The sequence below is a fragment of the Bos mutus genome, chromosome 24 (assembly GCF_027580195.1).
Source record: "Bos mutus isolate GX-2022 chromosome 24, NWIPB_WYAK_1.1, whole genome shotgun sequence".
Lineage (NCBI taxonomy): Eukaryota > Metazoa > Chordata > Mammalia > Artiodactyla > Bovidae > Bos > Bos mutus.
Genome location: NC_091640.1, coordinates 10,249,536 through 10,393,714, shown reverse-complemented (window position 1 = coordinate 10,393,714; position 144,179 = coordinate 10,249,536). Strand labels below are relative to the sequence as shown.

Sequence of the window (144,179 nt, the reverse complement as noted above, 5' to 3'; positions counted from 1 at the left end):
CTATGGTTTTTTTCCAGTGGGCATATATGGATGTGAGAGTTGAACCATAAAGAAAGCTGAGCTCTGAAGAATTGATGCTTTTGAAATGTGGTGTTGGAGAAGACTCTTGAGACTCCCTTGGACTGCAAGGAGATCAAACAAGTCATTCCTAAAGGAAATCAGTCCTGAATATTCATTGGAAGGACTGATGCTAAAGCTGAAGCTCCAATACTTTGGCCACCTGATGCAAAGAACTGACTCACTGGAAAAGACCCTGATGCAGGGAAAGATTGAAGACAGGAGGAGAAGGAGACTATAGAGGACGAGATGCTTGGATAACATCACCAACTCAATGGGCATGAGTTTGAGCAAGTTCTGAGAGATGGTGAAGGACAGAGAAACTTGGAGTGCTGCAGTTCATGGGGTCACAAATAGTCAGACATGACTCAGCAACTGAACTGAACTGAACTGAAGCTAGGAGAGCCTACGTTCACAGGGATAGGAAGCAAATGATTCACTTGTAGGTCTGTAGGCATCAGTATGAGTCAGGCACTCCCATGTCCACTCTTGATTCCTGAATTTATAATCCTGGATATGGGAAAAGCAGCAACATATTTGAACACTGGTTAAGAGTATATACAGAATTTTGAACATGTCCCTGGTCCCACTTGTATTATTACTTAGCTGACACTGAGAGTCTTCAGAAGGCCTCCCTTCTGAAGGTCCACCCAAGTCAGGTGGACCAGTGAATTGCATTTGCATGGTTGCGCTCTATTTACTGTAAAATGAGTTCCACGATATGTCTGTCATTTTCTTATTTGTTTCTATCTCCTTGATGGAAATAAAAAAGGAAAAGAAGAAATGTTCATTCTCAAGAAAATAATCTGCATCTGTGGAGACACATTGAGTTTGTTTCAAAGAAATACTTTATAAAAAGTCACACAACATTCCTATGATAATGCAATACTTCTATTTTTGTTTTTTTAATACAAGGATAAGAGGATAAATATTTTTTCAAAGCAATCTGAAGTCCAGGTCTCAGAATTTTTTGTGCTTAGGAAAATTTGCTTCAAAAGGACACATTCCAGATAATGGAAAATCTAACCATAAATCAATTTTTGTATAAAAAAGCTAACTGCATATTAGAGAAGATGAGTTGGCTGCATACTGAGTGATGGCTCAGGGAGTGCTGTAAAACTGACTTTTTAATGAATATTGTTATTTTGCCAGGCTTTTAAAAACCATATAACAATATAAGGTAATGGATAAGTCCTCAGTAAAGATTTTTGAATGGCTGAAGATATGAACAAATAAGGAGAGATCACAAATTTCATGTTTGTAATAATAAACATGTTCTTTGACTTATGCATATTGACAAAATTACATATTTTATCACTATTTTCACAGAATTAATAATTTCTTGGAAATAGATTGAATTATCCATAATTTATCTTGGACAGTCAATTCTTATTATTTCTGAATTTTTTGAATTAGAAAAGTTGACGAATCTTAAGGATAAGTACCTAGAAATTTAAAAATATAAAATATTTACATATGCTATTTAGTCACAAAACTATAAAGTACCATAAAAGGTGAATGAAATAATTTGGAAAAAATGAAACAACAATTACAATATAGAATAATTACACTTATGCTGAAAATAATTATTTTTAAAATGAAAATAAAGACAGACAAACTAGACACACTCTAGCTAATTGAATATTCAACAAGGGTTTAAAAGCATACAAATATAAAATTAAGAAAAGGCAAGTGAAACTCACAGAACAAAGAAATTTTAAAAAAGAGGAACAACTAAAAATATATCTCTCTTAAAAATTTGGAAATTCAGATGAAATGTATGCTTTGGAGAAAATATAGCATACAAAAATAGCAGCCAAAAGATACAGAGAGTATAAACAATTTAAAAGAACTTCCCAGTAAAATACCCTAGACTTGTGATCTTTTTCTGAGGGAAATTGTACCCAATTTTTAAAGATCAGAGAGAGTAAATTCACATGTAAACTGTTTCAGAGAAAAGTTTTTTCAATTTGTTTGGAGTTATACTGAAGTGTAATTAATGTGAATGATAAAGCAATACATTAGGCCAATATCACTTAAGAATATCAATGAAAATTATTATCAAGCAATCCCACAAGAAACTAAAGATAACCCCTTAAGACTAACTACATTTTTGAAATTCAGTGATGGTATAGATCAAAAAAATATTTAATATAATACATCTATTTCTAATACTTGGAAGTAATATAATATTTTCTGTATAAACTATATTTTTAAAAATTGAACTTCTTAAACAAGTACCTGTGATGTCAGTTTTACACATGAAAAAATTGAGTTAAGATGGTTAAGGGATTTTTTCAGAGATCACACAGCTAGCAAGTGGGGGATGTGGGATCTAGTCCTCACCTTCCTGATTCTCTGTGTGTTTGGACAGTGTTCAGTCATGTCGGACTCTTTGATATGCCATGAACCCATCAGGTTCCTCTGCACCTGGGCTTTCCCAGGCAAGAATATTGGAATGGGTTGCCATTTCCTACTCCAGGGGATCTTCCCGACCCAGGGATAGAACTCTCATCTACTGCGTCTCCTACATCGGCAGGTGGATTATTTGCCACAGCTTCCTGATTTTCTGAACTGTTTCAATTTTAGTTTATCTGTTGCCAAAGCAAGAACTTACTTTCCTGATTCTAAATGTCACTGTAACCCAACTCTCACCAATGGGCAAGGCTTTCATTCACATGCTGGAGAGTTGCTCTGTGCCAGGTACTGTTCTAAATTTCCATCATCCTGCTTAATGCTCACAACAGTCTCATAAGATAGGTAATATAATTCTTCCTGTTTAGTGAAAATGGAAATAAGCTCGGAAGTGTTAAAAAATTAAAATTCTATTAATTGTAAAAAGAAGCAATAATGTGACATATGGTCGTGGCCTCTTTATATTGTAAACTCACAAGTCAGAATCCTATTGGTCACACACACAGAAGTCGCTCAGTCATGTCCGACTCTTTTCGACCCCATGGATTGTAGCCCACCAGGCTCCTCGGTCCATGGGATTTTCCAGGCATGAATACTCGAGTGAGTTGCCATTTCCTTCTCCAAAATGCTGCAACTTCCAACTACAAGATGATAAAGTTCTGAGGACTAGATTCACAGCATTGTGGATACAGTCGACCGTATAGTTGTATATTCTTAAAGGTTCTCACCACAGAAAATAAATGGCATTATGTGACATGATGGTGGTGTTAAGTAATCACACTGCACTATATTAAGTATATCAAATCAACCCGTTGTACTCATTAAACTTACACATGTTATATGTCAATTACAGCTCAACAAACCTGAAAAATTGTGTATAAATAGAAATAAAATTGCGAAAAAGAGAGAGACAGTGATCCCACCTAGGTCTGGAGCCCCTTCTACCATGTGAGGACACAATGAGAACCCTGCCACCTGGGAGTGGAACCTCACCCAATCATGCTAGCATCTTGATCTTGGACTTTCAGCCTCCAGAACAGTAAGAAATAAGTTTCTGTTGCTTACAAGCTACTTGGCCTGTGGCATTTTGCAATAGCAGCTCAAATGAACAAAGGCAGCAATATAATATAAATTAGTAAGACTATATCTTTGATTTCCATCCAACTTTTTTTTTGTTAGTCTCCAGGATACCATGTGTGAATAACTGCTGTGAGAGCAGGAAAATTCTACAAAATCCAAAAAACGAAACTGGAGCCATTAATAAACTAAAGGCTGTGTTCCTTCATTAATTTGGGTCCATGTATAGTTATGGGGTCGAACAGAGTCGGACACAACTGAAGCGACTTAGCAGCAGCAGCAGCAGCAGCAGCATAGTTCAAGTATGAACAGTCTTAATGTTGAGAGACTGTGTTTAAACAATTGTTGATTACTGATGTCTTATTTTTACCCAGATGATAAGTGTGTATATTTTTAAGGAAAAAAATGTTTTTTGTTTGGTTGTTCTTTTAAAAAAATTTTTGAATAAAATAGTGTGCCTTGAGAAAATCCTTTCACACTTCTTCCTGGATTTACAAATTTAAGTCTTTGCATTTGTTTTGGAGGCAATGTGGGGAGTGAGAATATAAGATGTAGATGTTTACTGTACACTTTTCAATAATATAACAACCTTATACTGCATATTATATGAATTAACCATAGGACACCATGTCTGTGTAGACATAGCTCTACGGGTGAAGGAATAGGGTATGGAATCTTAGTCTGCCTGAGTTGCTATAAAAACTATCACAAACAAGGTGGCTTAAATACGTTTATTTCTTATAGTTCTATAGATAGAGAAGTCCAAGATCATAATGCTGGCAGATTCAGTGTGGTTTCTGGTGAGGATTGATTCTCCGTTCATAGACTGCGCTGTTTGGTGGAATGACCAAGACGCTGTTTGGTGTCTTTAACAAAGGACACTTATCCCATTCATGAGGATACCACCCCCATGACCTAATCATCTCCCCAAAGCCCCATCTTCAAATACAGTCACCTCAGGCTTAAGATTTCAACACAAGACTTTTGGGAGGACACATATTCAGACCATAGCAAATTCCATGATTTTAGCCATTCTTTTTCTCTTCCGCAGGGTATACAGACTGCACACATGTAACTCTGTCCTGACAGAAACCCACTCGCTGCCTTCCATGCAGTATGGTAACACTGCCCTCGTTCAGTCCTGGCAGCCTCGGATCCAAAGACACTTTTTTCTTTCTACAAAAAAAGAACTCTGCTAGTTTTCAGGAATCTTGGTAGGTTGCCCAGGTGAACCAGTGGTAAAGAATCTTCCTGCCAATGCAGGAGATGTAGGTTCGATCCCGGGTTGGGAAGATCCCCTGGAGAAAGAAATGGCAAGCCACTCCAGTATTCTTGCCCAGAGAATCCCATGGACAAAGGAGCCTGGTGGACTCCAGTCAAGGGGGTCACAAAGAGTCTAACAGGACTTAACAACTAAACAACAAGACTTCACAAGTGTACAGAGAAATGACTTCATGGTACAGAATAGGCACTTCTCTTATAGATATTCATCTTATCCCTGAATTATGCTTCACTTTTAGGGAAATCTGAAGCCTACGAATTCCTAAGCATTTTGCAAGTTTTCTCAGGAAAATCAGGGAGCATCTTGACTTTCTCTGCCCCCACTTTATGATTCTTCTTACTTGTATCTGCTAAGTCGCTTATCACCTCTGCAGGTCCTCTAACTTTGGTATTTTGCTGCTGTTTTCTTCATTCATATTCTCTTTTTTTGGAATCATCTCTTAAGAATCCTAGTATTGTCATTTTAAGAGGATTTTTGTGGCAAGGGATGTAATTCTTATACTCATTTCAATGATTCTACATGAATTGATCATAGGGTTTTGAAAAGAACATGATCATAGTATTAACTATTTTTTGCCCATATCCTTGAGGTATTGAGCACTAAAAAAGAAAAACTTAACAAGGAAATCATGAATGTGGATATAAGGGCAGAAAACTGCTAGAATGGATGGGATGATATTTCAACTGCAATCTGCATGACATTACCTGCCTGAAGAGGTTTCTTTCAAAAGCAGTTTGTTTCTCCGGTCATATTCTATTAATCACACATACAAATATGATAATGTCAAATTCAGCTCAATCCAAACACATGATCAAAGCAAAAAAATAGCAGAATTAAAAAAAAAAAAAAGCCCAAAATATTTATGCCACACTAATCACCTGCTACTCCTAACACTGTCAGTTTTCTCTTCCCCATATGTAGACTGTTTAAAGAAACATTGGTACAGGTGGTCTGGACATACACTAACTAAATAAACATAATTTAATTCCTGGAAGGCATAAAATACATTGAAAATGACTTGCCTTGTCTTAAGACAACATTTTAAAGCTTTTTTTCCCAGTCACTTTATGGGAAGAGGTGCAAAAGCTGAACCTTCAACAAGCAAAATACACTATTGCTATAATTCATATTATAATTTGAGGGAATGTAAAGATGAGTAAGTCAATGTAAATTTTGTCATTTGAAGTATTTATCCTGTTGAATAATGTTAAAACTTTAGCTTCTAAATAATAAACTCTGTGACTAAAAATTATACAATGTTTTACTAATGTATAAACATTTCTTCAACTTTCCATTAGTTTCCTGTGTGGGATGCAATCAAGTAGGTGCATTGAGGAACTAGTGTTAGTAGTTGCCTGGTAATTTCCTATCAGCAAAAGATGTTTTTTGTTGTTAATTTGGAGGAGGGAAGGTAACAGAAAAAACAGAGATATATACATATTGAACTAATAATCAGGGAAGTTGAATTAGAATTTCAACTAGTATTAGTTCAATTAGTATTAGAATTTTGGATGAAAGAAATCAGCCAAGTGTACACAAAGCAGTGCTCTTTCACCTTTTTACACCATGAGCTAAAATATTTAAATGTCTGTTTCATGACCTGAAGCCATTGGGAAGCCATTTTGTCACCACCAAAGGCAAACATAGATTTTGTTTATGCTGTTGGGATGCAATCACCCTGCTAGAGAAGTAAAACTTCATGAATGCTTCTGCTTATATAGATTACAGATTATCTCTCTCTCTCTCACACACACAAACAGAGAATGAGTTTAATCTGAGAAAGATAAAAAGTTTAACAAGTCAGGAAGGTGAAGAATGAGGAAATATAAAACAGAGAGAGAAAAGGAAAATTCTGAAACTTCCTCAGTGTACACTGCATATTATTGGAACTAAAGGTATATCAAAATGTGAATAAAGATGTGGTCCTTATGCAGATGTCAAAAATTGGAAATACATTTACTGGGGCAAGCCCAGATTAAGTGTGATTCACATGAATGCAGTTTCATTTATTCTATTTTACCAAGTTAGATGGTGTTAAGGAACCCAAGGAAGGAACAGACTTATTGAACCAACATCTAAGTTATCAATTTATTTCAAAGAAGATTAATTTAGGATGAGAGATTTTTCTGGTTTAAATTCATGGTATTATCTCCTGGCAGCAATTCCAATATGGTGATGAAAGTATAGACAAGAACTATGCTTCATGAGAGAAGACTTACAACAAAAAAATGAGAGCACAGAAAAATATTTTCATGTAACAGCTGGTAATGGCTCCTGCTATCTGAAGGGCCTACACATGGAAAATTGTACTCCCATCCCATCTACTTGGCTTTGTGTGCCTTTCAGCAAATCATGTGGGAATGGGCTTTATTAATTCACTTGCCTTCAAAGTTTCAGTATGATGGTATTTGGCCCATTACTAACCCACTACAGAAAAATCCCGAATTCATACTTCACACGTTAGTCCTGGTGACAATGTTTTAGCTCTACTTTTCACTACTAGAAAGGAGAGAATCATTAATATTGCTATTTCTCTAATTTACTTTTTGCGAGTTAAAACTTTTCAGCTTCTTGGTAAATAAATTTGAGATAAAGAAAAATTATTGCAAGTTGGCAGTGTTTGTACCATGAATTATTTACCAGTTTTTATTAGAAATGCTTGAATAACACTACTAAAATTTATCACATTCAGAGGAATGGGATTTGTGCTTATCTAGACATTATTTTCACAGCAGAACACAATTAAATTTTTATATAAAATAGATAGTAAATACACTTTATAAAAAGTTGTTCTTTGTTCTCTTGATGATTTTTCTACAAACCTAAGTTCTTAAATTTTTACATTAAGTATTCTTTTTTTTTTACTTTTATTATTCATTTAGTTTATTTTTTATTTTATTTTATTTTTTTAGCTTTATTTTTTAAATTTTATTTTATTTTTAAACTTTACATAATATTCTATATAACTGAAAGAAATAGCTTTATTTTCACTAGAAAAGTGACTTGTCAGTTTTAAGGGAGGTTTACATTTTTCTCTATTTAAGTATTGCAGATGATTAAAACTGAATTATTTTTCAATGAAATATCACCATTTGTAGCAATGTGGATGGATTGAGGCAATACTATGCTTAGTCAAATAACTCAGACAGAGGGAAAAAGAAAAAAAATGTATGACATCACTAATACATGGAATCTAAACAATAAACAAATGTATATGGCAAAATGGAAACACACTCACCGCAAGATAAAACAAATTGTCATCAGTGGGGAGAGGAAAGCAGGAAGGGGCAAGTTAGGGGTATGAGGATAAGAGATCAATACTACTATACATGAAATAGGTAAGCAACAAGGATATATCATATACCACAGACAATTACAGGTACTATCTTGTAATATGGAGAAAGAAACGGCAACCCACTCCAGTATTCTTGCCTGGAGAATCCCATGGACAGAGCAGCCTGGTGGGCTAAAGTCCGTGGGGTCGCAAAGAGTCAGACAGGACTGAACGACTTGTAATAATAACACACACATCTTGTAATAATTAAATGGAATATAATTATAAAAATACTGAATCACTATGCTGCTGCTGCTAAGTCACTTCAGTCGTGTCCGACTCTGTGCGACCCCATAGATGGCAGCCCACCAGGCTCTGCCATCCCTGGGATTCTCCAGGCAAGAACATTGGAGTGGGTTGCCATTTCCTTCTCCAGTGCATGAAAGTGAAAAGAGAAAGTGAAGTCACTCAGTCGTGTCCGACTCTTCGCAACCCCATAGACTGTAGCCTACCAGGCTCCTCCATCCATGGCATTTTCCAGGCAAGAGTACTGGAGTGGGTGGACATTTCCTCCTCCACACTGTGCTGTACAACTGAAACTAATATATTAATAGTAAATCAAACATACTTCAAATAGCAAATTTTTAAAATACAAAAGGGGGAAAATTGAGTGCTCTTTCAGGTTCTTACTCTTCATTTATATGTAGATTAAATTAATCTGAATAGGTTTATGAAATAAACACCATGATTGACTAAATTTGGGGTGAATAGTGCCTTATACAATGGTCAAATAACATATATAGATAAAGTAATAATTTAGGTGAATTTAAACATCATCATTTTCAAGACTCCATCAAACAACTAATGCTCGTAAAAACCGTGAACTGCTTAACATACTTTAAGTCACTAAATGGTTATAGATTTATTATTAGTTATATCCTACCTGTGAGAAAATAAGGCATAGAGAAACTTGTTCAATCTGGATAAAGCTTGGCTGGTTTCATACTCAGTCTATGAGGTGATAGTTTTCCCTAGAAAGTAATTTCAATTCCCATCATGTTATAATGCTTCTTATTAAAATTAAAAATATGTTTGTTCACTTTGTATTTTATGGAATTCATTTTATGTAATCAAAATTGAAATTCTCATCAAAAAGGATATGAATGTGATAATTTTATATAAAGATCAGCTCTATGTTTTAACTGAGGCATTTTTTCTGTTTCACTGCAAACACGAACAGCTATTCACTATCGTAGATTGCTTGAGTATCCATACTATATCCCTTAATTCTGATAAATAATTCAAGAAATTATCATTAATCTTCCTTTCATAGTTTTGATTAAATTCAAACTTCAAATTGAAATCCCAATTTAAATATTATAGGCAATATTTTGCTATACAAACTGGGTACCACTTTTAGTGCTGGGAAAGATTTAAGGCAGGAGGAGAAGGGGATGACAGAGGATGAGGTGGTTGGATGGCATCACTGACTCAATGGACATGAGCTTGAGCAAGCTCCTGGAGTTGGTGATGGACAGGGAAGCCTGGTGTGCTGCAGTCCATGGGGTCGCAAAGAGTCGGACATGATTGAGCAATTGAACTGAACCACTTTTAGAGGGTTTCCAAAGTCAGATTGCCTTCAAGTGCTTTCCATTATGTGTACAATAAGAATTCTTAATACCATTTATAAGAACTTTTCAAGTATCAATGAGGCCACTATATGCAATTTTAGATCAAAAGGAATAAACCTAAATTATTAAATTAAAAGAGATAAACACGTGGCAGTAAGTTCATTGATTTATTCATTTACCCAACATTTATTTGGCATCAATGTGGGAGATCCAGGTTCAATCCCTGAGTCAGGAAGATCCCCTGGAGAAGGAAATAGCAACTCACTCCAGTATTTTTGCCTGGAGAATCCCATGGATGGAGGAGCCTGGCAGGCTAGTCCATGGAGTCACAAAGAGTTGGACATGACTGAGTGACTAACATTTTTACTTTTAACTCTGAAACTCATACCCCTTTTATCAATAATGATGACCAAAGATGTGGAATATTTAAATAATCAACAGAGTCCACAGTCTCCTTTTAATCTCTGTTTCATAGAAAAAGCAACTAAATTATCAAACTGTTTAGAAACGCTTCCCTCTCCCAGCTTGTCCCTGAGGTGTGTGTCTCCTATAACATATGCCACTTATTCCCTGTAACCCTGCTCGATACCAGGAATTCGCCCCTTAGAACTCTCACCCTTCCTACCACTACTGTCTACCACCTTTCTGGTCATTTTCCCCCATTTAACATTACATCTTTCTCTCTATCCAAATCTTACCTTCAGTATAAATATCTATAATCTTAATAAGGATGATTCATCCTCTCTTCTTTACCCACCCACTCTCAGGATCATACCTTGAATCCTGTCAACATAAATAATTGATTCCTAAATAAAAAGGAAATTTAGACATCCCATTTTCTGAAACCACCATATAACTTTCCTGTGATAAACACCATCAACTCTTTTCTAAGAGATTCTCGATCTAATTCAACTTCCAGAAATCTACCTTTAAAAATGCAGCACATTTTGTAGAGTACAAATGAAATAATAGTTCTAAAAGCTAAATACAATTGTCAAAATTATCTCATTGTAACTTAGGGCAGCTCTAGAGAAACTCCTCAAAATTTTTCAATACAACATGCATGCTTTATGAACTAGCTCTGCTTTTATTCCTGAATTTTTCATCATGCCCCCACTAAGAAGTACACTTGAAACCATAAAGAACATTGTACTAGTCAAAGTTCTCCAGAGAAATGGAATCAATATGAGATAATAGATAGATAGACAAATAGATTTATTTTAAGGAACTTGGGATTTGACAAGTTCAAAATCTGTAGGACAGTTCTGGCAGGCTAGCATTCAGGTCACAGTTGATGCCTTAATCTTAAGTCCAAATCCCTTCTTTGAGTAACCTCAGTCTTTGCCCTTAAAGACCTTCAACTGATAGGATTAAATTGAGTTAGTGGTAAAGAAACCACCTGCCAAAGCAGGAGACATAAGAAGCTGGGTTGGGAAGATCCCATGGAGTAGGAAAAGGTAACCCACTCCAGTATTCTTACCTGGGGAAATCCCTTGGACAGAGGAGTCTCATGGGCTATAGTCCATGGGGTTACAGAGTCAGACACAACTGAAGTGACTTAACAATCTGCTTTATGCAGATTGATCTAAATGTTAATCACACTTGAAAAATATCTTTGTGGCAACACCTTAGTCTTGTCTCTGATATAACAACTGAATAACATAGCCTAGTCAAGGTGATACACAAAATTCATCATCAGAGACAGAAAGGAAAAAGCAAAGAAATAAGATGTGTAGTTGAATAATAAATTACACTTACATAATGTGCATATTTAAATAAGTTTGTATTGACTATGAATATTATACTGAATATGAGTAGTGGAAAGAATACTGACAAGTTACTCAGAGGTATGGTGTTATACCTTATAGATAGAATTGAGAATATAGCAATGCATAAAATCTGGAAATAATATGAGCATATATGTTTTATACACATTCATATCATTTCATACAGTACATTTACATCTTTCACATAAAGCCCTGGAAATGTGTTTCTAGTGCCAATAAGTAAATACATTTTTATTTTAAAACTTTATTTAAAAAAGCTATCTAAAAATTACCAAGATAAAGAAAGGTAGGAGTTTAAAAGTTTAATTTAAAAGCCATCACTTCATGGCAAATAAATGGGGAAACAATGTAAACAGTGAGAGACTTTATTTTCTTGGGCTCCAAAGTCACTTCTGATGATGACTGCAGCCATGAGATTAAAGGATCCTTGCCCCTTGGAAGAAAATCTATGACAAAATTAGACAGAGTATTAAAAACCAGAGACATTACTTTTCCAACAAAGGTCCATCTAGTCAATGTACTGGTTTTTCCAGTAGTCAAGTACAGATGTGAGAGTTGGACGATAAAGAAAGCTGAGCACCAAAGAATTGATGCTTTAAAACAGTGGTGATGGAGAAGACTCTTGAGAGTCCCTTGGACTGCAAAGAAATCAAAGCAGTCCATCCTAAAGGAAATCAGTCCTGAATATTCATTAGAAGGACTGATGCTGAAGCTGAAGCTCCAATACTTTGGCCACCTGATGCGAGCTGACTCATTAGAAAAGACCCTGATGCTGGGAAAGATTAAAGGCAGGAGGAGAAGCAGATGACAGAGGATGAGATGGTTGGATGGCATCACCAGCTCAATGGGCATGAGTTTGAGCAAGCTCCAGGAGATGTTGGAGGACAGGGAAGCCTGGCATTCTGCAGTCCATGGAGTCACAAAGAGTAGGACACAACTGAGTGACTGAGCAATAACAAATAATAATTAAAATATATGCTGAGTGAAGGAATGACTACAAGAATATTTTGATTTAAGTACCTCTATGTTGAAATAAAATATTGTCAAAATATGGTAAATCGGTCATGCTATTCTTTTGTTATCCATTTTAACTTATGTGTATCTCCCTTATTGACATGGAATAAATGTAATAGTAATACACCTTGACATCCCATTATTCCTGACAATGAGACTTCACTTGACTGGTGGTAAATAGTTAAACTTTGACGTGAAAAGATATGAACAACATTCTCCCAAAGAATTAAAAGAAAAGGTAGTTTCTGAGGCTGTACACAGAATCTTCAGAGTCACAGATTAGATGAGGTTGTGGACCAGTAATGCTGGAGAAGCTGAATTTGAATGGTTCTATGAAGACCTACAAAAATGTCTAGAACTAACACCCAAAAAAAGATGTCCTCTTTATTATAGGGGACTGGGATGCAAAAGTAGGAAGTCAGGATCTACCCAGAAAACAGGCAAATTTGGTCTTGGAGTACAGAAGGAAGCAGGGCAAAGGCTAAAAGAGTTTTGCTAAGAGAACGCACTGGTCATAGCAAACATCCTTTTCCAGCAACACAAGTGAAGACTCTAAACATGAACATCACCAGATGGTCAATACTGAAATCAGATTGATTATATTATTTGCAGTCAAAGATGCACAAGCTCTATACAGTCAGCAAAAACAAGACTGGGAGCTGACTGTGGCTCAGATCATGAACTCCTTATTGCCAAATTCAGACTTAAATTGAAGAAAGTAGGGAAAACTACTAGACCATTCAGTTACGACCTAAATCAAATCCCTTATGATTGATTATACAGCAGAAGTGACTAATAGATTCAAGGGATTAGATCTAATAGACAGAGTGTCTGAAGAACTATGGACGGAGGTTCCTGACATTGTACAGGAGGCAGTGATCAAAACTCCCCAAGAAAACAAAATGCAAAAAGGCAAAAAGTTTGTCTGATGAGGTCTTACAAACAGCTGAGAAAAGAAGAGAAGCTAAAGGCAAAGGAGAAAAGGAAAGATATACTCATTTGAATGAAGAGTTACAAAGAATAGCAAGGAGAGATAAGAAAGATTTCCTCAGTGATCAATGCAAAGAAATGGAGGAAAGCAATAGAATGGGAAAGACTAGATAACTCTTCAAGAAAATTAGAGATACAAAGGGAACATTTCATGCACAGATAGGTACAATAAAGGACAGAAATTGTATGGACCCAACAGAAGCAGAAGATATTAAGAAGAGGTGTCAAGATTACACAGAACTATACAAAAAAGATCTTCATGACCCATATAACCACAATGGTGTGATCACTCACCTAGAGCCAGACATCTTGGAATGCCAAGTCAGGTGGGCCTTATGAAGCATCACTAGGAACAAAGCTAGTGAATTGATGGAATTCCAATTGAGCTATTTCATATCCTAAAAGATGATGCTGTGAAAGTGGTGCACTCAATATGCCAGGAAATTTGGAAAATTCAGCAGTGGCCACAGGACTGGAAAACGTCAGTTTTCGTTCTAATCCCAAAGAAAGGCAATGCCAAAGAATGTTCAAACTACCATCTCAAATGCTAGCGAAGTAGTGCTCAAAATTCTCCAAAACATGCTTCAACAGTACACGAGCTGTGAACATCCAGATGTTCAAGCTGGTTTTAGAAAAGGCAGAGAAACCAGAGGTCAAATTGGCAATATTTGCTGGATCATCAAAAAAGCAAGAATTCCAGAAAAAAATATGTACTTCTGCTTTATTGATTACACCAAAGCTTTTGACTGTGTGGATCAGAACAAACTGTGGAAAATTCTTAAAGAGACGGGAATAGTAGACCCCCTGACCTGCCTCCTGAGAAATCTGTATGCAGGTCAAGAAGCAACAGTTAGAAATGGACATGAAACAACAGACTGCTTGCAGATCAGGAAAGGAGTACGTCATCTGTATATTGTCATCTGCTTATTTAACTTAAATGCAGAGTACATCATGTGAAATGCCAGGCTGGATGAAACACAAGAGCTGGAAACAAGATTACTGGGATAAATATCAATAACCTCAGATACACAGATGACACCACCCTTTTGGCAGAAAGCAAAGAACTAAAAAGCCTCTTGATGAAAGTGAAAGAGGAGAGTGAAAAAGTTGGCTTAAAACTTAACATTCAGAAAATTAAGATCATGGCATCCGGCCCCATCACTTCATGGCAAATAGATGGGGAAATAATAGAAACAGTGACAGACTTTATTATTATTTTTTTTTTTTGGCGGGGAGTGGGCTCCAAAATCACTGCAGATGGTGACTGCAGCCATGAAATTAAAAGATGCTTGGTCCTTGGAAGAAAAGCTATGACCAATGTAGACAGCATGTTAAAAAGCAGAAGCATTACTTTACCAACAATGTTCCGTTTAGTCAAGCTATGGTTTTTCCAATAGTTGTGTATGGATGTGAGAGTTGGCCTATAAAGAAAGCTGATCACTGAAGAACTGATGCTTTTGAACTGTGGTGTTGGAGAAGACTCTTGAGAGTCCCTTGGACTGCAAGGAGATCCAAGCAGTCCATCCTAAAGGAGACCAGTTCTGGGTGTTCATTCGAAGGACTGATGCTGAAGCTGAAACTCCAATACTTTGACCACCTGATGCAAAGAACTGACTCATTAGAAAAGACCCTGATACTGGTAAAGATTGAAGGTGGGAGGAGAAGGGGATGACAGAGGATGAGATGGTTGGATGGCATCACTGACTTAATGGAGAAGGGTTTGGGTAAACTCCGGGAGTTGGTGATGGACAGGGAGGCCTGGTGGGCTGAATTCCATGGGGTCACAAAGAGTCAGACACAACTTATCAACTGAATTGAAGAGACCAGTTAATTTTCATTGTGATAGTCCAGGTGAGAAAGAATGATGGCATGTAATAGGAGGATAGTGACTTCCGAGGTGGCTCAGTAGTAAAAAAAAAAAAAAAAAAATCTACCAGTGTAGCAAATGTAGGAATGTAGGAAACACATGTAGGTAACACAAAAGACATGCATTCTGTCCCTAGGTTAGGAAGATCCACTGGAGGAGGAATTGGCAACCCACTCCAGTATTCTTGTCTAGGAAATCCCATGGACAGAGGTGCTGGCATGCTACAGAGTCCATAGGGTCATAAAGTGTCAGACACAAGTGAGTGACTGAGCACACACACACACACACACACACAACAGGAGGATAAGGACAAAGGTGGAGATAAGTGAATACATTCGGGATCTGTATAACAAATAGAATCCACATAACTTGATGAGAGTTTGGATATGAATGGGTAAGAACCGGGGAAAACTACCTATTTCAACTACTAATCATCACCATCATCTTCCGGCCCTTGCTGAATTATGGACAGGAAACACTGAGAGCAAATTTCTGGTTGAGGTTTCCCCAACGCGAAACTTTGAAAAGGAGAAAAGCAAAGTCAGTTTGGAAGGCAGAACAGAAGCAGAGACCATTTGTGTCTCCTGCAGAGTTTCCAGGTGTAAGCTTGGGCTTTGGAAGACATGAAGTTACGTAGCTCTCCTAGTGTTTCCTTGATAATTTCCCTGTCTGCTGTTACAGGCAGGTCCTTTTATTGTCTGAAGTTTCCTTGTATTTCTGCAAAACTGATTTTCTAAATTCAAAGAATGAAATTGAGAGTTAGTAATAATTTTCCAGGCCTTGACTCCTCCAGCACTTTAACACAATTTTAGGGTTATCATTTCTTGTATTAAACACCTACCTGTACAAAAGGCAGGTTTCTATTTTTCTGTATGATTCTGGCCCAACTGTGCCTGATATGAGAAATGTACTGAACCTCCCCCCAGTCTGCATTATTTCGGGTTTAAATCTACTGATAAGAAGTAGTTGTATGAGATCTGAAAATGAAAGAGAAAAATAAAGGCAATTATTCCATTCAGGGTGGGCAGGACCCACAGGTTTCTGAGGAAGTAATATACTGCCAACTCTTCAGGCTTTAATAAATTTTTCCTGCAAATTTCCTGTCCTCTGCTATAGGCATCTATGATCATGGGCATTTTCCTGCTAGTTTGATGACTCTTTTCATTTCCTAAAACCTCTCCTAGAAAATGTTCTACTAGACTATTGTACATCAAATCTTCCAATAATTTTTATATATTTAATTCCTTCAATTACTTTAAACCTTTTGACTTATGTAGAGTGATAAAAATCAAACTTCAGTAGGCACATACTCAGACTTATAAATGATGCTTTGCAAATGCAAGATTAGGACATACATTCAGGAAAAAAAAAAAAAACACATTTGGATCTTAACAACAAACTTGAAATTCTGTCTTATTATTATTTTACTGATACCTCTGAGTAATGCAGATTTTGTGATAGTTCTTTTCAGAATATATATATATATATATATATATATATATATATATATGTATATATGTTAGTGAGGGTATCTCACCAGAATTGGTAACTTAAAGTACAATACTAATAATCTTTTGTAGATTAACAGTGAAATTTAAGCTCTCAAAACATTGGTTTGAGCCTTCAATTAAAAAACAGGAGATATTGTATCATTTTATCAGATTCAATAAAGCTGAGAGATTCAAAGAATAAATTGTATACTGTTGAAAATTCTCTATGGCTTGTGATTTTAGTCAGTTTGCTGCTTAAGTTTATTTTGACATTTGTTGAATCCAAATCTTTAACTTATAAGAAGTCACAGGAATTCTTTCAAAAAATAACATTTATGCAAAGTCATGCAATATAAATGTACAGCAGCATGTAGGCTACAGCAGTTCATTTAATTCTTATTAACTTGAAATAGGAAGCTGTTATGACCCCAAAAGAGCAATCATTCCTCTCAGCCCAATTCTAACTCTTTCTCTTTTTGGATAAGTAAATTTTGTAAAGATAATTTATACCTATCTTAAGAGTCTAATTTATGATTTCACTGATGACCTATTAAGCAGGCAACTCTGTACTATGCTCTGTGATTATTAAAGAGATAACTTTCTGGCATGATAAATTAGGATCAATTCAGGGAGGAGTAACAGATAAGAATTTTAAAATCTAAGCTAACTAGAGATAAAAAGATAAGTGACCACTCCATCTTCCTATGTTCTTTAAAGTGTCGCTATGGGACTTTACAAATGAAGTGACTTACATTTAGTTCATTTTCTAAACCTGCTTCTCTCTACACTTACAAGTTTCTCAAACAGTGACTGTGGATGGAGAGGGTAGTGCTTTAAAACTATTTCAGAATATACTCTGCTGGTATTAATTTTGAAATCAAGAAGGCTGATCCACACTAGACTATGTTTCAAAATAAAATTGCCCATAAAGATATTGTAGTTCCACCCTGACAAATTCATGTTTTAGAGAATTTTCCATAATTCTTAAGCAAAGCATTAAACCTACTTCACTGTTAAATTATATAAGAAAAAATGATCTACAGGCTTCTGTTTTAAAGAAATGACAGGGATGGCCACTACTTAAACAAGATCTGTATCTTATGAGAAGTACTGTATATGATAATCACTTTAGGAAAAGTATCCATTCAAAGGAATGGCTGCATTGGGAGAGATTATGGATGAATTGTAGAGTTAAATGCTGAAAATCTAGGTTATTTCAAAGTCATACAATCTTCTCTGAAGCATGCAGGTTAAAACAGAGCTGAATGACAAAAGCTATGCTATAAGCATCTCGTTTAACCTAAGCTAAAGCACCTCCTTTAACAGCAGAGGACAAGGGATAAAAAAGTAATCTCTGATCAATTGCTTAATTGATCGGATAGTGTTTCAGTCCACAGGAATATGTCCAGTTAGAAGCTTAAATAATATTTTGTTCAATTACTAGTTCATATCTGACTCTTTGTGACTCCATGCCCTGTAGCCCTCCAGGCTCTTCAGTGAATGGGCTTCTCCAGGCAAGAATGTTGAAGTAGGTTGCCATTTCCTTCTCCAGGGAATCTTCCCAAACCAGGATTGGAACCCGCTTGTCCTGCATCCGGAGGAGGATTCTTTATCACGGAGCCACCAGGGAAGCCCTAGAAAATATGTACCTGGCTATAAAGAACAAAATATGTTTACTATTTGTGTTTATGCTGCTGCTGCTGCTAAGTCGCTTCAGTCGTGTCTGACTTTGTGCAACCCCATAGACGGCAGCCCACCAGGCTCCACCGTCCCTGGGATTCTCCAGGCAAGAACACTGCAGTGGGTTGCCATTTCCTTCTCCAATGCATGAAAGTGAAAAGTGAAAGTGAAGTCGTTCAGTTGTGTCTGACTCTTAGCGACACCATGGACCGCAGCCCATCAGGCTCCTCTGTCCATGGGATTTCCCAGGCAAGAGTACTGGAGTGGGGTGCCATTGCCTTCTCCAATTTGTGTTTATAATAACCCTTAAATATCGAGTATCACATCATGTACTATATATTTTCAGATATATTTTCTAATTTGATCTTCAAAAATTGACCAGGGGTATAAAGCAGGCGTATTTAATACTCCTACAAAGTATTAAAATAGGCATAGGGAAGGTAGGACAATTTCATTTTCTTTCCTCAACTCTGTCCTCCTTTGTCATAGACGTATTGCTATATTTGATTTTTTCACATGAATAAACTGAACTAGGAAACTATAATTACTTGCCAATATATGACAGAATCTACATAAAAGCTGTTCTTCATGCATAATCCAGGCAAATTCCACACCAGATTGCTTAATTCATAGGACACTGGGAGAAAAATCATTACTTAAAGCACTAAAGTACTAACATAGAGCTGGAATTGGATTGGATTTGCAAATACCTTAAAACAAGGGTTAGAAAACTAGGGCTTGTGGGCTTGCTGCCTGATTTTACAAATAATATTTTTATTGGAACATAGTCGTGCCACTAATTTATGTATCATCTGTGACTGTTTTACTCTATAAAAGCAAACATTGAGAAGTCACAATAAACACTATATTCAGAGCAAGGCTAAAATATTTACCCTCTGAGCCTTTAAGAAAGATTTGCTGCCCACTTACTGGAATTCAGAAGGGCCACAAACAATTTCAAATTACAACACAACAGTAGGGAGAACTCAACCCACAATCAAGGGGAAACTCAAAATGGTAGCTTCTCCCAGAGAAGCAAATGGTTCTAACCCCCTACAGGGAGCACCTGACTTACTCAGTGGGTTGAGCACCCATTGAGACACCCAAGAGATGAGCCCCCAAAACACCCAGCTTGAAAAACCAACACAGCTAGGGACTCGTGATGGCAATACCCAGGAGCGAATTGAGAAACTGCACTTAAAAGGCTCGCCCTTGGACCTGTCTGCTGATCCAGTGGTAAAGAATCCGCTTGCCAATGCAGGGGACAGGGGTTTGGTCCCTGGTCTGGGTAGATCCCTGGAGAAGGTGATGGCACCCCACTCCACTACTCTTTCCTGGAAAATCCCATGGACAGAGGAGCCTGGTAGGCTGCAGTCCATGGGGTCGCAAAGAGTTGGACACGACTGAGCGACTTGACTTTCACTTTTCACTTTCCTGCGTTGGAGAAGGAAATGGCAACCCACTCCAGTGTTCTTGCCTGGAGAATCCCAGGGACGGTGGAGCCTGGTGGGCTGCCGTCTATGGGGTCGCACAGAGTCGGACACGACTGAAGCGACTTAGCAGCAGCAGCAGCAACTAGACAGAAGCCCCCATTCTCAGCAACGAGAGAAAGTCAATGCAGCAACAAAGACCCAGCACAGCCAAAAAAAAAACCTCACCCTGGGGTCCAGCACAAAAGCAGCTCTGTGAAAAGCACCCAAACTTGATATGAAGGAAGTCAAGTTGTTAACCTTAAGGCATTGCTCTGAGGGTCAGAGGTCACTGGGATAAACTCCATGGAGAGACCCTGGTTGTGTCTTTTGTTTTTCTTCTTGTCTCCAGACAGTGCCACCTTTGTACTCCTTTCTGCCTTGTCCAGCTCATGGGCTTATCTTCATGCTTTCCCTCTGCCTTGCAAATCTGGGGGAGATGTTTCTGTCATGAGCAACAGTGGATAAAGAGCTTCGAAGATGTCACCCCCAGTTTGTGCTATGAGTTCACAGCACAAAAAGAAACACACTGAGATTCAAACTGACTTTCTTTTTTTTTTTTTTTTTTTTTTATTTTCTTTTTTTTTTGTTAATTTTATTTCTAAACTTTACAATATTGCATTAGTTTTGCCAAATATCGAAATGAATCCGCCACAGGTATACATTTGTTCCCCATCCTGAACCCTCCTCCCTCCTCCCTCCCCATACCATCCCTCTGGGTTGTCCCAGTGCACCAGCCCCAAGCATCCAGTATCATGCATCGAACCTGGACTGGCAACTCGTTTCATACATGATATTATACATGTTTCAATGCCATTCTCCCAAATCTTCCCACCCTCTCCCTCTCCAACAGAGTCCATAAGACTGTTCTATACATCAGTGTCTCTTTTTCTGTCTCATACACAGGGTTATTGTTACCATCTTTCTAAATTCCATATATATGTGTTAGTATACTGTATTGGTGTTTTTCTTTCTGGCTTACTTCACTCTGTATAATAGGTTCCAGTTTCATCCACCTCATTAGAACTGATTCAGATGTATTCTTTTTAATGGCTGAGTAATACTCCATTGTATATATGTACCATTGCTTTCTTATCCATTCACCTGCTGATGGACATCTAGGTTGCTTCCATGTCCTGGCTATTATAAACAGTGCTGCGATGAACATTGGGATACACGTGTCTCTTTCCCTTCTGGTTTCCTCAGTGTGTCTGCCCAGCAGTGGGATTGCTGGATCATAAGGCAGTTCTATTTCCAGGTTTTTAAGGAATCTCCACACTGTTCTCCATAGTGGCTGTACTAGTTTGCATTCCCACCAACAGTGTAAGAGGGTTCCCTTTTCTCCACACCCTCTCCAGCACTTATTGCTTATAGACTTTTGGATCGCAGCCATTCTGACTGGCGTGAAATGGTACCTCATAGTGGTTTTGATTTGCATTTCTCTGATAATGAGTGATGTTGAGCATCTTTTCATGTGTTTGTTGGCCATCTGTATGTCTTCTTTGGAGAAATGTCTATTTAGTTCTTTGGCCCATTTTTTGATTGGGTCATTTATTTTTCTGGAATTGAGGTGTAGGAGTTGCTTGTATATTTTTGAGATTAGCTGTTTGTCAGTTGCTTCATTTGCTATTATTTTTTCCCATTCTGAAGGCTGCCTTTTCACCTTGCTAATAGTTTCCTTTGTTGTGCAGAAGCTTTTAAGTTTAATTAAGTCCCATTTGTTTATTTTTGCTTTATTTCCAATATTCTGGGAGGTGGGTCATAGAGGATCCTGCTGTGGTGTATGTCATAGAGTGTTTTGTCTATGTTCTCCTCTAGGAGTTTTATAGTTTCTGGTCTTACATTTAGATCTTTAATCCATTTTGAGTTTATTTTTGTGTATGGTGTTAGAAAGTGTTCTAGTTTCATTCTTTTACAAGTGGTTGACCAGATTTCCCAGCACCACTTGTTAAAGAGATTGTCTTTAATCCATTGTATATTCTTGCCTCCTTTGTCAAAGACAAGGTGTCCATATGTGCATGGATTTATCTCTGGGCTTTCTATTTTGTTCCATTGATCTATATTTCTGTCTTTGTGCCAGTACCATACTGTCTTGATAACTGTGGCTTTGTAGTAGAGCCTGAAGTCAGGTAGGTTGATTCCTCCAGTTCCATTCTTCTTTCTCAAGATCGCTTTGGCTATTCGAGGTTTTTTGTATTTCCATACAAACGGTGAAATTATTTGTTCTAGCTCTGGGAAGAATACCGTTGGTAGCTTGATAGGGATTGCATTGAATCTATAAATTGCTTTGGGTAGTATACTCATTTTCACTATATTGATTCTTCCAATCCATGAACATGGTATATTTCTCCATCCATTAGTGTCCTCTTTGATTTCTTTCACCAGTGTTTTATAGTTTTCTATATATAGGTCTTTAGTTTCTTTAGGTAATATATTCCTAAGTATTTTATTCTTTCCGTTGCAATGGTGAATGGAATTGTTTCCTTAATTTCTCTTTTTGTTTTCTCATTATTAGTGTATAGGAATGCAAGGGATTTCTGTGTGTTGATTTTCTTAAACCTATCAGATAATCAATAGTGCAGTTCATTATTGCAGGGCAAAACTGCTACACTGAACTTTGGAAAGACAGGTGAATCCAGTTGGTCTCAGACCCTGGAGTCATTAATTGGTCATTTGAACAAGTTGCTGGGGACGGAGAGTGGACTAGCATGAGAGCAAGAAACTCCTAAAAGCGTCAGTGTTTGGTGGACTCCCCCTCTGGAATTCCAGGAGCTTTTAAGAAAAAGAGCCTTTGCCTATCCCCACAAAAGGAAAGAAAATAGAGAAGAGAGAAAGGAGGGAAGAAGATAAAGAAGGAAGGAAAGAGAAGGTCATCGAGAAGATTCCTTATATTTATAGCAGTAGGAAAAGAAAAATAACCATTGTGAAAATATGTCCAGGATATTCTTCGTGGGCCTATGGAATGCTATCTCTGTGGCCTACCCTCCAAGGAAAAAGACCTCACCAGAGACACACCTACCTAGAGACAAGGCCATTTTTTATCTGAGTGTAGCTCCCACTCCTCCCTGCCTCACTTTAGGGCTGGAGAGAGCTAAAAAATATTTGTGAAGGTCAAAGCACAGGGACAGAGGGTCAGTAAATGAAATTAACCATAAACTGAGATTTAACCATAGTGTTATAGAATGCTTCCCCTCCCCCACAGTATTACCATATCATCAGAGCTCCAGTAAATAAGAGTGGATTATAAATGAAACTGGAGAAGGAAATGGCAACTCACTCCAGTATTCTTGCCTTGGAAATCCCACCAACAGAGGAGCCTGGCAGGCTACAGCCTTTGGGGTCGCAAAGAAGTCAAATATGATTTAGTGAATGAGCACTTACTGACTAAGCATTAATGAAATAATCACAAGGCAGGGACTTCATGTAAGGAGACAAAGAAAAGGACACTAGGGGAATTTGAAGCTATACATATATATATATATATATATATATATATATATATTTATAAAGTAAGAAAGCATTAGTATTAGACATGTTCAGTTGTGTCTGAATCTTTGCAACCCCATGAACTGTAACCCTTCAGGCTCCTCTGTCCCTGGAATTCTCCAGGCAAGAATACTAGAGTGGGTTGCCATTCCCTGCTCCAGGGCATCTCTTGGCCACCACCCAGGGATCCCCACCTAGGGATGGATCTCAGATCTCCTGCATTGTAGGCAGATTCATTACCAACTGAATAACCAGGGAATCCCATACATATAGATAATATAACTTTAAATATGAATGGTATAATCATTAAAAAAGAGAGACTGGGTAATCATTAAAAAAACGAGACTGGATATAAAAATAACTCAGTATGTGTTGGATATATGAAATCCACTTTTAATGTAAAGATTCAAATAAGTTAAAAGTAAAGGGGTGGGGAAAATGTACTATGCTAATATTTAAAAAAAAAAAACTTGAGTAAGTATATAAATTTCACAAATAATGGTCTTTAGGAAAGAGAAAATTATCATCTATAATGAAGAATATTATGTAGATTATAGACAGAAACAGATAGCGCTGTGGTGGTGGTGGTTTAGTTGCTGTCATGTCTGACTCTTTGAGATCCATAGACAGTAGTCTGCCAGGCTCCTCTGTCCATGAATTCTTCAGGAAAGAAAAGTGGAGTGGGTTTCCATTTCCGTCTCTAGGGGATCTTCCCAACCCAGGAATGGAACCCTGGTCTCCTGCATTGCAGGTAGATTCTTTATCAACTGAGCTATGAGGGAAGCCCCAACAGATAGCGGTGGAGAGAGTCAATTCCCTCTGAAAATATAACTGGTGACAGTCCTTATAGTGTTATCTAACAAAAGAGCACCAACACATGAGGCAAAAACTTAAAGAACTTAAAGGATAAACAAGTCTGTTCTTTAGTTTGAGACTTCAACACCCTCTTTCAGTAACTGACCGTTCAAGCAGGCAGAAGATTAGTAATGATATAAGTACCTGACCACCATTGTCATGCAATCAAATTGGCATTCATAGAATACTCTGTTTAACCACAGCAGAACCCATACATACAAAGTTTCCTCCCACAGGGGTACTTGTTAACAATTCTGCTACTGCTCTAGATCTTTGTTAGAAATGAATAATCAAGTAAATGAATGGCAGTTACTAGAAACCAGGTTTCTCACTGTTGGATCACAGTTTAGATATAAGCAAGTATAAAAGGCTAAAATGATACACTAGCTAATGGATTAATATTGGAAACAAAGATATGAGCTCATATTTTGCTTAATATATGAGTTTGAGCATGCTCCAGGAGGTGATGACGGACAGGAAAACCTGACGTGCTGCAATCCATGGGCTCGCAAAGAGTCAGACACAACTGAATGACTGAAGAACAATTTTGCTTAAAACAGATGGTTGTATATGGAAATTTTTATGGTATGAGTAAGATACATGAATCCACACATGGCCACGCTGCTGCTGCTGCCAAGTTGCTTCAGTCGTGTCCGACTCTCTGGGACCCCATGGACTGCAGCCCTCCAGGCTCCCCCGTCCCTGGGATTCTCAGGCAAGAACACTGGAGTGGGTTGCCATTTCCTTCTCCAATGCATGAAAGTGTAAAGTGAAAGTGAAGTTGCTCAGTCATGTCTGACCCTTAGCTACCCCACGGACTGCAGCCTACCAGGCTCCTCTGTCCATGGGAGTTTCTAGGCAAGAGTACTGGAGTGGGGTGCTATTGCCTTCTCCGACACATGGCCATTAACACATGTATGTTTCCCTGCTCTTACAGATAAGAGCCTAAAAGGAAAAAAAAAAAGAAAAGAAAAACCATTATCTCAGTAGCAACAAACACTCTTACTGCCCAAATCTTCATTTCTAGTATCATTCACCAGAAAATAGTCACAGAGCTCCCAACCCAGGGATTGAACCTAGGTCTCCCTCATTGTAGGCAGATGCTTTACCATCTGAGCCACCAGGGAATTCCTAAAACATAGGTTATGAATACTCAAAAAATAAAATGTAAATCTAAAAGCAATATAGCCAACATAAATCTAAAATTGTTTAAAAATTAGAGACATTCACAGTGTTCTTGGGAGAGAGACATTTGTGGCCAAAGTTGCCACATGACTCAAATTCTATTGCAACATTGCTTGCAAATAAATAGCGCCTGCAGAGTTATGCAACCATGTTCCTTCTCTACTGCATAGTTAGGCTCTCTACCTAGTGTTTGCATTTGTACCACACTTGGTATTCACTACTTACGTACTAACTTTGAGGCAGTTCTTATGTACCTGCAAGCTAAAGGGTGTCACCGGAAGTTGCTAACGTCTGAAGAAATTCCACTGTGTTGTAGGTACGTGTGTTCACATGATCCGCAAACATCATATAAACAACCACCTCCTTATCTTTTTCAAGCCCAGTTCAAATATTACCTGCTTAGAGAAAGTTTTCTTACCACATCTCTCTGCCCTATCCCCTCCTGGGGACCGCTTTGAGATTATGAGAACTGGAGCTGCATGGCTCTCTCTTGTTTAGAGTATATTTGGGGTCTTAAGAGACCTTGTGTCATTCTCTCTGATTTTAAAGACACTTAGGCATGTAATCAGTGCTCAATAAATACTTACTGATTAGGATTTAAAAGGGAAAATTGAATAAATATGTTGTCTATATGTAATTAGAAAGAACCAAGGATGAGAACAGCAAAACGGATTCTCACTATCTTATGGTGTGACTTCTGCCCCTTACAATGTATGTTACTATGAGTTGCTATAGTTTGTATATGTGTGTGTGTATATATATATATATATATAATGGTACTTTTCATTGCTGGGCTTCCCTAATGGCTCAGTGGTACGCAATCTACCTGCCAATGTAGGAGATGCAGGTTTGATCCCTAGGCTGGGAAGATCCCCTAGAGAAGAAAATGGCAACCTACTCCAGTATTCTTGCCTAGCAAATCCCATGGACAGTGGAGTCTGGTGGGCTACAAAGGCATCGCAAAAGAGCTGGACATGACTTAGTGACTAAACAACAACAATTTTTCAGGGCATGACACAAGTAAACTAGAACCAAATCATCCTAAAAAAAAGTAACAATATAGGGATCATGTAGCTATCACATTTAATAGTATTATTCAAATGGATCTTTTGAAGAAACAATTACTAAGTAACAAAATCTTTTAACATATGCATTTTCACATTTTCCTCCTACTTTTAGTAGTGAAGGACATTTTTGGGACTTAAGCGTCATTGTGTCTTACAAGTAGTTTAATAGTGGTTTAACTGTATGAGATTTAATTTTTGAAAAGATTAACAATGTTAACTACATAGTACTTTTCCATAAAGAATACCTACTAAATATTTGCATATTCCAAATCAGTATTGCTTGACTCTTTTATTACTAATGCAAAGCAGTACAGGTATGTCATTTTAAAATTCATTGTTATACTGATCCTCTTTCACTTGTTCTGATCCTCTCTCACCTGGGGCAATGTCTTAAGTCAAAAGCTAATTGTAAAAGCCACATCTCAGATCAGTTCTGCTTGAATAAAAGGACTGTTTGGAAGAAGAGAGGCACCTTGGGTTGCTTTATAAAGATTTGATGTTGCTGAGATTCCCAGTCTCTCAGTGGGACTGATGCCATGTTTAACATATTTGATACATTTAAGTATCCTACCTTTCAGAAAAGCAATTAGAGGTCATGATGGAATACTCTGATTAACTTAATGTTGTAGACAGTATGAAAGTCAATGAAAGTGATTAGGGAAGGGAAACTGTGAGCTGCAACCTGCCTCAGGGATTAGCATACATGCCACAAAATGTAACATTTGGCTTTTAGAAGTGTAAGGCATGTGGCAAAAGAAGACTCAGCATGGAAATGAATTGCTCTTCCCCTGCAAGGCTTTTTGAGTTCAAATCCCAAGGTTCCACAAGCTTTGTGCAATCAATTTAATTAGAAAAAAGAATACATTATAAGGCAGCAAATGATTTATAAGGGCGGAAACCCTTCTGCCACCCGAATGTTAAATACACTAAGTTGGCTCACTCATCGAACCCTAAGAAATGACTTCTAGCTCTAGTTATCTATGTGTTTTAATAGCTCTGGTAATTTTTATTAATGTTGCAAACCAAACATTTTAAAGCTGAAAATCACAAGAAAAATTTAAGATTTTAACGTAATATAAAATTCTGTGTGGGTTGGTGCTACTTACTCATGCATATTCAATTATATTCTCTTTCTCTGAGCCAATAATGATAATCTTTGCTTTGGCACAAAAATACAGAAGGGCCCATAGTCTTAATTTAATTCTACCCATCCAACCTCAAAAGTGGGTAGAATGCACCCCTCCCGGGCAGATTTTATGGATCTCATACCTACTTTGCCCTTGCCAGATCAGTCAAGCTTTATTTCATCAATAGAAACAGGCATTTTAACTGCTTGGCAATAATTCAGTAATGATTCAATGTTAATAACTGCCCACCATGCTTTAATATTTACTCTAAAAATATTTAGAAGAAGGATTTTAGGTTACTTTCTTTCCATAAGTACAGTAGAAAGAGAACATGGAGAACAGTCACTGTAGATAAAATGGAAACTTCTATTTGGTTTTATCCTGAGTGAAGTGGGTGTGTCCTAGAGAAATCAGTCGATGACCTGGTGCCCAGTAGCGACAGTGGCTATTATCTCGGTATTTCAGGTCATCCCTTGGTCAGTTGCTGTCTCCTTTAATCAAGGAGAACTACATTCTTTGATATAATACAGACCATGAACTCTGATATCAGAAAAGGAGAATTAAAAGAACATGTCAGGCTTATTATCTTTCTTTTGTTCCTAGGGCAGAGATCATTTTGCTGAAAAATGCATCAGGGAACCATGTGTGTTTATCTATGAAGGCTTTCTTTGTGCTACCCAAACACATCAGAATAATTCAACAATCCTGTGAGGCTTGGGTTCAGTTCTCTGTCTCTGTGAATCTCAAAAGTCATTGCTTAAAAATAGCTAATCCCTCTCTCTGATTGAGGATTAAATTATGAAAAAAATCAGATGCATTCTATTATAAGTTTTAAAAGATACAGAAAATGCTCACATAGGGGGGAAAAAAAAAAAAAAGCAGCCAAGAAAGGAGCAGGGGGATGTGACAACAAGCAATGCAAATGAAAAGTAGTTTCTCTGAATTCCCCAATGTGAATTTAGTGCTTTTTCATATTCTTGCCTAATTTCCTTTCTTTCTTTTGCTCATTACATACTTGCTATTCATGACAACATATACACAATTATTTATTTGTATGCCCTTTGTGGATGATCATTAATATGCAGAGGGAAAAATATATCATATTAAGTAAATTAATATACTGCATTTTTATGCCAGTTTAATATAACAATAATTTAAGAATGCATATCCTTAAATAATCAAGGTTCTTTCTGTTCTCACATATGTTTTGAATGTGTCATTTCTATGGTTGATTAGTAGCAATAAGGAATGATATGTAATAATAAAAGGAAAAGAAGAGTGTTTGTCATTTAATTTTGACAGAAACTCAGTTTCAGTAATAACAACATAAAAATGGATAAGGATGTTTTGAAAAAAGAATACTAATCAGCTCTTTATTCTATCCATGTGTACTCATAAATATTACCATATCATCTAAAGTAACAAATCATCAGTAACCAAATGAAAAAGCCCCAGATTAATAACCTAAGGAGGTGATGCAGATTTAGGAGCTAATATGGTATGATGGATTAAACCCTGGAATCTAGAACTAACTTGATCTTGTGTATGACTTTAGGCAAATCAGTTTTTCTTTGTCCTGGTTTCCTTATTAGTATGCTAGGAATAATATCAGTACCTTACTTTGCTAATAGAGATTTAAATGAGATAACACTTAAAGTGACCCTTAGAATAACACCTGGAAATGCAACTGCAATTAAAATAAACAAAAAAAGAATGAGTGAGATTTAAAGGAACAGCTTTGTTTGTCATATCCAGAAACATTTGAAATACAAATCTCATCATGAATACTTTCTTGGTTTTGGCCAGAAGGGTAACTGAATGAAGATCAGTGAGAGGCAGTGGCTCCTTTTTGAAGCACAGAGGGAACCGACTCAGCACCTTATCTCACCCGGGTGCCAGCCTGACACCCAAGTCACAGTCAGCTCAATCTCAACTCAACTTCAGTGTGTTGCTCATCATTATTTTTCAGGCGAGGACACACATATAGCGTTTGTTAGGATTCCAATCAGGATTCACTGCTCAGCACTCAATGTGGTGGTGTTCAGTAGATGATACTAGTGGATAAAGTCTTTGATGTTTGCTATTTATTTACAGAAGGTGAATGAACACAAGAGTGAGAAATACATAGGATTTGCACAGTTAACACATTTTCCCAGCATGTTTTTCGGTACAGGTTTCAATTTCAAGTCCTTACTTAAAAAGACAAAGTAACGTGACTGTAGAATACAAAGGGGGAGAAATATTTGTTCTTAAACACTGTACTATTTGGACAAATTATTTTAATGATATATGGTGATGGGTGAGTATGAATAAATATAAGATTTATGAACTTCTAATTTTATTTATATAGTCCCTGAAACTTGACATTTTCAAGTGATCAGATGAAATTCTATGTAAATTGAATTTGTCAAGTGCAGGTATGTGTTAAGTTTTAAAGAGACTTAAACTTAGATAATTAGCTCTGCAAAGGAAGCTTCCAGAATAATGCAGAGGTCTTCTGGGATGAGAAAGAAGTTTCTGAAAACTGAGGTGTCAGTATGAGCCAGATAATTGCCTAGAACTTGTCTGAGCCTTAAGAATAGATAGAAGAGAAAAAGATGACAAAAACGTTCTCATCAGAGACTATATGGCAACATGTCATTATTTTATTTTATTTTATTTTATTTTTTAATGAGAAAGGACAGTGGAATACAGAGAGAAGCCAAGGTGCAGCTTTTCATTTTGTATCTTCAGAGGTGATGAGAAGAATCTGCTTTGTACTTTAAATTCTTAGTATAAAATTAGAACTCTGGGTATCAGACCTTAGATATTACAAAAGGTATGAAAGCTTTCTCTTGGAGCCCTTAGCCCATTTACTTTGTTTTCCATGTAGTTCCAATATTAACATAATATAGAAATAATTTCACTTTTCCATCAGTTACAAAAGTGAGCAAAATCAACCCTTTTCTTTTTTCAGTTTTTTTTTTTTCCCCTAAAACAAATAAACCTAGAAAAGTCGCCACCAAGTGCGGTTACTACTTAATTTAGCAGAGCTTTTTCCAAGTAAATGTCACAGAGGAGGGATGTTCAATCAGAACATCTCATACATAATGTATAACTCAAGCAATTAATTTTTCCTTTGGTAGTAACAGCACATTACCATGGAAGGGTCAAAGTGGGCAGGCAGGAAGTAACAGCAAGCTAATTATTGTCCTAAATTAATTCATATTCTTCTCACCTTTTTTTGTATTATTAACTATAGTCAACATACTATGCATTTCATTCTCAGGACCTATTTTATAAACGGAAGTTTGTAGATAGCTTTCAGCCATCTTCACTCATTTCTACTTCATTTTCTTTTGCCCATAATATTTCTAGAGTAAGATGAGTCCATGAGCATTCCTAAAGATTAACTTCATATAATTATAATAATTATTATTTTTAACAATCACAAGTTAAAATGTCATGTTTCCTATACATTAAGCTCAATTAATTCTTTATATGTATTATTTCGGTTACTTCCTCTAATAATATGATGAGGTATATATCCTTAATGTTACCACTGTACAGATGGAGCTACCAAAAGACAATGTTTTAAGTAACTTTCGAAGTTTACACAAGAAAGAAACATTAGCAACTGGAAAACAATATGAAATGTACTTCATACACCACTTACTCTCTTTACCATGTAAATGAAGCAATATTACAGAAACATGTGATTTCCATATATCATCTGTACCCCCTTTTTTAGGGCAAAACATTCTACAGATTTGTACCTCTGTGTCATCGTGAATATATGGTCATTTCCATGTCCAGCCTTATGTTTGGCTGAGATAAACCACTTAGCACTGCAAAACCCAAAGAACAGATCACAACTTAAATATTAAAATGAATAAGCACAAAAAATGTGATAAAATAAAGTTGTGCAAACTATTTTAATATGCTTTCAAGTGGCCTAAGAAAACTATCAATTATATTTACTTTTTTGTATTTTGCTAATGCTTCACACTGCTGCTGCTGCTAAGTCGCTTCAGTCATGTCCGACTCTGTGCGACCCCATAGACGGCAGCCCACCAGGCTCCCCCGTCCCTGGGATTCTCCAGGCAAGAACTCTGGAGTGGGTTGCCATTTCCTTCTCCAATGCATGAAAGTGAAAGTGAAGTCGCTCAGTCGTGTCCGACTCTTTGCGACCCCATGGACTGCAGCCCACCAGGCTCCTCCGCCCATGGGGTTTTCCAGGCAAGAGTACTGAAGTCGGCTGCCATTGCCTTCTCTGAATGCTTCACACTAGCAAGGTGAATTTCAAATTATTCAAACTACATGAAATGCCAAATGGATTTGATACTTTAATGTATCCACTTTATTGATCAGTTTGCAACGTGAAAGAAACATCATGAACATGCTTTATTTTATTCAGTTTTTAAGAGACATTTCCATTGATCTTTGTTATGCCCACCTTGGCCAAGATGGCTCTGTCCCTCTTCCTCTTCCACGTACTCTGTGCGTCAGGACCTCTGGTTTCTGGGTGGGGATGGAAAGGTGAAAGACAAAGGACCGGCACTCTCACAGCTTCACAGCCAGAGTCCTGAGTGATGACCGGCGCCTGACGGCTGCCCCTCCCTTCTGGATTTCATGCAGGGGGCATTTGGAAACTTTTAAGGACCAGAGGTCTCTGTTTTTCCTTAGCCTGTGTCACACAGTCTTTGAATGACTGATTTAAGCTCCCGAAGCTTCTCCCTTCTGTGTGAAATATCTACAGGTGCAGTGACTTAATCTCTGGGAAATTACGCAGTTTTGCCTTGTCAAAGGGTAGGAACTGCATTTTGCCCAGTTCTTGCTTTCTCTCCCTGCCGTTTCCTACCAGGCAGCTTCCCATCCTCAGAGCTCTCTAGGAAGAGAAGACAACAATTGCTAACAGGTTCCAAGGATCTAACCTGTGATTGAGATGCTAATCTCAAGTGTAATTGTGAAATTACAATTTCTTGGAGGAGGAGATAGATAATAGTCAGGTGATAGATGATAGATAGATATGTGGTGGGTATGCAGATATAGAAGACAGACATAATTAGATGTATAAAAAACCACATACAAGACTGGCCTGGCAGTGCAGTGTTTAGGACTCTGGGCTTCCACTGCAAGGGGCGTGGGTTCAATCCTGGTCAGGTTGCTAAAATCCCACATGCTGCTCATTGTGGCCAAAAACAAAATAAAAAAGGAAAAAAAAGTCACATAATCCTTTCCTACATTTCTCTCGCTAATGTGTCTCCCAGCTTTGAGTGTCTTTGATATCTAATGCCTATTTATATCATAAAAAAGAACATGACCTTCCTTGAAGGTTTTGTGTAGCCCTGCGAACTTAACAATGCATTTGTTCCCAGATTGTTTTCTAACATGTGAAGCAGAATTCCCATGCCACACAAATGTTTTCCTGCGGATCACACTTCATGGGACCTTATTCATATGAGAATTTCTACAGCAATCATCAAAGGATGTGTTTCGACCAAACAGGGTAACTGCCATTACCCCTCCCCACAACAGGAAGTGATACAATTAAGTACAAACAAGTTAAAATAACAAACTCTTATTATTTAAAGAAAGATTTTGAAAATCTGGGGTATTTTCGAAGTTCTGGGATATTATTTGTATCCCAGAACTACCCAGTGCCAACCTCATTTGACAAATACTTTAATTCCATATTAATATTCAACAAAGTTAAGGTTGCTTCTATAATACATGACCAAGAAAAATAGATTGGAATTCATTACTGCATTCATTCAAGAAATATTTATTGGTCACATACTGTGTGCCAGAAGCTATTTCAGACAAGAACAAGTGAAAAAGTCAGACAATTTCTTGCCCAATTAGGGTTTACATTGTAACAAAAAATAAAGACAATAGCAAGTACAATATGTACAATGAAATACCGAGTAACTGAGTGATCTGATGAAAAGAAAGCAAAGCAAGGGACCCACATTTAGGGGACAGTGGCCCAGTAGGTCTTTCTGAGGAAGTCAGAATTGATCATGGACTTGAATGAAGTGAGGGAATGAAAAATAGAAATGTTTGGAGAAAGGTTGTTTCAGGCCTTGAGCATGACATTGGAAGAGTGGAGAGCACACAGGATAAGCAGAACACACAATGATACACGACCTTGTATGTCAGGTCAGAAAGTTGACTTATATTTCAAATGTGCTGTGAAGCCCTTGGGATGGTTCAGTGTTTGAAAAGAAAGGGATCTGTGCATTCCAGCAGAGCCGTGCCGGCCGTTGTGATGATGGGCTGTCATTTGTTGAGCTCTTGCGTTTTGTATGGTACTGCACACTCTTCCTGTTTTGCTTATTCTTCACAACAATTGTGTGAAATAGGTAGATTGGACCTCATTTTAGCGATCACAGCCTCAGACGTGGAAAAATTATTCCATTCGACAAAGTTCACACAGTTACCTAAATGAAAGCGAAATAATGCAAACTCAGATCTGACAGGCTCAAGCCATGGGCTTAGTGAATAAATATGGCTAATATTTTCTGATCCCTATAAAGGCTTTTAACATCTTCCTGTATCAACCACCAGTAGTTTAAGACTTAGGCATCAACCTGTAAGTTAATGAAGAGTGACATTTAAGTTTGTGTGTGTTAGTTGCTTAGTCGTGTCTGACTCTTTGCAACCCCATAGACCGTAGCCCATCAGGCCCCTCCGTCCATGGGATTCTCCAGGCAAGAACACTGTAGTGCAGGTAATAATGTGAAGCTCTGCTGTTTCATAAGTATCCACACTGATTTACCTTTATTAAAATTTACAAAAATGAGATCTTAATGTCATGCCTTTCGCTGGGGATACAGCTGTATTCTTGCAACACCTGTGTGACTAGAAAAAAAATTTTAATAGTTTTTGAAATATTACCGAATATAATTTCTAGAAAATTGAAACTTATTTACTAGAATCTGATAGTATTTTTTATATGTAATTTTAAAAGAACACTTTTTAGACTAACATATAGGTATCTATCCCTGAATCTCTTTTCCTATGTACGGTATGATTGACAATCCTATCATTAATTAAACCAGAATTTATGTTAAAACATTTGCTTAATGCCACTGGACTCAAACATTAAACCTTATTGATGCAGATATTGCATCAATGTGCATTTTTATAAGGTGTTCATCCAAGTTGATAAGCTGTTTATAAGGCTTCCATCCATGACAGAACTGACTGTGAGCCCCAAAGATTCTATTTTTTTTCTAATCTATTTTCCATAGATTGCTTCACCTGCTATTTATCACACTTTCAATTTCTTTAACCAAGATTATATACACTATTTTCTAAATACAGGGAGCAGTCATTCATGGAATGATTCATGAAAATTTCCCTAACTATACTTTTTCAATTTTTATGTCAATATGATAGGAATATAAACGTTCTCTCAAACCATACATTTCTTTTTTACTTGCAAGCTTTTGCTCTTCTGGAAGTTTCTTTTGTTTACTGTTCTTACTTTTCCCTAAGTAAATAACGATATGCATGTACAAGGATTTACTACAGTGAAAGTAGGGAAAACCACTAGACCATTCAGGTATGACCTAAATCAAATCCCTTATGATTATACAGTGGAAGTGAGAAATAGATGTAAGGGCCTAGATCTGATAGATAGAGTGCCTGATGAACTATGAAATGAGGTTCGTGACACTGACTGTACAGGAGACAGGGATCAAGACCATTCCCATGGAAAAGAAATGCAAAAAAGCAAAATGGCTGTCTGGGGAGGCCTTACAAATAGCTGTGAAAAGAAGAGAAGCGAAAAGCAAAGGAGAAAAGGAAAGATATAAACATCTGAATGCAGAGTTCCAAAGAATAGCAAGAAGAGATAAGAAAGCCTTGTTCAGCAATCAATGCAAAGAAATAGAGGAAAACAACAGAATGGGAAAGACTAGAGATCTCTTCAAGAAAATCAGAGATACCAAAGGAATATTTCATGCAAAGATGGGCTCGATAAAAGACAGAAATGGTATGGACCTAACAGAAGCAGAAGATATTAAGAAGAGATGGCAAGAATACACAGAAGAACTGTACAAAAAAGATCTTCATGACCCAGATAATCACGATGGTGTGATCACTGACCTAGAGCCAGACATCCTGGAATGTGAAGTCAAGTGGGCCTTAGAAAGCATCACAATGAACAAAGCTAGTGGAGGTGATGGAATTCCAGTTGAGCTATTCCAAATCCTGAAAGATGATGCTATGAAAGTGCTGCACTCAATATGCCAGCAAATTGGGAAAACTCAGCAGTGGCCACAGGACTGGAAAAGGTCAGTTTTCATTCCAATCCCAAAGAAAGGCAATGCCAAAGAATGCTCAAACTACCACACAATTGCACTCGTCTCACACGCTAGTAAAGTAATGCTCAAAATTCTCCAAGCCAGGCTTCAGCAATATGTGAACCATGAAATTCCAGATGTTCAAGCTGGTTTTAGAAAAGGCAGAGGAACCAGAGATCAAATTTCCAACATCTGCTGGATCATGGAAAAAGCAAGAGAGTTCCAGCAAAGCATCTATTTCTGCTTTATTGACTATGCCAAAGCCTTTGACTGTGTGGATCACAATAAACTGTGGAAAATTCTGAAAGAGATGGGATTACCAGACCACCTGATCTGCCTCTTGAGAAATCTGTATGCAGGTCAGGAAGCAACAGATAGAACTGGACGTGGAACAACAGACTGGTTCCAAATAGGAAAAGGAGTTCCTCAAGTCTGTATATTGTCACCCTGCTTATTTAACTTACATGCAGAGTACATCATGAGAAATGCTGGACTGGAAGAAACACAAGCTGGAATCAAGATTGCCGGGAGAAATATCAATAACCTCAGATAAGCAATTGACACCACCCTTATGGCAGAAAGTGAAGAGGAACTCAAAAGCCTCTTGATGAAAGTGAAAGTGGAGAGTGAAAAAATTGGCTTAAAGCTCAACATTCAGAAAACGAAGATCATGGCATCCGGTCCCACCACTTCATGGGAAATAGATGGGGAAACAGTGGAAACAGTGTCCACAGACTTTATTTTTCTGGGCTCCAAAATCACTACAGATGGTGACTGAAGCCATGAAATTAAAAGACGCTTACTCCTTGGAAGGAAAGTTATGACCAACCTAGATGGCATATTCAAAAGCAGAGACATTATTTGCCAACAAAGCTTTGTCTAGTCAAGGCTATGGTTTTTCCTGTGGTCATGTATGGATGTGAGAGTTGGACTATGAAGAAGGCTGAGCACCAAAGAATTGATGCTTTTGAACTGTGGTGTTGGAGAAGACTCTTGAGAGTCCTTTGGACTGCAAGGAGATCCAACCAGTCCATTGTGAAGGAGATCAGCCCTGGGATTTCTTTGGAGGGAATGATGCTAAAGCTGAAGCTCCAATACTTTGGCCGCCTCATGAGAAGAGTTGATTCATTGGAAAAGACCCTGATGCTGGGAGGGATTAGGGGCAGGAGGAGAAGGGGACGACAGAGGATGAGATGGTTGGATGGCATCACTGATTCGATGGACGTGAGTCTGAGTGAAATCCGGGAGTTGGTGATGGACAGGGAGGCCTGGCGTGCTGTGATTCATGGGGTCGCAAAGAGTCGGACACGACTGAGCAACTGATCTAATCTGATCTGATGTCCTCTCCAACTACTTTTAATATCTTGCAAAATTGTTGTATTTCAAGTCTGATTGTCTCAGGCTTTTGTAAAATTATATCTGTGTTGCTGACACAAAATGATACCGATGATACCTGATTGATATTGATGAAAAAATTATCTTCTATTACATGGTATGGATGTTTGTGTCTCAGAGAGAGAGATTGTAGGTATTCAACTGTTCCAACTTCAGCTCAAAATTATTTGAAATATTTGATTTGAACATATATGATCAAGTTGGTTCAGTTCAGTTTCACACCCTATTAATAAAAAATGAACACATATAGCAATTTTGAGCACACAGTATTCACTACTTTCTGTTCAAACTGTGAATTTCGAATTTCACTTTGATTTGGATAGAATAATAAGAATCATTTTTACAAGGCTGATTAAAATCAAAGTGTTTTATTATCTTACTATCTAATGTTACCTTCAAGCTTTATGTCCAGCAGCTTAGCATATTTCCTCCATAATGTTACAATAAAAGTAACTCTTGCACCTAATTTTATACTGAATAATAAAAAAATGACATGGAAGAATCAGTTACAGTCTAAGCATCGATAAAAAAGGAAATGCTGAGAATTTTATCATGTTTTATTTTATGCACACAGTAAGAGCAGCACAGTTGGTCATAATATTTTGGATGAATACTAATTCTAGTTTGAACCCAGTACTAATTTCACTTACTTCTATCATTTGGTAGCAATAAAATTAAAAAATAAAATGAAAAAATTTCACACTTTCAGTTATTTTTAAAGAGTTTTAATTTAATCTTGAGGAAATATTGATATGTACTTTGTGATTGCATTGCGACATGATAAAGAAGTATTCTGAATACATAAGAAAATAACTTATGAAAATCTCCTAAACATAGTCTATGCCCTTTTTTCTATAAAGCTGTAATATCCAAGAGAATATAAATTTACACTATATCTTTGATTCATAAACCAATACCAAGCATCTGTCTAAATTTGAAATCAGTTTTAAAATGTGGTGTTGAAGACAATTTTAAAATATCAAACTGGAATGAATCATAGACTCTCAGTCATAAGCTTGCATATTCACAGAAAAGAGTTTTTCAAAGTTGTATATAACCACCCAGATTCTCCTATATGTTTTTCTCAGTAGAGTATCAGGAAGTTAACACACAGAAACACTTTACTCTTACTTTGCAAGATTTACAAAGTGAATAAATGAAATAAAAGTAAGACGATCTAGTTCATTGCCCTTTTCACATTAAACAGTCAAAAATTTTGAAAATTTGTATTCGGCATTAAAAAAAAACAAAAACAAAAATAAAAAACGTCTGAAAGAGTATTTCAGGGGCCTGCTAGAGGGAGTCTGCAGTTAGCTTCACTTCCCTTATCTGCTGTCAGGGACGATATGGGATATTTATTCCAAGAAAATCAGAGAATAGTATAAGTTGCGTCTCTTTCTTTTCCCAGGGAACTGAAGTAAACAACTTTTCGCCAAGCGACTACCAGTTTGCCCAAACATACATTAGCATTTTTTAAAAAATGTATTAATGAAAAAAGCCCTAATTCTTTGACTGCATAGCGGAACCAAACATGTACGCTAATCTTTTAAAGCGAGGTCCCAGTTCGTTAAGATAATCATAATTTTCATCGTGATCAGAGACTGCGGAGTCTAAGGAGCTCAGGGATGCAGCTGAGGACCCTGTTCCCTCAAAAGCATAGGTCTGGAGGGAGTCGAAAGGTGGGGCGCACGGGTCAGTGTCAGCCTCTTCCAGCTTTTCTAGAATGAACTTCCTGAACACCGCGCTGTCAGGGCCGACCTGCAGAGACTGCCTGTACAGGCTGCGCATCTCCGCCCTGGCGGGTCTGCGGGGCTTTCGGCCCCGCATTACCGCGCTGCCCCGCAGCTGCGCGATGTCAAAGGCCTCCGTGTCCGCCTCTCCGCCACCTTCATCATCGTATCTGAATATATTCTCTCTGAATTCTTCACTTTTCTCAGGAAACAGAGTTTGCTTCCTCCGTTGTTTCAGACCGAGGTTCAGAAAAATAAACCCTGTTAAACAAAGCGTATCAGAACATGAACACAAATACAATATTATAAATATTAAGGCTTCATATTACTCCTTAAATATAATGCATGTTTATATTTGTATTACTATATTATAAATAAACAATAATGCCTAATACTATTATACTAATGTTATACCTATATAATGTTATATATTTATTCTATTTGTACTGAAACACATTATCAAATATTACATTTATAATATTAATGCATACTATAATTAAATATATAATATGTTATCTATTTACATTATAAAATATTGTTAAATAGTATGCTATTTATAATAAGCTATAAATTCTTGCTTTTGTTACAAGCTCAAGACAAAAGCTTCAGTTTTCTGATTATAAAGCAAAGATATATTTGTCATTGAAAATTTACCAAAGGGACTTGCAGAAAGATAAGGCAGCACAGAAGTCTTAACTGGTTGATGATTTAGAGTGGAAAAACATCAGAGAAATATAGTGAACTTTATATGATGATCAATTTATGACAAAATTTTTTTTCTTTATTGAAAATAAAACAAAGATGAGAAAGAAGATTTTCCAATCTACGTGCCTCTGTCAATCTCAGGAACCAGTGATCCGTGTTAGAGGAAGTTAATCACACTGAGATGGTTTGATTTTTACCACTGAGACACATTCTATGGCATAATTTCTTTCAAAGTTAGTATTTATTGACTACAAAGTCTGTACCAGTCATTTTTCTAAAAGCTCTACATATATTCATTGATTTGCTGTGCTACCTATATTTTATTATAGTGCTCTAGTAAAGATGGTGAAAATGAAGTGCCGAGAGATTAAATCACATGCCCAGGAAACAAAAAGCTGGCATTCAAAACCAGAAAGTTGGTTCACAATCTGTGCTTTGCTATGCCATATTAATTTCAGAAATTCGAAACTTATCAGATTTTTGAGTCATAACACTGGTATGTTCACATCAATCAACTGTATTAATATGAAATAGTTTTAACATTGTGTAGAAATCGAACAATTTCAGAATGCTTTTTAAAAATTTTTTGGAGAAAATTGTGTGTGTTTCATGGTTAGTCCCCTTACACAAGTTCAAATCTTATGTATCTGTTCAGAATTTCATCTACAGAAACTGAAACAAACAGGAAGTAATGTTATTAATATTATCAAAAGAGAAATACATTAGGCAACGTTTTAGGTAAATCTTACATTTAAATAAATTGAAATAGTGTTCCTGAAATAAGCTCACTGTGCCTGAATCCAGGTACAGTAATTTAATACAGCTGAGATACATGGTTGAAATAGAAAGGGATCTAATAAATAATTTTTCAATCTATGAATTGAAGTGCATATTCATGAAACTTTCACAGGAAACTGCTGACTATAGTTGAATCTGACATTCCACCTTTCCAATATGACTCGTGCCCTTGACTGTGAGGTTGCCCTTGATTTACTTGCAGGGTCTTGGGAATAGGTTTGGGTCTGTATCAGTGAGTAATTTTGTACTTGCAACCTGCAAACATTATACTGTTTCTACCGCTTCTTGCTTCTGATATCTAGTTATATAGCTCTAAATTCAGATTTATGATAAAAGATCATCAAAAATAATTTGAAAAACTGAAGCTAGATAGAAAAGACGGGCAACTTTGGTAAAAGAGAAATGCCTGGTTTTTAAAGCTTTGAGAACGATGAGAAGAGTGAAGGTAAAGCAAATCCTGAAACATTTTGTATGTCAGTTTGAGTAGTGAGTTTGGGATTTCATAACCCATGGCTCATACGGTTGCTGTCAACATTCAATACAGTTGTGTTGGCTTTGATGTGAAGTGATGAGGGAAGCAACAGAAGGGTTTAGACTATATAGACTGGTATGTTAAGAAAAGTTGTGCTTGATGCATAATGTGTAGTTTTAAAAGCTTAGCTAAAACATTTGGAACCTCATTTGCCTCATCTGTAAAATGACTATAACTTATTTCCTTGTGAAAACAACAGCAACAATAGCAAACAGACAAAAACAAGTGGAGCTATTTTACTGAGATTTCTTTTATGTTTAACACTTTAAGTAAGACTCTCTATTTTACATGTTTAGAATGAAAACTATGTTTATTTTTAACTACAAAGCTAGCTTAAGCATAATTACCCATCATAAACAAGTGATTTTTTTTTTTAAAGCAGGAAACTTTCTGTTAGTTCCTCATGGTATATGCTGGAAAGTTGGAAACCCTGAGATGTATGTGACCGACAGAACTATGTGCGTCCTGATCAGTTGGAATTTCCTTTTTTTTTGGAGTAGAGTTGATTTACAATATTGTGTTAGTTTTAAGTGTACAGCAAAGTGAATCAGTTATGCATGTGTACAGATTTACTCTTTTTTAGACTTTTTCCCACATAGGCCAGTACAGAGTATTGACACGTTCCCTGGGCTCTATAGTAGATCCTTGTTACTTCTCGTTTACATTTTTTTCATCCTAACATTTACTCCCCAATGCTTCTAGGCTTCAGTGTGCTGCAGGAAAGAGTTGGATGGAGGTTTGTTATGGTTATGGAACCTCAGCACTTCATTTATTAGCTACAGGACCCTTTGTAAATTAGGTAACTCTTGGACTTTCACTTCTTCATCTGTACAATACGGGCGATAACAGTTGCTACTTCTTGAGGTTATCTTGAGTAAACTGCACAGTTTCTGCAAATCACTTAAGTCAGTCTCCTGGAGTATAATAAGCGTGAAACAGAATTTCACCATTATTATTACTAATTTTTATATTACTACATATGTTGCAGTGTGTGTGTCAAAACCACTCCTAAAAGGACGTGCACGTGTGTACTCACACTCATCAAATTCAAGGGTCATTGATTTTCAACTTGAAGTGCATATTCACTCTATTTTTCATTTACTCCACTTGAGTTAAGAATTGTAACACATTCAGAAGGGCAATTAAACACACACAAACAGGCACACACACACACAAGTCCACATTATATCATCATAATGGGATTAACTCTTTTCTATATGTATCATATTGTTGTCAATAAATGAATATATGCTCAGTTCACATGACTTACCAAATATTATCATAATGCATATCAGAATAGCAGTTATGACTTCTGCCTTGAATCCCATGGAAAGCATAAAATCCTTATGACTGCAGGTCTGTGTGCTGTCAGCATCGCCACAGTCACACACGTGTACGGTAAGGGTGTTTGTACTTGTAAGCGATGGGATTCCATTGTCAGCAATTAGGATGGCTATGTAGAAAACAGGCTCTTCTTGAAGGCTAAAACCAGTTCTATTGGTCAAAATTACAGCTGTGTTATCTAAAACAAAAATCCACAGGCATAATTTTTTTAATAATTCAAAAGAAATTCGTAGCCACTAAGTGTAGAAGAGGCAGGAATGTAGAGATTAAATAAGCTCAAATAAGAAAGAGTACATTTCTGATGAAAAAGAAAATTAAAAGAACAATTCAAAAAGTCATTACTGATTTAGACTTTGCCTAAATCCCAATTACAAAATTAGATGAATTATATGAACCAGTTCTAAAATCTTTTTTTTTTTTTTTTTGGTAAAGATAGGAAACATACATATGGAACACAGAAAAGAAATTGCCTTTTAATTAGCCATTGACAGTATATGGGGGTACTAGAATTAAATGTGGAGAAGGCAATGGCACCCCACTCCAGTACTCTTGCCTGGAAAATCCCATGGACAGAGGAGCCTGATAGGCTGCAGTCCATGGGGTCGGGAAGAGTCGGACACGACTGAGCGACTTCACTTTCACTTTTCACTTTCATGCATTGGAGAAGGAAATGGCAACCCACTCCAGTGTTCTTGCCTGGAGAATCCAAGGGAAGTGGGAGCCTGGTGGGCTGCTGTCTGTGGGGTCGCACAGAGTTGGACATGACTGAAGCGACTTAGCAGCAGCAGCAGCAGAATTAAATGTATAAAGACACATCAGTTTCATTTGAATTAAATACTCATGACTCATTTTTCTAATAGAAACTCATCACTTTCACAAATAGTATAAATAACCTGAGATTTTCAAAGTCATCTCTGTGTCACAGTAGTGATCTCAAATAATGTATTTATTAGTAAGGCAAAAGAATTAACTTTACTTGGAGTTAAAGTTTCTTTTAGAACATTTTATTTCACCTTGACATTATTAACCTATTTTCTACTTATATTTCAGAGAATTGTTAAACCTTAATAATACTGATTAATTCACCTGGCTAGAACACTCAACTAGTTAACAAAAATAAATCATGAATACTTCAACATATTTAATTTTTTTCCTTAAATCCCCAAAAATGCTAAGTGGTCTTCTCCAGTGCAGTTTACTGTGTATCAGTCAATGGTACACAATATGTTTCCCCCAGACACTTTTTTTTTTTATTGGCGTTCCTTGAAATATATTCTGCAGCAATCAAACAAATTTTAGAAGACACAAACAAATAAGAGGAGATAGATAAATAGAAGTCTTTGAAATAGATAAATAAAAAATATGGAAGTCTTTTGAAATATATGCCTACTTATCACTTTTCCCAAATCTCCTTTTAAAAACAAACTCTCCATCATGCTCTTGAAGTCTATAAACCTTCTGTGATTTTATTCACTAGACACATCAAACAGGTGAGAAAGTTTATACTTTTTGGTATGTATTTTCTTAAATTACTTATAACCACAAATATTAAACCAAAATTAAATTGTTCCCTTTATGTTTCAATATATTTATTTTGTCCCACTAATTTATTTTATATTAATATAAACAAATCTATAGCATATTTCTTATTTTGATGTGGCTTTTTTTTTAATCTTAAATCTATTTGAGTTTCTTTCACTAGGGAATTTGACAAAGGCAAAGGGGAAAGAATGTGTCTGCATTTATCCTTCCATAAAAGATCTCCCCTTGATGGGAGCTTAAACTCAGGTGTAAGGAAGAACACCTGCAGGTGTTTGATTATAGATGCCTGAATAATGAATCCTACAGTGCTGCATATCTTTGTGATATGAAGCAAAATTAGAATAGAAACATATATGATGACAAAAAATATTTTACTGAAGGAAAAAAGAACACTGCAGCTTTGTACAAAGTTAATCTACTTCTGTATGAAAGGAAAAGGAACTCCGTCTCTCCATACAAAATCCTTTAGAACATTTTGTTCTTAGGCTGATACAACTATTTTGTTTTGAAGGGAAAAGAACAGCCTTTTCATATATTTATAGCTTCTAATTAATGATTCCAAATATCTTTGAATCAATCAAGTGAGTATGAAAAGTGAAAGTGTTAGTTGCTCAGTGGTGTCCAATTCTTTGGGACCCCAAGGACTGTAGTCCTACAGGCTCCTCTGTCCATGAAATTCTCCAGACAAGAATACTGGAGTGAGTTGCCATTCCCTTTTTCAGGGTATCTTCCCAACTCAGGACTGAACTCGAGTCACCCTCATTGCAGGCAGATTCTTTACTGTCTGAGCTACCACGGAAGTATATATCATTTTCTTCTCCAGATATGAAGACCTGAGAGGAACTGCAATTATATTTTCAAGGACATTCAGACTTTGCAAGGGCTTATAGCCAATAATTACTTGAAAAAGTGTTTCCAATTTAAAGAAATCCAGTGGGAAATGAGGCTAGTATTCCCAGAACACTACTTTGGGTTTTGTTTCCCATTTCCATTGCCACTCCTTGAATAATTTCTCAACACTATCATATTGCAGGAACAGTATAAAAAGTAATGCTGTGAATTTTCTTAAAATTAAACAAGATCTCAAAGAATGAATAGAAAGCTATTATAAGTGAATGGCATTACCTTGGTTATCTATGATTGCAAAACTCGAGTTATTTTCTTCCATGGATAGATTGAAATAAAAATGGTGATGTTCTATGGATTCATCTCTATCCACTGCACTGATGGTCTGAATCACCTAGGAAAAAAATTAGGGATAAGTTTTGATCATTCTGTTTATAATATTCTGATTATTATTTTAAATTATTATTAGCTTCTATTAAAATTGCTTTACCAAAATCTTTATGGATATTCCAGAAGTTATCTAAAAATTGGTGGAAAATATGAAAATATTTTCTGAGGTTAAAAACATGTTTACTTGCTCCTTTCAGAAGAATGTTTTGATATTACATAGAAAGTAAATTCTTGTTAATGGATGAGATGATTTCCCTAAGGTAAGTTTGTCAGAAAACATCCTCCTATCCTTCCTGCCTGGATTTCTCCTTTCTGTCCTTTTCTCCTTCTCTCTTTCTTATCTGAATACTAACCATTACGACTTGCTGAAATTAAATAGTTACTGCATATATTGGAGACATAACTGTAATAAACTTTATTGTCTTACTTGAGTATTTGTTAAAGTAATGAGGTTATAAATTGATTTTAAGAGTAGTGTATTTAAAGCTTAGGGGTGATGTACATGATTTCCTTTCACCCAGAAGATTAGAGCAAAAGTGTTCCATGTCAAGTAAATTCCTCTCTCTATCTCAGATTATAAAAAAATGAAATAATGCAACTAGGAACAAATCAGTTCACAATTAGTCCTTTGCTTTCAAGACATGAAAGTGTCAGTCAAGTAGTTAATTATTGTCAAAAAAGAGATGTGCTGTCAACATCAAATAGTGAGACTGTGATTAATTCTGGAAATTAAAGTAAATTGACTATAGAAGTTATTGTTTTGAATTTTCTAGAATTAAATTGCTTTTAACAATGTGTCAAACAAAAATATCCTTAGTTGCAAGATGACAGATATGATTTATAATCTTATATTTCAAAGGATATCTCTACACATGCATGAAGAACCTTGTGAAACTAATACAGTTTGTACATTATTTCTCTACATTGATTTATCTTTTCCCTTACAACACATTCCTAATTAAATCACAATCATGGAGTGTTAATTAAATAATCTAGTAAAAGAAAACATTTTTATTCAATCCATGCCTACAATAATAAATGTGCATTGTATCAGGATAATGCTTTCGAGTTATTGCAAGATTTTGTATAGCCAGGATGAAGGATATGGGTTTGAAAGTCTAATATTCTGAATTCTGTCTTTCCCACTTAATGTTCTAAGTTTAAAATTTGGAGAAACATTTATTTATTGGCCACACTGCACGGTAAGTGGGTCTTAGTTCCTGGGATGGTGGCACTAATGGTAAAGAATCCACCTGTCATTGCAGAAGATGTAAGAAACACGGGTTTGATCCCTGAGTTGGGATAATCGCCTGGAGGAGGGCATGGCAACCCTCTCCAGTATTCTTGCCTGGAGAATCCCATGGACAGAGGAGCCTGGCAGGCTATAGTCCATGGGATCAAAAAGAGTCGGACATGACTGAAGTGACTTAGCATGCATGCATGCCATGGATCAGATCCGCGCCCTCTGTAATGGAAGCCTAAATTCTTTTTTTTTTTTTTATTTTTTTATTTTTTTTTAGTTTTCTTTTTTTTTTAATTTTATTTTATTTTTAAACTTTACATAATTGTATTAGTTTTGCCAAATATCAAAATGAATCCACCACAGGTATACATGTGTTCCCCATCCTGAACCCTCCTCCCTCCTCCCTCCCCCCCACCATCCCTCTGGGTCGTCCCAGTGCACTAGCCCCAAGCATCCAGTATCGTGCATTGAACCTGGACTGGCATCTCGTTTCATACATGATATTTTACATGTTTCAATGCCATTCTCCCAAATCTTCCCACCCTCTCCCTCTCCCATAGAGTCCATAAGACTGTTCTATACATCAGTGTCTCTTTTGCTGTCTCGTACACAGGGTTATTGTTACCATCTTTCTAAATTCCATATATATGCCTTATTATACTGTATTGGTGTTTTTCTTTCTGGCTTACTTCACTCTGTATAATAGGCTCCAGTTTCATCCACCTCATTAGAACTGATTCAAATGTATTCTTTTTAATGGCTGAGTAATACTCCATTGTGTATATGTACCACCGCTTTCTTATCCATTCGTCTGCTGATGGACATCTAGGTTGCTTCCATGTCCTGGCTATTATAAACAGTGCTGCGATGAACATTGGGGTACACGTGTCTCTTTCCCTTCTGGTTTCCTCAGTGTGTATGCCCAGCAGTGGGATTGCTGGATCATAAGGCAATTCTATTTCCAGTTTTTTAAGGAATCTCCACACTGTTCTCCATAGTGGCTGTACTAGTTTGCATTCCCACCAACAGTGTAAGAGGGTTCCCTTTTCTCCACACCCTCTCCAGCATTCTTAACCACTGGAGTGCCAACTAGTTCACTTTGCTGTATACCTAAGACTAACACAACACTGTAAATCAACTATACTCCAATATTTTTTTTAAATATGGAGATATACATTCTTAGGATTATTTATATTTATTTTTAGGATATACATTTAGTATTCAAAAAGGTTGTGAACATCTGTTCTAAAGGTCAAAGTGCTAATCAAATAATAGAGCTATAAGAAAATTGAGTCTATAGTCTGTTTTCTTTCTTTGTTTAGAATATTTTTAAGGAAAAAATATTGAAAAGCTCATGATATCATAACATTTTGATAGCAGACAGAGGCAGAACTACTGTTTCAAAAAAAAGTTTTCACAAAATTTTATTAGATGTATTCAAATTACATTAAATGTAATGTTTTGCCATTAACTTGTATAGATATACATTTATTCTGTTAAAAATGAAATAGTCTTAGATTTTATCTCAATATATATTTTCTCATTTTCCTTTGATAAATTACTTTTGTCATTCTTTATAAAATTCTTTATAAAAGTACAAAGAAAATCATCACATATAAATTTAAACTATGAATGTATATAATGAATATCCCAAGGGTATCCATTTAACAAATATTTCATTGGCATTTGGAACACTCCAAGTCATCTCAGGTCTGGGTGTCCCATGGTGGCTGGGGCCAAGAGTGTCTCTATCACCACTGTTTACATTCCAGCAGAATAGAGGTAGAAATTTTCTCTAATTATTTGGACTTACCTCATTAAATATAAGAGAAAGAACTGGCATAAAGATCTAGAAGTCATTTGCATATGACTGTAATTGAGACATTTTGTGGATAACAGAGTGAGTCTGAAAAAAATAAAAAGTAAGGGACAGGAGGGAGAAAGGAAGATGAAGAGAAATCCAGGGAACACACTGTGGGATCATAGAAATTTAGGCAAGAGAAAATTTTTACATGGAGACAATGTAACTGTCTTTACATTAGACAGTGTATTGGTATGAAGGAATCTAAAAATTACTGCTATTCTACTTGACTTCTGGAAAAGATATTTGGTATCAGTCAAGATAATGGGAATCATTAATTTGAAAAATGATAACTATTTACACCAAACAGAAAAGGCAAATTGCCCTAATGTCAGCTCGTTTATTATATTCATATTTTGCAAAACCCTGAAAAGTTTTACTCTTCCTCTCTGCCGCATCCTGGTCGTTTGCACATAAGGAACAGAAATAAAACTTCTGCTTAGCCACATAGGTCATTAAGGGAAGGCCTGATTTCCTTCAGAATACAGTGCACTGTTCCGGCGTTTTTGGTTTCCTACAGGGATTGTATTATCTACCCAAAGCAGATAGATACAGGAGACCTAAACACACCATTTTGTCCAGCTGTCTGAGCCTGTGGGACACGAAACAAGAGTGATTTTCATAGTATGAGAAAATACATAAAATATTTCCCTATATTTTTATTACATGTGAAAATCATCATATTCTGTCAAACAAACATTAAAATTAATTTTACCCCTTTCTCTTCTACATTTTAAAAACTTTGTGGCAAAAGCATTTAACATGAGATCCACCCTCTTAACACATTTTTAACCATAGTGACAATGTCACAGGCTTATTCACCCAGCTTAATGCAAACATTATGCCTGTTGAAGAGCAATCTCCTCTCTCTTTTTTTAATGCTTTCAGAAAAATTAAAATTCTATCTTATTTATTTGTCAGCACTTTACTCACTTGACTAGATAATTTTATGTTCTCAAATATATTTTATTCTTTTTGGTAACTCCACTTTGTATGAATTATATGTATTATTGTAGGGACCTAAGCTTAGGAACACTATGAATTGATAGTATGGAAAGCAGAGATTTTATTCGCATTATTATTTTAAAATATACTACCAAATGTGTTTCAGTATTAAGGGAGATTTTGACTATTAGACTGAGTACCAGTTATATCATTACTTTCAAATATTTGTTGCCACTCTGTAGATTGTCTTTTTTATTCTTTTAACAGGGACTTTCACTGGCTTAATTTTGATTACATCAAATTAATACATGTTTTCTCTTTTGGATTGGTATTTTGGTGTTATATTTAAGAACTCTTTGCCTAGCCATAAAATAATATTTTCTCCTCTGCTTATCTCTAGTTTTAGGTTTATGTTTAAATCTATGATACATTATAAAATAATCTTTGTATAAAGTATGAGGTTTAGATGGAATTTCTATTTCCTCCCTGTTTCCTTCTTATCTATTTGTTACAGCAAAATTTGTTGAAAAGACTGGAGAATTTTAATATATTTATGTATCATCTTCCCAACACTGTTTACATCATTCATATTTTCAAATTATTAGAACACACAAATATCATATTACAAAATAGGGATATAATTTTTATAATTTACCCAGTTTTTCTTTCTTTTTCTTGATATGCATACTCAAAGGTATCATTTCATTGTCTTTCAAACAATAATTTCAAAATAAAATAATCTGATAAATTAAAAAGTATTAACTTACTTTAAGAAAGAAAAATGAAATTTATTGAGTTATTGCTTCTGAGATATTTTATAAAAAACAACATAATATATTTCAAGCCAACCAGAATAAATCAAGAATCTAAGTAAAAAAAAACCTCCAATAAAAACAAAACCAATACCAGTAATACATTTATATTGGTTTTTGTAACCTTCAATTTTTGTTTTATAGTTTTGTAAGTACTTGATTCTTTTTTTTTTTTTTTGTTTGTTTTATGATCCTTTTGAATTGTGTTGTTAGAGAAGACTCTTGAGAGTTCTTTGGTCAGGAGATCAAACTAGTCAATCCTAAAGGAAATCAACCCTGAATATTCATTGGAAGAACTGATGCTGAAACTGAAGCTCCAATATTTTGGCCACCTGATATGAAGAGCTGATTCATTGGAAAAGAACTGGATGCTAGGAAAGATTGAGGGCAAGAGGAGAAGTAGAAAACAGGATGAAATGGTTGGATAGCATCACTGACACAGTGGACAGGAGTTTGAGCAAACTCAGGGAGATAGTGAAAGACAGGGAAGCCTGGTGTGCTGCAGTTCATGGAGTTGCAGAGAGGCCAACATGACTTAGAGACTAAACAACAGCAATACTTATTTAGGATTTTAAAAAGTAGGTTTTTTTAATGTTTTATGACATTTAATAGGATAAATAAAAATGTAAAGTTATTGTGATTGGAACTGAGATCCTCAAAGGGGAATCTAATTTAAATTCTACATTTTACAAATGTAAAAAGGTAAGCCCCATATAAGAAAATGTGTGAAAAAACTGTGAAGTAATGATAATGTATTTCAAAAAGAGTATGCTATCTTGTCTTTATATATTTAATAATTCATTTCAAATTTAATTTCATCTGTTGATGTCTGATGTATTTTATATATCATTTTATCTTTATTTGCATGATGGATGGAATAATAAAATGAATTAAAATTATTTACAGAATCACAAAAAATAATTTCTTTATTGACAAAGTACAAATGATTTACTATTAAATTCTAGGGGTTAGCAGATTTTTCAAACGTGAGGAATTTGGAAATAGAAAATTTGAAGTTTACATATTTTTTGAAAGAAAGAAATTTAAATTATACGTAACTTACATTAAAGCCTATAATTAATATAGCTAAATAAAGGTTATTTTTATTAATATCATTTCAAAGATGGAGGAATACATAGAAAATGCTATTCTGTATAATACAAAGTACTGTTTAGATATTGACAATTTATGATGGATTCTTACCTGACCAGAGACTGCATTTTCACAAACATAAGTCTCATAGTATTCGGAAAACTCAGGAGCATGATCATTGATATTGAGAACTTGTACATAGACAGGTACTGAAGAAATCTGTGCTATATTGTCTGCAAATTGAGTAAACAGAATGAAAATAAAGAATAATGCTGTTGTTAGGGGTAACATAGTCATGAAAATTGCATTAGAGGTTATGTGGTATATTTTTATTTCACATGAATAAAAGCCAAGGACAGGATCATTATATATTTCATATACAACAACATAGCCTACAAAAAATGTTCTCAGAACATTCAGCTCAATCAGTATTTATTGAGTGCCTTGTACCTGCCATGGACTGTAGGAAGCTGATGAGGAAAAGCTGTAAAAGTAAAGAAGATAGTCAGGTATATGAATATATTTTTTTAAATCCAGGAACTGTCAAACATATTTGTATTATCCCTGGCCTCTACTAACTAAATGCCAGTAGCATTGTCCACTCTAGTTGTGATGATCTAAATTGTCTTCAGATGTGGTCTGAAGGTACTAGGAAGCATAACTGTCTACATTTGTGACCTGTTGAAAGAAAGTGCTAGTCACTCAGTCGTGTCTGACTTTTTGTGACCCCATGGACTGTAGCCTGCCAGGGTCCTCTGTCCATGGGATTCTCCAGGCAAGAATAATGAAGTGGGTTGCCATTCCCATCTCCAGGGGATTTTCCTGACCTAGGGATGGAACCTGGGTCTCCTGCATTGCTGCTGCTCCTGCTGCTAAGTCGCATCAGTCGTGTCCGACTCTGTGATGACCTCATAGATGGCAGCCCACCAGGCTTCTCTGTCCCTGGGATTCTTCAGGAAAGAACACTGGAGTGGGTTGCCATTGCCTTCTCCAATGCATGAAAGTGAAAAGTAAAAGTGAAGTTGCTCAGTCATGTCCAACTCTTTGCGACCCTAAGGACTGTAGGCTACCAGGCTCTCCGTCCATGGGATTTCCCAGGCAAGAGTACCAGTGTGGGGTGCCATTGCCTTCTCAGCTCCTGCATTGCAGGCAGATTTTGTACCAACTGAGCCATCAGGTTTGCCTTGAAAACGAACAGAGATCATTCTGTCGTTTTTGAGATTGCATCCAAGTACTGCATTTCGGACTCTTTTGTTGACCATGATGGCTACTCCATTTCTTCTGAGGGATTCCTGCCTGCAGTAGTAGATATAATGGTCATCTGAATAAAATTCACCCATTCCAGTCCATTTCAGTTTGCTGATGCCTAGAATGTCGACATTCACTCTTGCCATCTCTTGTTTGACCACTTCCAATTTGCCTTGATTCATGGACCTGACATTCCAGGTTCCTATGCAATAATTGCTCTTTACAGCATCGGACCTTGCTTCTATCACCAGTCACATCCACAACTGGGTATTCTTTTAGTAACACTGAAGAAGTTGAAGTTGAACAGTTCTATGAAGATCTACAAGACCTTTTAGAACTAACACCCCCAAAAGATGTCCTTTTCATTATACGGGACTGGAATGCAAAAGTAGGAAGTCAAGAAACACCTGGAGTAACAGGCAAATTTGGCCTTGGAATATGGAATGAAGCAGGGCAAAGACTAATAGAGTTTTGCCAAGAAAATGCACTCGTCATAACAAACACCCACTTCCAACAACATAAGAAAAGAAAAGACTCTACACATGGACATCAGCAGACGGTCAACACCAAAATCAGATTGATTATATTCTTTGCAACCAAAGATGGAGAAGCTCTATACAGTCAGCAAAAACAAGACCAGGAGCTGACTGTGGCTCAGAACATGAACTCCTTATTGCCAAATTCAGACTTAAATTGAAGAAAGAAGGGAAAACCACTAAACCATTCAGGTATGGCATAAATCAAATACTTTATGATTATACAGTGGAAGTGAGAAATAGATGTAAGGGCCTAGATCTGATAGATAGAGTGCCTGATGAACTATGGAATGAGGTTCGTGACATTGTACAGGAGACAGGGATCAAGACCATCCCCATAGAAAAGAAATGCAAAAAAGTAAAATGGCTGTCTGGGGAGGCCTTACAAATAGCTGTGAAAAGAAGAGAAGCAAAAAGCAAAGGAGAAAAGGAAAGATATAAACATCTGAATGCAGAGTTCCAAAGAATAGCAAGAAGAGCTAAGAAAGCCTTGTTCAGCGATCAATGCAAAGAAATAGAGGAAAACAACAGAATGGGAAAGACTAGAGATCTCTTCAAGAAAATCAGAGATACCAAAGGAACATTTCATGCAAAGATGGGCTCGATAAAGGACAGAAATGGTATGGATCTAACAGAAGCAGAAGATATTAAGAAGAGATGGCAAGAATACACAGAAGAACTGTACAAAAAAGATCTTCATGACCCAGATAATCACAATGGTGTGATCACTGACCTAGAGCCAGGCATCCTGGAATGTGAAGTCAAGTGGGCCTTTGAAAGCATCCCTACGAACAAAGCTAGTGGAGGTGATGGAATTCCAGTGGAGCTATTTCAAATCCTGAAAGATGATGCTGTGAAAGTACTGCACTCAATATGCCAGCAAATTTGGAAAACTCAGCAGTGGCCACAGGACTGGAAAAGGTCAGTTTTCATTCCAATCCCAAAGAAAGGTAATGCCAAAGAATGCTCAAACTACCGCACAACTGCACTCATCTCACATGCTAGTAAAATAATGCTCAAAATGCTCCAAGCCAGGTTTCAGCAATATGTGAACCGTGAACTTCCTGATGTTCAAGCTGGTTTTAGAAAAGTTAGAGGAACCAGAGATCAAATTGCCAACATCTGCTGGATCATGGAAAAAGCAAGAGAGTTCCAGAAAAACATCTATTTCTGCTTTATTGACTATGCCAAAGCCTTTGACTGTGTGGATCACAATCAACTGTGGAAAATTCTGAAAGAGATGGAAATACCAGACTACCTGATCTGCCTCTTGAGAAATCTGTATGCAAATCAGGAAGCAACAGATAGAACTGGACGTGGAACAACAGACTGGTTCCAAATAGGAAAAGGAGTTCCTCAAGTCTGTATATTGTCACCCTGCTTGTTTAACTTACATGCAGTGTACATCATGAAAAATGCTGGATTGGAAGAAACACAAGCTGGAGTCAAGATTGCCGGGAGAAATATCAATAACCTCAGATATGCAGATGACACCACCCTTATGGCAGAAAGTGAAGAGGAACTCAAAAGTCTCTTAATGAAAGTGAAAGTGGAGAGTGAAAAAGTTGGCTTAAAGCTCAACATTCAGAAAATGAAGATCATGGCATCCGGTCCCATCACTTCATGGGAAATAGATGGGGAAACAGTGGAAACCGTGTCAGACTTTATTTTTCTGGGCTCCAAAATCACTGCAGATGGTGACTGCAGCCATGAAATTAAGAGACGCTTACTCCAGGAAGGAAAGTTATGACCAACCTAGATAGCATATTGAAAAGCATAGACATTACTTTGCCAACAAAGGTTCGTCTAGTCAAGGTTATGGTTTTTCCTGTGGTCATGTATGGAAGTGAGAGTTGGACTTGAAGAAGGCTGAGTGCCAAAGAATTGATGCTTTTGAACTGTGGTGTTGGAGAAGACTCTTGAGAGTCCCTTGGACTGCAAGGAGATCCAACCAGTCCATTCTGAAGGAGATCAGCCCTGGGATTTCTTTGGAAGGAATGATGCTAAAGCTGAAACTCCAGTACTTTGGCCACCTCATGAGAAGAGTTGACTCATTGGAAAAGACCCTGATGCTGGGAGGGATTGGGGGCAAGAAGAGAAGGGGACGACAGAGGATGAGATGGCTGGATGGCATCACTGACTTGATGGACGTGAGTCTGAGTGAACTCTGGGAGTTCGTGATGGACAGGGAGGCCTGGCATGCTGTGATTCATGGGGCCGCAAAGATTCGGACAGGACTGAGCGACTGATCTGATCTGATCCATCAGGCAATGGTATTGCATATTTGTATATCATTATTTTGAATATTTCTTTCTTCATTTGAAAAGTCACTGGAAACTACATACATTGAAGAGTGGGGAGGAATTTCTTTTGTCTTAGTGACTTTATAATCTTGCATGCTCTTTTTTTTTTTTAAACAAAAAGCATTATATTTGAAATTTTAATGTGTAAAGGTAAAGCACAATTTTTTAAAAAGAGAAAGAATTAGTTCTGTTGAAAATTAGGGAAAAGTCTTTCCTTTCTTCTCCTTCTTAGAGTATTTACTTTAGAAAAGCTTGTAAATTAGTTTTCTCTCTATTTTTTTGAAATGTATGTTAACCTTTTAAAACTGAGACAAATCTCTTGCCAACTTTACAACCCAAGCTTGTCTTTTTTCAGTGCTGGGAGCCAATTCTTTGGAATGTAATTAATCATCAAGGAAGATATTAATAGCATATTTTCTCCCATTTTCTATGGGAGGGTAGGCACCTAACTTCAGCAAAAACCTTGACCAAAATACAGAACTATTTCTTGTCATAAACATGTACAAAGTTTAGTTTTCATATGAATAAAGCCAGTTAGCAAACACAAATGGTCATTCTAACTACTTAGTGGACTTAGCACAAACTGTGTGACACGTGGTGGTGCTAAGTGCTCCTACTTTAATACCAGTAGTTATTTATCTGGGCTTCCTGGTAGTTCAGTGGTAAAGAATCTGCCTGCAAGGCAGGACACCCAAGCTCAATCCCTGGGTCTGGAAGGTCACCTGGAGAAGGGAATGGCTACCCACTCCATTATTTTGAGACATGCCTGCAGCGGATCCTGTTTGGTTGACTATGTAAAAGGCCTGAGGTTTCTTTCTGACTTGGCAGTTTCTTTCCAACTATGATGAACATCAAATTCTGGTTTAGTGCTTTTTAATTATAAAACTGTTCATATCTGTTTCACCTTGTGAAGAGATTTTCCAGGTTGGGATGAGATTTTGTATGTAATTATTTTAACCAATACATAATCAGTCAGTTAAAATTAAAACTTGCAGTTTTTATTGCATATAAAGAAACCCATGGCCTTTAGGAAATACATAAACCACTAAGAATTATTATTTGGCGACTCTATTGTACTATTTTCAGGATCAAATAGATTAAAAACATTAAATATGAAAAGATATTTCTAGAAATTTCAAGATAAAAGTATTCAAAACTTAAAATTCATATTTTATGGTTTAACTATACATCACTGTAGAACAACTTTCTGCCTAAGTAAAATGGAAAAGTATATGTTACAAATAAATTTAAGAAAATTAGTTAAAAAATAATTTAAAATCTTTATTTTTTTTCCTGAAAAAGCTATTTAAAATTAAGTTCAGGAATCAGAAAGGATGGAGGAAGAGTAAGATGGGGAGATCGCCAGCCTTCCCCCAAAACATCAAAAACTCATCAAGATATGGAACAACTCCTACAAAGCAGCCTCTAGGCGACAGCAGAAGACCCCAGGCCTCCCGGAGACAGGCTAAGCTCTCTGAAATGAGGTAGGAGAGAAGAGGGAGACACACAAAGGGAAAAGACAGGGAATTTCTGGGCAGCAGCTTGTGCCCCAAGGGAGGGAGGGAGTTCCCGTGCACTGGGAATCTCCCTCACAGGCGGGCCCAAGGGGGAGCTGTGGAGTATTGGAAAATCAGGCAAAGCAGGTACTTGGAGGGCCGTAAACAGAGAAAGCTGAACTTCTCAGTCCATTAACAGGCCATGGACTGTGACCCTAAACAGACGGGCGCGCTCAGGGGAACCGAGAGTGGTGCAGCAGACAAACCCAGCCAGTGCACACAACCCTTGTAGTACAGAGGGCGCAAACACAACCGGCGCAAAGCGCAGGACCGAGGTGCCGACAGAAGGGAGGCGTACAAACTTGGGCAGCGCACACAACCCTCCTGGCACAGCCTTAAGAAGAACAAATAACCCCCCGCGACAAAGAGTGCAGGCAGAGAGAGGAAACAAGTGCACATAAAGCCCGCGACGTAGAGGGTGGGCACAGGGAGCCGAAACAAGTCCACACTAGCCCAGTGACGCAGAGTGGACGCCCAGGGAGCTGAGACAAGTGCACACAATGCCCGCGATGCATAAAGTGGACCACAGAAACTGAGAGTCACAGCCCTGCGACACAGAGGGTGAGCTCAGGAAGGTGAGGGAAGCCCACACAAATCGCCAGGACGTAGAGGGATCCACACAAACACCTACCTAGCAAGCTTCGGCCAAAAGCACAGGGCGGGACCGGGCAACAGAAGCACCGGCAATGATCCCAGGGACAAGTAGGGGACTGGTGGCACTGCAGTTATGCTGAGAGCCACTTCGAAGCAGCTGTGGAAATAGACGCACCAGAAGGCAGTGGCCACCCACTCCAGTACTCTTGCCTGGAAAATCCCATGGATGGAGGAAAATCCCATGGATGGAGGAGCCTGGTGGGCTGCAGTCCATGGGGTCACGGGGAGTCAGACACGACTGACCAACTTGACTTTCACTTTTCCCTTTCATGCATCGGAGAAGGAAATGGCAACCCACTCCAGTGTTCTTTTTTTTTTTCTTACATTTTTAAATATCAGCTTTATTTTTTCCTCATTGATACAGAACATAGCTTACTATAACATCAAGTCTTAGTGGGGAAAAAAGAGAAAATCAGAAAGCAAAACCAGCCCCAAACAAAGATAACACACAACCATGACATAATTTGGCAACAGTCTAGGCTTAGAAATTTAAGAAGCTTGGAAGAGGAATAAAATATTCCTCTTTTGTTAACTGTGTCCTTGGACTTAAAAGACTATTTGGTATAAAGACTTTTTGTTATAAGCTGATGGTTGTACTATTTAAGAGTACAGGGAGATACAAAGAGGAGCCTAGTTCATCAAGAGAGACACGTTACTGATTAAGAGAGAAGAGCTCATGTACACTTGGCAAGACCAAGAAGTTTTTGTCTGTAAACTGTGTTTATATGATGGCTAATGACATGTCCTTATTCCTTTCATTCATAAATATAGAGGCAGAGCTATTATGGCCTCATCTACTCTTGTACAACTCATACATTGTGGACATTAGACTAAGCGTGCAGAATGATAAAGGTGCTCCGGTTGAGGAAGCCTCCTACGGAGCCATGGCTGTACCAGATCTGCAGCCTGCACCTGTGCCCAACAAAGCTTCCAGAAAGTTCTGTCGGTGCTTAAAAGGCACAAAGGAAAGAGAACCTTTCCTCACTGTTTCCCTCCTCTTTAAGGAATGGAGTTCTTACAAAATACAAGGTGACAGGTAAAAAACAGATCTATGTTTCTATCCTGCTCTTTGTCGTATTGTTTCTAGAAGACTTGGTAAACTCTTGCCTTTCTTAGAGAAATGAGCATCCTATAGGTATGCAACTTAAAAATTCAAGCGTTTACAAGTTTTCTGGCATGAGGTCTTTTGAAAGGTTATAAAATATATACTTAGATGCTTGACTCCAGGGGTTTTAAGACAGAAGGGTTTAATAAAAAAAAATAAATAAGTATACTATATTAATGATCTGAGTGTGAGCAATAGCAAGGCTACAATAGTTAGAAATTATCAAGAGAAACAAGAGGAACTAGATACTTTTGTGGAGGATAAAGAATCTCAATGTATGTGGAACATTAAGAAAAAGGAATTAATGAAGTAGTTACTTTTAAATCTTTCATTTTGAGGCATGTGGGTCCAATTTATTATTGTCTAGTTTCACAGTATGTATTTGCCAGTTTGTGACCTGTGTAAGGGCTTCCCATTTTGGCTTTAGAAATCTGAGGAAACGAAGGGAAAACATTCCTTTCTGCCTGTCCTTATTACTTCATCTTCTGCTAAGCCTTATCCGTTGTATATGACTACATCTACCAACATCTATCATCAAAACCTATGCCAGAGCTATGATTAATCCACCTATAACTGATGAGTGTTTTCTGGTTGTATTTCTCAAGGCAAATGTTTCTGATATATAATACCATATATTAAAAGCCATATAAATAGAAAGATGGGGAAACAAAAACACAGACTATGCAAGTGATAGAAGAGTTTGTGCAGCACTAGAAGCAAAACAGAAGTTCACCTCAGTCAGAGGTGTGGGGGTAATTTCTCTTGCTGAGGCTCAGGTTTCCCTTTGATGGGTCTCTAATGGTTCATCTAAGTTCAAGTGGAGGAGTGTCTTTCTTCTTTTAACCAAACATGCCCAGGTAGAGCTGCTTCTCTTTCCGATGGTAGCTGCTGAGTTCCAACTGTGTCCGCTGAAGGTACCTCCGGACGTTGGCGTCTTTTGGCTTCCTATTGACAGCAGCCATGAGGTAGTGCCGGGCCTGGTCATAGCCCTGCAGGTGGAAAAAGGCCACTCCAGCCCGATACAAGGCCTTGGCATTATCAGGCTGCCGCTCCAGGACTTTCTGGCTGTATTCTTTCACCCGTTCATAGTTTACTGGTTCCATCTGAAGGAGACAGGCAGCCAGGTTGTTGTAGCAATCTGTCTGGGTGGTGTGAAGTAGGTTTTCTTGTTCAAGTGTGAGGGCCGGGCCCTGAGGTCCCAGATTAGGTATCGGGGAGGGCAGACTTGGATCCAGACCCTGCAGCTGCAGCAGAGCTCGATGGTACCCACTTACAGCATCCCGGTACTTCCCTTCCCGGTAACACTGGTTCCCTTTCTCCTTGTACAGCTGAGCCTCCTGCAGGCGTTTCTCCATAACTCTGTCGCCCAGTGCTCTTGAGGAATTGGGACGTGAAAGAACAACCGAAGCTCTAGGAATAGGAGCGAAGCAACGAATTTTGGCAGCTGACTTAAAAAAGCAAGGAAATTCTCCTTCTCCAGGAGGCCTCTCAGGGAATGACTGCTTGATTCTACTACAGCCCCTTCCTTTCTTCTCTACAGTTACTTTTTAATCTCTAGAAGTGCAAGCATCTGATCAGGAAGTAGATGTGGGAACAGCAAAGCCTGAGATTAATTGATTTCCCAAAGCGGTGACTCCCGGGTGAGAAAAAAACACGAAAACTATAACGCAGAAACTAAAGAATCGTGGCCCCCGTCTGAACGCCGGCGGCTCTTGTTTCCTCCTTTCGTTCGGACACACCTCCCTGACTCGGAAGCCCACTCCAGTGTTCTTGCCTGGAGAATCCCAGGGATGGCAGAGCCTGGTGGGCTGCTGTCTATGGGGTCGCACAGAGTCGGACACGACTGAAGTGACTTAGCAGCAGCAACACCTTGAAAGCTACAACTGCCCAAAGGCATACTGAACCCATACTACTACTACTAAGTCGCTTCAGTCGTGTGCGACTCTGTGCGACCCCATTAACGGCAGCCTACCAGGCTTCGCCATCCCTGGGATTCTCCAGGCAAGAACACTTGAGTGGGTTGCCATTTCCTTCTCCAATGCATGAAAGTGAAAAGTGAAAGCAAAGTCGCTCAGTCGTGTCCGACTCTTCCCGACCCCATAGACTGCAGCCTACCAGGCTCCTCTGTCCATGGGATTTTCCAGGCAAGAGTATTGGAGTGGGTTGCCATTGCCTTCTCCGTACTGAACCCATAGACACTCCAAAACCTACTCCTGGACACTGCATTGCCCTTCAGAGAGGTGAGATCCACTTCCATCCACCAGAACACAGGCACAAGCTCCGCCAACCAGGAAAAACATCACAGGACACTAACCCAACCCCATCCACAGGGGCAGACTCCACAACCAAGAGCTATGATCTTGAAAATCCTTTATTATTTTTTTCGTGTTTCATTTTTTTTCTTTTTCTTTCTTTCTTCCTTTTATAAATCACAGTTTATTCCACCAACATATCTCCATCTTCACACTAGCATTTAGTGGTGCTGTGGAGTTTTCCTCTTTGTTTTTCTTGTTATTAAAAAAAAAAGTCATTTTAAGATTCTTTCTTCTTATAAATCACACTGCTTATAGCCCAACATATTTCCACCATAACATTAGCTTTCTGTGGTGCTTTGGAGTTTTCTTCTTTGTTTTCTTGTTAAAAAAAAATCAATTTAAGAATTTTTCTCTCTTTTTTTTTTTTATAAATCACATGGTTTATTCCCCCTACATATTTCCACCTCAGTATTAGCCTTTTGCAGTGCTTTGTGTTTCTTGTTAAAAAATGTAAGAAAAGCATTCATTTTAGGTTGTTTCTTTTTTCTCCTTCTTACTTTTTTTTCCCCTTGATGAATTTTTTTTTTTGGGGGGATTTTGTTTTGGATGTGTTCAATCGCTTTTCCTACTTTGCTTTACCAGCTGTAGCTATTGATGAATATATATAAATCTTTCCCACACACATCTATTAATTTTTGTTTTTCTATTTTTTCTCCTTTTTAAATTTTTAAATCCTCTTCTCCACCCCTTCCTTTTCTCTTTTCCCTTCCTTCTCCCCTTTCTTTTCTCTCTCTTTTTTTTATTCTCTCATTTTTCCATCACTCTTTCTTCTTTAACCAAGTGAGTTAAGTTGTTGAGTTCTCTATGCTATATTCCCCAGCTGGCCTTCTGCTCATACTCAGATTTCCAGATTGAGCAGTAGTAGCTAACTCTTCTTTCAGTTGGTGGATATCACCTCTGGTTTCCCTTGCTCACCAAGTCAACCTCCCTCTTTTCTTTAGAATACTTTGATTATAACTGTATGTGTGGAAGTGTGTGTGTATATGTCCCAGTGTTTCTGTAATTACCTGCTTGACCTTTTCCCACTAGAACACAGGCACAAGTCACCCCCAACAAGGAATCAACACAAACCATGCAGCCAACATTTCCCTCCAAGGGCAAAAATCAAAAGGAAGAAGTAATACAACCCTAAAGCCTGGGAATGGAGTAATTTTAAAAAAAAAAAATAAAGATGAAAAGGCAGAGAAATACAACACAAATGCAAGTGTAAGGTTGAAACTCACAAGACCAAGTAAACAGAGAGGAAATACGTAATCTCCCTGAAAGAGAATTTATAATAATGATAGTAAAGATGCTCCTAAGACTTGAAAATAGAATGGAGAAAATGCAAGAAGCATTTAAAACAGTTAATACAATCACTGAGGACATAGAAGAAATAAAGAATAAGAAAACAGAGATAAATAACACAATTATTAAAATTAAAAATATTCTAGAAGGAGCCAATAGCAGAATAACTGAGGCAGTGGAATGGATAAGTGCACTGGAGGATAGAATAGTAAAGAAATAATTGCTGAAGAGCAGAATAAAGGGAAAGGAATGAAAAGAATTGAGAAAAGCCTCAGAGACCTTTGGGACAATATTAAATGTGCCAATATTTGAATTATAGGGGTCCCAGAGGAAGAAGAAAAAAAGAAAGGCACTGAGAAAAGTTTTGAAGAAAATATAGTTGATAACTTCCCCAACATAGGAAAGGAAATAGTCAATCAAGTCCAAAAAGTACAGAGAGTCTCCTACAGGTTAAAGCCAAGGAGAAACTCATCAAGACACATATTCATCAAGCTAACAGAGATTAAACAGACAGAATATTAAAAGCAGCAAGGGAAAAGCAACAAGTAATATGCAAGGGAAAACCCATATGATTAACAGCAGATCTTTCAGCAGAAACTCAACAGGCCAGATGAGTATGGCAGGATATATATAAAGTACTGAAAGAGAAAAACCTACAACCACAATTACTACACCCAGCCAAGATCTCATTCAAAATTTATGGAGAAATCAAAAGCCTTATGGACAAGCAGAAATTAAGAGAATTCAGCACCATCAAATTAGCCTTACAACAAATACTAAAGGGACTTACATAGCCAGTAAACACAAGAGAAAGGAAAAACCTACAAAAACAAACCCAAAACAATCAAAAAGTACGAATAGGGACATATGTATCAATAATTACATTAAATGTAAATGGATTAAATGCACCAACGAAAAGATACAGACTGACTGAATGGATACAAAAACAAGACTCATATGTGCTGCCTACAGGAGACCCACTTCAGACCTAGAGACACATACAGATTGAAAGTCAAAGAATGAAAAAAGATATTCCATGAAACTGGAAACCAAAAGAAAGCTGGAGTGGCAATCCATAGTAGACTTTATATCATAAGACACAAAGAAGGACACGACATAATGATCAAGGGATCACTCCAAGAAGAAGACATAACAATTGTAAATGTCTATGCACCCAACTTAGGAGCACCTAAATACATAAGGCAAACAGTAACAGGCATAAGAAGAGAAATTGACAGCAACGCAATAAGAGTGGGGGATTTTAACACCTCACTGTCATCAATGGACAGATCATCAAAACATAGAATCAATAAGGAAACACAAGCCTTAAATGAAACATTAGACCAAATGGACCTAATTGATATCTTCATGACTTTCCATCCAAATGCAGAAGAATACACTTTCTTCTCAAGTGCACATGGAACATTCTCCAGGATAGGCCATATCTTGGGCCACAAATCAAGCCTCAGTAAATTTAAGAAAATTGAAATTGTGTCAAGTATCTTTTCTCCACAACACTATGAGACTAGATATCAACTATAGGAATGAAACAGCAAAAAACACAAACTTATGGAGATTAAATAATAATCTAATTAATAATCTAATAATCTAAATAAATAATTACTAAATAACAAAGAGGTTACTGAAGAAATAAAAAAAGCAATCAAAAGATTCCTATAAACAAATGACAAAGAAAATACGATGACCCAAAACCTATGGGACTCAGCAAAGCAGTTCTAAGAGCAAGGTTTATAGCGATACAATCATATCTCAAGAAGCAGGAAAAGCATTGAATAGACAGCCTACTCCACATCTAAAGCAGCTGGAAAAAGAAGAATACAAAACCCCCAAAGTCAGCAGAAGGGAGGAGATCATAAAAAACAGAGCAGAAATAAATGAAAGAGAAATGAAGGAAACAATGTCAAAGGTTAATAAAACTAAAAGCTGGTTCTTTGAGAAGATTAATAAAATTGACAAACCACTAGCCAGATTCATCAAGAAAAAAAGGAGAAAAATCAAGTCAATAAAATGAAAAAGGAGAGGTTACAACAGACAACACAGAATAAGAGAATATTATGAATAACTACATGCTAACAAAATGGACAACCTGGAGGAAATGTACAGATACTGAGAAAAAATCAGCCTCCCAAGACTGAACCAGGAAGAAATAGAAATTATGAACAGCCTAATTACAAACATTGAACTTGAAATGGTGATAAAAAAAATCTCCCCTAAAACAAAAGCCCAGAGCCAGTTTGCTTCACAGGGGAATTCTGTCAAACATTCAGAGAAGAGCTAGTGCCTATTTTTCTGAAACTCTTCCAAAAAAATTGCAGAGGAAGGAACACTTCCAAACTCATTCTATGAGGCCACAATCCCTGAAACCAAAACCAGGAAAAGACAACATGAAAAAAGAAAATTACAGGCCACTATCTCTCATGAACATAGATGCAAAAATCCTCAGCAAAATTCTAGCAAACAGAATCCAACAACACAGTATGTTGATATGTGGCAGAACCAATACAATATTGTAAAGTAATTAGCCTCCAATTAAAATAAATAAATTTAAATTAAAAAATAAAAAAAAAAATGACCCCAAGTGTTAAAAATAAAATAAAATAAAATTGAAGCACCAAAAAAAAAAAAAAAAAGTTCATGCACCATTTTCAAGTCAGGTTTATTCCAGGGATGCAAGGATTCTTCAATATATACAAATCAATCAACGTGATATACCATAACATCAAATTGAAAGATAAAAACCATATGATCATCTTGATAGATGCAGAAAAGGCCTTCAACAAAATCCAGCATCGATTTATGATAAAAACACTTCAAAAATGGGCACAGAAGCAATCTACTTCAACATAGTAAAGGCCATAATGCAAAGCCCACAGCAAACATTCTCAATGGTGAAGACTAAAAGCTTTCCCTCTAAGATCAGGAACAAGGCAAAGGTGTCCACTCTCACCAATATCATTCAACATAGTTTTGGAAGTCCTAGCTACAGCAATTAGAGAAGAAAAAGAAATGAAAGGAATTCAGATCAGAAAAGAAGAAGTAAAACTCTCACTATTTGCACTATTTGCAAGATACTAAACAGAAAACCCCTAATTACTAATTAGTAATCAGCGAATTCAGCAAAGTTGCAGGTTACAAGGTCAATACACAGAAATCACTTGCACTCATATACTAACAATGAAAAATTATAAAGAGAAATTAAGGAATCAATACTATTCACCATTGCAACAAAAAGAATAAAATATCTAGGAATAAACCTGTCTAAGGAAACAAAAGACCTGTATACGGAAAACTGTAAGAGACTCATGAAAGAAATAAAAGACAACATAAACAGATGAAGAGATATTCCATGTTTCTAGGTGGGAAGAATCAATATTGTGAAAATGACTGTACTACCAAATGCAATCTACAGATTCAATGCAATCCCTATCAAATTACCAATGGCTTTTTTCACAGAACTAGAACAAAAAATTTCACAATTCATATGGAAACACAAAAGATCCCGGATAAACAAAGCAGTCTTGAGAAAGACGAATGGAGCTGGAGGAAGCAAACTTCCTGACTTCAGACTACGACAAAGCTGCAGTCATCAAGACAGTATGGTACTGGCACAAAAGCAGAAATGTAGACCAATGGAACAAGATAGAGAACCCAGAGATAAACCCACCCACTATGGGTACCTTATTTTTGACAAGGAGAAAAGAATATGCAATGGGGCAAAGATAGCCTCTTCAATAAGTGGTGCTGGGAAAACTGGACAACTACATGCAAAAGAATGAAATTAGTTCACTACCAAATGCCATACACAAAGATAAACTCAAAATGGATTAAAGACCTAAATGTAAGACCTGAAACTATGAAACTCTTAGAGGAGAATACTCAGTGACATAAATCAAAGCAAGATCTTCCATGATCCACACAAAAACAAAAATAAACAAGTGGGACCTAATTAAATTTAAAAGCTTTTGCACAACAAAGGAATCTATGAACAAAGTGAAAAGACAACCCCCAGAATGGGAGATAATAACAGCAAAAAAACAACCAATAAAGAATTAATTTCCAAAGTATACAAGCAGCTTATACAACTCAGTCCCAGAAAAAACAAACAACCCAATCAAAAAGTGGGAAAAATACCTAAACAGACATTTCCGCAAAGACATACAGATAGCTAACAAGCTCATGAAAAGGTGATAAATATCACTCATTATCAGAGAAATGCAAATCAAAACTACAATGAAATACCCCCTCACACCAGTCAGAATGGCCATCATCAAAAAGTCTACAAGCAATAAATTCTGGAGAGGGTGTGGAGAAAAGGGAACACTCTTGCATTGCTGGTGGGAATGTAAACTGATAAAGTCACTATGGAAGATGGTATGGAGACTCCTTAAAAAGCTAGAAATAAAACCACCATATGATCCTGCAATCCCACTCCCAGGCACATACCCTGAGGAAATCAAAACTGATGTACCCCAATGTTTACTGCAGCTCTATTTACAATAGGTAGAACATGGAAACAACCTAGATGTCCATCGACAGATGAATGGATAAAGAAGCTGTGGTGTATATATATATATATATATATGATTGAATACTACTCAGCCATAAAAAGACCACATTTGGATCTATTTTAATGAGGTGGACAAAACTAGAATCCATTATACAGAGTGATGTAAGTCAGAAAGAGAAATATAAATATCGTATACCAACACATATATATGGAATCTGAAGAGATGGCACTGATTAATTTATTTTCAGGGCAGCAATGGAGAAACAGACATAGAGAACAGACCTATTGTCAAGGTGGGAGGAGAGGAGGGAGAGGGGAGATGTATGGAGAGAGTAACATAGAAATTTATAATACCATGTGTAAAACAGATAGCCAATGGGAATTTGCTGTAAGACTCAGGGAACTCAAACAGGGGCTCTGCAACAGGCTGAATGGTGGGGTGGAAAGAGAGATGGGAGGGAGGTCTTGGATGGAGGGAACATGGGTATACCTATGGCTGATTCTTGTTGATGTATGACAGAAAACCACATTTTTCTGTAAAGCAATTATTCTTCAATTAGAAAATAAAAAATTAAAATAAAAATAAAATAAAAAATTAAGTTCAAATTAAACCTTTGACATGACTATACAAAGCATACCCATATCTTTGCAGCTTGTTTAAAGTAGTTAGTTATGTAGTTAGAATAGGAAAAGGAGTCTAGAATGGTGGTGGCTAAAAGGAAAAAGCCCGTGAAAATAAAACAAAGGAAGGTCCAAGGACCGAGTGAGAACCTCAGGTAAAACAAACAGCCCTCCTGCCTAGCCCAATTTACATAAGGTAGGTTCATTAGGTGGAGAAAAAAACATACAAAAAGAGGAGCCAAAATTGAGCCCAGGCGGGGTGGGGGGCCTCTCTTCTCTTCCTGTATTTTATGTGGCCCACCCTTACTCCTGGAGGATGTGTTTTCCTTTGCTTGCCAAAATATACTGAGCTGTAACAATAGTCTGTTCATTGCTTCAAATTTCTGCTGCGGTGAGACAGAACTGAGGAAATTACAAACTCCTCCGACAATTCACTTAGCTGTCATGTTGATAAATAGCTTGATGCTTAATTTGGGAAACTTTCCAGGAAAAAGACTAAGCACACAGTGAACTTCATTTGCTGGGAAAACACATGTTAATTTGGAGCATGTCTTTCCCATATCAACATAACTGATACGTCACAACCTTCCAGATACTTAACACATGCAGCAAGTGCTTTATGTAACAGTTTTACATGAAGCCCTGCTTTCCACTATCTGAGTGTTTTTGTTTATATTAATATGTCTTAAGTGACTGAAATGGGTCAAAAATTATGTTTGATATCAATATTACCATAATAAAAAATTGGCACTTGCAATTATTTTCTCCAAAGTTGTTCTAAAGTGAAATTAATAATGTGGATTAAAAATGAATCAAGAGGTAGAGGAAAAAATGCTTGCAAATTGGATGCTTGGTGTAATATAAGTTCTTCCTAAGCAATTTCCCTTAAAGTCTTAAAATGAAACAGATATTTTACGAAATATATCTTCAAAGATGAGTTTAAATGAGGTGTATTTTTTTTTTTACTCTAAGAAAATGAATTTTATAGCACAAGAAGCAGATCAGCAAGAAATGTGTAATTTCTAAACTTTATAACATTTCTAATCACTTATTTCTGGAACAGTGATTAACTTCTCAGTAATAAATTTCATGTAATATAAATATATTGTTTATTTTCAATTTGCCTTTCACAGGAATTATTTCCTCAACCATATTTTTAATCTTCTTTTATTTATAAATTGTTTTATAAATTTTACAATATTTGTGTCTTAGAATACACATAATCAATTTTAAAGACACTGCTTTTTAATAACTTAAATTGTTATGCTTTAATTTAGCAGAAGTTAATGAAATATTCTTACTTAAGTTCTCCTTATATATAAAATAAAATTACAGTGGATCATTATTTACATAAATTTCATTAAAACATGCTCTTTTAAAAGTTGAAAACTACTTCATGGAGAAACACATTTTTCAAAGATGTTCACTCATCCTTTGAACTGATTTAAATTCTTTCTTCAATTCTTTGGAAACAGCAATAAATTTTTTTCTTGAAAATATCCAGTGAATAAAAGCTTCTTGCTTTTAGGCTAAACATCCTTGTGTTTTCTGACACCAAAAGCTTTGGAATTTCTTCTGTGCAGCAGACATTTATTCCCTTGAAACATTTGCTCCCCATCCATTTAGTGTTTAAATAGAAAATTCAAGACTCAGCCCCAATCTTCCTGGGTGCCAAAGAGCCACTCAGTGTAGAACAGAAAATATGTAAGTGATGCTTCTACTCCAGCATCTCATCAGCAAACTGCTCAATAAGGTGAGGAGTAAGATATTTGTTTAAAGACTTTCAAAGAACAAGCCAAGTAGGTAAACACGATTATTAAAATTCTATGCAAAATCAGTTTGGAAAGGATGCATTCTGATACATTTCAAATTCACAAACTGAATCCTTTACTGTATTATATGAAATCCATTTACTATAATAGTGATGATTTTGATAGTCTTTTCCATTCTGTTCTCTCTATTCTTTTGAGCTTGATTGATTTAATAACTGATTAATTGAAAATTTAAAGACACAAACTAACTGGTAAACTAGATAATTTTATCTATGTTTTGAAACCTGGAAATGGAAAAATACCTGGTTACTACTGATTATTGAAGATGTGACCATTAGCACAGCTGACATGAGTTTTATTTGAGCAAATTTCACTGGGCAATACTTACATGTCCAATTTGAAAAAAAAAAAAAAAACTTGCAAAATTTATTTTCAATGTTTAAAAATTGATTTAAAAATGTATTCGTGAACAATATTGTAAGAGCATATAATAAATAAAGATTTTAAAATTTCAAGTAATTTGGGTTTATTTCTTATGTTTTTCTGAATTTTCTGATTCATTTCTTATATTAAACATTATATATTGCCATAATAAAATAGAGATATTTTGTGGTAAGTATATAAATAAGCTGTAGTAAGAATGAACAGATGGTTAACTTTTAAATAATAAATGATATACACTTGTATATATAAACACTTGATATACAAATGTATACATGATAAATAAATTATATACACTTGATACATAAAATACCATTTAATTCTAATTTCAGCAACACTTTAAGCTACCCTTTGTTCCTGTGTTTAGAGATTGTTGAATGGTTAAAAAACATGGTGAACCAATATATGGTTCTCAAATGAATACTTACATTTTTCCGTGGCTGTAACACTTAGGTTGTACCAAGCACTAGTCTCTCGATCAAGTGGGTTAGTTGTGAATATTGTGCCATTGTCATCAACACTGAACACTTCACTTCTGGTAATAGAATATCTGCACACACAGGCACAAATAATTCCTTTAAAATATTATTTTCTCTGTACAACTTTAAAGTGTATACATTGTTCTTGTTAAGCAAAAAGATATCAAATCCACATTCTACAGAGCTAGTATAATGCTGAAAATTTTCAAAAAGATAACTTCTACATTTACAATTCAACTCGATGGAAATAGAGGAGAAAAACCTGAAACAAACTCTAGTTTTCAAATAATGTGTGCTAAATCTGGACATGCCACTCATTCTCATTCGCAAGAGAGAATTTTAACAAAATTCTAAAAAATATCACACTAATTTGTAGGTTGGTGTTGGGGAAAATTAAAATAGAAACTACAGAGAATTAAGCTTTAAGGAAATTCCATTTTAGCGCTGCTGCTGCTGCTAAAGTCATGTCCGACTCTGTGTGAAGACGGCAGCCTACCAGGCTCCCTGGTCCCTGGGATTCTCCAGGCAAGAACACTGGAGTGGGTTGCCATGTCCTTCTCCAATGCATGAAAGTGAAAAGTGAAAGTGAAGTCGCTCAGTCGTGTCCGACTCTTAGTGACCCCATGGACCACAGCCTACCAGGCTCCTCCATCCATTGGATTTTCCAGGCAAGAGTAGTGGAGTGGGGTGCCATTGCCTTCTCCGAGTTTTAGCTCTGCTCATTGTTAAATCTTAATAAGCAATTTGCTTACATATCAACAAGTGGTCACATTTCCTACTTAAATATTTTTGACAAAATGAAATAGTTGTTGTTCAGTTGCTTAGTTGTGTTTGACTGTTTGTAACCCCATGGACTGCAGCATGCCAGGCTTCCCTGTCCTTCACCATTTCCCAGAGCTTGCTCAAACTCATGTTCACTAAATTGGTGATGCCAACCAACCATCTTATCTTCTGTCATCCCCTTTTCCTCCTGCTTTCAATCTTTCCCAGCATCAGGATCTTTCCTAATGAGTCAGCTCTTTGCATCAGGTGGCCAAAATATTGGAGCCTCAGTTTCAACATCAGTCCTTCCAATGAATACTCAGGGTTGATTTCCTTTAGGATTGACTGGTTGGATCTCCTTGCAGAAGGGACTCTCAACAGTCTTCTCCAACACCACAAAGAATCGGGACACAACTGAGCAACTTTCACTTCACTTCACCATTTAAGAAATAAATGTGTAATATATATTATAAAGAGCATGGACTAAAAAGCCTAAAATGTGAAGTTTAGATGTTCAGATTAATCTCTGGTTTGCTTTGCAATTCCTTTTTAAAGATTCTTCATTCCGTTAAAAGTGCTGAGTGAATAGAATGTGGTTGTGCGGCGTTTTCTCACTGCTAAGGGTTCCTGACAGAATGATATAAACAAATGATTTCTCCATGCATATATGGATGCCTTTATAGTCTGTTCTTAATCTTCATACACCTCTATAAAAGTACTATTCCTGTCTCCCAGAAGAAGAACTGAGACACATAAAAGCCAAGCCCATAACAAAGGCTAAATCTTCCCAAGTAGGTGCAACTCCACCAGATCTTTCAAGGATGCTTTTAAGTATGCTTTTATGCACAAGTAATAGAGGATTTTATTTTATTTTTTTAAGTTTCTATTGGGGTATAGCCAATTAACAAAGAATGTTGTGATCATTTCAGGTGAAGAAGGAAACGACTCAGCCATATATATATACATGTACCCTTGCTCCCCCAAACTCCCCTCCCATACAGGCTGTCACATAACATTGAGCAGTGTTCCCTGTGCTATGGGGCTTCCCTGGTGGCTCTAGCAGTAAAGAATCTGCCTCCAATGCAAGAGACCTGGGTTCAATCCCTGGGTTGGGAAGATTCCTTGGGGAAAGAAAGGGCAACCCACTCCAGAATTCTTTGCCCGGAGAATCCCATGGACAGCGGTGCTATACAGTAGCTCCCTGTTGGTTATCCACTTTAAATACAGCAGTGTGTACATGTCCATCCCAAACTCCCTAACTATCCCTTTCCTCCAACTTTCCCCCTGGGAACTACAAGTCTATTCTCTAAGTCCGTGATTAGGTGAAAGGTGTTTAAAGACAGCTTCTTCCACTGGTGAAAGAAATCCTTGTCATTCTTGAACGAAACACAAACCTGCTTCCAGCTAGTGGCTAAACTCTTTCCCACAAGTCTGATTACTCAGATTATTTATCTTTTGCTGTGAATGCAGGCAGTTTTTCTCTTTCAAGGAATTGATCTGAATTCATAGACATAGAGTTATTCTTAGTATCTCCTTTTAATACTGTTTAATGTCTACAGGTTCAATTAAATAGTTGCATTCCCTCCTTCATTTCTGATAATGGTAATTTTTGCCTCTTCTTTTTTCCCCTTGGTAGTCTGGTTAGATGGATAACTTCTACTGGTGTTTTGGAAGAACCAGCTATCATTCCATTGTATATCTCTATTTTCAATTTCACAGCTTCTACTCTAAAGTTTTTAATTTTCTTTCTTTTTTTAATAACAGAAAAGATTTTAGTGCCATTCCCATATTTATAAAAATTATAAAATTTGACTCTAGGTTTAGTTAGAAAGTAAATTTTAAAAATGTCCAAGGAATAAATCATCCACAGTAGTGGCAAAGAATTTATTCCCTCTATCTGTCATCTAAACAATGCAGTAATATAGAGAATGGGGATAAGATGAAAAACTTTGGGAAGATTTCTTGTACAGTTTCTTATAACTTTATGATGGGGTTTTTATTACAGATTATTTCGAGGTTCTAATTCCTAGCACACTAGACTCCTTAAAACAACTATTAATACATGTTTATGCCACCACCTTCCCTTATTCATCTATTTTCTATATTTATAGTCCAGAGAATTACACAGGCTTCCATATACTAAGATGCTGGGTATTGCTTTGCTCTTTGGAAGGGCTACTGATATAGAAGAAGCATCTTTAAATTTTTAAGACAGACGATGCTCCAGTTTCCCACTGTAATTCCTAATCACAAAATGCTGTCTTCTAACATGTAGATATAGTTCCTATTTATTAGCAGTAAACTTAGTAATGAATATAAGTATATATGTAGTATGTGTGTGTGTGTGTGTGTGTGTGTGAGTTGCTTAGTCGTGTCGGACTCTTTGTGACACCATGGACTGTAGCCTGCCAGACTCCTCTGTCCATGGGATTCTCCAGGCAAGAATACTGGAGTGGGTTGCCATTCCCTTCTCCAGGGGATCTTCCCAACCCAGGGATCCAACCTGGGTCTCCTGTATCGCAGGCAGATTCTTTACTGTCTGAGCCACCAGGGAGACTTCCAATATAAGTGTGTGTGTATATAATCAAAGCACAATACATTGTTTAAATTTTAAATAGCATGTCTATTAACCTACTTGTTTTTCTGACAATAGTAAAGAACACACAACTTAATAAATACTTTCATGATTAAAGTTTTTATCATGCTATCATTTATAATGACAAATTGTAGAAACAATTTAAATATCTAATCTCAGTTGTGTAAATAAGGCAATGAATGATGAATGCTTCATGAAAGTCACTCAGTCCATGTCAAACTCTTTGCAACTCCACGGACTGTAGCCTGCCAGGCTCTTCTGTCCAAGGAATTCTCCAGGTAAGAATACTGGAGTGGGTAGCTGTTCCTTCTCCAGGGGGTTTTCCTAACCCAGGGATCAAACCCAGGTCTCCCACATTGAGGGAGGATTCTTTACTGTCTGAAACACCAGGAAAGTTCAAGTATACTAGAGTGGGTAGCCTATCCCTTCTCCAGCAGATCTTCTGACTTAGGAATCAAACCAGGGTCTCCTGCATTGCAGACAGATTCTTTACCAACTGAGCTATCAGAAATAATGATGAGTAAAAACATAGCTGAAAATGTGACATTTGAAAAAATACAAAAGCATTAAAATTGATGATTATATGCAAAATATTATGTAACATATATGAGAATAATGTGACCACAGCCAAATATAATAACAGCTTTTGCTTTTATCTTTAATAAGAAATACAAGGAGAATAAAATTTTTTTTTAAAGGCAGAAAGTATATTACCAGAATGTAACAGACTAATTTAATGGATGGTAAATATAGTTTAATCGCAACAAAAAAACTTATTTCTAACTGATTGGACTCATTTTTATGCCTTTAATGGTACCTTATAAAAGCTTGGTTAACTTTTGAATATCATCCCCTGGTGGCACAACTGGTAAAGAACAGCTCACAATGTGGAAGACCTGGGTTCAATCTTTGGGCTGGGAAGATCCCCTGGAGAAGGGAACAGCTACCCACTCCAGTATTCTGGCCTGGAGAATTCCATGGACTGTATATAAGTCCATGGGTTCGCAAAGTGTCAGACATGACTGAGCGACTTTTACTTTAACTTAATCAAATAGTATTTGTATGAACCACATTGTCATCAACTTTGTTTCTCCTCTGACTTGGCATAATCAAGGGTTTCTTTTCCCTAACATCCCTATCCCAATTAACAGAGTTGATTGCATCGGATTTTGGTGCACAGCCTCTCTCCTGTCCATGTTTGCAAGAGCTTACTTCTTTGCATCTTAACCAATAGTGAGGTTTCCTGTTTTGATTTGTTTAAACTTTTGCAAATTTTATAAGTGACCATAGAGAGAAATATAGGTCTGGATATATCTTGGTTCCACTTTTAAAAATTTTTATTTTCAAGCTAATCTGTGTTCCCTCATTTATCAATGCAAAGCTGGGCTTCCAGACATACCCAATTGGAGATTTCCTCTGATCAGGATCAGTGGCAGAGACCGTGCCTACAGAGGATCCATGAGGGCATTCTTCAAAGATTTCAAAGATGTAATATGGGAGGAGGAAAACAGGAGGCTCATCAACATCTTCCACCTGGATCTTGATGACAGTGGTGGAAGCTTCAGTGTGGTATTCCCTGAGATGCGCATCAACTTGGGGGTTTTTAACTTTTGCTTTAATACGATAGTGGTTCTGGTCCTCAAAGTTCACTTTCTGCAAAGTAATACAGTGTACACAGAAAACCCAAGGAATTACTTAGGGGGAAAAAAAAGGTTTTGTTGATAAATTAAGTCTCAGGTGCTTTCCAGTTAGGTTTTTACTATTTATGTTCTTGGATCCCTATGAGATTGTCATTAAATATTTAGTAGTTGTGGAGAAAATCCCTATGTTATGTGTATTTTGTTATTTACAACTATTACAAAATGTTTTTAGTTAATAACTAGTTTTTTTAGGATTAAAGCTATACTTTTCTGAGTATAAAAATCTTAGGGAGTTGAGAATTAATTTCCTGTTATTTAAATATTTTTGAAAAGTTTGTCCTCTGTTTTAAAATCTTTTTCAAAAACTCTCCTACAGTGTAATTCAAGGAACTCTGTAATAACTCTCTCATCAGTTATATCTGAAATATATAGATAGAAATATAAAAAACTGAACTTTTTCTTAATTTTTTCAGAAGTATCTTACACAAAACTGATAATTAGCTATTTTAAAATTATGCTTTGTAATTTATGCTAAAATGTAGGCAATATATGTTAATATTCTAAAAAATGAAACATCTTAGAAGTTTTTTAAAAGCACACATATCTTTCCTTTTTTCTGTAAACTATAAATCACAAGATCTTAATTTAATTACTTAATTGAAACAAACACTAATTGTTTACACAAAATAATAATATGTATTTCTGATTTGATTTTGCATTATTATGCAAAGCAAAAAAAATTAATGCATCTACCTTTTTTAGTATAATTATTCCTTCTTGGGTCTCATTATTGGTAATGACGTCAAATGTTCTTGAATCGTCTTCAATGCTATAGTCCATTTCTGCATTCTCTCCTATGTCTCTATCATATGCCATGATTTTTCCTATAGATGTCCCAACAGGTGCAGATTCAGAGACAGTCAAGCGGTATAAACCTTCAAAAACAAAATTCAGGATATTTTGCACAGATAATTAACATAAAGAACTTCCAAATATAGCACCCTCCTTTTATTTAATGTGCTATCAGAAAAAACATACCCATTCTCACTAATTGCTTATTCTAAATACACCTCTCTCTCTCTCCCTTTATATTTTGCAGTCTAAAATCTCCCTCATATCTTTTTGAATATCTATTATTTTCTCTTTAAATATATCTTAGAAAGTTCTTTCACCACTACATATAATTTCCAAATTTCTATACATATTTGTGTGTGTGTGTGCGTGTGTGTGTCTCTTAGCTACCCAATCATGTCCAACTATTTTTGACCTCATGGGCTATAGTCTGCCAGGCTCCTCTGCCTATGGGATTCTCCAGGGAAATTGATAGACATTTCCTTCTCCAGGGGATCTTCCTGACCCAAGGATGAAACCCTGGTTTCTTGCAGGAAGCTTCTTTATTTTCTGAGCTACCAGGGAAGCCCATTCATACTCATACCTTCTCACTATTCATGGATTTATTTTCTGTTGTATCCTTCAACAATGCCAAATTATATTTGGTACAAAGTTTTTCAATATTACTCAGGCATTCTCTGATACCTAAAATTACCAATAAATATAAGTATGAATTAAAGAAGGTAGTGTCTAAAAGCAAATATTTGAGTTCTAAGTGTACTAGTTTGATTTAAGAGACTATGAACTTGGATTGCATTAACCATGGTTGAAATGAAATAGAAAGATGTGGAAGTATGCATCCATAAAAAAGAATGAAATAAGAACATTTGCAGCAACATGGACGGACATGTAGATCATTATACTAAGTTGAGAATGTTGGAAAGAGAAAGACAGATACCGTATGCTATAACTTATATGTGGAATCTAAAATATGACACAAAGGAACTTATCTACAAAACAAAAACAGACTTACTGATATGGAGAACAGACTTGTGGTTGCCAAGTGGGATGGGGAGTGCGGGAAAGGATGGATTAGAAGTTCAGAACTAACATGTGAAAACTATTATACAGAGAATGGATAAACGAGTCCTACTGTAGAGCACGGGAAACTATACCCAATACCCTGTGATAAATAATAAAGGAAAAGAATATGAAGAAGAATGTATATATGTGCATAACTGAACCACTTTGCTGTATAGTAGATATTAACACAACTTTGTAAATCAGTTATGAAAATGAAAGTCACTAAGTTGTGTCCAACTCAGGCTCCTCTGTCCATGTTAATTCTCTAGGCCAGAATACTGGAGTGGGTAGCCATTCCCTTCTCCAGGGGATTTTCCTAAGTCAGGGATTGATTTCAGGTCTCCTGCATTGCAAGCGGATTCTCTACTATCTGAGCCACCAGGGAAGCCCAAAATATACATCAATAAAATAATTTTAAAAGAAACAAATGATGGAGCTGCAATAGTTGGTTGGTTGTGAAAAACCATGCAGGCATCAGATGATTCTATTCTTTTTATATAATGGCAGTTATATTTGAAATATATTGACACAAATAAAAATAAATAAGCTTCCTTTCTTTACTTTTCAGAAGTAACTTGCAAAAAACTTATTAAAATTAGTCACTCATATATCATTTGTAATTTATGCTGAAATGTAAAAAATCATCAGGAATGATAACATCCTAAAGAATAAATCTTAAAATTAAAAAAAGGAGCACATTCAATATAATTTGTCTTTAAAGGGATTCTTGATTTCCTTAGAAGCACATAGTGAGTCACTACATAGACTGCCTTGTGAGATCTTTCTCTATTTTTAAGCAGGAGAAATGTCACTTTAAAATTGGTAATATTTCGCTGTTTTCAGGAAGCAAGAGTTTAAGTGTGCTACCATGTATCTGTCATTGTGGGGAAGTTAAAAGAATCATTTATTCGATTGCACAAATTAAAAATTGCCAACAAATTACTCTTGAGGAGAGAGTGACACTATCCCAAATCTGAAAGCAGATGTTTTAATACATTGCCAAATCAAGACTTAGTCTGTGCTGTTTCCCAAGACTTAGTCTGTGCTATTTCCCATACTTTCAAAAATCATTTGTTAGGGTACTTCTTACTTACTGTCTTTAAATATGGGTTTATTGTCATTGACATCAGAAAGTTTGATTAATACACTTGTTGTTCCAGACAGTGCTCCAGGCAGACCAATCATGTCTTTGGCTTGAATAATCACCCAGTACTCATCTTGCAGTTCTCTATCCATTTTAGAAGATATTCTTATTTTTCCTTTAAAAATGTAACAAAATACAATTAGTATTTCATAATTAACCATGGCTTCTCCCTAGTTAATTTCTTAAGAATTTGAACATAAGATCATTTGTTTGACACATTTTGAATCATTACAACATGCCAGATGCTGCCCTGGAGATTAAAATAAGAAAATAAACTATTCACCAACTCTGCCTAGAGTTTAGTCATCACAATACTAATAGTAGTATATCCTTAATAAAATACTATGTTAAGATAAACCACAGGGAGAGAAGAAGAAAGTCTTATTTTTCTGCTTTCTTTTCTGACCTGATACTAGGGTGCTACAATTATCTGTTCCCCTAAACTTGGAAGGAGTTGATTTACTATAGATACATGTGTAAATTAAAATGCTAAATTTATGCAAAAAATACTGTGCACCTGTGATGTTAAAATCTATTTTGAGTCATAACATGTGAAGAAGGGCTGATTTTTGATTCACAGTTACTCATAATCCACCAACAGAGATATTCAAACCCACACTGGACCATGAAATTGTTGTGTTAAGTGTCCACTTTCTATAAAATTATTCAATAAAAAGTTATTCATCATTGAGGAAACCTAGGAGAAACTTAAGATGGTACATAGGAGGGTGAAATGCAATCCTAAAGATTGGGGAACACATAATACAAATATAAGAAAGGGAATGGCTAATTGTCAACAACGTCTGGGCAAAGGTATTTATTAAAAACTGTGATACCTGAACAAAAATAAAAGAAGGATAAATTGGACCACACTCTCATGATATTTTAACTGTGGACTGGTGTTTCACCATTATATTCTAGTATATGGACAGGGAGGCCTGGCATGCTGTGATTCATGGGGTCGCAAAGAGTCGGACACGACTAAGCGACTGATCTGATCTGATATGTAATCAATATGGAAACCATAGAATATATGAAACAGATTCTCCTACAGTCTTCCCTAGATGTGACTCAACAGAGAATCGTGTTTGCTATTAGCAAAGGTGAATAGTATTAGGCCTTCTGAATTATATATCCAAAGGTGTAGAGACTGAGAGGAACACAAAGACCTTCACTTCCCATGTGTGGAGGCTTCAACTAACCCTGCCTACTTCCTTTTCTTTTCTTCTCACCTTCAAAATGAACAAATTTAAATATATTCCTAGATCCTCTTACACACTCCAAAACTTACCTCTTCTGTGTTTTGGCTTTCAATTGTCTTGCTGCTCACTCTACTGCTCCTCTGCTAATGAAATTAATTGCTTTAGCAGATTTGTTCAATATATAATATTTAAGAAGCCAGAGAGGAGTAGGAGGGAAAGACAAGGCTCGAAATGGCCAAGAAGATCGAGTGCCACCCAGCACACGTCTCCTCCACAGATAACCCACTTTCTGCTTTCCTCCTCTTCTGTTTTCTCACCCTGGTGCCTGGGTAGTCTAAGAGCTTCAACAGTTTCCCTTCTCAGGGATTTCCTGTACATTCTTCCTATAACCTGGAATGCCTTCCTCTCCTCACTTTGATCGCAGGCTCAGCTCAGCATCCTGTTTTCAGTGCATTCTGCCTTGCCAGACAATATGAAATAGTGCTTACTTTCTTCTATTGAACCTTGTTTATTTTACTTCATGATATACACAAACTGAATGCATGTATTTATTAATATGCCAATGTTTAAAATTTATATTTAAATTCCAAGAGACAAGAATTCCTGTTGCTTCCTTTAAATTATTGTTTTTTTTAAATATTGCAATGTTGTACTGCTGTAAACACAGTATATTGTAAACACAACACCTCTTACATATTCGACCCTTCTCAACCAAGATCATGTAAAAGAATGAAAACCTAATGTCTTAAGGCATCTATTCATTGCATGTATTAAAATAACTTTAACTTGTACATTCAGGATAATAAAAACTAGGTATTATTCTGGGAGAATTAAGAATATAGTCACTCAAATCATACTTTTCAAAATCTGATTCTCACAAGAGACCTGATTGATAAAAGCTGAGACATTTAGTATTTGCTAAATGAATGAATCAATAAAAAATGCTTAAAGACCCAACACATGCTTTAATTGCTTAAAGCTTTTCATGTCATCGAGATGGATATAATACTTGTCTCATTAACAACTATAGAATTTTACTCCTTTTGGTACTTGCCACATTTTTGGGGTGGTTAGTTAGGTATTTCTTTTTTTCATCTTTAAAGACTATAAGCTCCTTTATGTGTATTTAATCTTTGCAGTGACCAAAGAAATCATACTTGTTAAATGACCAATGTTATTTAATTCTTATATGTTCAATAGATATAGAGAAATTTTTGTTTTATTTATTTTATAAAGTATTCAATTGATTAACAGAAATTGAAGAAGCAAGGGTAGAAAAATCAAATGCTATATTCATGTAAATCAAAAGTACATAAAATACAGAGTTATTATTTTTAAGTTCCCACAGCCAGCCATAAACTCAGGATTAACCTCACTCTGGTTGGGTGTACAGGTCAGGTGGAACTCTGTGATTTTAATTTGCATTTCCATGATGACTAGTAAGCTTGCACAATTTTAATATGCTTGCAGGCTATCTTTGTATCAACTTTTTTGTCAATTGTTTGTAAATGTCTCTTTCCCATATTTTTAAAATGTAATAATCCTTAGGTATGCTTTATAGCCCATACACAAATCATTTGTGGTATGGATGTGAAAAATCTAATCTCCCAACCTTAGAAAAATCAGCTAAAAAATAAAAATAATTAAATGCTTAAGATTACATTACAACCTCCTTGTTTATGGAAACATTTGGTCCACTTTACAACACATTTGTAGGCAGGGAATTTTTGTTCTGATGTTTGCCAACTTAGAATCATGTTGAATTGCACGTTATTTCATCCAGGAATACCTGTTGTTGGTTCAATGGAGAAATATGGTTGGCCTTGTAGTAAGCTGTACACGAGACGAGCATTATTGCCACTTGAAGGATCATCAGCATCACTTGCTGTCACCTGGATTACTAATGTTCCTGAAGAGAACATAAATAATCACAAGAAATTAAGACTCTGATCTTTTTGAAAAATGGATCCTAGTTCTCTAAGATTCTTTCTTTAGCAAGAAAGACCTGCCCTCCTTTTTCTGAATTATGAAACAAACAAATATACTTTTGTTTAGACAAGAAAATATAACCTTATAAAAAATAGCCCTTATTCCCAAATACAATATAGAATTCTAAATGTGTAGATCTAATGCAACCTACATATTAAATAACCTAATAAAATATATAATTAAGGATTATTCAAATAATACTCCATTAGTGGGGTAATCAAAGGGAGATTTAAAAGCAGTTTTTCTTCAAAAACCATATTGTAACCAGTTCTTCAAAAAATTATAGAATCTAAAAATATTAATAAATGTTATTAAAATAATCTTGACCTAGTGTCAAGCTGAAAATAAGCAGAATTATTTGGCTAACATCATTCCCCTTAACAAAATGCCTACTTTAATGAATTTTCTTTTAAAGTGCAATATAAAAATCTACCAGCTTGATAAGGTAACCATTCTTAATCTAATTTAGTAACAATCAATAAAATTCATGGGAAATAAATACTTGTATGTTTAAAATCAATGGTTAAATTAAATATCTTTATTTAATTGTGCTTTCTAATGATTTTTATGTAAATATGGAATCTAGCATTATGAGTCTGGTTGAAAATACAAATTTTTGTAGCTCTATGTTCTGTGTTTTTACCATGAAAATAATAAATGTAAAATAAATTAAGATGATACAAATTTGAGGCAGAACTTCTAAAATAAATTTCATAAAGTCTTGCTTTACTCTTACTCATAATTTGTAAATATCAGCTATAAAACTTAGAAGGACTTTAGGAATGATCAATTCTAACATCACTTTAACTATCTGATTTTATTTTCTTCAGTTTCTGTCTTTCTTTTCTCCTGTTTCAGTTTTATTGACATAACATTTCATTAAATACAGATTAATTAACTTTAAAACCTTTAAATATTTTCTAAAGGTTTTTTCTAAAAAAGTCAGTGGAGAGAAGTAAGCCTGTATACATTCTTAATCAGTAATTTTAAAACTGTAGAAATCTTCAAAAATAGTAAAGTAACATAAACAGTAATAATAAATAAGCAATGAAGCAATTGCTGCTGCTGCTGCTGCTAAGTCGCTTCAGTCATGTCCGATCTGTGTGACCCCATAGACAGCAGCCTACCAGGCTCCGCCATCCCTGGGATTCTCCAGGCAAGAACATTGGAGTGGGTTGCCATTTCCTTCTCCAATGCATGAAAGTGAAAAGTGAAAGCGAAGTCGCTCAGTTGTGTCCGACTCTTACCGACCCCATGGACTACAGCCTACCAGGCTCCTCTGTCCATGGAATTCTCCAGGCAAAAGTACTGGAGTGGAGTGCCATTGCTTTCTCCCATTGAAGCAACTAAGAAATACAAAATATTTGATAATATTTTGTACATTTATGTTTTCTGTGAGGAATTGTCACGTATAAGAGAAATTGTACATTGACTCAAAGTTCAGTTCAGTCACTCAGTCGTGTCCGACTCTTGAGACCCAATGGACTGCACCTCGCCAGGCTTTCCTGTCCATCACCAACTCCCAGAGCCTACTCAAACTTATGCCCATCGCGTCGATGATACCATCCAACTGTCTCATCCTCTGTTGTCCCCTTCTCCTCCTGCCCTCAATCTTCCCCAGCATTAGGGTCTTTTACAAAGAGTTCATACTTCCCATCAGGTGCCGAAAGTACTGGAGCTTCAGCTTCAGCATCAGTCCTTCCAATGAATATTCAAGACTGATTTCCTTTAGAATTGGCTGGTTGGATCTCCTTGCTGTCCAAGGGACTTTCAAGACTCTTCTCCAAAATCACAGTTCAAAAGTATCAATTCTTCGGCACTCAGCTTTCTTTATAGTCCAACTCGTACATCCATACATGACTGCTGGAAAAACCATAGCTTTGACTTGACAGATCTTTGCTGGCAAAGTGATGTCTCTGCTTTTTAATATGCTGTCTAGGTTGGTCATAACTTTTCTTCCAAGGAGCAAGCGTCTTTTAATTTCATGGCTGCAATCACCATCTGCAGTGATTTTCAGTTCATTTCAGTTGCTCAGTCATGTCCGACTCTTTGCAACCCCATGAATCGCAGCACACCAGGCCTCCCTGTCCATCACCAACTCCCAGAGTTCACTCAAACTCACGTCCATTGAGTCAGTGATGCCATACAGCCATCTCATCCTCTGTCATCCCCTTTTCCTCCTGCCCCCAATCCCTCCCAGCATCAGAGTCTTTTCCAATGAGTCAACTCTTCGCATGAGGTGGCCAAACTACTGGAGTTTCAGTTTTAGCATCATTCCTTCCAAAGAAATCCCAGGGCTGATCTCCTTCAGAATGGACTGGTTGGATCTCCTTGCAGTCCAAGGGACTCTCAAGAGTCTTCTCCAACACCACAGTTCAAAAGCATCAATTCTTCAGCACTCAGCTTTCTTTACAGTCCAACTCTCACATCCATACATGACTACTGGAAAAACCATAGCCTTGACTAAATGGACCTTTGTTGGCAAAATAATGTCTCTGCTTTTTAATATGCTACCTAGATTGGTCATAGCTTTCCTTCCAAGGAGTAAGGGTCTTTTAATTTCATGGCTGCAGTCACCATCTGCAGTGATTTTGGAGCCCCCAAAAATAAAGTCTGACACTGTTTCCACAGTTTCCCCATCTACTTCCCATAAAGTGATGGGACCAGATGCCATGATCTTCATTTTCTGAATGTTGAGCTTTAAGCCAACTTTTTCACTCTCCACTTTCACTTTCATCAAGAGGCTTTTTAACAGAAGCAGAAGCAGAAGATATTTAACAGAAGCAGAAGATATTAAGAAGAGGTGGCAAGAATACACAGAAGAATTGTACAAAAAAGATCTTCACGACCAAGATAATCACGATGGTGTGATCACTCACCTAGAGCCAGACATCCTGGAATGTGAAGTCAAGTGGGCCTTAGAAAGCATCACTACGAACAAAGCTAGTGGAGGTGATGGAATTCCAGTTGAGCTATTTCAAATCCTGAAAGATGATGCTGTGAAAGTGCTGCACTCAATATGCCAGCAAATTTGGAAAACTCAGCAGTGGCCACAGGACTGGAAAAGGTCAGTCTTCATTCCAATCCCAAAGAAAGGCAATGCCAAAGAATGCTCAAACTACTGCACAATTGCACTCATCTCACATGCTAGTAAAGTAATGTTCAAAATTCTCCAAGCCAGGCTTCAGCAATACATGAACCGTGAAATTCCAGATGTTCAAGCTGGTTTTAGAAAAGGCAGAGGAACCAGAGAGCAGATTGCCAACATCCTCTGGATCATGGAAAAAGCAAGAGAGTTCCAGAAAAATATCTATTTCTGCTTTATTGACTATGCCAAAGCCTTTGACTGTGTGGATCACAATAAACTGTGGAAAATTCTGAAAGAGATGGGAATACCAGACCACCTGATCTGCCTCTTGAGAAATTTGTATGCAGGTCAGGAAGCAACAGTTAGAACTGGACATGGAACAACAGACTGGTTCCAAATAGGAAAAGGAGTTCGTCAAGGCTGTATATTGTCACCCTGCAGTGATTTTGGAGCCCCCCAAAATACAGTTTGTTACTGTTTCCATTGTTTCCCCGATGGGACTGCATGCCATGATCTTAGTTTTCTGAATGTTAAGTTTTAAGCCAACTTTTCACCCTCCTCTTTCACTTTCAGCAAGAGGCTCTTTAGTTCTTCTTCACTTTCTGCCATAAGGCTGGTATCATCTGCATATATGAGGTTATTGGTATTTCTCCTGGCAATCCTGATTCTAGCTTGTGCTTCATCCAGCCCAGTATTTTGCATGATGTACTCTGCATATAATTTAAATAAGCAGGGGAAAAATATACAGCCTTGACGTACTCCTTTCCCTATTTGGAACCAGTCTGTTGTTTCATGTCCAGTTCTAACTGTTGCTTCTTGACCTGCATACAGATTTCTCAGGAGGCAGGTGAGGTGGTCTGGCATTCCCATCTCCTGAAGAATTTTCCACAGTTTGTTGTGATTCACACAGTCAGACGTTTTGCTGTAGTCAATAAAGCAAAAGCAGATGTTTTTCTGGAACTCTCTTGCTTTTTTGATGATCCAGCAGATGTTGGCAATTTGATCTCTGGTTCCACTGCCTTTTCTAAATCCAGCTTGAACATCTGGAAGCTCCTGGCTCACATTCTGTTGTATCCTGGCTTGGAGAATTTTGAGTATTACTTTGCTAGCGAATGAGATGAGTGCAATTGTGTAGTGGTTTGAACATTCTTTGGCATTACCTTTCTTTGGGATTGGAGTGAAAACTGACATTTTCCAGTCCTGTGGCCACTGGTACATTTTCCAGATTTGCTGGCTTATTGAGTGCAGTGCTTTCACAGCATCATCTTTTAGGTTTTGAAATAGCTCAACTGGAATTCCATCACCTCCACTAGCTTTGTTACTAGTGATGCTTCCTAAGGCCCACTTGACTTTGTATTCCAGGATGTCTGGCTCTAGTTGAGTGATCACACCATCGTGGTTTTCTGGGTCATGAAGAGCTTGCAGTTAGGAATGTTATACAGTACATAGAATGTTGACAAAATCACCACGAGGCCAATGATGTGTCTTTCATGGAAACAATCAATGATTGTTTCAAGTGTCCCTTTCCTTATAATACCAGTAAAGATAGATAACAGACACTTGGTGGTTGAGTATCATCTTTAATTTGTATTAGTCAATCAGTGTATGAAGCATGGTATATGTCATTATATATAATCTAACCTGTTTAGCCTCTATTTATTCTATTGATCATTTTAATGTACTCTCACTAAAACTGATAAGGTTGACTCTACAACATTAATAGGTCAAAAATTAAATTATATTAGAAATAAATATATTTCTAAAGAATAAATGATCTATATGTACATTAATGAAAGATATCTTGTGCAGACTATTTTAACCTGAAGTATATCAGGATACCCTTCATCCACATTTGCATCATTTGATCAGTTTCTCAGATTAACTGTATTTTATCATATAGCCCCCATTCAGATTTAATCATGTCTTAAAAAGAACTGCATTCACGGCCCATGTGTCTCACACATTATGAAAGAAACTGGAAGTAAAACAACAGATGTCTACAAAATTCACTCTGGCTTATTGTAATGCAAGAATTAATATTTTTTCAAAAATTAAAAATCAATGACAAATGCTTCTAGTACAAGTTGTAAATATATATGTAGGTTTGAGTAGGGTGGTCCTCGGTAGAACTGGAGAGCTGATCACCCTGCTTAGAACCACTGTGACAATGCAGAATGATCATGAAAATTTTGTGCTAAGGGAAGGAGCAATAACCCAAAACCTGTATATGTGTACACTGAATTCTCTCACCCTTAATTCCTATTCTTCCATCTTATGACACCATCCTGTCATTAGAATTGGGTAATTTGTGGCAACTCTTAAAAAATTAAATTGAATAACTTCTTAAAGTTCAATTAGCAAGGAATGTATACCAGAGCGAGGGAAAGCCTTCACTTGGTGACTGAAAGAGCTAAAGGTCACTGAATTTCTGAGTTGTCATCACAGCTTGATCACAGATGACCAAACTATTTGCAAATGCAAAGAGCCAATGATTGGACTCGTGAAGTCTAAAGCACTCTTAAATTGATTTTTATCTATCCTGTTATGCGAAGAAAGTATAATTATAAAATATCATTTTCTTAGATTTTAATAAGAGCAATTTCTCAGTTTACTTCTTCCTTTAATAAATTTACAACGTAGCATGTAATATAATAACCTGTGTCTCTTATGTCCCCAGCATTGGCAGGAAGGTTCTTTACCACTCTGCCACCTGGGAAGCACAGTTTATAACAATAAAATATGTAATATAGTAAGTCTGCATTCTATCCATTACATTAATAGTTGATGTTGTTTTCCTATATTATCCTTTAGAGATTTTCTCCAATATGGAAAATTTAAATCAACTTTGTGTTCTGAACAGCCTCTTAATCTTAAAGGTAGTCTTTGCAAAGGACTTTATGAAAATAAAACTTAAGATGATATTTGACTTTGCCCACTTTATCAGACATATCGTCTTGCAAAAACTTATTTTGTGTATGTAAACTTACATGTAAATGTGTTCAAATGCTTGAAAAAAAATCACTCTTCTCTGTTGATTTTATTCAACCTCACAGCAGCTTCCATGCAGCTGGAGGATCTCTTCTTTTGCAATATCGCTTCTCATGTCTTTCTTTTCTTACATGACTGTCTAATTCCACTGATTCTCCTTCACCAGTCAACTCCTTTATATCTAGCAGTTCGGTCACCCTGTATCTTTTCCTTTTCCCTACCTACATTCTTCACCAAGGAGATCTTATCCATTGCCATGCCCTCTGCAGCTCTCCTCACTGTGCCATGGGAATTTTTTTCCCAGAACATGGCATGGCTGGCCTCTTTGGATCACTGTCTTTAAATATTACCTCCTAAATGACCCCACTTTGTCCAGTCAATTAGCCATCATCGTATTTTGCTCATACTTAACAGTTTAATAGCATATAAGGTCAAATATTACCTGGCTTCTTTAAAATAGTTGCTTACAGTTTGTACGCTATCATTAAAATATAAGCTCTGTTAACTAGCAATTATTTCATATGTTTCCTTTACAATCAAATCCCTAGTCTCACAAAAAATTCCTAGAACATGTTTGATCTATAACATATGTTTGCTGAAGAAGGAAAAGAAAAGAGCTAGGAGGAAAAGGAGGAGGAGGATGAGAAGGATGGAAGGAGAAAAAGAAATATATCACTGCCTAGTGATCAGACAGAACAATATTAATTCATCATTTATATCTAAGGATAATTGGCCTTGATATATATTACACAGCTAAATTTGTTTATGCTGGTGTTAAAAATCTATGTTCTGAATACATGTAGAAATGGGTCTTTAAATTGCTAGTTGTTAAAGAGTGAAGAATCAGGAAAGTATATATGGAATTTACATTTTTAGACATGCTGGATAATGAATCTAATGTTCAGATAAGGCAGTTTTAAAGCACCTTAGCATAATTTTAAAAATCATCTTTATTGAATCACACATAAATTCAAGTTTATCACAATTAAATACATTTTATGAAGTAAAATTTATATACTATTTGTTGTTTTGTTACAATTTTCTGACAAAGAAAGAGTGGATAAATTTTGTATGATTGTATGATAATTTTCCCCATTTGGAAACAAGTCTGATTTCCAAGGCAGTCAATTATTATATCTCATGGAAAGCATTTTCCTTTACAAGTATTTATACTTAAAGTATTTATTAAAGTGATATTGGGTTTGAAAAAGAAATTAAAAATGGATGAGGCTACACAAAGATCTTCAACTGTTTTGTTTTTCGTTTTCATGATCCCTTGTTTGGATGAAATATAGATTTTTTTGTCTTATAAAATGGTTTCTCCTATTTTTAAATGGAGATGATCTTATATGTTTTTTTGAGATTCAAAAATATAGTTTATTTTGGAAAGTAAATTCTTATATTGAAGAAAGTAATAAGTGAACAAGTTAAAGAATTTCATGTATCACTGAAACATGTTTAACCATTCTTTATTGAAGACTGAAATTATATTTTAACAAGACAAATTACCTAATAATAAATAGTATCATTGCTTATAAAATGTTACTGTATAGTCAAATTTTTCAAGTATTTTACTTAACAGATTTGCAGAAGGAAGTACCCAGGTAGAACTTTAAATAATTCATGTTCAAAACATATGCTTGAAATTTTAAATCTGTTTTCATTGTTAACAGGTACATCTTTGATGTAAATTAATATGCAATACCTTCTGGAGACATCTCTGGTACAATGGCCTCATAAGGTTCATCTAGGAATTTTGGTTCATTGTCATTGATATCCGACACTCTGATGACAAACTCAGACTCAGGTTCCACAGCCCTTCCAGTAGTGGTGTCGATTACCTGGGCTCTGAGAGTGTAGAGGGACCGTTCCTCTCTATCAAGCTTCTGTACAGCATAAATGTCACCTGTTCTTTCATCAATAACAAAAAGACTTTCAGCTCCAACTCCCAAAAGCTTGTACTGGAAAGAGTTGTTTCCATTGTCTAAATCAGATCTTAGCTGCAAGTGCAAAGAGAGATAATTTACTATCTAGATATGTTAAAATAGATATATTTTAACTGTTTCATTTTCATGTTTGTTAATTATTCTCCAAACTAATAACTTCATATAATTCCCATATTGTATTAAATGAGGTGAAATGTTAAATTTAAGATTAAAATCTATCACCAAGAAATTTCACTGTAAAGCAGTATACAAATTTTATTAGTCTAAATAGATGATTCCAATTAGAAACTATAATGATTGAAAAACAAAGTCTCTTTTATACATTATGCACAACACAGTCGGTTCATGTTTACTCAGATGATTACATTTTTAGTCATTAAAACCATAATCTCAAATATTTATATTAGATCGGGATCTAGAGACAGTTAAAGAGATAATGACTTACATAAATTTAAATAGTGATGTTCTATCTCTAGGCTAAAAACACATAGAAGACATGGAAATATTAGTAAGAAAATTAGGGAGCATGTTGAGACTATGATAATAATCTCAATCATCCATAAAATCTGAAAATTGCTTTATATTAGTTTTTTCAATTAATCCTCATACTAATATTGTGAAATACATATTGTTGATTTAATAAATGCTTTGAATAGAGAAGAGAAGTGAGATTTAAAAATATAAAAACTTCCACAGAGTTGTATGGTTTGGGTGTCGAATTATGATTTGGACCAAAGCCCTGTTTGACCCCAGACCCTCGCCTACACAGCCCCTCCCCTCTTACAAATCACTATGTAACATGATCTTTTAGTCCTCAAATTTAAGCCAGATTAGATCTAATTCTTTCTTTCCAATATAGTCCACTTAATTCTCAAATATACTTATTTTCTGGCTCTCACTAAATAGCTTATTCATCATAGTGTTAATGGAATTTTGAATTTTATATATTAAAAAGGGTTATTATATAGATAATACTACATGATTTTTCATATCTAACTTATTTTACATTAAGAGAAGAAGCATTAGACAGGAACCTCCTAATTATCGTGAATCCATGGTTTTCTTGATTCTTTATTCATATTTCAATTTATGAATGTGTGTGTGTGCTCAGTCATGTACGACTCCTTGTGACCTCATGGAATATAGCCCACCAGGTTCCTCTGTCTATCTTATTCCAGGCAAGAATACTGGTGTGTGCATGTTCTCCTCTGTATATGGAATTTTCCAGGCAAGTATACTGGTGTGGTTTGCTATTTCCTCCTCCAGGGGATCTTCCTGACCCAGGGATCGAACTCACATCTCCTGCATTGTCAGGGGGGTTCTTTACCACTGTGCCAGCTGGGGAGCACTATTTATGAATATGCCCTTCTTCAAAGTAAGAGCTTCTCTGAAAATTTATATGGTTAACCAATAGACACAAGCTTAATTTCATAATTTTTCTGACAGCTCAAGGTACAATGTGTCATTATTCTGGACTAATTAATACATTTTTCTATGTGGGGAGAATATCTCAAGATATCAAAATGAACAATTTAATATTATAATGCTGTCTTGAATCATTGTTTTACAATAAAAGAAACAAATTGGAAATAATGAAAAAACAATTACAGCTTTTAAATTTTAAAGTCCTTTATTATTCATAAAAGTGAAGTCCACATGCCCTAATGATAAGAAATTAAGGAAACAAATGTATTTTCTAAAATAAGTATTAGAAGTGAGAAGAATCACAGCCCCTGGTTTCCAATATCATTTCAATATACTTTGAATATCAGGATGAAGGAAAGTCAGATTTAGTTATGAATAAATGCATTTCTAGTATATTCAGTTTAATTGTCATAGATCAGTGAGCTTGATCTTTTTAGGATTCAGATTTAATTTAAAAAACCACAATTTCAACATCTTCCTATTTATGTCACAAAATGCATGTTAAACACATTTCAATTTCATGATTATACATTTTCTATATTTCCATTCAAAACCATTTTTTCAATTATGTATTTACTATCAATTTGGCAAATCAATATGATGAAATCTTTACTTAATTGTGCTTCCAAATTTTAACTCCTTTTAACAAATTGATCAAAAACAAAGTGATTTTGGACATATCAGCTACATTGTCTTTTTACCAGCTCTGTCACTACAACATGTAAATATTCACTATTACTCTCTTTTAAATAGTTACCTGTATGCTGTTTAAGCCCAATGAGGTTGTTTAGAGGAAAGATATCTGTTAGAATACTTTCATAAATATTTTTACAGAATGAAAAACAAAGCTAAATGCTATATGAAAGGAGGAAATAAAAGTTATCTGTAGTGAGCAGAAGCAAAAAAAGAAACAAGAAAATGTGAATTAATCACATCACTAGTCCTCATTCTGATCGCACTGTTGTACTTCCCTTAGAGCCTTACCACTAAAAGTCAAAAACGGCATGAGAAATATTACTTACACCAGATACACACACACACACACACCAATGACTGAAATTGGCCTAAAATCCTAACCGAGGTCATTGGTTGAATGTACTCATATATTTGGCTGATGGGCTAGATGAACTCATGCGGAATCCAGACAAAACACTAACACAGAAGTTCTCCTGAAAGGGCTAGAAGGAGGGAGTTAATGAATTTTGAGTGCTTCACCCTTTGGGCCCAATTAAATTTTAGTGCTAGTTAATTAGCGGTTAAACTTATTTGAGTTCATTCATCCAGAGAAAGAGCCTTACAGAGAAGAAGGACATGATATTATAATTACCTCTGTTTAAAGAAAATCAAATAAGAATAAAAACTGAAAACATGAATAGGAAATGTTTTGTGTCATTAAGGACATTTTCTTAAAATATTTTTATAGAGAGAAGTGAAATAATTATTCATTTTACTTCAACTTCACTAATCAAATGAAGTGTGTAGGTTCTTGAAGCTACATGACTGTAAAAGGATTTGGTATTAATCTATTTCATTAAAAATTAATGAGCGGTAAATCAACACCCACTTAGCATAATGGAAAATTCGGCTAAATACTGTTGGTAAACATTACTGTTGCTTTGATCCATTACCAAAAATAACACCATCAGATTTCCAGATGTTGATAAATGCTGCATTTTCACATGAGAGACCAAAGTGAAATTTGAAAGGCAGAGCTTTCCTTCTTCTTCAAGTTTTGAGAATATTTCAGGTGTTTGCAAATATGAAACAATCAGTTATGCTGTTGTTTGAGCCTTTGTAATAGTTCCACTGAGAAAATGAAAAATTCATCAAATACTGAAGCCTCCTCAACTCATTCGATTACATTTACAAGGTTATTTCCAGTAGCACTTTCAGAAAATCAGTACCTGGCCAATGTGATGTCTGGTCTTATTCATTTCCTCTGGTACAAAAAACTGGTTCCACATCCAGCCACGCCTGATTCTCAAATGAGATCCCGCTGGGTGCCTCACCTCCTCTGTTTTAGAGTTTTCTGCTGCTATAATGCATGGCCATAGGAGAGGAATTCCCAACATAAAAGGCAGCAATAACCAACAATTCATTTTGCTCTGGATTCCAACTGGTACTCTTCAGGGGAACTAGTGTGCTGCAAACAAAACTCTTAAGCTCTCTTGTAATATTTTCAACTCTTACGTATCTTCCATATTCCTAGAGAACAGAATAAAACAATATTTTGACATGTAAAAAATAACACTCTGTGGGAGAAAGTGAGGGTGGGATGATGTGAGAGAATAGTTTTGAAGCCTGTATATTATCATATGTGAAATGGATCGCCAGTCCAGGTTCGATGCATGAGGCAGGGCGCTCAGGGCTGGTGCGATGGGATGACCCTGAGGGATGGGATGGGGAGGGAGGTGGGAAGGGGGTTCAGGATGGGGAACACGTATATACCCATGGCTGATTCATATCAATGTAGGGCAAAAACAACTACAATATTGTAAAGTAATTAGCCTCCAATTAAAATAAGTAAATAAATAAATAAATTGTCCTGAATCACCTAAAACCAAAACAAACACTTTCTCACAGAATTATTGAAGGCAGGATAAAACTTTTGCATCTGTAAAAATGGGACAAAATATGCATTTATTTTCCGGGTAAGCTAGTTAATCATATTTTGTAGAAATAATTTGAATGGAACAATTACAAATTTCTGCTTAGTTATTGTCATAAATCTGCCTGAAGGTGGAAAAGTTGCCCTACCAATCTCCTTGACAGATAACCGGCACTGATAAATTTTTAAAAGTTTAACTCGCTTACTTTTTTCTATTTCAGTAAAACTCAAACTCCATTAAATCAACTATCAAACCAGGTGAAATGTGACATTTCTCTTTTTCAATAGAAATGTTTTTTCATTCAGTTTCTCAAATTATGATACTTTACATAGCTAATTAAATAGAAAAAAAGAGAGAAAATTCAGCTTAAGACCTGGGGGACTTAAAATTTTATACTGATTCATAATATTGATGTTATCAAATACTTTGTGAATAGAAACTCTAAGATATTTTTATATTGCAAATATATACCAAAGAAATGTTTTTCATCTTAACAAAGAAACAAAACCATTTATAGAAAATAAAATACAAATTACAGTGCTTGGGTAACATGGCTGAATGTTTATAATAAGTAAAATGGAGATGAAAGCTATCTTTCAGTATTTAAATAGAAGGTGAGGGTGGGATGATTTGAGAGAATAGCATTGAAACATGTATATTATCATATGTGAAACAGATCACCAGTCCAGGTTCGATGCATGAGACAGGGAGCTCAGGGCGGGGGGCATTGGGATGACCCAGAGGGATGGAATGGGGAGGGAGGTAGGAGGAGGTTCAGGATGGGGAACACGTGTACACTCATGGCTGATTCATGTCACTATATGGCAAAAACCAATAAATATTGTAAAGTAATTAGCCTCCAACTAAAATAAATAAATTTAAAAAAATGAATAAAAAAAATTAAGACACACAAACAAGCTAGAGACTTTTCCATTTAGAACTTTCCGTTTACCTGACACTGTTCATACCAACTCTCCAGGACATGACTGGTAATTCCCAGCTTTAAATGAAACAGAATAACTTTGCATTTCCCATATTTATATAGTCTCCATATAACCAAATTGGATTTGTATGGGATTCAGTTCAGTTCAGTTCAGTTCAGTCACTCAGTCGTGTCCAACTCTTTGCGACCCCATGAATCACAGCATGCCAGGCCTCCGTGTCCATCACCAACTCCCGGAGTTCACTCAGACTCATGTCCATCGAGTCAGTGATGCCATCCAGCCGTCTCATTCTCTATCATTCCCTTTTCCTCCTGCCCCCAATCCCTCCCAGCATCAGGGTCTTTTCCAATGAGTCAACTCTTCACATAAGGTGGCCAAAGTACTGGAGTTTCAGCTTTAGCATCATTCCTTTCAAAGAAATCCCAGGGCTGATCTCCTTCAGAATGGACTGGTTGGATCTCCTTGCAGTCCAAGGGACTTTCAAGAGTCTTCTCCAGCACAACAGTTCAAAAGCATCAATTCTTCGGCATTCAGCTTTCTTCACAGTCCAACTTTCACATCCATACATGTCCACTGGAAAAACCATAGCCTTGACTAGACGAACCTTTGTTGGCAAAGTAATGTCTCTGCTTTTGAATATGCTGTCTAGGTTGGTCATAACTTTCCTTCCAAGGAGTAAATGTCTTTTAATTTCATAGCTGGAGTCACCATCTGCAGTGATTTTGGAGCCCCCAAAAATAAAGTCTGACACTGTTTCCACTGTTTCCCCATCTACTTCCCATAAAGTGATGGGACCAGATGCCATGATCTTCGTTTTCTGAATGTTGAGCTTTAAGCCAACCTTTTCACTCTCCTCTTTCACTTTCATCAAGAGGCTTTTTAGTTCCTCTTCACTTTCTGCCATAAGGGTGGTGTCATCTGCATATCTGAGGTTATTGATATTTCTCCCAGCAATCTTGATTCCAGCTTGTGCTTCTTCCAGCCCAGCATTCCTCATGATGTACTCTGCATAGAAGTTAAATAAGCAGGGTGACAATATACAGCCTTGACGTACTCCTTTTCCTATTTGGAACCAGTCTCTTGTTTGGGATTAAGGAAGAAAAATCCCTGAAGAAGGAAATGGCAACCAACTCCAGTATTGTTGCCTGGAGAATCCCATGGAGAAAGGAGTCTGGTAGGCTACAGTCCACGGGGTCACACAAATCTGGACATGACTGAGCGACTTCACTTTCACTTTCACTTTCAAGGAAGAAAAATAGTTTTGTCAGATTTAACAGTGCCTAATCAACAGAAAAGTCATAAAATCTTTTTGAGTTAGGAGTTTTTCATATGACCTTGTTTGAATTTTCTCCACATATCTGTGATTGTCCCTGACAGATTTCTTAGGTCTTTGACTCCTGTTAGTAAGAGTGTTAAAAAAAGCTAATTATAAAGAACATACTGTTGTTAATGGGAATTCCATGGTTCCTCTCTAATTCCTTCAAGAAGATATATTCTTTGTTGTTTACTTAATGAAAATCAAGAAAAAAATTCACCTGAGGTAAAAATTAAAGATTAATTTTACCCTTATGTTCAATATTTGAAATTTTAATTATGTCTGTTGCTTAGAAATGGATAAAATGCATATTTCTGATAGCAATGAAAAATGAAAACATTTGGAACAAGTACAGTTTTCTTTATGAAAAGATATTTTGTATAAATTTGGAAAACTATCACTAGCAGTGATATGTATTACAATGAGGTGGATGAAACTGGAGCTTATTATACAGAGTGAAGTAAGCCAGAAAGAAAAACACCAATACAGTATAGTAACGCATATATATGGAATTTAGAAAGATGGTAACAACAACCCTGTATGTGAGACAGCAAAAGAGACACAGATGTATAGAACAGTCTTTTGGACTCTGTGGGAGAGGGAGGGGGGGATGATTTGGGAGAATGGCATTAAAACATGTATAATATCATATAAAAAACAAATCGCCAGTCCAGGTTCGATGCAGGATACAGGAAGCTTGGGGCTGGTGTACTTGGATGACCCAGAGGGATGGTATGGGGCGGGAGGTGGGGGGGGTTCAGGATGGGGAACACGTGTACACCCGTGGTGGACGCATGTTGATGTATGGCAAAACCAATACAATATTGTAAAGTAAAAAATAAATAAATAAAAAAATAAAATGTCAGGTAAATACCATCATAGTTAACTTTATATTATGATATCTTCATACATTTAAGCATAGAATAGTATAACAAACACCATCATTTAGGTTCAAAATTATCAAGACATGATCAGTCTTGCTTAATCTGTATACACACCTATTTCCTGATATTAAAAACAATTTGAAATGTCTATCATTTTAATGATTCATTACACACACAAGCAAACTTGGACACACATGGCATATATATATATATGTGTGTGTGTGTGTGTGTGTGTGTGTGTGTGTATGTATGTACCCTTTTTAAAAATCAAAATTGACTACTAAAAATTAAGAATGTCTTCAATACAATCAAATATTCAAACAATACTCAAAGTAAAATTATTTAAACATATTTGAGTCAAGATTCAGCTATTTCCACACCATGTAGTTTGTTGAGACATTTGTTACATCTCAGTTAATCCACAAGACTCATCACTCTAAATTTAACTTTTCTTTCCATTTATGTGTTGAGAAAAGTTATTGATCTTATGGATTTTCGCACATTATGGATTTTTCTGACTGCATCCCCACAGTGTGGTTTAATGTGCTTCTTTATTTACTTTAAATTAGTAGAATCTTGATTAGATGCAATTTTACATATTTGTCAACAATACTCATAACTGATACTCTACATTTCATATTGCTTCATATCTGAAGGCAAACAGTTCTTACTTTTGTCATATTTTATTTCCAGTCTTGATGTGTTCTTGTTCCTAAGTTTCATTATTAGCTTCATGTACTGGCACTTGAATCATTTATTATGAATTTCCTCATCACTCTTCCTTTTAAAGTTTTGCCAGTTATTGATGATAACTGTCTAAATCAAATATTTTAGTGATCACATAAAGAAACACAACAAAGAACGAAAAAAAAAAGAAACTCCTAGAACTGAATGATGTAATATTTAAAATCAAAATGGTTATATCAAAAGATCAAACATATAAAAGAAAATACCATTGATTTTAAATATTATTTTTTAAATTATTCAAATTAAAGTAGAGAGATAATAGCAGCAGCAGAAAAAATGATTTTTAACAATAAAGAGAATTTCAATAACTATGGAACAATTTCAAGTAGTATAACATCTATATCATTGGAGTCCAAAAGAGAAAGGAGAGAAAATAATAATAACCAATGGTTTTTCAAATGTGCAGAACAATATCACATTTAAAAAGACACTCAACAAACAAGTAAGAGAAAAATCATGTTATTGTAAAATTACTAAAAATAAAATGTTAGGATAAAAAGGGAAACAATGAGAATGTCCATTAAATGCTCATCAGAAATAACTGATGAAAAGAGAGTGACACATATAAAGTTCTGAGAGAAAATCCTTCAACCTATAATTATATATCCTTCAAAATCAAGGTAATATAAAACACATTAGAATTAATCAACAGCACAACTGCACTGTAAAACTATTAACTGGAAACTCTTCAGAATGAAGGACATGTGGACCAACATAAAATAACGAATTAGAAGGAAATATTAAATATGTATAGTAAATATAAAAGGCTATTTTGTATTTTTATTGATACTTTAAAATATCTACTATTTATAAATTAATAACAATATTACAGGGTATATAACATGTAGAATAAAATCAATGCTGATAATGATGAAAATAAAGGGATGTGGGAAATTACACTATCTATTATTCAACTTCTTGCATTATAGATAAAGTGATGTAGCAATTGCTCACGTAGGCTGCTGTGAGAAATGATGGATGCACACCAAATTCACCAGAGCAATCACTAAAAATAAACAAAATGCCGTATCATGTGACGAAGAAAGGGAAAGTAAGATTCTAGAAATTTTTATTAGTGCAATAATAAACAGGAGACTGCAGGAGAAGAAGTAAACTCAAGATTGTATAGCAAATTCAACCAAATAAGTCACTGCAGTAAAATGAGATTAATAAAACACTACAAATAACATGCAGTGTTTGTCAGTTTGGAATTTAAAAACTTAACCCAACAAACTACTAAACAAATCATGTAATTATAAATACACAGATAGGTTGTAAGGACAAGGAGGAGAAAAATGTACCGTAAAATAATAATCATGTTAGCTGAAATGATGTATCAGTATCTCAGAAACAAGACCTCAAGATAAGAAGTATATCATCTGACATAACAAGAGCATTTATAAAGATTATAAAAGGAAATTTATCAAATAGGCCTAACATTCCCGAACATAAGTGAATTTAATATCAGAGCTTTGGAATACATGAAGCAAATATCAATAGAACTAAGAAGTAAATAGTTATAATTGTGGAGTAGTTAACACTGACCTCCTCTATTGAAATGTGAATTGAACAATAAAAATCCCTGAAAATTAAAAGCACAGTCAATCAACATAAAATAATTAAGACTATAGATTGCAGTACCAAATGGGATATAGTTTTCATGCACTGCTGGTGAGAATGGAAGCTGGCACAACCGGTGTAGAAAACAGGTTTTTAAGTTAAAAACTTAAATATACACCAGCCATATGAGCCAGCAATTCTATTCTCAGATATTTGCTCCAGATGAATAAAATTACACGTCCATGCAAAGATATTTATCAGAATGTTTAAAGCAGATTTATTTAAAATAGCCCAAATGACTACAAATCAAATGCCTAGCAACAATTCAATGTATTAAGCGTGGTACATCCACGGGGTGTAATCGTGCTCAGTAGTAAAAATAAATGAACTATTGATGCACAAAGTAATATCCCCAATAGTTATGCTGAATGAAAGAAGCTTGACAAAAGATAATTCAGATTGTATGTTTCCATCTGTATATAATTCTAGAAAATTCAAACCTATTACAATGACAGAAAACAGGTAAGTTCTTGAGAGATCATGGAGCTGGAGGAGAAGAAGAAGCAGGGAATACCAAGGGTCTTAAGAGAAAATCCAGAGAAGGCAATGGGACCCCACTCCAGTACTTTTGCCTGGAGAATCCCATGGATGGCGGAGCCTGGTGGGCTGCAGTCCATGGGGTCGCGAAGAGTCGGACACGACTGAGCGACTTCACTTTCACTTCTCACTTTCATGCATTGGAGAAGGAAATGGCAACCTACTCCAGTGTTCTTGCCTGGAGAATCCCAGGGACGGGGGAGCCTGGTGGCTGCTGTCTATGGGGTCACACAGAGTCGGACACGACTGAAGTGACTTAGCATAGCGTAAGAGAAAATCGAGAAGTGATGGCTTTATTATCTTGACTGTGATGATGGTCTCACAGAAGTATAAATATGCCAAAGAAACCCACATCAATTTGAATATGTGTGGTTTGTTCTGTCAGTTATCCCTCACTGAAAGTGAAAGTGAAACTGAAGCCGCTCAGTCGTGTCCGACTCTTTGCTACCCTATGGACTGTAGCCTACCAGGCTCCGCGGTCCATGGGATTTTCCAGGCAAGAATGCTGGAGTGGGCTGCCATTTCCTTCTCCAAGGGATCTTATTACTGCTGCTAAAAAAATCTGATTTCAATGCTACTCTCTCAAATCTTCCTACCTTTTCCTCCCGACCATTGCATCCAGAAGTCTGTTCTTTTGCACTCAAACATATGCATTAGGGCTTCCCTGCTGGCTCAGACAGTAAAGAATAAACGAGCAATACAGGAGACCCGGGTTCAATCCCTGGGTGGGGAAGATCTCCACTCTCCCCTTACCCCACTGTGTCCAAAAGTCTGTCCTTTTGCACTGAAACATGTGCATTACCGTATGTAAAGTTCCAGTGGGAATTTGTTATATGAGGCAGGGAACCCAAAGCCTGTGTGTTCTGTGACAATGTAGAGGGATGGGACTGGGGAGGCTTCAACATGTTAGTAGTTTGACAAAAAAAGTGTGGGGTTTTAAAAGAAGATATTGTGCTAGATTAGAAGATGTTTAAGACACAAGAACAAGTGTAAAGTGAGGTCATTGTCTAGACCTTGATTTGTATAAACACATTCTTATCCTTACATTTTTATGAATCTGTAATATTTAATATGAATTGGTTATTAGGTGATAAATAAAAATATTGCTAATTTTGCTAGTTGTCGTTTTTCTGGTCAAGAACTGATCATTTTTGGTCCTCCTGATAGTTAATATTCTTAAAATTGGTTAATGAGTATTTGTGCTGCATTTTCAACTGTATTTAAAACATATTTTCAATGATAAAAATAACAATGATTTATTTTATATTTGTAAAATCAATATGATGCTCAGAAAGTATTAAATATTTTAGTACCAGCAGTTGATGAAAATATACAGAACTCCGTAATAAGTTAATGAAATTAAAAATTGGGCAACCACTAAATGGGCATACCAGATGGCTCAAAGGTAAAGAATTCACCTGCAGTGCAGGAGACACAAAAGACTCTGGTTTGATCTCTTCATTGGGAATATTTCCTAGAGAAGGAAATGGCAACCTTCTCCAATATTCTTGCCTGGAAAATTCCATGGACACAGGACCCTGGTAGACTACAGTCCACAGGGTCACGAAGGATCAGACACAACTGAGCACATACATGGACATGATGAAGATAATTTGTCCAAATTTAGTATATATTTAAAAGCTAGTTTAATCTATAATCTAACAGCTATTTTCTTTACCACTTTATATCTCAAAAAATTTTTTAAATTTGTCCACTTAGAGGCAAATATAAACGAATTATGTAGGAAAAAATGTATAAAGAATTGAAGTTCAAATTAAGGGACCATATGCTACCAAATGTTTCAAAATTATAAGATGATACATTATAAATTATTCTCATAAATTGGCTTTCTAAACTAAGTCTAGGAAAATAAAAATAATACACAGAATTTATTATGATAGTTACGATGATAGGAGAAAGAGAAACCTGTTTAAGTTGAAGTTTAGAAATATCTGTGGCATTTTTCTCCTCTGATACAACCTAAAGCTATCAAAGCATAATATCCATTAAACCTGAATGACTGTTCTACCTTATGTTATTTTTTCAGCTTAAGCATATGACGGAAATATTTAAAAGTTAAGTTATCACTATTTCATGCATCTGTATCATAACAAAACAGATAGGAATACAATACCCTGTCATATGAAACAGTAAAAAAATAGAATGAAATGGTGGCAGTAAGCATATTTGAATGATGAACTATTGTGGATTTGTTTGCTATCTTCCATATTTCAAATTTCCTATAGTGGTCATACATTTAAGGGGAAGGGAAAAATTGTTGCAAATAATGGTCCTTTTTTGATTGAAGAGTGTTGGCAGCTGTCAGCGGTGTCAGATGAGAGATACCCAGAGCTGAGTTCAGGCTAATAAGGAAGACTGTTATCAATTAATATGTCTGAAATGGGCCCTAGAGAAATAGCCAGTGACATTTCTGACCTACGTCGGCAATCCTGGTTTTATTTTCCAATCAAGTGAATACAGGGATATAAATCTGTATAATATTTCTTTCTTTGTTAAATTTTTATTTTTGATTGGAGGATAACTGCTTTACAGTGTTGTGTTGGTTTCTGCTGTACAACAAAATGTATCAGCTATAAGTATACATATACTTATATCTATCCCCCCTTATATACAGTATATACATACACTGTATATTATATGTATATAATTATTATTATATTTATATAATAATTATATATTATTACAATTATACTATATACAGTATAAAATACTGTCTATATTATACAGTATGTGTATATATACTTATATTATCCCTCCATGCATAATATGTCAATATAGAGAAAACATGCCATTACTCTGAATCATATTAGCTTGTTTGGATTTAATATCAGTTCCAGTATCTAGACATATATGTAAATATTAAATAAAACGTATAGTATAGTATTTTTCAAAATATATAATATATTAAAATAAGGTGGCATTGATATTAACACAATATTATCTAATAAAGTTATTAATATTTGAACAACAATATTATTATAAGCATCAATATAATATATCCAAGTAGAATCACATGATTTTAATATAGAAAAGTGTATTTCATATAATATATTATACTCACACATGAAGGGATGTCTATTGAGAAATTTTAAGTGATCTACATAATAGCAAATAGAAGTAGGATTGTATATCTAATTTTAAGGTCATAGAGTCTACATTATACTTTGCATTTTCCTGAATAGAAGAAAGGAAATGCATAGATTTCTGACATTGTGTATGACATCTGTCTTGGGTAGTTCATGTTCTTAAAGCTGAATAAAGTTCTTTAAATTGCATTTTAACTTTTGGACCAGTCTTGAAACTAGACATAATAAAATGTTTTCTATTATCTCCTTTTAGACCATCATTTTCCCTCTTACTCTAAAGATTCTTGAGGTCACAAAGCAGAGAAAGAATAAGTCAGAATGATGGATTTGGTGGCTGTGTAGGGGAAGATAAAAGTTGGAGCTGAGGAAGTGTGGATCAGATAAATATAGAAACTTAATCCTATTTGTGATCTCTTAAAAATCAAGGGAAACTTGGCAGTATCTTAGAGTGACATTATAAATAAAGGCTTTTAAATGGCTTTCTCAGAACTGCTAATAGGAATATAATAAGAAATGAGTGGATATAGCTTGCAGATATAAGTGAGAAGGAAGACAATTTTTGAACCAAAAATTATAATTAAGCATGTGTTAACTCTTTCTTAAGAGAGTTAGAATGTAAAATACCTTTTTTTTTGTTCTGTTTATGAATTCTCATTAGACTTATATTTTACTCATTTACTGTGGAATTGAGAGTGTATGCTACAGATGAAGCAATGTAGTGGCTGAAACCGCCTAAGCCCTCTTTGACATTATAGCCTTCTCCAACACTACTTGTGCGGTATCCTAAAATGTAGAGTCAATTCATTCCTGGGCTGGCTGTTGTGAACTCTGTTTTGGAGCAGCAGGGAGGGGAGTCCATGGGTTCACAAAGAGTCAGACACAGCTGAACGACTTTCACTCACTTTCGGGGAGGGCTGTGGATTAATGAGCCCCATGTGAAGGCTGTGCATTGATAGGATTGAAAATGCCCATGCAAAATATTCCACAATGGGAAGATACAAATTTCAGTTGATGAAATACACATTGGCAAAATCTCATTTAAAAAAACCTGGTATCTCACCTTTTCTTTCCCTTCCACAAGCTTCCAAAATGGGATTCATTCTTATAACTTCAAGGCTAAATCTTTGTATAACTCTCTACTGAAGGTTCACGTAAACTCCTTTTGGACTATATTCCTCACTACATGTTGCCAATGCAATTAGTATGTATAAAACTTAACTATGTCTTTACCAGTTTTGTAATCCAATTTTAATTTAGCTATTGCAGGTTCACTGGCTATTTCTCATATGTATTTTCTTGTGTGATTGCCGTCAAAAAACTTTATTTTCTGAAATTTTTTTCATATAACATTCTCATGAAAACATGTAATATAAATGAATAAAACAGTGCTCTATTTTTAATACCTAAAAAGATATTCTAATACAGTATTTCAGGAGATAAACTCATATATACTTCTCTATATTTTTCTATCATTGTATAATTTCAAAACACTGGAAAAATCCCAGAATACCTTGTATTTAATTATTTGGAGAAGATATAAAAAATTGCTCTCATAGATGACAAAGAAACAAGTGAATGAAAAATAAGTTTCAAAATTCATGTTGGTGGTGGTTTAGTTGCTAAGTTGTGTCCAACTTTTGTGAGGCCATGGACGGTAGCCTGCCAGGCTCCTCTGTCCATGGGATTCTCCAGGCAAGAACACTGGAGTGGGTTGCCATTCCCTTCTCCAGCAGATCTTCCCAACCCAGGAATCAAACCCAGGTCTCCTGCATTTCAGGCAGATTCTTTACCAACTGAGCTACCAGGGAAGCCTGAAATTCATGTTAACATAATGCTATTCAGCTACTAAATCTTATGCTGTAAAGGCACTTAATGAAATGAAAATATGGTGCAACACTTTGCTAGGTGAAAGAAAGAAATTACGTAGAAAATGATTCCATTAATTTGACCTTAAATGTAGACAAATTCAGAGAAGAAAGCCTGGAAGACTATGCCCTCAAATGCAAATAGAAATCATCTCTGAATTGAGGAATTATAAATGGAGTAAAAGAATATGCATTTCTATTTTTTAGTATTAATATTTATTTAGTTTATACAGATATACACCTAGTTTTATAATGAATTATGAAGCTATTTTACATAAAGTAAGGTTATGTAGCACCATATTGAAGATCAAGAGTTTACTATTTCCTGAGTGAGGTGATTCTCCCAAATATGTTGAAACGCAATGTTCTAAGTCCGCTCAGTGGGGTTAAGAGCGCCACCTGTGGAGCAAAGATGTCTATGACAAGATCAGCCCCACCACCCACTGCTGTGTGACTGGGCAATACCTGCTCTGCTATTCTCGCCTGGGAAATCCCACGGGCAGAGGAACCTGGGGACCTTCAGTCCATGGGATCACAAAGAGCCGCACACGACTGAGCGACTAACACTACATACCTCAGTTTTGTCATATGAAAAATGACAATGAAAATAAGGCATATCACTTGGGATTGTTATCTTGATTAAATGAGTCAATGTACACAGAATACTGTCTGATGCACACTATATGTTATGTAAGTATTTTAAAGTAATTCTATAAAAATAGCAACTTATACCTGGGTAGTAAATACCTAATGATTTCTTTATTTCTAAACTTTGAAGTAGTCAACTACTATTATTTCTGCAAACTTCATGCACATATAAAAACTTATAAATGACTATTGCAAACATAGTGTAGGATACATTGTCCTAATGTATGTGTTCTACAAGTATTTTCAAAGGATTTGAATATCATTATTTTTTCCAAGAATGCTAAGTGACTATGACAGATAAACATTGTCATGCTTGAAGCAATGTGTGATATTGGATGGGCATATACAGGCTGAAAATGATCCCACTGTGACTCAGAACAATTATGTTTTCAAAGAAGACTAATTATGACTTAAGGGATGAAAAATACGATAATCTATGCACTTATACAGTTTGTTACTGAATCTAATTACAAATTGTCTTTTCTATGACCTCTTCCTGGTTATATAAAGATAATTATTCCATCTGTGAAAACTTATAAAATATAATGTATTCTGAAAGGCTTGTGTAAAGCTGAAACTAAGCTCAACTTAGCCAGCTCCTCAAAGAGACAAGCAGATGGCAGTTAATACAATGCCTCTGTCTTCAGAAAACCACTGAGGAGGCTTGGCCAAAATAGCATACCAAAAGACATACTTTGCAATGGTCAGGAAGTTCCAAAGCTTAAAAAAATAAACTCTTAAAGTCCTAGTTTCTAAAATGCTACTTAAAAATAAGATAACATATTTCCCTTTATTAATTTAAAGAAGCAAATCTAATGTTTCATATTAGGATCTAAAGGTGTGAAGCGAGCAAGTTCTATAAAACCTTAGGGCTGGACAGGCAGTAAAATGAGGCTCTGGGGGATGTGAGTGGTAATATTATCACAGAGGAAGTAGTTTGAAATCCTTTTCCTTTTTCTTTTTTAATTTGACAGATCTTTTTATAAAAGAAAAACAAGGAATGCCTCTTAACAACTCCCCTTATTCCATAAGCAACTTTATCATTCCTTATAGGATGGGTGGGGGAAGGTTACTGACTGCGCCTTGAAGTTCATTTTTTCCAAGGTTGTGGAACTGCCTCAATATACCTTTCAGAAGATACTCTGCACTTGTGTGAATCTATTTAAAGCTTCTCTACTTACTTAAATGGGCTTCCCTGGTGGCTCAGTCAGTAAAGAATCTGCCTGCAATGCAGGAGACTGGGGTTCGATCCCTGGGTCAGAAGGTCCCCTGGAGAAGGAAATGACAACCCACTCCAGTATTCTTGCCAGGAAAATCCCATGGACAGAGAACTCTGGAGGGTTTCAGTCCACGGGGTCACAAGAGAAACTAAACCACAACCACCACTTACTTAAATGCAGAAGCAAGGATATTAATAATATAAAAGTGTTAAGTTCTTGAACTATTTCAGTTGAAGTATCTTGGGGACTCTATTATTACCTACTGTAGTGTTTCCCAGCTCAATGTCTTCCTTCAGATTTATATTTATTTATTTTAACCATTAGTTAATATGAGATCAGTTTTCAAGAAATAATTTTAATTCTCTAAGAGTGCTGAAAGGCATCTGCAATTCCAGGACTTTGAAATGTTTGTTCTGTTTCTCCCATCCACCATGACAGTTTGTTGCCCAATTGAAGGCTTCAGTGTATTCCAACAGTCAGGTCAATCACAGTTACAAGAAATAGATAATATGAATGAGGACCACAATGAATAATATGCAAACAGGATTAACAAAACTTGATGGCTAACTGGAATTCAAAAGAGATTAGGTCAGTTTGGAAATACTGAGGTTGAGATTTCTGCAAAAATTATAGGCAAAGGTTTTGAGTAGCATGAGGTGATTCCAGTCTCAGAGACCATTGTAATTGTCCACAAGGTATCTTCCCTTTCACCCTGTTTCTAAGAAAAGCCTACCTTTAGTTCTGTAGGATTTCCTTAACCATCTCTAACATCTAAATAATTAGTAAGCAGAAATGGCTGTGACTGGCATGTGAAATAAGAGAGCAAAAAAGGAACTAAAATCTTTTGATTGCTATGGTAGACATTATCATATCTTACCAGTATCCCTACCACAATTGCAGAAGCTCTATACAATCAGCAAAAACAAGACCAGGAGCTGACTGTGGCTCAGATCATGAACTCATTGCCAAATTCAGACTGAAATTGAAGAAAGTAGGGAAAACCACTAGATCATGCAGGTATGACCTAAGTCAAATCCTTTATGATTATACAGGGGAAGTGAGAAATAGATTTAAGGGACTAGATCTGATAGACAGAGCACCTGATGAACTATGGACAGAGGTTCGTAACACTGTACAGGAGACAGGGATCAAGACCATCCCTATGGAAAAGAAATGCAAGAAAGCAAGGTCTGAGGAGGCCTTACAAATAGCTGTGAAAAGAAGAGAAGTGAAAAGCAAAGGAGAAAAGGAAAGATATAAGCATCTGAATGCAGAGTTCCAAAGAATAGCAAGGAGAGATAAGAAAACCTTCCTCAAGATCAATGCAAAGAAACAGAGGAAAACAACAGAATGGGAAAGACTAGGGATCTCTTCAAGAAAATCAGAGATACCAAGGGAATATTTCATGCACAGATGGGCTCGATAAAGGACAGAAATGATATGGACCTAACAGAAGTAGAATATTGAGAAGAGGTAGCAAGAATACACAGAAAAAATGTACAAAAAAGATCTTCACAACTCAGATAATCACGATGGTGTGATCACTGACCTAGAGCCAGACATCCTGGAATGTGAAGTCAAGTGGGCCTTTGAAAGCATCACTACAAATAAAGCTAGTGGAGCTGATGTTATTCCAGTTGAGCTATCCTGAAAGATGATGCTGTGAAAATGCTGCACTCAATATGCCAGCAAATTTGGAAAACTCAGCAGTGGCCACAGGACTGGAAAAGGTCAGTTTTCATTCCAATCCCAAAGAAAGGCAATGCCAAAGAATGCCCAAACTACCGCACAATTGCACTCATCTCACACACTAGTAAAGTAATGCTCAAAATTCTCCAAGCCAGGCTTCAGCAATACATGAACCGTAAACTTCCAGATGTTCAAGCTAGTTTTAGAAAAGGCAGAGGAACCAGAGATCAGATTGCCAACATCCACTGGATCATCAAAAAAAGCAAGAGAGTTCCAGAAAAACATCTATTTCTGCTTTATTGGTAAGACAAAGCCTTTGACTGTGTGGATCACAATAAACTGTGGAAAATTCTGAAAGAGATAGGAATACTAGACCACCTGACCTGCCTCTTGAGAAACCTATATGCAGGTCAGGAAGCAACAGTTAGAACTGGACATGGAACAACAAACTGGTTCCAAATAGGAAAAGGAGTATGTCAAGGCTGTATATTGTCACACTTCTTATTTAACTTATATGTAGAGTACATCATGAAAAACGCTGAGCTGGAAGAAGCACAAGCTGGAATCAAGATTGCCAGGAGAAATATCAATAACCTCAGATATGCAGAGGACACCACCCTTATGGCAGAAAGTGAAGAACTAAAAAGCCTCTTGATGAAAGTGAAAGAGGAGAGTGAAAAAGTTGGCTTAAAGCTCAACATTCAGAAAACGAAGATCATGGCATTTGGTCCCATCACTTCATGGGAAATTGATGGGGAAACAGTGGAAACAGTGTCAGACTTTATTTTTTTGGACTCCAGAATCACTTCAGATGGTGATTGCAACCATGAAATTAAAAGACGTTTGCTCCTTGGAAGGAAAGTTATGACCAACCTAGATAGCATATTCAAAAGCAGAGACATTACTTTGCCAACAAAGGTCTGTCTAAGTCAAGGCTATTGTTTTTCCAGTGGCCATGTATGGATATGAGAGTTAGACTGTGAAGAAAGCTGAGTGCCGAAGAATTGATGCTTTTGAACTATGGTGTTGGAGAAGACTCTTGAGAGTCCCCTGGACTACAATGAGATCCAACCAGTCCATCCTAAAGGAGACCAGTCCTGGGTGTTCTTTGGAAGGACTGATGCTGAGGCTGAAACTCCAATACTTTGGCCACCTCACGCAAAAAGTTGACTCATTGGAAAAGACCCTGATGCTGGGAGGGATTGGGGGCAGGAGGAGAAGGGGACGACAGAGGATGAGATGGCTGGATGGGATCACCAACTCGATGGACATGAGTTTGAGTGAACTCTGGGAGTTGGTGATGGACAGGGAGGCCTGGCATGCTGCGATTCATGGGGTCACAAAGAGTCGGACATGACTGAGTGACTGAACTGAACTGAACTGATGCATTTTATTTTGTTAATGAAATATAAGTAGAAACCATACATCTGTGTTTCAGAACAGAAGCAGTAAAAGACATTTGAATAGTTCTCTTGTCTTTATCTTTCCTTTCTTGGGCAACCAGATGCTGTAGTATGAGAGGATGGAGTTTCAGTCAAGCTTGAGACAATGAGTGACTGTACCGCCCACTGACTCAAGCATCTGTGGTATGAGATTGCTGAGAACTTGGTTACCTAGCTTAGCACCCCAATAAAATCACCAACTAGATTCTTAACACCATAGGAGGTACTCCCTGTATTTTCCAGTTAATATTCCTTTAATTCAATACTAATTATTAACTCCCATTTAAAAAGAGAAGAAAGATGAAAGTGAGCTTATAGAAAGTAATGAGAGAAAGGAGGTCACAGAGGCCAGCTATAGATAATAGCTGGAATAAAGACTTGTCAGAGTAACAGAAGAGATAAAAATGCCTAACCTAAAAGGATACAAGAAGTTGAATAGGGTCAGAGATGGAGAGAAATATGATGTGCCCAGGGACAAGTGTATTTGCATATTAATTTCAAAAACATTATTTCAAATAGCTGCCCAAGTTAAGTAATTTCCAAGATATTAAGCGTAGTCAAACGGGCCACAAATCTCCATAGCCTGTATAATTCAGTTAACTTCTTCTGCATTATATCAAATCTTCGTTTCTCTAGTTCAGTTCAGTCCTCATTTTTCTGGGATATTTTCTCCACAATATTAGGTCCTGAATTAATTCCTCTGCCATTTCTTCAGTATTTTTAAAGCATATGCTTAAAATATTTTATACTGAGTATGTTTTTATTTGGGATTTCCTCATGTATCTGGTGCATTCTGATTTGGGTAAAACTCTCAAGCATTTAATACCAGGATATTCTACATGCATGGCTGCAATCTATAAAATACTAAAATCAGCTTGGGGTATTCCATTAAAAACAAAAACTTAAAAGGAAACTTCATTTCATCAAAGTTATAATGAATGACTTTTAAACTTAAGGTTAGCTAGGATAATGAATTTCCTGGAATATAACAGATTTTAGTCTTCCCCCCTCCCTCTCCCCCCTCCAGGGGGTATATAATATATATCTTTACTTTCTGAGATAATTTAATTAAGGTATTAATTTTTCTGTTTGGAGCTATATTTGATATAGATATATAGATAGATAGACGGATGTTCCCTCTGGTACCATTTCTATGATCTGAGGTGGCAAGCAGAAAATATTTCTTTGTTGGCTGTTTATATTCTATGATATTAATTAACATTTAAAACAGGAAAAATAGACATAAAATTTTACTGTAAATAATTAAATATTTTACTATTGATTTTACTTTATGTATGATTACAAAGATGAAAGGTAGTTGAGAGCAGCATATACAAAAAGAAATATATAACTAAAGATAAATCTACATTCATACATTCATAAAATAGTGGTGGGTCTAAAATTTTCAAAAAGAAAGTGCACCTATCCATGAACTATTCCCAATTATACGTTGTATATCAAATCCCAAGTCTCAAACACACACAAAAACTTGTTACACACACAAAAATTTGTTACACACACACAAAACACACACAAACACTCACACACATTAAAGCAATATGTGTATAATATATTATTTATAATACATATTATATTCTCATGTAATTAAAATGTGTATACATAATTATACTACATATCTATACATACACACATGTAAACATATTAAAAACAATTGAATTCCATCTAAAATTCAGCAATTACTTATTAGTCTACTTTGATAAGTATTTTTTTTCTTTGAGCAAAATGAGTGTTATAAAACTTTTGAAGTATTAACTTTTTGTATTTTAATGTTAATATTTACATAATGAAATATTATGAATCTTCCTCCTTTTCCACCAAAAAGATAACTATTATCTTGAATATAAAGAGATTTTTTTTTCTATAGATAAAAAAATCTACTCTATGGATGTTTATAAATAACATATATTCAGCATTTAAAAATCTGCTTGAATGAGATATCATGTAAAGCCTTTCTCAAATTGAATATTTAATCTATGAGTTAGACTCATCTGTATTGGTATATATAGACCCAGTGCATTCATTGCCACTGATTAGGATTATACTGACATATGAAGAAATCTCAATTATATACTCATTGCCTATTGAGGGAGCTTTGAGTTGTTTTCTCTTTATTTATTTACCATCAATGTTTAATGAAAAGCTTTGTACCCATAAATTAAAGAGTTGGGAATTCCACAATCATAGAATCATGCAAATGAGGCATTTTTCACCTAAAACATTGTTTTGTGTGATTATACAACATTATTGGTTAATTGTTTTCATTACATAAATACCACCTGTCGATTTGAACTTATATATCTCTACAAAGACAAGATAAAGTAAAAAATATTTTCTTTCTTATCAACAATATATTCTAGTCTCTCAAGAATTTATTGCAACATTTATTATTTAGTCCTCAATTTCCATTGTAAATATATTATTTTGTCTTCCACTTATTGGAAATCTTTTTAGCCACTTCTTACTATAGTAAATAAAGACATAGTTGTACTCTGACAATTTTTGCTGATGTTGTATTAGTAGCTACATAAAGCCTAGTCAAATATATCAAACAAATGTTCCTTTCTTCAATTATCAATTTTTTCAGTACATCTTCTTTATAACTATAATATCTATAAATTTATTCTACCATCAAAAGCAATACTTAGTAAGCACCACTGCCAAATGGTGTGGAAAATATGATTTTGTTATTGAAAAAGGCATAATATAAACATGAATTTTTTAAAGACCCAAATCTTAGTGAATGAAAAGAAAGTTTAAAGTCATAGACTCTGCTATTTTGCTTGTGTGTGTGTCTATGTGTGTATGTGTATCTGTGTGTGTAGGATCAAAGCAAAATTTTAAAATTCATAAAATAGTTTCATAGAACCATATAGTATTGGACGCAGATGAACTGGGTGAAATATTAAAAGCATTTAAGCAAAAATACTTTTTTGAAAATGGTAGTAATGGTTTTTACACTAAACTGTGAACTTACGTGACAATTCTTTTATTTTATGTTGGACCTGATTACATGTTCTCTAGTTGAAAATTTTTTACTATGCATGAAGAGAATCCCTTAATCTTTTTGTGTGTAAACAGTAACTTGCTTGGTTCGTTCCCTCTAGCTGCAGGAAATGATTTACACACTTACTTTACATTAGTTTGAAATGAAAACTGGGATAAAATGTGGATTTTCCACTCCACAGTTTCTGATTCAGTGAGGTATTTTTAACAGTCTCTAAAGGTGATTCTAAGGCGAATAGACTGAGGACACTACCACCACCATCATCATCTTCATCATTATTATCATCATGTTATCTAACTAACATTGAATGCTTAATCCATGCTTATAACTATACAAATACTATGCCATTTTTAAATGACTTGTCTTACAACATTTCTACGGTATGCATTCTATGTGCTATGTTATGAATGCAGAAAATGTGCACATGTAGGTTAGCAATTTTGCTTAGCCTTGTGGGGTGGGGTTGGAGTTAAACTCAGGGCACTTGCTTCCTTCTGAGTGGGTACCTTTAACCAATGTGCCTGAAGGATTTTGGAATATGGATAATATATTGGAAAAGAAATATGTGTGTAGATATGGGCCAGGGTTTATTTTTAGAGCAGTGGTTTCCCAACTTTCATGTTTTACACTCTTAGCAGGAAAAGAAAAACGCTTCAGGTGGACTCCAGCGTTTGCTGCGCATGTGTATACTAATCATTTACTTCTATAACTTCTATGACTATACAGATATTTCACAAGACACACGGAAAAATGAAATGCAAAAGGAGATAAAGCATCAACAAAAATAGAAATTCTTATATTTTCCCACAGCTCGATTGATGGTCTTGTGTATGCCCTGTGTTATCTAAGCACCTGTCTGGAGACCGTTCTTAGGATAGAGGTGCACTATGTGGTCAGATGGATGTTCCAGGCAGACATTTCCCACCTTATCCTGCTTCCTCTGTCTTCAAGAGAACAATTGGCTCTAGTTCTCAGCTTGACTTTACTGTATGGCTCTGATCATGTAGCAGTAACCTTCTGGTTGACAAATTATATCTAGAATGGATGGTTATTATGAATAATAATGACTGAGAATGTGTAATAGTAGACAAAGGTATGACACGAAGTAAATAATTAAATCAACTGTGTAATTTTCAACTGGTTCTTTTTCTTAATTATATTATTTATTTAAATTCTCATTTAGTAACATTAAATTATTGCTATTAAGAAGAATCTAAATAAAATGTAAAGACTTGTACATCTATAGATAATAGTTGCATGGTACTAACTAAGGTATGGCTTCCCAACCAGCTCTAGTGGTAAAGAACCTGCCTGCCAATGCAGGAGATGTAAGAGACACTGGTTGGATCCCTGGGTCAGGAAGATTCCCTGGAGAAGGGAATGGCAACCCACTCGTTTTCTAACCTAGAGAATCCCATGGAGAGAGGAGCCTGGCGGGCTACAGTCCCTGGGGTTGCAAAGAGTAGGCCACGACTGAAGCAACTCAGCATGCATGCATAACTAACTAAGGTACTTAAACACTCTCAGATTGAGTTTCTCCAACTGCAAAATGAGATAACGTACCTGACTTCTGTATATGTTGTGATAAGTCAGGTAAAAGAATTGGGACTGCACCAGGAGCATGCCAAATGCAAAACAAAGGTAGTTAGTATTAGGCCATAAAACAAGCCATTAAACGTTTATAATCCCAGATTTCTTCAGAACCCTCTAATTAATCCACCCTTAGAGTGTATAAGAGAATCAGTAGTAAATCCCCATTACCACAGGAATAAAAAATCAAAGGAGTTAACTGTCAATATGAATGCTGCTTAAATCGTAGAGAAAAGAACTCCTTCCAAGACAGGACAAGAATAATAGGAAGTATTTGCTGCAGGCTGCATACGAATGACAGAGGAGTTTGGAAGGCTGCAGTCCAAATGGTCACAAAGAGTCAGACGCAACTGAGTGACTAAGCACACACAGCAAGCTAATGCACACGGTTTCTATTATGTGAAAAATCAGGTTTTGGAGTAGAAACTTACTGTCCATAGGATTTGCCAGGCAAAAATACTGGAGTGAGTTGTCATGTCTTTCTCTAGGGGATTTTTCTGACCCAGGGATCGAACTGCACTTCTTACATTGGCAGGAGGATTTTTACCACCAAGCCACCAGGGAAGCCCGGAATGATATTTGGGGAGGTCTAAATCAATCACCTTAGTCATTGCCAGAAAAAAAAAAAAACATCTAATGAAGTTGAATCTAGTGACTAGTTTTTAAAAGGTGGGGGGAGGGGGGTTAAACGATAAATATGAGAAGATCTCTTAGGTACTAGAATAATGATGCATAGATATAGAAAATTGGATAGAAAAGATCAGGAAATTAGAACACGAATTCAAAAGGCACAACATCCAAAAGTAAATATTAAAGCAAATGGAGGGGAAATATTACAGAATAAATGTCCATTCACTGTCTTCACGTTCTCTCATTCAGTCTACAGAAAAGTGCAATTTAGCTTTCCCCCACCCTAATAGTGCAATGCAACCAATCTATCAAGATCAAAAGGAAAATTTCCATTATATTTTAACAAAATCTAAAAACCACTTTTATTTATTACTGTAAGATTAGCTTCACAGTGGTATAACATATTGTTGCCTTCACAATAACCACATTCCTTTTATAAATGCTCCCTTTTTTGGTTTGCAAATCTCCATACACATTTGTGTTTCTCTTTTGCCTGTAGAATCTCCATCTCATTTTCTTGCCCTAAATTCTGAAGGTCCATTCTTTAAAATTTTTTTGCTCATTCAGTACATGTTTATCTCTTGGTTTTCCAGCTTCAGTTAATATTTATATACTGAAGCATCACAAAGCAATCTCCTGAATAGTCTATACATGTCTATTTCCTGATCTACAAACCTATTTTCCAAGAGGCACCTCGATAATCATCTTTTATTCTTCATTCTCTATCATTGCGTGCATGTGTGCTCAGTCACTTCAGTTGTGTCTGACTCTTGGCCCTGGGGACAGTAGCCCACCAGGCTCCTCTGTCCATGAGATTTTTCTGGCAAGAATACTGGAGTGGGCCCTCCACATCATGATTATGTTGTTTCTTTCACCAAATAAAACCAGCCTCCACTCAGAAACTCTCAGTTGAATAAAAATTCCCTGTTTAATGTTTTCCTCCTTTACCTCTCATGCATATTCAAGCTTCATCTATGGTCAATTCTACCTCATAAATCTTTCAAAGATATGCACTAATCTCCTATGACCTCTAAATTCCTAATCCATAGCTTCTTGTTATTAGTTGTTATTCATACCAGCAAAATAACTTGGAATGATATTTTGAAATTAGAAAATATCTTCCAAGAATGTTAAGAATTTCAGACTGTTTAATCTACTAAACTCAGGTCCAAAACTCTGTCCTACAGAAATAAACTGGCATTTAGAAATGCAATGCATTATTGTGATGCATTGTTTATTGTGTAAAAAATTTGGAAATCTTTTTTATTTTATTTTTTAACTTTACAATATTGTTTTGGTTTTGCCATATATCAACATGAATCCGCCACAGGTATACACGTGTTCCCCATCCTGAACCCTCCTTCCTCCTCCCTCCCCATACCATCCCTCTGGGTCATCCCAGTGCACCAGCCCCAAGCATCCTGTATCCTGCATCGAACCTGGACTGGCGACTCGTTTCATATATGATATTATACATGTTTCAGTTCCATTCTCCCAAATCATCCCACCCTCTCCCTCTCCCACAGAGTCCAAAAGACTGTTCTAATTGTTGAAGCTAGTTGAGCAATTTTTGACATATACAACCAGTCAATGTTTAAAGAGGTTTTGGACAGAGAAAGGGACGACAGAGGATGAGATGGCTGGATGGCATCACTAACTCGATGGACGTGAGTCTGGGTGAACTCCGGGAGTTGGTGATGGACAGGGAGGCCTGGTGTGCTGCGATTCATGGGGTCGCAAAGAGTCGGACACGACTTAGCGACTGAACTGAACTGATGACAATGATAGCTACATAGTTTCTTGGTAGAGAAACTATATGCTATCCAGAAAGTAGAGTTTGATAGTGAGTTATATTTAATAAGAAAAATCAGTATTACAAATGAACATGAAAAATAGATATCTTCTTTAACTCACCACCAGAGGAGTCTATAACAAGTGCTAATGTGTACCTGAAGTGTCCAGATTTGGCTTCTGTGCATTAATTAAAAACAAAAACCAATGGCTGGTGCCTCGTGATGAATAGCTCAAGAATTTTATAAGTGTTTCTCAAGAATTAGAAAAGAGTGAATTGAAGAGTGAGTAAAGGTCGAGATGAGTTCCAATGGTAGATGTGCCTCTCGAAGGAGTTGCAAATGACAGGAAAGCAGATACATGTCTCTACCCATTTGGAATTAATAAACAATTTTTAACATAGAAATTACAGTGTTTGAGAGCTCATTTGTAGGGCAATTAAATGAGTGATATGTAAAGATGCTTCAAAAATACAATAAAAAATAAAAGATAACACAAATGAACTTATCTATGAAACAGAAGCAGACTCAGAGACATGAGAGAGGAAACTTGTGACTGCCAGGGGAGGATGGTGAGGGAAGGATGATTGGGGGTTTGTAGCAGATGTGAACTATCATGCAGAGAATGTGTGAACAACAAAGTCCTCCTGTATAATATAGGAAACTGTATTCAATATCCTGTGATAAATCATAAAGGGAAATAATATGAAAAAGAGGGCTTCCCTGGTGGCTCAGACAGTAAAGAATTCACCTGCAATTCAGAATGGGTCAGGAAGATCTTCTGGAGAAGGGAATAGAGAAGGGAATGTGCATGAATCACTTTTTGTACAATAGAAATTAACACAACATTGTAAATCAACTAACTTCAAAACAAACAAACAAAAAAAGAGGTAATGAGAATTCTCTAGGGGCCCAGTGGTTAGGACTCTGTGCTTTCACTGCTCAGAGCCTGGGTTCAGCAAACTTAACATTCCACGAGCCTCGTGGCCAAAACCAAAACAAAACAAAAAAACCCAAATCTCTTAAAAAAGGAGGTCACTGATGCTCCACTAGAGATTTTTAAGAATAAAATAGATGGCAAACTCTTGAAAACAATTCAGCTATAATTCAACTTAAAGGCAGAAAAACGATGGCATTTTCCTTTCCCATGATTTATGTACAACTTCCTCATTTCCACAGAAATGACATTTCTAAATTTTGCACTTAGAGAAAATTACCTAGGCTATTTTTAGCTGTAACTGATGTGCCAAAAGTACTCCCACCTTAATATACTATCCTGCTAATTTACGAAATTCATTTATCATCTAAGTTCTTAGAAGGAAGGAGCAGAAAAAAATGTAAATGTACTGATCTTGTATGTTGATAACTCACTGTTCTATGATAACATTTCAAACTTGATTTCAGATGCCAAAGCAGAGTCTCTGAAAAATTATATGCTTTCCTTTAACTGTAAGACATTTTTTGATGATCCTGTATGTCTTTTACTGAGTACTAATTAATGAGACAAACTTCTGACAAAAATATTTCTACTTTACTAATTCTAGAGCCACTTTTTTTTTTTAATGTGAAACAAGAATTGTCTGACTGGATCACTTCTGAATATTCATGCATTATTTCAAAAGGGCATGCATTGTCTCAAAAAGAAACTAGTTTTCTAGAAGTTGTGAAAAGGTAGATTTTTAGAGCATTTGAGCTGAATTCTCTTAACTGAGTGGTGGCAGCAAAACTCTAACACTGTGAGCCTTTAAAAGAAAGGTCAAACATCTTTCTGGTCAGTATGGCAAAAGTAACTCATTCATTTCTCAAATTATGAGTTGTTACCAGCACTGTGAGAAAGAAAGGATTCATATGGGTTATGAAGTTCTGTATTTGTGTTTTATCCTTAATCTGTTACACCAAAACAAAGATACAGGTATTAGATGATCATAGTTTTTAAGGAAAGTCATCATGACAACAAAATATAAAAGTTCCAATTCCTCATGTTCATCAGCATAGTCCTCAAATATTATGGTCAGTATCAATGAATCCTAATCTAAAGAAAGGGATATGAAAATCAATATCTTCTTTTAAACTGTGTAATGCATTTATTCTTATTGCATTACTACTTAATAACTTGTCAAATACTATACTATAACACTTTACATATAAAATAATGCTAAGAGCATGACTGGCAAAAAGTTCATAATTAGTTATTGATTATTATTTATCAAATTACATGTGTATATTATGATAAACTTCTAAGCAATAGATTTCTTATGAATGCATGGGAAGAATTTGTACACGTCAGTTTAAAGCAACTCCAATTTATGATAATTTAATTGAATAATTTTTAAAAATTTTCTGGAGATAAGTACCTTAAAAATATTTCAAAAGAGAAAACAAAATAAAACAAAATGCATAAGTAGATAATCTATGCTTTAAGATTTCTAAAAATTGTGTGAAAGTGTATGTGTTTAACCAAAAAAGGAAACAAGTAAAAAACATGCTAAATTGAAACTGTAAAAATTTTATATAATTTACCTAATGATCTGATTCATTTCAGTCATCGGTAGAAGTGTTGCTAAAGAAAACACATATAAAGAAGATGAGAGCAAATGATTTCTAGATTTCATAAACTCATTATTTAAAAATTTAAGCAATTCTAGACCTATCAATTTGTATGTTTATTCTTATTGGAAATATTTTTAAATATTTTGTTAAAAATATTTGGTAAACAAAAATATTCAGATTATATTTAAATCTAAATATTTTCAAATTTAAAATTATAAATATTTGTTTGCATATTAGTGATATTTAGACATTTAAAGTACTTTGAATTTGAAATAAATAATATTATATGAAAGTATACTATTTTATTACTTTATTTGATATTGCAAATAGATCTAATATATAGATATATCTTAATTATAATTATAAATTAGCAAATATTTTATGCAAATAAAGTCTTCTCTCAAGATATAGTAATTAAAAAAATAAACTGATTGATAGAACTGAACTATATATAAATTTACATAATCTGAGAAAAACTTTGACATTCTACTTATACATTTTGTTAACTTTTTAATATGTTATTTCATATGCTAGTTATAGATTTACTAAATGCTTTGGCAAATTTACATTGAAATATTTTATTAAAATTAATAACCCAATTAAAATTGCTTGCAACAAATCAGAATTGAGACAATAATAAATCCCTTTCACAATTTGCATTTTCTTAATTTTTAGTTTTGTGTATTTCATATTTGATGAATTAACCTTCATGTAATGGATATAATAGATTGAAAGCTAATATGTGTACATGTTTGAATATGTATGTATTTATATTCATAATGTGCTCAATAATTTGCTTTTATTATTATTATTTTTGTAACATTCTTAATTACTTAAGCTTTTTCACTTTAAGAATTTTTGAAAGTCAATGAAAATTTTGATAACCAAAAAACCTGACAAAAATAAAGAAAATAAAATAAGTATATGTCAACTTTAATAAGAAATTATTCTCCAAAGAAACATAATTTTATTCAAATATGTGAAATCTCCACAATGAATATCATTTACTAAGAAATAAATAATTTATTATTTAAAATATTTATTCTATAAATAAATATTTCCACATATCTTTAAGGTTTATAACTTTAAACCTTGACATGGCATCTGATAGTAGAGTGGTAAATATTTTTTAAAAAATTAAGAAACAAAATCCTGGAGAAAGATGCTACGTTCCTCCCAAGAAACTTGTTTTAAATTTTCTAGATATAAAGAACTTTTATTTTCCTGAATCTGAATTGCAGAGATGCTAAATTGATCTTTGTTTTAGAGAATGTTCAATGTACACGCCAAGTTTGGAGATTTTTAGAAATTTTTTCCTTATGAAGTGGAAATTAGTTTTTCAATTACTTTTTCACTCTATTTTCTTTGAGTTAGCTTATATAATTAATACTTGCCTGCTGATCACATTCTTACCTGTATATCTTCAATAAGGTCTGAAGAGACTGAAATTCAAAATTCACGTGAAACACAGGAAGAATAGTAGGAGAGTTTGCCCCGATTTTGCTTCACAGGCTTCTCCTCGAACCTTACATGTGCCACATTGCTCCGAGTTACAGACACTTGTGCTTGTAGTACCAAGACCCTCAGTATGTCACTGCTTACTGAATGCTATTTTGGGTTTTCTGAGTACAGCCATGAACACTGAGCCTTTGTGTAAAATATCATAAGGGCACTCTGATGTCCGTTCATAGTCTGGGATTAAAATGCAGACAGCTCCAGCAAATAGTTATGAGCTGATTTTTTTCCCCCTCTTTTTCCTAACAACAAACAAAAAAGAAAATAAAGTGCTTATTGGCTTGAGGTGATAAGGAGGGAATTCAACTTATGTAAGAGAATTCTGCAAGTGGAAAGGACATGCCCTCTACTTGAGGATTAGCTGATGAAACAAATGATCAATTTAAAGCAGGCACAAAAGTTGCTAAAAAGAGAAGAGCTTTTAAAGTCTGTCTCTATGATTTCTGGCTGCTCCTAAATTCAGTCTTTCTACTCAGGAATGAAGTAAAATACAGAAAGAGAGGGCAATGTCTAAATTATAATCCTCTTCTTTCCCTTGGTATATGAACTACCTAAATTTATTTATTTTATCAAATTTATAGTTAGGTTTTGTTATAAATAGTTACTGTTGTTTATAGTGAACTACATAATATTACACTCTATACTGTTTACACTCTATACTGTTACTCAAGCTATTTTTAATTAAAAATCATTTTTGAACCAAATCAGAGAAAGGTTAAAGAATATGAACAGTGTTTAATACCATGATCGATGTCTATAAATTTTAACACTTTTATGGTTTACATATGCAAGCATTGCAGGAAACAGCCTCAAATTCAGAAATAGACAAATCCTGCACTATCTGGAGGATACGCATGTTCATTCTTTTTACCATAACAATGGAAGGAGAGGGGGAAGGGATTACAAATAATGCTAATGAGAACGACATAGATTATGTGATATAGGTTATCTGATTCATGCTTACTTCATTTTTGAGTTCATATAAAACAATTCTGGTTACCACTTACTAAAGAAATGTAAAGGCCTGTGTAACATGCAGCAAAACCAAACAAAAAATGTTTTTTTCCCTGTTAGCTTTTTTTTTTTTGTGGTAAGAACACTTAACATGGGAGCTACCCTCTTGACAACTTCTTTAAAGTGCGTGGTACAGGACTGTAAACTAGTGTCATGATGTTGGACAGCAGATCTCTAGAAATCGCTACTCTTGTGTAACCGAAATGTTACACCTGTTGAACAATAGCACCCCATTTCCACCTGTCCCCGGCTCTGTCAACTGACATTCTACCCCCTGCTTCTGAGTTTGAAGACTTTAGACACCTCATGTGTGTGGACTCAGGCAGCATATCCTTCTGTGAATGCCTTATTTCACTTGCGTAATGAACTCCCAATTCATCTATATTCCAGTTTTGGACTACGAATCTAATATTTTATGGGGTATAGTTTCCTGCATTGATACAGTCTCCAGCTCCACTCTGAACTCAATTACACTTTTTCAACCAATAGCCCTATTCAACAAGATGTCCCGAGGGCTTATCTTCAGGCAAAAGAGAGCAAGTGTGGGTCAGCGTTTTATACAGTGATTGTTACAAAACCACTAAAGGGGCAATCAGGACTGTAGAAAATCTGCTGAGACAGGAACAAACTTTCTAAATAGTGAACAGTTTGAAACTCTGTGTTTTATGTAGAATACCATTAATGGCAATTTTTTATTTCGTTAACTACAGATCTGTTATAAAACACCTATGCAAAGTGACCAACTAGATTTGTTTTTAATCTAGGCAAAAAGTGCTCTAAATGTCTAAGAGTTTATAGTCCCTGGAAGAAGAAAATTTCTTAATACCACATTGGGGAATCCAGCAAGTCTGTATCTCACAACCAAGAATGTAGACTTGACTGGACTGATGGGACTGGCCATCAAAAAAGCTTACGGATTACTTCTACCACATTTTCCTCACATCTAGGTGTGGGAGAGTAAAGAAATAGGGCATGGAACATGACTGTTATACAGAAGGAAGAGCTCAGAATTAAGTACAGCACTATCCATAGGAGAGACAGAGCCACTGGTGCACTACGGGTTACTGGAGGTCTCCACATCATAGAACACACATAGGGAGGGGGGACCATTCCTGAGGCACAGACACTGTTTCATAAGTACACAGAGACGTTCTAGCAAACAATCATCAGCTTTCGCATGCAGTCCGGGAGAATTCTGCAAATGTCATCTGACAGCAGGCTGTTCAAAGGCGAGTGTAGTTTCAGAAGAAATCAGACTAGGATTGAATTGAGTTAATCTAAGATTTAAATGATCATATTACAATTCAGTAATGCTCTGATGAGCCACTAATTTCTTTTTAAAAAAATATAGTTAAGAAATGTAAATCTAATGACTAGCTGCAGAATGGAGCAGCTAATGAAGTTCAGACTTAACAGCGGGCAGAGGACAAATTCAAATGTTATTCAGGCTCAATCCCTGGAGATAAAACTTCAATCAGAAAGTTTAGCTGTACATATATCTCAGCATAGATTATCCAGATGACTTTAATTAGATGTTAAGGCTCCAATTAGCTGTGGTCTGGTTGACAGTATTGAAGGTCTACCTCCTGATCACCACAGTCATGGAGAACACTATTATGTATAATAACATATTGTTATTATAATATAAAAAATAATATTCATGAATGGTTTTAGAAAAACTCATATATATTGACAGAAATAATGTAAAATATATTAACTGTCAATCATTGTGTTAATTAGGATTCTTTTTGGCTGCCATAGAAACAACAATACAAAATAAAGTTAAGAGAATGGAATAAACCTTGGAGAAATGTGGAACATACATAAAAAGATGAAGTTGGCTTAGGGTTAGTTGGAGCAACTGGTTTCACCCTGCAATCAATTATCCAAGTTCATTTGCTCTCATCTAGTGCTTAAGAGTAATTTATCACCCCAAGAGTGTCCCCAAAACTTCATTTTTGTCTTATTGACTAATATAATCTTTTGTCCATATCTGAAAAACTTACGCCAAAGAGAAAGATTAGAACAATTAAGCCATTACTGCACTTGGGAGGAAGAACTACGTGGTAGAGAAATGGATTAATGCGAACAACTAAAATTTAGATTGTTGAATCAGGTTTGACAATCGACAGTGTTTACTATAGACAAATATGTAAAACAGCCTTTCAAAAAGCTGAAAATAAAAGTAATTTCTTTCCTAGAGTGAACTTTAGATGTTATTCTTTTCTAATAGTCCAGTTTGATGCATTTTATCTTTTTAAAAAAAATCATGATCATATATCACAATGATAAATAAGAGAAGATAAAATAAACACTAATACACTAGCTAATCCATATATTTCAAATAACATCAGTCCTTTTGTGTTAAAGCCTCTTGAGAAATTTGTATACAGGTCAGAAAGCAACAGTTAGAACTGGACATGGAACAACAGACTGGTTCCAAATAGGAAAAGGAGTATGTCAAGGCTGTATATTGTCACCCTGCTTATTTAACTTCTATGCAGAGTACATCATGAGAAACGCTGGACTGGAAGAAACACAAGTTGGAATGAAGATTGCCGGGAGAAATATCAATAACCTCAGATATGCAGATGACACCACCCTTATGGCAGAAAGTGAAGAGGAACTCAAAAGCCTCTTGATGAAAGTGAAAGTGGAGAGCGGAAAAGTTGGCTTAAAGCTCAACATTCAGAAAACGAAAATCATGGCCTCCGGTCCCATCACTTCATGGGAAATAGATGGGAAGACAGTGGAAACAGTGTCAGACTTTATTTTTTTGGGCTCCAAAATCACTGAAGTTGGTGACTGCAGCCATGAAATTAAAAGACACTTACTCCTTGGAAGGAAGGTTATGACCAACCTAGACAGCATATTGAAAAGCAGAGACATTACTTTGCCAACAAAGGTTCGTCTAGTCAAGGCTATGGTTTCTCCTGTGGTCATGTATGGTTGTAAGAGTTGGACTGTGAAGAAGGCTGAGCGCCAAAGAATTGATGCTTTTGAACTGTGGTGCTGGAGAAGACTCTTGAGAGTCCCTTGGACTGCAAGGAGATCCAACCAGTCCATTCTGAAGGAGATCAGCCCTGGGATTTCTTTGGAAGGAATGATGCTAAAGCTGAAACTCCAGTACTTTGGCCACCTCATGCGAAGAGTTGACTCATTGGAAAAGACTGTGATGCTGGGAGGGATTGGGGGCAGGAGGAGAAGGGGACGACAGAGGATGAGATGGCTGGATGGCATCACTGACTCGATGGACTTGAGTCTGGGTGAACTCTGGGAGTTGGTGACGGACAGGGAGGCCTGGCGTGCTGCGATTCATGGGGTCGCAAAGAGTCGGACACGACTGAGTGACTGAACTTAACTGAACTGAACAGAAAACTTGGCTGCTAATAAAGAAACATTCTATTGAATATGGCAACATTTTGCATAGTCTTAGAAGATTTATCTTTTAAATTCTAGTTGCAGTAGCCATAGGTTTGGTACAATTTAAATGTGTTCATTGTAAAGCAACTATACTCCAATAAAAATTAATTAAATAAAAAAGAAAACCAACAAATAAATAAAATGTATCTGTTCATATATACCCACATTTTATTATTTTATTTTCTGTTTTGTTACTTTTTTCTTTTTTGTGGGAAGACCTTGCTTTGGAGGTTTGTATCTAAGGAATAATTCTCTCTGGTTAAACTATAACATAAATTCCAAGACAGAAAAAAATGATTGAATAATGCATAAGTAAAAAAAGTTCTATTCCATAAAAAATATATATTTTAGTAATTGGTAATACATCAACAATTTAGAATAATAGAATTCAGAAGTACAACCTCCAAAATGTAGCATTAGCACTCTTGAACCCTGGCTCTTGAACTATCTATTTATCTATCTATCAGTCATCCATATCTTTCATTTTGTAAGACATCTCGTTACAGTTATACAAAGGCAAATGAAACTCTGACCAACCATCTCTTGAAAATAAAAAGCACACATCATTTTTAAGCATCAAACAAGATGCTTAACCAAATGAAATGTAACAAAATGAAAGTCCAATAAAATCACTTTGTAAAAGAGGAATGATAACCTCCAGACTCTGTGATGATATGTGAGATATATGTATTTAATCAAGAGCTGATTAGGAGAGAATTTAAGAACAAAACAGCTTCTCTGCAGACTGAGCCACACTGTAGGAGATGGCCTATTGTTTGTGCTCAGTCACTCAGTCCTGGCCGACTCTTTGTGACTCCATGTACTGTAGCCCACCAAGGCTCTTCTGCCCATAGGATTTTCCAGGCAAGAATACTGGAGTGAGTTGCCATTTCCTTTAAGTTCCCTCAAGTATAATTTGAGGGACATTTTATGAAAGATTTTTCATATATTTTTATAAAGAAAGGGGCTTCGCAGGTAGCTCAGTGGGAAAGAATCTGCCTACCAATGCAGAGGACGTGGGTTCGATCCCTCGGTCTGAAAGATCCCCTGGAGGAGGAAATGGCAACCCACTCCAGTATTCTTGCCTGGAAAAGCTCATGAACAGAAAAGCCTGGTGGGCTACAGTCCATGGGGTCACAAAGAATCGGACAAAAGTGAATGACTGAGTGAGTGACTGAGCACAGAGCATATAAAGGAAAACTCTTCTTAAACGGCATGCATTTAAATTAATAAAAAATAGTCATTGAAAATTAGTAGTGCTTAAATATTAATTCAATGATATTTTATCCACATATGCAAAATAAGACATTTAACATGTCAAATAATCCAGCTTTCTGTTTAAAAAAAAAATCAGTTTCCTTGGAACACAACCATACTAACTTGTTTACATATTGTCCAAATTGCAGATGTTTTCAAGTTCTTAAGGCAGACTGAGTAATTGCAAGAGACTTGACCTGCAAAATAGAAACTATTTCTTACCTAGTCATTTACAGGAAAAGTTTACAATTATCTGCTTTATATTCATGTGATGTAGTGTTTTTAATTAATATGTATAGGACATTTTACTTAAAAATTAAATTACATGTATTTGATCAATAGATGAATAAACACACACACAAATATACAAAAATCTACACAGCAGCAGTCATCTCACACTACATTATCTTGCTTATCTGTGGGTCATAAATTGCTATGGCTGACTAAAATGTTAGTTTTTTTATTAAAAGACAGCTTAATTTTTTTTAATTACTTATTTATTTGACTGCACCAGTTCTTTGTTGCAGCGTGTGAATTGTTGGTTGTGGTATGTAGGGTCTAGTTCCCTGACCAGGAGTCGAATTTGGACCCCCTGCATTGGGAGCACAGAGTCTTAACCACTGGGCAACAAGGAAGTCCCAGAACAATTTAAATACTTTATATTTACTTAAAATATATGTTGTTGTTGCTGCTGCTAAGTCGCTTCAGTCGTGTCCGACTCTGTGCGACCCCATAGACGGCAGCCCACCAGGCTCCCCCATCCCTAGGATTCTCCAGACAAGAACACTGGAGTGGGTTGCCATTTCCTTCTCCAATGCATGAAGGTGAAAAGTGAAAGTGAAGTCGCTCAGTCGTGTCCAACTCTTCGAGACCCCATGGACTGCAGCCTACAAGGCTCCTCCGTCCATAGGATTTTCTAGGCAAGAATACTGGAGTGGGTTGCCATTGCCTTCTCCGAAAATATATGTTAGGTTGACCTAAAAAGTTCATTTGGATTTTCTCCTAATATCTTATGAAAACATCTGAATGAACTTTTAACTAAACTGCAAGGAGATCCAAGCAGTCCATTCTAAAGGAGATCAGCCCTCGGTGTTCTTTGGAAGGAATGATGCTAAAGCTGAAACTCCAGTACTTTGGCCACCTCATGCGAAGAGTTGACTCATTGGAAAAGACTCTGATGCTGGGAGGGATTGGGACAGGAGGAAAAAGGGATAACAGAGGATGAGATGGCTGGATGGCATCAACGACTTGATGCATGGGAGTTTGAGTGAACTCCGGGAGTTGGTGATGGACAGGGAGGCCTGGTGTGCTGCGATTCATGGGGTCGAAAAGAGTCAGACACGAATGAGCAACTGATCTGATCTGACCTGATTTTTTTATGACTTGATAGCTTACTTGTTTAATTCATGAATAATATTCCACATTTTACCCTTTCACCTACTGAAGGACATCTTGGTTGATTCCAAGTTTTAGCAACCATGAATAAACTGCCATAAACATCCATGTACAGGTTTTCATGTGGACATAAATTTTCCCTATTTGCTTTCAATAATTTTTCATATCTATTTTTAAAAATGCTTTTATTCATACCCTTCAACAGCTTTTTAAACACCTGACCTTTTTTAACAGATGATCTTTTCTGGAATATGTATCTTAGATTTAATAGAAAAATCATGGTTTCTATTTTTCAGACATATTTAATTTGTTATATTCTGTAAATACATGTTTTTAATAATTAGAAAACCTGGCATAAATAGTTTTGCAAACAAACAAAGCTGGCTTTTTGTAATAATATATTTGCATGGTTGAAAGAAATATGTGCTCATATTCTAGAGAGTATTATGGCAGTTTCAGAGGGTTCTGTTTTGCAGAAGAAATGGAAAGCTGCAGTTATTTCATTTTACAGCACACACAACATGGCCGTGCTATGATAGAAGCTATTGAATACCTACCACACTTCTGCCAGGTAGTCATCAGCTCCCTTTACATTTGAGTAAACATGAGACAAATAGCAAAGCAAGGTCTTGAATAATCAGAGGATTTTTTTTATGACAGAGTCTATATTGTGCTCACTACAACACACTCCCTCTTTACTGAAGAAAACTTACAATTTTTAAAAGAAACTTTTAAAAAATATAATCAGCAATTTTAGTAGTGTTATAGTAAGCATCACTTGTAAAGCAATAAAACTAACCATATAAGGGCTTAAACTAGGGTCCTTTCTTCCTTTATTTATCCCTTTTAAGTCCTTGAAATTTTTGAGTATATACTATTTCTTAGGAACCTGTCTTAGTGCTGGAGGTACAATTAGGAATGATCCAGGAAAAGAAGCTTCTATCTGGATGAAGTTCATGTTCTAGTCATCGGTCATAGTGAATAGACAAGGTAAATTAGTAGAATATAGAGTATACTAGCGGAGAAGGCAATGGTACCCCACTCCAGTACTCTTGCCTGGAAAATCCCATGGACAGAGGAGGCTGGTAGGCTGCAGTCCATGGGGTCGCTAAGAGTCAGACACGACTGAGCGACTTCACTTTGACTTTTCACTTTCATGCATTGGAGAAGGAAATGGCAACCCACTCCAGTGTTCTTGCCTGGAGAATCCCAGGGATGGGGGAGCCTCGTGGGCTGCCATCTATGGGGTTGCACAGAGTCGGACACGACTGAAGTGACTTAGCAGCAGCAGCAACAGCAGCAGAGTATACTAGATAAACAAAAGGGCTAAATAGAAATAAAAGCAGGTATGGGGGGTGGTAGTTCAGCAATACATGAACCGTGAACTTCCAGATGTTCAAGCTGGTTTTAGAAAAGGCAGAGGAACCAAAGATCAAATTGGCAACATCTGCTGGATCATCGAAAAAGCAAGAGAGTTCCAGAAAAACATATTTCTGCTTAATTGACTATGCCAAAGCCTTTGGCTGTGTGGATCACAATAAACTGTGGAAAATTCTTCAAGAGATGGGAATACCAGAGCAGACTACCTGACTTGCCTCTTGAGAAACCTATATGCAGGTCAGGAAGCAACAGTTAGAACTGGACATGGAACAACAGACTGGTTCCAAATAGGAAAAGGAGTACGTCAAGGCTGTGTATTGTCACCCAGTTATTTAACTTCTATGCAGAGTACATCATGAGAAACACTGGACTGGAAGAAGCACAAGCTGGAATCAAGATTGCCGGGAGAAATATCAGTAACCTCAGATATGCAGATGACACCACCTTTATGGCAGAAAGTGAAGAGGAACTAAAAAGCCTCTTGATGAAAGTGAAATAGAGTGAAAAAAGTTGGCTTAAAGCTCAACATTCAGAAAACTAAGATCATGACATCTGGTCCCATCACTTCATGGCAAATAGATGGGGAAACAGTGGAAATAGTGTCAGACTTTATATTTTTGGGCTCCAAAATCACTGTCGATGGTGACTGCAGCCATGAAATTAAAAGACGCTTACTCCTTGGAAGGAAAGTTATGACCAACCTAGACAGCATACTAAAAAGCAGAGATATTACTTTGCCAACAAAGCTCCATCTAGTCAAGGCTATGGTTTTTCCTGTGGTCATGTACGGATGTGAGAGTAGGACTGTGAAGAAAGCTGAGCACCAAAGAATTGATGCTTTTGAACTGTGGTGTTGGAGAAGACTCTTAAGAGTCCCTTGGACTGCAAGGAGATCCAACCAGTCCATTCTGAAGGAGATCAGTCCTGGGTGTTCGTTGGAATGACTGATGATAAAGCTGAAACTCCAATACTTTGGCCACCTCATGCGAAGAGTGGACTCATTGGAAATTGGGATTGTAGTGTGAGGGATTGGGGGCAGGAGGAGAAGGGGACGTCAGAGGATGAGATGGCTGGATGGCATCACTGACTTGATGGACATGAGTTTGAGTGAACTCCAGGAGTAGGTGATGGACAGGGAGGCCTGGTGTGCTGCGATTCATGGGGTCGCAAAGAGTTGGACACGACTGAGCGACTGAACTGAACTGAACTGAACTGAATGGGGGGGTAGTTAGTATTGTCATGGGGCAGGAAGCACAAAATTTTATACAGAATGTTCAGAAAAAGTCCAACTGAAGAGCTAGTGGGGAAATATATCACTAAGATGAGGGAGTGAGCCCTGAAGTTATCAAACCAAAGAAAAGCTTAGGTCAAACCAAACTGTTAGCCGGAAATGCTCAAGGGACAACAAGGCATCCTTCGTGACTGCAGTGCAGAGAGGTGGAAAGCAGGAGAAGGAGGGGAAAGGGGAGGTTGGAAGGCAGAGGAGGGCAAGGGGAGAAGGAGAAGGAAGAGAAGGATGTGGTGATTGTGATGACAAAGATCGCAAGTGGCCCGTGTGTTTACTTGTACACGTGGTGGCAGAGTATAAAAGATCTTGCTGGCAATTTCAGGTTATTTGGCTTTTACAAGGATGAAACGGGAATTATTGGACAGTTGTAATGAGAAACATTGTGACTTTACTTACATTTTAAAGACTTGATCTAGTTTGTGTGCTGAGATTAGAATGCCAGGGGTGATGACTGGAAAGAGGGACACATATTAACAACTATTTAAAACTCAGTGTCCTCTGGATTATAGCAAATTTATGAAGCAGGTAGTGATTGCTCAGGCAATTCGGGTTGTAAAGAAAAGAGATTCATTGTAGTTATGTTAAATGGACTTTCATGGAAATAAGGGAAGAAGAGCCATGGCAAGGTTATAATAGATCTGGTGATGGCAGTGATGGGAGTTCATAGGTCTCCAGAAATGACCTGGCTACTTTCTCTTTCTTTGTACCTTTTCCAATTAATATTAGATTATGTCATTAACCTCCTCTCTCTGTGTATTGGTTTCTTTCACTCAGAATTTCTGCTTATTTATAATTTATCTTGTTTATGACTGATTGTTAACACCTATAAACTCGTAGTGACAGATTTTCAACTTCCACTGAGTAAAGGCCTATTCTTATTTTCCTGTTGAAACTTCTAAGGGGTCAAAGTATTCTATGTACATCAGCAATGATCCCATAGCCTCTTATTTTTTGGATTCGCATCTCTTGCCTAATATCTTTGGCAAAGGGAGTAGATGGTGTTGTGTGTGACAAATGGTAATTTCTCAGGGCAGGCCTTCCAGTAGCAGTAAGGTGAGGGATGCTGTGACTCTTAGGTGATACACAATTGTCAAGCATCATAATATATGTTGGTTGGTATTATCTTCATCCTCATATAAGACATGAGAAAACTAAAGCTCTGAAAATGTCATGCAACTAGAACATTTTGCAGCCAAATCTTAAGTTTCTATCTGATGCCAAAAATGATGCAGATTCTTCCACTCAATCACATTGCTTTATATTTAGGAATGCAAGTGGATACAGAGCTTCCATTCACTCAAAGAATTTATTGAGTACTACTGTGTGTGATGCACTAGGCTAGAAATAGATGAAAACAACAACAAAAACAAAACCAAAAAAAAAAAAACAACCCTACTGCCTTTCCCTGCAAGAATCATGGCATCTATTAAAGAACCTTGCATTTCTTATACTTTAATAAATGCTGTGATATTTTTATAACAGCAGACCACAGGAGGATGTGGCTTACTTTGCTGACACTTTACAGATGAAAGTGTGGAGGCAATTGGGAAAACTTTTCCAAAAGGCATGGTGCTCATGTTGAGCTCGATGAGAAATTAGGTCTACTTACACCTAGGACGGTATCCGTATGTGCAAGAGGAGGAGAAAGAACGTCATCTTAATGGAATGCATAGAAAATTGGCATACTTGGATCTTAAGGTGGATGTGGAAAAATGTTAAGAGTTAAGCATAAAAATACAGGCAGAACAAGAATGTGGAGGCATTTGACTTAGTTCTGAATGCATTAAAGTCATTGAGGAAAGGATAATTTGACTAGATCCCTCTCTCTCATTATAAATAAAGGTTTATCAATTTCACTACTTAAAAGTAGCTTTGTTTCTATTGATTTACTTATTATTTCTATTTTATTGGTTTTTCATCTTTCTTATTTACTATTCTTTGCTTCCATTTATTTGGTTTGCCATTTTTAGGAGGGGACCTTCTAAAGTAAGACACTTACATTATTAATTTTAGACCTTCAACTTTTTCAGTGTAAACATTTAAAGCATATACACATACATACACACTTGCATATTTTAATTTCTTATGTGCAAGCAATAAAAAAATTGGAAACATACTTATAGCTTTATATTCTAATTTTAGAATTTATAATTGCTATTTGCAAGAGATTGTGCCCAACCATATTACTTTGCAGGAAAGTTATGACCAACCTAGATAGCATATTCAAAAGCAGAGACATTACTTTGCCAACAAAGGTCCATCTAGTCAAGGCTATGGTTTTTCCTGTGGTCATGTATGGATGGGAGAGTTGGACTGTGAAGAAGGCTGAGCGCCAAAGAATTGATGCTTTTGAACTGTGGTGTTGGAGAAGACTCTTGAGAGTCCCTTGGACTGCAAGGAGATCCAACCAGTCCATTCTGAAGGAGATGAGCCCTGGGATTTCTTTGGAAGGAATGATGCTAAAGCTGAAACTCCAGTACTTTGGCCACCTCATGTGAAGAGTTGACTCATTGGAAAAGACCCTGATGCTGGGAGGGATTGGGGGCAGGAGGAGAAGGGGACGACAGAGGATGAGATGGCTGGATGGCATCACTGACTTGATGGACATGAGTCTGGGTGAACTCCGGGAGTTGGTGATGGACAGGGAGGCCTGGTGTGCTGCGATTCATGGGGTCGCAAAGAGTCGGACTCGACTGAGGGACTGATCTGATCTGATCTGATCTGATTACTTTGCCAACAAAGGTCCATCTAGTCAAAGCTATGGCTTTTCAGCAGTCATGTATGGATGTGAGAGTTGGACTATAAAGAAAGCTGAGTGCCAAAGATTTGATGCTTTTGAACTGTGGTGTTGGAGAAGACTCTTGAAAGTTCCTTGGACTGCAAGGAGATCCAACCAGCCAATCCTAAGGGAAATCAGTCTTGAATATTCATTGGAAGAGCTGATGTTGAAGCTAAAGCTCCAATACTTTGGCCACCTGTGGCAAAGAATTGACTCACTGGAAAAGACCCTGATGCTGGGAAAGATTGAAGGCAGGAGGAGAATAGGACAAAGGATGAGATGGTTGGATGGCATCACTGACTCGATGGACATGAATTTGAGCAAGCTCCAGAAGTTGGTGATGGACGGGGAAGCCTGGCGTGCTGCGGTCCATGGGATTTCAAAGAGTCGGACACTACTGAGCAACTGAATTGACTGAATTTCTGGATTAAATTACTGGAAGCCTAACACTTTAAATTTCCCTATATTTATATACTACATGATATAAGCCTACAGATAAGGAAGATACATTTATTTGTTAATACCTCAACTACTCTTATATATTCCTCCCGTAATTATTTTAATTAATCTTCATAACAACCCCAGTAGGTAGACAGTTTTCCCATGTTAGGATTGAGTAGACTATAGGTTAGAGAGCTCAAGTAACTTCCTGAAAATTATACACAGAGTAAATTATAGAATTATAATTCAAGCTTACGAAGTACAATACCAGTCCCTGTCATCTTCACTATTACCTTTGGGGACTGTTGAGAGGGTGATTAAAGAGTGTGAAATGAGCTTGAGTTGGCAAGAGTGAGGGGCAGACACAACTGATTTGTTTTCAAAAGGTTTCTTTACTAGATTATCAGATAGACAATAAATCTATATGCAGATGTTAATAATATATGTGAATAATACACTGTGCAATAACAACAGAAGGGTAATAAATAATGATTAACAGGATGATAAGAAATAGCATAATAATGATAATAAATAGGCATACTTATGTACTTGGATATGAAACCAGTCATTGCTTTACATTATTAATGTATGTCTAGTATGTCTATGGTTAATGCAAGCCACCACATGCAGTTTCTTACATCGTGTAATAAATACTTTGGGGGCACTTTTACATTAATATTCTGGGAATAGACCCCACCAGCTTTGTATGGAACTCTGCCATCAAATGCCAATGCTAGCCCTTATCATAAATATCAAAGCATGGAATTATTTTTTAAACACTTTGCTCCAAAAAACACATCATACATGATTATTTTGAAAGATTATATTATGTGCCAAATCAATATCAGAAAAGAAATAAAAGCAATTGAAGACAATACAATTTTAGCAGGTAAAATAGTTCGAAAGACCGTCAAAACGACAATCCTCTTTTTTAGGCCTAGAGATTATAAGGTCTGGACAGGTGGCTGAGAGGGGTACTATGAAAGAGGGTCACAGCAGTGATAGCTCTTCAACTCCAAGAATTCTCATTTTCTTTCTTAAAAAAGATGATTTTGTTAAAATGACGAAATAGCAGTGGTCACTGTTTGCAACTCTCTGTTTATTTCCCTCTAATGGCACCCCACTCCAGTACTCTTGCTTGGAAAATCCCATGGACGGAGGAGCCTGGTGGGCTGCAGTCCATGGGGTCGCTAAGAGTCGGACACAACTGAGCGACTTCACTTTCACCTTTCACTTTCATGCATTGGAGAAGGAAATGTCAACCCACTCCAGTGTTCTTGCCTGGAGAATCCCAGGGATGGCGGAGCCTGGTGGGCTGCCGTCTATAGGGTCGCACAGAGTTGGACACGACTGAAGCGACTTAGCAGCAGCGCTCTGTCTCAACCAAACTTCAGTCAGACTTCTCTGCTACCTACAGGTTGCTGACTCTGGAGCACACCCCCTTACCAGCTTTTCCTTAAGTGGGGTGGAGCACACCCCCTTTCCAGCTTTTTATTTTTATTTTTTTTCTCATTACACCTGTAGGGTTTATTTTTTTATTTTTTTAAATTTCATTTTATTTAACTTTACAATATTGTATTGGTTTTGCCATATATCAAAATGAATCCTCCACAGGTATACATGTGTTCCCCATCCTGAACCCTCCTCCCTCCTCCCTCCCCATACCATCCCTCTGGGTTGTCCCAGTGCACCAGCCCCAAGCATCCAGTATCGTGCATCGAACCTGGACTGGCGACTCATTTCATATATGATATTATACATATTTCAATGCCATTCTCCCAAATCATCCCACCCTCTCCCTCTCCCACAGAGTCCAAAAGACTGTTCTAGACATCAATGTCTCTTTTGCTGTCTCGTATACAGGGTTATTGTTACCATCTTTCTAAATTCCATATATATGTGTTAGTATACTGTATTGGTATTTTTCTTTCTGGCTTACTTCACTCAGTATAATAGGCTCCAGTTTCATCCACCTCATTAGAACTGATTCAAATGTATTCTTTTTAATGGCCGAGTAATACACCATTGTGTATATGTACCACAGCTTTCTTATCAGTTCATCTGCTGATGGACATCTAGGTTGCTTCCATGTCCTGGCTATTATAAACAGTGCTGCCATGATCCACTGACCACAGTAAGATGTGTTTCCCGTCAGACTCCACAGGTCGTTACCATGTGGCTGTCCAACTTTTCCTGAAAAATATCTGTTAATTTTTGCTTATCCCTTCTTGTTCAACTTTGTCTTTTAAAGGCCTTTATCTGTTTGATTTTGAGACTGGGGCATATCTCTGAAGTTGGAGCATGCTCCCTACAACAGACCATCTGCACTTCAGGAAATCACTGGGAGGGGAAGATCCCCTGGAGAAGGAAATGGCAACCCACTGCAGTGTTCTTGCCTGGGGAATCCCATGGACAGTGGAGGCTAGTGGGCTATACAGTTCATGGGGTCTCAAAAGTCAGACCCGACTGAGTGACCAACCAACCAACCAACCCTAGGACAAAAGTCATACTTCTGGATACAGTCTCCCCTAATCTATGTCTGGATTTGTTTTTAACTGGACAATCTAAATCCAAGTTCTACCCTATCTGGCATAAGAATACAAGCTTTGTGTCTACCCCAAGCCTTGACTTATTAGCAGATGCCATCGCTTTGCTTTCTAACTTCCTTTCTGAGCATTTCTTGGATTTTAATATATCTCTCTCATCCAGCTCATTAGTGTTTTGTATAGTATATTTTTCCTCAAAGAGAACAAAATACTCTTTTTCCTTAAAGGAGAAACTCATTCACTTTTTTTTTTTAAATTAATCCTCTCTGTAAGATTTGTATTTTTACAGTAGACTGTAATAAGACACTAGAAATGGAAAGGAAACATTGAGTTAAGAATGTGTCCTCACTTCTTCCAAATATGGCAAAAGATAACATACTGCTATAATTAATTGCAAATATTGGTAAAAACAGTGAGAAAACATTGTCCTAAAAGTTTAAAAAATAAAATAGTGGAGGAGGAACAAAAAGCAATGTGTTTTTTTGTTTCCTTAATTAACTTTCACAGTAAAATAATTTATACCCTATAAATACAAACTAAAAACTTTAAGGAAGAAATAGTCCTGTGTTTCATAATTTCTTCTAATTCACCCTAAGAAGGTAAAAAAGTTTTCTAAAATAGTCCCTATGATACTATTGCATAATGAGAGGCATATATCATTCATTATACATTCATCCAAACTCAGAATGTACAACACTGAGAGTGAGTGCTGCTATAAGCCATGGACTTTGGGTGATAAGGATGTGTCAGTGTTGGTTCATTGATTGTGACGCGTGTGCCCCTCTCAGGATGCTGATAATGGAGGAGGTTGCATATCTGCGGGAGTACCTAAAATTGCTTAAAAAGGGTTTGAAAGAATAAAACAAAGTAACAAAAGACTCAATATCAGTGACAGAAGCAAAACACTATGCTGCCCACTTGGTGAAATAAAGGTGCCCCTCAGAGGCTGTTGGAGAATACACCCACCTGCATGAGTAGAATCTCTTCTGTATGTAAGCAGACTTGTCACACTTGAAGCTAAAGCACTAAAATGACTACTGTATTATCTATTATGGCAAATTTATCAAGTTGTATCTAGAAATCTTGCAAGATGTGGGAAATCATGTCAGTTATTGTTCCTTGGATCCAATTCTAATAAAATGCAAAGCTTACTTTTACATTTTATTAGATGTTTATTTTTACATGTCATAAACTTTTGTGTTGGGGGAAAAAAAACATGAGAATTATTCTGTCCTTCCCTTTCTATATTTTTTCCTCTGAATTCTCCCATGATACTATCAAAGAATGAGATTATATTAGTGATTGAGAAAGAATGAAAGATGTCATGATGAGCAAACAAAAGTATTGTAAGTATATTTTGAATTAAAATGTAAAAAGAAGGGACCATATGCCAATGTAAGACTTTTCAATATGGCTAGAGCAAATATTAATATTTATAATGTTTTTGTCTGCCCAAAGCATGCTTCCTCTAAACTGATTTTGTTCATTTAAAAATTTATATGATCAATCTTATATTTGTTTTTGTGATTGAATGAAGACATATGGAGGAGCTATATGTTTATTTTACCTCAAGCTATATTTGTAAAGTTACTGTATTATTAATACTTACTACAATTTGGCAAGACTAATACAGAAAATAATGAATTAAATGCTTTCTTGTAAAGCCCAAAAGAAACTCTTAAAGATAAGTGTGTTAATGTCTCAATACTTCGTTTTCTTAGTGATGGTGGATTTTGTCTGTTAGGATGACTAGCCCCACAGATTCATCCTGACTGGGATAACAATGGAAGCTTTTATCCAAAATATAAGAGGGTTATCTTTAGGACCTTGTAGTGGTGTAGAATGCTTGTAAATGCTATAGACTTTCCATTTACTAGAACACAGTTGAGACACTCATGGGAAACAGTAGTGAAATGGATTTCAGTAGTCAGTCAACTAAGTAATTCAATGTGAAACCCAAATACATTGAAGCTGCAGGTTCTATTTTATACCTGCTGACTATTTTTTTTCTTCTTTTTTCCCTCTTACTAAAGCCATGGTTTTTATTCTCACTGTACAGATACTATATATACATGGATCAGAAATTTTCATTTTGCACCAGCACTTTTCATGTTTAGACATTGTCCTTTATACTGATGGTCGTATCTTCCATTCTCAGTGACTATAAAAACTTCTTACTGAAAACACTGTCCTCTCTCTGAGGACTGTGGGTGGTGTCTATCTAACACATTACCCCTAGTTGCAACTCCACCCAAACACATCATATTCTTTTTCCCATCCACTACAGACAGGGCTTCATGAGCAATGGCCCTTTCTTAGAAGGACCCTGCACTCAATGCAAGGGCTTTCCCTGGTGGTTCAGTCATAAAGAATCAACCTGCAACGCAAGAGACTCACGTCTGATGCCTGGGTCAGGAGGGTCCCCTGGAGGAGAAAATGGCAACCCACTCCAGTTTTCTTGCCTGGAAAATCCCATGAACAGAGGAGCCTGGGGGGCTACAGTCCACGGGGTCACAGAAAGGACACAACTGAGTGACTAAGCAATATTTTGATGCAATACTCTGCTCTAGCCATCTTTAAATTATTAACAATGTTTGAACAAAAGGCCCAATAGTTTCATTTTTACTGGGTCTCACAAAGTAAAAAAAAAAAAATCATTCTGAGGATATTAGACTATTTTGACTAATGAAAATTCTATCCTCACTATTTTTCTCAAAAATTCTCCATGCAAAAATTCATGTTTAGAAAATGCTAAACAAAAATACTCTCCAGAATTCTATACTACATTTTCAACTTCTATGTGTATATCCTTGCAATTGCCTGATTGGGCTCCTAGAAACTTCAATATAAGGCCTCATATATTCCAACATAATTTTTAATTCATAGTGTTATCAGTCTGCAATGCTTCTTAACCTATTTCTGTGTCCAAGTCTGTCAAATACAATCCTAAATGACACCTTCTTAATGTATCTATATCTGACTCCCATGCTGAAGGTCCATCTCCTTGACATTTTCCAGCAACAGGAATCATTGCATATCAATTTTATCATTGCATGAGAATATCTATCAGTGATTGCATTTTACACTAGGTTTTTCTAAATATGGGAGGCCTTATTTCTTACTTTTACACAGCTTAGCTCACCTCCAAGCATAGATGAAGACTCCAAGTTGCTTCTGTCTTATATCTCTGCTTTCTGGAAAACTTCAGTAACTTAAGTTTGTGGCAGAAGAGAAAGAAAATGAATGGTTGCAGAATATTTTTTTAAGTCAAGGCTTGAAAGTGGCTTATATCACTTTCACTCAAAACTTACTGGTTAGTGTTGGGTCATTTGGTTCTCAATATGATTGAAGAAGACAACTTCCTATATTCCTAGGAATAGGAAATGATGTGGTTAATTTATGCCACATTCACCTCTCCCAAAATTGAACTGGGAGAATATATAATTCACTGTTCATTCTTCTGTAGAATCTAGGCCAAATTTTAGGATTGGAGGACTTGCTATTTGTTGACTTGATGATTCAGTGTATCTACAATGCTCAGTTCAGTTCAGTGGATCTAGTCATAACGGACTCTTTGTGACCCCATGGACTGCAGCATGCCAGGCTTCCCTGTCCACCACCAACTCCCAGAGTGAATCAAACTCATGTCCATTGAGTTGGTGATGTAATACAACCATCTCATCTCTGCTGTCCCCTTCTCCTACCACTTCAATCTTTCCCAGCATCAGAATCTTTTCAAATGAGTCAGCTCTTCGCGTCAGGTGGCCAAAGTACTGGAGTTTCAGCTTTGGCATCAGTCCTTCCAATGAATATTCAGGACTGATTTCTTTTAGGATGGACTGGTTGGATACCCTTGGTGTTCAAGGGACTCTCAAGAGTCTTCTCCAACACCACAGTTCAAAAGCATCAATTCTTTGGGACCCAGCTGTCTTTATGATCCAACCCTCAGATCCATACATGATTGCTGGAAAAAACCATAGCTTTTACTAGGTGGATATTTGTTGAAAAGTAATGTTTCTGCTTTTTAATATGCTGTCTAGGTTGGCCATAGCTTTTCTTACAAGGAACAAGCATCTTTTAATTTCATGTGGATGTTGACCATCTACAGTGATATTGGAGCCAAAAATAAATAAATAAATAAAGTCTGTCACTGTTTCCATTGTTTTCCAATATATTTGCCATGAAGTTACGGGACTGGATGCCATGATCTTAGTTTTCTGAAGGTTGAGTTTTAAGACAACTACTTCATTCTCCTCTTTCACTTTCATCAAGATACTCTTTAGTTCTTCGTCACTTTCTCCCATAAGGGTGGTATCAACTCCATAGCTGAGGTTATTCATATTTCTCCTGGAAATCTTGATTCCAGCTTGTTCTTCATCAAGCCCAGCATTTTTCATGATGTACTCTTCATATAAGTTAAATGAGCAGGGTGACAATGTACAGCCTTGATGTACTCCTTTCCGAATCTGGAACCAGTCTGTTGTTCCATGTTCAGTTCTAACTGTTGCTTCTTGACCTGCATACAGATTTCTCAGGAGGCAGGTAAGGCAATCAGGTATTCCCATCTCTTGAAGAATTTTCCACAGTTTGCTGTGATCCACACAGTCAAAAGCTTTGACATAGTCAGTAAAGCAGAAGTAATGTTTTTCTGGAATTATTTTGCTTTTTTCTATGATCCGATGGATGTTGGCAATTTGATCTCTGGTTCCTCTGCCTTTTCTAAATATCTAGCTTGAACATCTGGAATTTCACAGTTCACATACTGTTGAATTCTGGCTTGGAGAATTTTGAGCATTACTTTGCTAGCATGTGAGATGAGTGCATGAGATGAGTGCAATTGTGCAGTAGTTTGAACATTCTTTGGCATTGCCATTCTTTGGGATTGGAATGAAAATTGACCTTTTCCAGTCCTGTGGCCACTTCTGAGTTTTCCAAATTTTCTGGCTTATTGAGTGCAGCACTTTCACAGCATCATCTTTTAGGATTTGAAATAGCTCAACTGGAATTATATTATCTCCACTAGCTTTGTTTTTAGTGATGCTTTCTAAGGCCCACTTTACTTTGCATTCCAGGATGTCTGGCTCTAGGTTAGTGATCACACCATCATGGTTATCTGGGTCATGAAGATCTTTTTGTATAGTTCCTCTGTGTATTCTTGCCACCTCTTTTTAATATCTTCTGCTTCTGTTAGGTCCATACCATTTTTGTCCTTTATCGAGCCCATCTTTGCATGAAATGTTCCATGGCTATCTATAGTTTTCTTGAAGAGATTGCTAGTCTTTCCCACTCTATTGTTTTCCTCTATTTCTTTGCACTGATCACTGAGGAAAGCTTTCTTATCTCTCCCTGCTGTTCTATGGAACTCTGCATTCAAATGGGTATATTTTTCCTTTTCTCCTTTGCCTTTCATGTCTTTTCTTTTCTGAGCTATTTGTAAGGTCTCCTTGGACAACCATTTTGCCTTTTGCATTTCTTTTTCTTGGAGATGGTCTTGATCCCCGTCTCCAGTACAATGTCAGGAATCTCTGTCCATAATTCTTCAGGCGCTATCACATCTAATCCCTTGAATCTATTTGTCACTTCCATTGTATAATCGTAAGGGATTTGATTTAGGTCATACCTGAATTGTCTAGTGGTTTTCCCACTTTCTTCAATTTAAGTCTGAATTTGGCAATAAGGAGTTCATGTTCTGAGCCATAGTCAGCTCCTGGTCTTGTTTTTGCTGACTGTATAGAGCTTCTCCATCTTTGGCCACAAAAAATATAATCAATCTGATTTTGGTATTGACCATCTGGTGATGTCCATGTGTAGAGTATTCTCTTAAGAGTTGGAAGAGGGTGTTTACTATTACCAGTGCATTCTCTTGGCAAAACTCTGTTAGCCTTTGCCCTGCTTCATTTTGTACTCCAAGGCTAAATTTTCCTGTTAATACAGGAATCTCTTGACTTCCTACTTTTGCATTCCAGTCCCCTATAAGGAAAAGGACATCTTTTTTGGATGTTTGTTCTAGAAGGTCTTGTAGGTCTTCAGAGAACCATTCAACTTTAGCTTCTTCATTACTGGTCAGGACGTAGACTTGGATTACTGTGATATGGGATGGTTTGCCTTGGAAACAATCAGAGATCATTCTGTCATTTTTGAGCTTGTACTCAAGTACTGCATTTTGGACTCTTTTGTTGACTATGATGGCTACTCCATTTCTTCTAAGGGGTTCTTGCCCACAATAGGAGATATAATGGTCATCTGAATTAAATCACCCATTACAGTCCATTTTAGTTTACTGATTCCTAAAATGTCAATGCTCACTCTTATCATCTCCTGTTTGACCACTGAGTCCTGACAAAATGTGGTCCACTGTCAAGACCACGTGGCAAACCACTTCAGTTCTCAGCCTTGAGAACTTCATGAAGAATATGAAAAGGCAAAAGGTAGGACACTGCAAGATGAGTTCCCCACATTGGTAGGTGCCCAATATGCTACTGAAGATCAGTGGAGAAATAACTCCAGAAAGAATGAAGAGAAGGAGCCAAAGCAAAAACATTGCTAATGATGAAATGTTCATCATTTATGCTTACTTTGCCAAACTCACTGCCTGAAATATATTAACAGCACTTCAAAACAATCATTCCTAAATTTAAAAAGTTTAATAAAAGAAATAGAAAAACAGTTGAAAGATAAAAGGAAGCATCACCCTTGGAATTATATTTTGTTTGTATCTGAGAAATTATGCAGTTTGGACTTAAAATGCACTTACTGTTTTCTGTGGCAATATTAATTTCTTTAGAAGAGAAGAAAATTAGTAAAAAGGGTAGATGGACCTAACTAAAGCAAGCAAGTATCTTATGAGTTACTGGAATAATTTATACAGGATGTAAGATAAGATGAAGTAGTAACTATTGAGACCTGGTCCACTAGATAAAGTAAGTAAAATATGAATTTGTGCTGAGCATAGATACAGTGAGAAGAAAAGACTAATGAAGTATGTTGTATTGATTAAGTATACCTGAAACACCACAGCCTCAGTATTCATCATGTGCTCACTACATATGAGGAACATGCTGCTGTTGCTAAGTTGCTTCAGTCGTGTCCGACTCTGTGCGACCCCATAGATGGCAGCCCACCAGGCTCCCCCGTCCCTGGGATTCTCCAGGCAAGAACACTGGAGTGGGTTGCCATTTCCTTCTCCAATGCATGGAAGTGAAAAGTGAAAGTGAAGTTGCTCAGTCGTCTCCAACTCTTAGCGACCCTATGGACTACAGCCCACCAGGCTCCTCCATCCATGGGATTTTCCAGGCAAGAGTACTGGAATGGGGTGCCATCGCCTTCTCCAATGAGGAACATGAGATACTCCTAATACTTGATGTTTAAAATCATCCCCCTGGTGGCATCTATTTTTTCCTGAAGTGATTTTTATTCAAGATACATAAAATACCTGCTAAATGGACCATTACATTAAATGCAGGTGTGTGTGTCCCTGCCTGTCTCTGATAAATACAGTATATGTGTTAGTCCCAGATACCTTCCATCATTTGAGCCTCCTTACTCGGTGCTCAAATTCAACCCTTATCACCACATTGCCAGGAGCAAAGCTGGCATATGAAACAGAAGGAGAGAAAAAGCAGATGACCTGTGGATAGTGTGCAAAGCATGATTCATCTAGTGCGGTCCTTCACTCTATTTTCAAGCTATGATGACCTTACCCATTTCTTTAGTTTTAGACACATTTTTTTATATTAAAGAAGAAAAAAGACCCTGGGAATTTGGGGCTCTCCAACAATGCCATTTAGAAATATTGTGAGAACTAGAAAAATATTGAGAAAAAGTGTCCAGTAAGTTTTAAGAAGTTAATAAAGAGCGGGGTCTTGAGTGTCAAATGAAAAACAAAACAATATATCAAATGCTGTTGATAGACTGCATAGGTCAAAAGCATTTCTGAGGAGGTCAACAGATATCGCCATGGCATGGTGATGCTAACAAACTGATTGAAGCAAGAAGAATGAGAGTAAATATAAATGTGTCTTTTGAGGAATTTTGCATATAAAGTGGAGGAATTGGGTGGTAGCTTAAAGGGAACAGGAAGCAGAAGGAAGGTGGTCATCAACTGATATTAG

General features: G+C 36.3%; 2 protein-coding genes across 2 annotated transcripts; both read right to left on the bottom strand.

Moving 5' to 3' along the window:
- Positions 1–37,986: 37,986 nt before the first annotated feature.
- Positions 37,987–120,708, bottom strand: CDH19 (cadherin 19). The gene is made up of 12 exons (XM_005904574.3): positions 120,444–120,708; positions 92,723–93,023; positions 89,153–89,447; positions 81,172–81,291; positions 78,131–78,295; positions 75,876–76,057; positions 74,882–75,135; positions 70,074–70,195; positions 51,391–51,512; positions 45,216–45,330; positions 42,475–42,726; positions 37,987–39,430 (listed from the first exon to the last, which is right to left on the bottom strand). Exons 2-12 carry the CDS (start codon positions 92,915–92,917, stop codon positions 38,940–38,942), a joined length of 2,313 nt encoding a protein of 770 aa, XP_005904636.2. The 5' UTR covers positions 92,918–93,023; positions 120,444–120,708; the 3' UTR covers positions 37,987–38,939.
- Positions 57,898–60,408, bottom strand: LOC138985404 (tetratricopeptide repeat protein 9C-like). The gene has a single exon (XM_070361724.1). It carries the CDS (start codon positions 60,034–60,036, stop codon positions 59,521–59,523), a length of 516 nt encoding a protein of 171 aa, XP_070217825.1. The 5' UTR covers positions 60,037–60,408; the 3' UTR covers positions 57,898–59,520.
- Positions 120,709–144,179: the final 23,471 nt, after the last annotated feature.

What these genes read in the sequence shown, in the direction of transcription:
- LOC138985404 (XM_070361724.1), bottom strand. Translation starts at nt 60,036, where the DNA reads ATGGAGAAACGCCTGCAGGAGGCTCAGCTGTACAAGGAGAAAGGGAAC.
- CDH19 (XM_005904574.3), bottom strand. Translation starts at nt 92,917, where the DNA reads ATGAATTGTTGGTTATTGCTGCCTTTTATGTTGGGAATTCCTCTCCTA. An exon ending in ACCAGAGATGTCTCCAGAAG is followed by an intron (nt 81,292 to 89,152) that starts GTATTGCATATT and finishes TGTTCTCTTCAG; the next exon opens with GAACATTAGTAATCCAGGTG. An exon ending in GAATAATTATACTAAAAAAG is followed by an intron (nt 75,136 to 75,875) that starts GTAGATGCATTA and finishes ATTACTTTGCAG; the next exon opens with AAAGTGAACTTTGAGGACCA.